This window comes from Carcharodon carcharias, chromosome 34, assembly GCF_017639515.1.
Source record: "Carcharodon carcharias isolate sCarCar2 chromosome 34, sCarCar2.pri, whole genome shotgun sequence".
Lineage (NCBI taxonomy): Eukaryota > Metazoa > Chordata > Chondrichthyes > Lamniformes > Lamnidae > Carcharodon > Carcharodon carcharias.
The window spans coordinates 4,871,936-5,016,114 of record NC_054500.1 but is presented as its reverse complement, the minus strand read 5'-3'; the positions used below and the strand labels follow the sequence as shown (position 1 = coordinate 5,016,114).

At 45.1% G+C, this 144,179-nt stretch overlaps 1 protein-coding gene across 1 annotated transcript; it reads left to right on the top strand.

Moving 5' to 3' along the window:
* The first annotated feature begins 70,842 nt into the window (after positions 1-70,842).
* On the top strand, positions 70,843-120,428 carry LOC121272543 (ras-related protein ORAB-1-like). Its single transcript, XM_041179178.1, has 6 exons — positions 70,843-71,093; positions 97,006-97,078; positions 104,023-104,118; positions 107,366-107,461; positions 113,207-113,338; positions 115,891-120,428. Exons 1-6 carry the CDS (start codon positions 71,071-71,073, stop codon positions 116,089-116,091), a joined length of 621 nt encoding a protein of 206 aa, XP_041035112.1. The 5' UTR covers positions 70,843-71,070; the 3' UTR covers positions 116,092-120,428.
* Positions 120,429-144,179: the final 23,751 nt, after the last annotated feature.

Below are 144,179 nucleotides of genomic sequence, written 5' to 3'. Positions count from 1 at the left end.
GAATCACACTGGCACACCAGACACACAGTTAACAGGGAATCACACACTGGCACACCAGAAACACATTTAGCAGGGAATCACACTGGCACACCAGACACACAGTTACAGGGAATCACACTGGCACACCAGACACAAAGTTAACAGGGAATCACACTGGCACACCAGACACACAGTTAGCAGGGAATCACACTGGCACACCAGACACATAGTTAGCAGGGAATCACACTGGCACACCAGACACACAGTTAGCAGGGAAGCACACACTGGCACACCAGACACACAGCTAGCAGGGAATCACACACTGTCACACCAGACACACAGTTAGCAGGGAATCACACTGGCACACCAGACACACAGTTAGTAGGGAATCACACCGGCACACCAGACACAAAGTTAACAGGGAATCACACTGGTACACCGGACACAAAGTTAACATGGAATCACACTGGCACACCAGACACACAGTTAGCAGGGAATCACACTGGCACACCAGACACACAGTTAGCAGGGAATCACACTGGCACACCAGACACACAGTTAGCAGGGAATCACACTGGCACACCAGACACAAAGTTAACAGGGAATCACACACTGGCACACCAGACACACAGTTAGCAAGGAATAACACTGGCACAACAGACACACAGTTAGCAGGGAATAACACACTGGCACACCTGACACACAGTTAGCAGGGAATCACACTGGCACACCAGACACACAGTTAGCAGGGAATCACACTGGCACACCAGACACACAGTTAACAGGGAATCACACACTGGCACACCAGACACACAGTTAGCAGGGAATCACACACTGGCACACCAGGCACAAAGTTAACAGGGAATCACACACTGGCACACCAGACACACAGTTAGCAGGGAATCACACTGGCACACCAGACACACAGTTAGCAGGGAATCACATTCTGGCACACCAGACACAAAGTTAACAGGAAATCACACACTGGCACACCAGACACACAGTTAGCAGGAATCACACTGGCACACCAGACACACAGTTAGCAGGGAATCACACTGGCACACCAGACACACAGTTAACAGGGAATCATACACTGGCACACCAGACACACAGTTAGCAGGGAATCACACTGGCACACCAGACACACAGTTAGTAGGGAATCACACTGGCACACCAGACACAAAGTTAACAGGGAATCACACTGGCACACCAGACACACAGTTAGCAGGGAATCACACTGGCACACCAGACACACAATTAGCAGGGAATCACACACTGGCACACCAGACACACAGTTAGCAGGGAATCACACACTGGCACACCAGACACACGGTTAGCAGGGAATCACACTGGCACACCAGACACAAAGTTAACAGGGAATCACACTGGCACACCAGACACACAGTTAGTAGGGAATCACACTGGCACACCGGACACACAGTTAGTAGGGAATCACACTGGCACACCAGACACACAGTTAACAGGGAATCACACACTGGCACACCAGACACACAGTTAGCAGGGAATCACACTGGCACACCAGACACACAGTTAGCAGGGAATCACACTGGCACACCAGACACACAGTTAGCAGGGAATCACACTGGCACACCAGACACACAGTTAGCAGGGAATCACACACTGGCACACCGGATACACAGTTAGCAGGGAATCACACACTGGCACACCAGACACACAGTTAGCAGGGAATCACACTGGCACACCAGACACACAGTTAATAGGGAATAACACTGGCACACCAGACACACAGTTAGTAGGGAATCACACTGGCACACCAGACACACAGTTAACAGGGAATCACACACTGGCACACCAGACACACAGTTAGCAGGCAATCACACTGGCACACCAGACACACAGTTAGCAGGGAAGCACACACTGGCACACCAGACACACAGTTAGCAGGGAATCACACACTGGCATACCAGACACACAGTTAGCAGGAAATCAAACACTGGCACACCTGACACACAGTTAGCAGGGAATCACACTGGCACACCAGACACACAGTTAGCAGGGAATCACACTGGCACACCAGACACACAGTTAGCAGGGAATCACACACTGGCACACCAGACACACAGTTAGCAGGGAATCACACTGGCACACCAGACACACAGTTAGCAGGGAATCACACACTGGCACACCAGACACAAAGTTAGCAGGGAATCACACTGGTACACCGGACACAAAGTTAACTGTGAATCACACTGGCACACCAGACACACAGTTAGCAGGGAATCACACTGGCACACCAGACACACAGTTAGCAGGGAATCACACTGGCACACCAGACACACAGTTAACAGGGAATCACACACTGGCACACCAGACACACAGTTAGCAGGGAATCACACACTGGCACACCAGGCACAAAGTTAACAGGAAATCACACACTGGCACACAGTTAGCAGGGAATCACACACTGGCACACCAGACACACAGTTAGCAGGGAATCACACACTGGTACACCAGACACAAAGTTAACAGGAAATCACACACTCGCACATCAGACACACAGTTAGCAGGAATCACACTGGCACACCAGACACACAGTTAGCAGGGAATCACACTGGCACACCAGACACACAGTTAACAGGGAATCACACTGGCACACCAGACACACAGTTAGCAGGGAATCACACTGGCACACCAGACACACAGTTAGCAGGGAATCACACACTGGCACACCAGACACACTGTTAGCAGGGAATCACACACTGGCACACCAGAAACACGGTTAGCAGGGAATCACACTGGCACACCAGACACAAAGTTAACAGGGAATCACACTGGCACACCAGACACACAGTTAGTAGGGAATCACACTGGCACACCAGACACACAGTTAGTAGGGAATCACACTGGCACACCAGACACACAGTTAACAGGGAATCACACACTGGCACACCAGACACACAGTTAGCAGGGAATCACACTGGCACACCAGACACACAGTTAGCAGCGAATCACACACTGGCACACCAGACTCACTGTTAGCAGGGAATCACACTGGCACACCAGACACACAGTTAACAGGGAATCACACTGGCACACCAGACACAAAGTTAACAGGGAATCACACTGGCACACCGGACACAAAGTTAACAGGGAATCACACTGGCACACCAGACACACAGTTAGCAGAGAATCACACTGGCACATCAGACACACAGTTAGCAGTGAATCACACTGGCACACCAGACACACAGTTAGCAGGGAATCACACTGGAACACCAGACACACGGTTAGCAGGGAATCACACTGGCACACCAGACACAAAGTTAACAGGGAATCACACACTGGCACACCAGACACACAATTAGCAAGGAATCACACTGGCACAACAGACACACAGTTAGCAGGGAATCACACACTGGCACACCTGACACACAGTTTGCAGGGAATCACACTGGCACAGCAGACACACAGTTAGCAGGGAATCACACTGGCACACCAGACACACAGTTAACAGGGAATCACACACTGGCACACCAGACACACAGTTAGCAGGGAATCACACACTGGCACGCCAGGCACAATGTTAACAGGGAATCACACACTGGCACACCAGACACACAGTTAGCAGGGAATCACACTGGCACACCAGACACACAGTTAGCAGGGAATCACACACTGGCACACCAGACACAAAGTTAACAGGAAATCACACACTGGCACACCAGACACACAGTTAGCAGGGAATCACACTGGCACACCAGACACACAGTTAGCAGGGAATCACACTGGCACACCAGACACACAGTTAGCAGGGAATCACACTGGCACACCAGACACACAGTTAGCAGGGAATCACACTGGCACACCAGACACACAGTTAGCAGGGAATCACACTGGCACACCAGACACACAGTTAGCAGGGAATCACACACTGGCACACCAGACACACAGTTAGCAGGGAATCACACTGGCACACCAGACACACAGTTAGCAGGGAATCACACTGGCACACCAGACACAAAGTTAACAGGGAATCACACTGGCACACCAGACACACAGTTAGCAGGGAATCACACTGGCACACCAGACACACAGTTAGCAGGGAATCACACTGGCACACCAGACACACAGTTAACAGGGAATCACACACTGGCACACCAGACACACAGTTAGCAGGGAATCACACTGGCACACCAGACACACAGTTAGCAGGGAATCACACACTGGCACACCAGACACACTGTTAGCAGGGAATCACACTGGCACACCAGACATACAGTTAACAGGGAATCACACTGGCACACCAGACACAAAGTTAACAGGGAATCACACTGGCACACCGGACACAAAGTTAACAGGGAATCACACTGGCACACCAGACACACAGTTAGCAGAGAATCACACTGGCACATCAGACACACAGTTAGCAGTGAATCACACTGGCACACCAGACACACAGTTAGCAGGGAATCACACTGGAACACCAGACACATGGTTAGCAGGGAATCACACTGGCACACCAGACACAAAGTTAACAGGGAATCACACACTGGCACACCAGACACATTATTAGCAAGGAATCACACTGGCACAACAGACACACAGTTAGCAGGGAATCACACACTGGCACACCTGACACACAGTTTGCAGGGAATCACACTGGCACAGCAGACACACAGTTAGCAGGGAATCACACTGGCACACCAGACACAAAGTTAACAGGGAATCACACACTGGCACACCAGACACACAGTTAGCAGGGAATCACACACTGGCACACCAGACACAATGTTAACAGGGAATCACACACTGGCACACCAGACACACAGTTAGCAGGGAATCACACACTGGCACACCAGACACACAGTTAGCAGGGAATCACACTGGCACACCAGACACACAGTTAACAGGAAATCACACACTGGCACACCAGACACACAGTTAGCAGGAATCACACTGGCACACCAGACACACAGTTAGCAGGGAATCACACTGGCACACCAGACACACAGTTAGCAGGGAATCACACACTGGCACACCAGACACACAGTTAGCAGGGAATACACACTGGCACACCAGACACACAGTTAACAGGGAATCACACACTGGCACACCAGACACACAGTTAGCAGGGAATCACACTGGCACACCAGACACACAGTTAGCAGGGAATCACACTGGCACACCAGACACACAGTTAACAGGGAATCACACACTGGCACACCAGACACACAGTTAGCAGGGAATCACACACTGGCACACCAGACACACTGTTAGCAGGGAATCACACACTGGCACACCAGACACACGGTTAGCAGGGAATCACACTGGCACACCAGACACACAGCTAGCAGGGAATCACACGGGCACACCAGACACACAGTTAGCAGGGAATCACACTGGCACACCAGACACAAAGTTAACAGGGAATCACACACTGGCACACCAGAAACACATTTAGCAGGGAATCACACTGGCACACCAGACACACAGTTACAGGGAATCACACTGGCACACCAGACACAAAGTTAACAGGGAATCACACTGGCACACCAGACACACAGTTAGCAGGGAATCACACTGGCACACCAGACACATAGTTAGCAGGGAATCACACTGGCACACCAGACACACAGTTAGCAGGGAAGCACACACTGGCACACCAGACACACAGCTAGCAGGGAATCACACACTGTCACACCAGACACACAGTTAGCAGGGAATCACACTGGCACACCAGACACACAGTTAGTAGGGAATCACACCGGCACACCAGACACAAAGTTAACAGGGAATCACACTGGTACACCGGACACAAAGTTAACATGGAATCACACTGGCACACCAGACACACAGTTAGCAGGGAATCACACTGGCACACCAGACACACAGTTAGCAGGGAATCACACTGGCACACCAGACACACAGTTAGCAGGGAATCACACTGGCACACCAGACACAAAGTTAACAGGGAATCACACACTGGCACACCAGACACACAGTTAGCAAGGAATCACACTGGCACAACAGACACACAGTTAGCAGGGAATAACACACTGGCACACCTGACACACAGTTAGCAGGGAATCACACTGGCACACCAGACACACAGTTAGCAGGGAATCACACTGGCACACCAGACACACAGTTAACAGGGAATCACACACTGGCACACCAGACACACAGTTAGCAGGGAATCACACACTGGCACACCAGGCACAAAGTTAACAGGGAATCACACACTGGCACACCAGACACACAGTTAGCAGGGAATCACACTGGCACACCAGACACACAGTTAGCAGGGAATCACATCTGGCACACCAGACACAAAGTTAACAGGAAATCACACACTGGCACACCAGACACACAGTTAGCAGGAATCACACTGGCACACCAGACACACAGTTAGCAGGGAATCACACTGGCACACCAGACACACAGTTAGCAGGGAATCACACTGGCACACCAGACACACAGTTAACAGGGAATCATACACTGGCACACCAGACACACAGTTAGCAGGGAATCACACTGGCACACCAGACACACAGTTAGTAGGGAATCACACTGGCACACCAGACACAAAGTTAACAGGGAATCACACTGGCACACCAGACACACAGTTAGCAGGGAATCACACTGGCACACCAGACACACAGTTAGCAGGGAATCACAAACTGGCACACCAGACACACAGTTAGCAGGGAATCACACACTGGCACACCAGACACACGGTTAGCAGGGAATCACACTGGCACACCAGACACAAAGTTAACAGGGAATCACACTGGCACACCAGACACACAGTTAGTAGGGAATCACACTGGCACACCAGACACACAGTTAGTAGGGAATCACACTGGCACACCAGACACACAGTTAACAGGGAATCACACACTGGCACACCAGACACACAGTTAGCAGGGAATCACACTGGCACACCAGACACACAGTTAGCAGGGAATCACACTGGCACACCAGACACACAGTTAGCAGGGTATCACACTGGCACACCAGACACACAGTTAGCAGGGAATCACACACTGGCACACCGGATACACAGTTAGCAGGGAATCACACACTGGCACACCAGACACACAGTTAGCAGGGAATCACACTGGCACACCAGACACACAGTTAATAGGGAATAACACTGGCACACCAGACACACAGTTAGTAGGGAATCACACTGGCACACCAGACACACAGTTAACAGGGAATCACACACTGGCACACCAGACACACAGTTAGCAGGCAATCACACTGGCACACCAGACACACAGTTAGCAGGGAAGCACACACTGGCACACCAGACACACAGTTAGCAGTGAATCACACACTGGCATACCAGACACACAATTAGCAGGAAATCAAACACTGGCACACCTGACACACAGTTAGCAGGGAATCACACTGGCACACCAGACACACAGTTAGCAGGGAATCACACACTGGCACACCAGACACACAGTTAGCAGGGAATCACACACTGGCACACCAGACACACAGTTAGCAGGGAATCATACTGGCACACCAGACACACAGTTAGTAGGGAATCACACCGGCACACCAGACACAAAGTTAACAGGGAATCACACTGGTACACCGGACACAAAGTTAACTGCGAATCACACTGGCACACCAGACACACAGTTAGCAGGGAATCACACTGGCACACCAGACACACAGTTAGCAGGGAATCACACTGGCACACCAGACACACAGTTAACAGGGAATCACACACTGGCACACCAGACACACAGTTAGCAGGGAATCACACACTGGCACACCAGGCACAAAGTTAACAGGAAATCACACACTGGCACACAGTTAGCAGGGAATCACACACTGGCACACCAGACACACAGTTAGCAGGGAATCACACACTGGTACACCAGAAACAAAATTAACAGGAAATCACACACTCGCACATCAGACACACAGTTAGCAGGAATCACACTGGCACACCAGACACACAGTTAGCAGGGAATCACACTGGCACACCAGACACACAGTTAACAGGGAATCACACACTGGCACACCAGACACACAGTTAGCAGGGAATCACACTGGCACACCAGACACACAGTTAGCAGGGAATCACACACTGGCACACCAGACACACTGTTAGCAGGGAATCACACACTGGCACACCAGACACACGGTTAGCAGGGAATCACACTGGCACACCAGACACAAAGTTAACAGGGAATCACACTGGCACACCAGACACACAGTTAGTAGGGAATCACACTGGCACACCAGACACACAGTTAGTAGGGAATCACACTGGCACACCAGACACACAGTTAACAGGGAATCACACACTGGCACACCAGACACACAGTTAGCAGGGAATCACACTGGCACACCAGACACACAGTTAGCAGCGAATCACACACTGGCACACCAGACACACTGTTAGCAGGGAATCACACTGGCACACCAGACACACAGTTAACAGGGAATCACACTGGCACACCGGACACAAAGTTAACAGGGAATCACACTGGCACACCAGACACACAGTTAGCAGAGAATCACACTGGCACATCAGACACACAGTTAGCAGTGAATCACACTGGCACACCAGACACAAAGTTAACAGGGAATCACACACTGGCACACCAGACACACAATTAGCAAGGAATCGAACTGGCACAACAGACACACAGTTAGCAGGGAATCACACACTGGCACACCTGACACACAGTTTGCAGGGAATCACACTGGCACAGCAGACACACAGTTAGCAGGGAATCACACTGGCACACCAGACACACAGTTAACAGGGAATCACACACTGGCACACCAGACACACAGTTAGCAGGGAATCACACACTGGCACGCCAGGCACAAAGTTAACAGGGAATCACACACTGGCACACCAGACACACAGTTAGCAGGGAATCACACACTGGCACACCAGACACACAGTTAGCAGGGAATCACACACTGGCACACCAGACACAAAGTTAACAGGAAATCACACACTGGCACACCAGACAAACAGTTAGCAGGAATCACACTGGCACACCAGACACACAGCTAGCAGGGAATCACACGGGCACACCAGACACACAGTTAGCAGGGAATCACACACTGGCACACCAGACACACAGTTAGCAGGGAATCACACACTGGCACACCAGAAACAAAGTTAACAGGAAATCACACACTCGCACACCAGACACACAGTTAGCAGGAATCACACTGGCACACCAGACACACAGTTAGCAGGGAATCACACTGGCACACCAGACACACAGTTAACAGGGAATCACACACTGGCACACCAGACACACAGTTAGCAGGGAATCACACTGGCACACCAGACACACAGTTAGCAGGGAATCACACACTGGCACACCAGACACACTGTTAGCAGGGAATCACACACTGGCACACCAGACACACGGTTAGCAGGGAATCACACTGGCACACCAGACACAAAGTTAACAGGGAATCACACTGGCACACCAGACACACAGTTAGTAGGGAATCACACTGGCACTCCAGACACACAGTTAGTAGGGAATCACACTGGCACACCAGACACACAGTTAACAGGGAATCACACACTGGCACACCAGACACACAGTTAGCAGGCAATCACACTGGCACACCAGACACACAGTTAGCAGGGAATCACACTGGCACACCAGACACACAGTTAGCAGCGAATCACACACTGGCACACCAGACACACAGTTAGCAGGGAATCACACTGGCACACCAGACACACAGTTAACAGGGAATCACACTGGCACACCAGACACAAAGTTAACAGGGAATCACACTGGTACACCGGACACAAAGTTAACAGGGAATCACACTGGCACACCAGACAGACAGTTAGCAGGGAATCACACTGGCACACCAGACACACAGTTAGCAGTGAATCACACTGGCACACCAGACACACAGTTAGCAGGGAATCACACTGGCACACCAGACACACGGTTAGCAGGGAATCACACTGGCACACCAGACACAAAGTTAACAGGGAATCACACACTGGCACACCAGAAACACAATTAGCAAGGAATCACACTGGCACAACAGACACACAGTTAGCAGGGAATCACACACTGACACACCTGACACACAGTTTGCAGGGAATCACACTGGCACAGCAGACACACAGTTAGCAGGGAATCACACTGGCACACCAGACACACAGTTAACAGGGAATCACACACTGGCACACCAGACACACAGTTAGCAGGGAATCACACACTGGCACACCAGGCACAAAGTTAACAGGGAATCACACACTGGCACACCAGACACACAGTTAGCAGGGAATCACACACTGGCACACCAGACACACAGTTAGCAGGGAATCACACACTGGCACACCAGACACAAAGTTAACAGGAAATCACACACTGGCACACCAGACAAACAGTTAGCAGGAATCACACTGGCACACCAGACACACAGCTAGCAGGGAATCACACGGGCACACCAGACACACAGTTAGCAGGGAATCACACTGGCACACAAGACACACAGTTAACAGGGAATCACACACTGGCACACCAGACACACATTTAGCAGGGAATCACACTGGCACACCAGACACAAAGTTACAGGGAATCACACTGGCACACCAGACACAAAGTTAACAGGGAATCACACTGGCACACCAGACACACAGTTAGCAGGGAATCACACTGGCACACCAGACACACAGTTAGCAGGGAATCACACACTGGCACACCAGACACACAGTTAGCAGGGAATCACACACTGGCACACCAGACACACAGTTAGAAGGGAATCACACTGGCACACCAGACACAAAGTTAACGGGGAATCACACTGGCACACCAGACACACAGTTAGTAGGGAATCACACTGGCACACCAGACACACAGTTAGTAGGGAATCACACTGGCACACCAGACACACAGTTAACAGGGAATCACACACTGGCACACCAGACACACAGTTAGCAGGGAATCACACTGGCACACCAGACACACAGTTAGCAGGGAATCACACTGGCACACCAGACACACAGTTAGCAGGGAATCACACTGGCACACCAGACACACAGTTAGCAGGGAAGCACACACTGGCACACCAGACACACAGTTAGCAGGGAATCACACACTGTCACACCAGACACACAGTTAGCAGGGAATCACACTGGCACACCAGACACACAGTTAGTAGGGAATCACACCGGCACACCAGACACAAAGTTAACAGGGAATCACACTGGTACACCGGACACAAAGTTAACATGGAATCACACTGGCACACCAGACACACAGTTAGCAGGGAATCACACTGGCACACCAGACACACAGTTAGCAGGAAATCACACTGGCACACCAGACACACAGTTAGCAGGGAATCACACTGGCACACCAGACACAAAGTTAACAGGGAATCACACACTGGCACACCAGACACACAGTTAGCAAGGAATCACACTGGCACAACAGACACACAGTTAGCAGGGAATCACACACTGGCACACCTGACACACAGTTAGCAGGGAATCACACTGGCACACCAGACACACAGTTAGCAGGGAATCACACTGGCACACCAGACACACAGTTAACAGGGAATCACACACTGGCACACCAGACACACAGTTAGCAGGGAATCACACACTGGCACACCAGGCACAAAGTTAACAGGGAATCACACACTGGCACACCAGACACACAGTTAGCAGGGAATCACACTGGCACACCAGACACACAGTTAGCAGGGAATCACACACTGGCACACCAGACACACTGTTAGCAGGGAATCACACACTGGCACACCAGACACACGGTTAGCAGGGAATCACACTGGCACACCAGACACAAAGTTAACAGGGAATCACACTGGCACACCAGACACACAGTTAGTAGGGAATCACACTGGCACTCCAGACACACAGTTAGTAGGGAATCACACTGGCACACCAGACACACAGTTAACAGGGAATCACACACTGGCACACCAGACACACAGTTAGCAGGCAATCACACTGGCACACCAGACACACAGTTAGCAGGGAATCACACTGGCACACCAGATACACAGTTAGCAGCGAATCACACACTGGCACACCAGACACACTGTTAGCAGGGAATCACACTGGCACACCAGACACACGGTTAACAGGGAATCACACTGGCACACCAGACACAAAGTTAACAGGGAATCACACTGGTACACCGGACACAAAGTTAACAGGGAATCACACTGGCACACCAGACACACAGTTAGCAGGGAATCACACTGGCACATCAGACACACAGTTAGCAGTGAATCACACTGGCACACCAGACACACAGTTAGCAGGGAATCACACTGGAACACCAGACACACGGTTAGCAGGGAATCACACTGGCACACCAGACACAAAGTTAACAGGGAATCACACACTGGCACACCAGAAACACAATTAGCAAGGAATCACACTGGCACAACAGACACACAGTTAGCAGGGAATCACACACTGACACACCTGACACACAGTTTGCAGGGAATCACACTGGCACAGCAGACACACAGTTAGCAGGGAATCACACTGGCACACCAGACACACAGTTAACAGGGAATCACACACTGGCACACCAGACACACAGTTAGCAGGGAATCACACACTGGCACGCCAGGCACAAAGTTAACAGGGAATCACACACTGGCACACCAGACACACAGTTAGCAGGGAATCACACACTGGCACACCAGACACACAGTTAGCAGGGAATCACACACTGGCACACCAGACACAAAGTTAACAGGAAATCACACACTGGCACACCAGACAAACAGTTAGCAGGAATCACACTGGCACACCAGACACACAGCTAGCAGGGAATCACACGGGCACACCAGACACACAGTTAGCAGGGAATCACACTGGCACACAAGACACACAGTTAACAGGGAATCACACACTGGCACACCAGACACACAGTTAGCAGGGAATCACACTGGCACACCAGACACACAGTTACAGGGAATCACACTGGCACACCAGACACAAAGTTAACAGGGAATCACACTGGCACACCAGACACACAGTTAGCAGGGAATCACACTGGCACACCAGACACACAGTTAGCAGGGAATCACACACTGGCACACCAGACACACAGTTAGCAGGGAATCACACACTGGCACACCAGACACACAGTTAGCAGGGAATCACACTGGCACACCAGACACAAAGTTAACGGGGAATCACACTGGCACACCAGACACACAGTTAGTAGGGAATCACACTGGCACACCAGACACACAGTTAGTAGGGAATCACACTGGCACACCAGACACACAGTTAACAGGGAATCACACACTGGCACACCAGACACACAGTTAGCAGGGAATCACACTGGCACACCAGACACACAGTTAGCAGGGAATCACACTGGCACACCAGACACATAGTTAGCAGGGAATCACACTGGCACACCAGACACACAGTTAGCAGGGAAGCACACACTGGCACACCAGACACACAGCTAGCAGGGAATCACACACTGTCACACCAGACACACAGTTAGCAGGGAATCACACTGGCACACCAGACACACAGTTAGTAGGGAATCACACCGGCACACCAGACACAAAGTTAACAGGGAATCACACTGGTACACCGGACACAAAGTTAACATGGAATCACACTGGCACACCAGACACACAGTTAGCAGGGAATCACACTGGCACACCAGACACACAGTTAGCAGGAAATCACACTGGCACACCAGACACACAGTTAGTAGGGAATCACACTGGCACACCAGACACAAAGTTAACAGGGAATCACACACTGGCACACCAGACACACAGTTAGCAAGGAATCACACTGGCACAACAGACACACAGTTAGCAGGGAATCACACACTGGCACACCTGACACACAGTTAGCAGGGAATCACACTGGCACACCAGACACACAGTTAGCAGGGAATCACACTGGCACACCAGACACACAGTTAACAGGGAATCACACACTGGCACACCAGACACACAGTTAGCAGGGAATCACACACTGGCACACCAGGCACAAAGTTAACAGGGAATCACACACTGGCACACCAGACACACAGTTAGCAGGGAATCACACTGGCACACCAGACACACAGTTAGCAGGGAATCACATTCTGGCACACCAGACACAAAGTTAACAGGAAATCACACACTGGCACACCAGACACACAGTTAACAGGGAATCACACTGGCACACCAGACACACAGTTAACAGAGAATCATACACTGGCACACCAGACACACAGTTAGCAGGGAATCACACTGGCACACCAGACACACAGTTAGTAGGGAATCACACTGGCACACCAGACACAAAGTTAACAGGGAATCACACTGGCACACCAGACACAAAGTTAGCAGGGAATCACACTGGCACACCAGACACACAGTTAGCAGGGAATCACACACTGGCACACCAGACACACAGTTAGCAGGGAATCACACTGGCACACCAGACACACAGTTAGCAGGGAAGCGGCATTTCCCTCTCGCATGGGGAAGTCTCTTCGGTGCCAGAGTTCTGACTTCCCTCTGTTGGGGGTCAGGCGTTCCAGCTTCCTGATGAAGTATCTGCAGTGAGGATCCGGGGGTTTTACAGGGTGGCTGGCACTCAGTAGGTGAGCGATGGTCAAGCTGCTCTGGACAATCCGCAGGGGGGAGGTGCTGGACATCTCACTCTGTGGGTGTCAGGCCCTGGCATCACAGGCCTGAGCCTAGTTCCTGCCTGTCCACTTTGGTAACCTGATCCAGAGCCTGGGGTTTGGATCCAGACCCTGGGGTTCAGCTCAGGGTCAGGAGAGAGTGGGGTGTTTTAAAGGGACCTTGATCTCTTCAGGCGATTCTGGTTCGGGCACGACTGGGGAGTTCCAGTTTCCGGTGTTAGGGGCTTTGGGTTGGCATGGCAACTGGCGGGCAGTTGGCCGCTAAACTTGGGCCATTCTTAAGGCAGGGGCCTGTCCCACATCCATGCTGGATATGGCTATAAAGCTATAGACTGGTGGGGGGTAGTGCGGTTAACTCTGTCCAATCACCTTGCAATTCTGTATTATGGTGGGTGAGCCAGGGGTCAGTCTGGCTGGGGTCCCTCTGCTAGTCATTTACATGATAGGTTCAGTGTCTTTTGGGCCACTACTGCCCTCTGGGGCATGGCCAGCCCTGCTGTACCTCTGGGTGGCTTATCAAGTACATGAGGCATCACCCTCACACGTTCTGGGCCAATTTGGGAACTTTCCTGCTCCACATTTAAATGCAGCACAACGTGGTCTGAGAAATCAGTCACTGGCTTCCTAGCCGGGACCTTTGGCTTTGGAGGGGCTGTTCTCCTAACATGTTCCATGTCCTCTGGAACCACTGCCCTCGAGTGGAGGTGCAGCTCCAGCTACCCTCCCTGGTGGCTTTTTGACTGGGCAAGGCATCTCCCTGCCTCTCTGCTTATTGGTTTGGGAATTCCCTTTGTCCTTATTTAATGCAAGAAAGGTTTCTTCCAGCCACACTTCAGGCGTCCTTAACCTTTTCCTTTCTGGGCTTAATAACCTGTCTTCTTTCAGGCTCTTCAGCTATGTGGGGCATCTTCCTCACTACTTCTTTCCCTGCTTTAGGACTTCTCTGGTCCCTATTTAATTTGGGGATGTTTGGAGAATCTATTTCAGAGTCTTGGGACCTTCTCTGGACCCCATTTAATTGTTCTGGCCAAGGCTTCGGCCTTGCTACCTTCAAGCAGCTCTTGCTCGAGGTATATGGGTGCTATCCCACCCTTCTGGGCCTCTGGACCTTCTGCAGATTTCTGCTGGTTGGTGTTGGTCTCTTTCCCTTCGCTGGCTAGCACCTGGCTGGTTCCCAAGGAGGAAACCGACTCCTGCTGCTGTTAACGTAGGGACAATTCCTACTGTCACAGGGCCTGAGACAAGGTCACACTCTAGATGGACCTTATGGAGGAATGAAAACACAGATCCTCCTCCCACTCCACTGATCAGGGCTTTGGTCTTCAGGGAAGACTAGGGGGTGGGTTTAAGTTTCCCTCTAACATGAAGGACTGGCTGGCCCCTGTGTCCTGGAGCAGTACCTTGGACTTGCTCACGTTTTGGGCCGGGCAGGGGGACGCTGTTCCTGATGGGACACAACTCCGGAAGCTCTCTGGGAGCTTGTCCAGCTCAGACACGCATCGTGCCAATTGGTAAGATTCTGTAACAAGAGGCTCTGTTGCACTACCCATCGGGGTGGTGGGGGGGGCTACTCATGTGAAGCCCTCCTAGGCCAACTAGCTTGCCTCACAGCCTCCGGCATTCGGGTCTGGAGTGGCCGATCTTGCTGCAGTGTAAACACACCGGCCTCCAGGAGTTCTCCTTTCAGGCTGGAGGGGGGGCCTCTCGCACCCTCTTTTGTGTTTTCTTTACCAGGTGTGGGCCTTTTCCTCGCTACATCACCCTGCTTCTCCTTCCAACGCTCATGGGAATGGTCTGGAAAGGGCCTGCCTGAGTTTCCAGACCTATGGATGAGATCATAGCTGTCTGTTGTGACTGCTGCATCCCTGGCTGTGAGGATTCTCTGCTCCTCTAAGTATATCCGTAGGTTGGAGGGTAAGCAATTTTTGAATTCCTCCAACAATACTAGCTCATGCAACTCCTCATAGGTGTGTGGGATGTTCCTGACATGCTCTGCACTTCATAACGATGACTTCAATGTCATTGTTCATACCTGGCCAATAGCCTGTCTCGCTTGTGAGTCTTGGCGCAAAGGGTCTGTGTATCAGCACAGTTCAGCACACGCAAAGTATCACACCACCAGCAAAGCTAATGTGAAGTTTAATTCAGACATCATAAAACAAGGTTTGCAGAGCTGTGCTTGTGTACTCTGCTAAAAGCAAAAGTGCAACTAAAACAGGATCACATGACACACATACTTCCAGTGATGTCATGCTGCAATCCATTAAAGGCATGTTACAACACGCTGGTCATGCGGGTGTACACCTATTGTACAGTATTGCGGCACTTGCAAATGTCGGTTCACTTGAATGTTTGGAAGTTTCCTGGTTTCTTATTTTGCAGCTAGTTGCTTAAATGTTCACAGTACTTGGTCCCCCATCAGATTCTGATTAGGTCTTACATTCGTGACACTTGTCTCATATAATTAGTATTGTGATCACTGAATACACTGACATGAGGATGCTAAAGCATTGGTCATAAACTGTGGATATGTGGCCGAGACACATATCATACCAGCCATCAGCTGCAGCTCACCGAGTTCTGAGCTCTATGAGAATGATGTCTGTGCCGTGTCTACAGCAAAGTCTTTGCATCTCCTGCTGCTCTTGTCCTGATGTGAGATGTAAGGACGATGCTCAGAGTCTTCAACAGGCTGGGTGCAAGGGAACCCTCTAGATGGAGTGTGAGGGTGAAAAGCATGAGATTCTCCACTGTGGTCTGAAGAATAGAAAACCAGGAGGTTTCCTAGATGTTGAGACAATGGAGAGGTGTGGATGGCCAAACAGTCCTGGCTGTCCTTTCCCGAACGTAATTTTCAGCCTACATGTGTAGCCAGAAAATAAGGAGCCAACTGGCAAGGTGGCCCTTGATTGCAAGAGGGATTGAGTGTGGAATTAAAGAGACTTGGGTACATTTGACTACAGCCTTGGTGGGACCTCACCTGGATTATTGTGTGTCCTGTTCGACGCCTAATCTGAGGATTAGATCTCGTGTAAAGGGATTGAAACCAAGGTGGACCAAACTTAATTCAGGGACGGGGGGGATTGTCCTATGAGGTGTGGGTGAGGAGAATGGGCCTGTGTGCTCAACTGTGCAGAGAGGACTGAGAGGCTATCTACATGAAGCATAAAGACCTCTTACAGGGGATGCAAGGAGGATGCAGGAAAGATGTTTAACCTGGCTGGAGTGTCCAGAATCAGGGCACACAGTCTCACAGTAATGGGCAGGCCAACTAGGACTGAAATGTGCAGGATTTTCTTCAATTGATGGTGGTGATTGGTTGGAGGAGCTGTTATTGAGCATGCTCATCAATTAGATCGATAGATTTCTAGTTGATTAAGGTGTCATGGGGATTTGGGGTGTTGAGGGAAATCAGTGGCCATTAGAAGAAATCTGGAGGGGACACATGATCTACTCATGCTGTTCTTTTCCATGCACCTATGTCCATGGGTCCACCTGAAAGCGTTCTCTGCAAGGCATCCCCCTCATTTGGAGCAAGTATCAGGCTGACATGAGTGCATCCCGACAGAGATAAGACTCCATGTAGCTTTCGCTGTGTCATGCATATGGGCTTTGTGGAGCCAAGAGAGAAAACTCATTTTTCATCACGCACACCCGACGTTGCGGAAGCACCCAGTGTTGTGCAGGTTCTGATGCCTGCATTTGGCACACGGGCTGTGTATATCAGCACAGTTTGGCACATGCAAAGGATCACGCCACCAGCAGGGCTGATGTGAAATTTATTTCAGCCATCAGGAAAGCCAGGCCAATGAAAGTGAACCCATAACGTGTGACCCAAACCCAGAGCCGTAGCCTGCCAGCCAGTGGAGGGAACAGAACAGCAGTGTAAAGGTAAAGTATCAGCAGCTCACTCTGCCTGGAATCTGTTAGCTATTAGATTGCCGTGGGTCTGTTGATGCCTCACACCCTTGCCACGGGCTCATCCTGTGCTTCTGTTACATCCTGGTCCTCATCATCACCAGTGTCTTCCCTGGCCTCATTGGTGGACATACGAACATATGATTTATGAGCAGGAATAGGCCACTCAGCCCCTCGAACCCGCTCAGCCATTCAATAAGACCATGGCTGATCTGATTTTAACTCAACTCCACATTCCCACCTACTCCCAATAACCTTTTACCCCCTTGCTTATCTGCCTAACTCTGCCTTAAAAATATTCAAAGAATCTGCTTCCACTGCCTTTTGAGGAACAGAGTTCCAAAGACTCACTACCCACTGGGAGAAAAAATTTCTCCTCATCTCTAGCCTAAATGGGCAAGCCCTTATTTTTAAGCAGTAACCCCTAGTTCTAGATTCTCCCACAAGAGGAAACATCCTCTCCACATCCACCCTGTCAAGACCTCTCAGGATCTTATATGTTTCGAACAAGTCACCTCTTACTCTTTTAAACTCCAGTGGATACAAACCTAACCTGTCCAGCCTTTCCTCATAAGACAACCCACCCATTCCAGGTATTACTCTGGTAAACCTTCCCTGAACTGCTTCCAATGCATTTACATCTTTCCTTAAATAAATTGACCAATACAGTACACAGTATTCTAGATGTGGTCTCAGCAATGCCCTGTATAACTGAAGCATAGCCTTTCTACTTTCATAATCAATTCCACTCACAATAAACAATAACATTCTATTAGTTTTCCTAATCACTTGCTGCACCTGCAAACTAACCTTTTGTGATTCATGCACTCAGACACCCAGATCCCTCTGCATCTCAGAGCTCTGCAATCTCTCACAATTTAGATAATATGCTTATTTTTATTCTTCCTGCCAAAATGGACAATTTCACACTTTCCCACATTATACTCCAATTGCTAGGTCTTTACTCACTCACTTAACCTATCTACATCCCTCTGTAGCCTCCGTATGTCCTCTTCACAGTTTACTTTCCTACCAAAACTTCTGTCCCTTCATCCAAATCATTTATATAAATTGTGAAAAGTTGAGGCCCCAGCACTGATCCCTGTGGCACACCACTCGTCACACCCTGCCAACCAGAAACTGACCCATTTATGCCTACTCTCTGTTACCTCTTAAGTAGCTAATCTTCTATCCATGCTAATATGTTACCCCCTTCACCATGGGCTTTTATTTTGTGCAATAATCTTTGATGTGGCACCTTACCAGATGCCTTCTGGAAATTTAAGTACAGTACTTCTACCAGTATCCACAGCACGTGTCACTTCCTCGAGGTATTCCAATAAATTAATTAAACATGATTTCCCTTTCACAAAATGGAAGTTGATGACTGCCTGATTCCTTGAATTTTTCTAAGTGCCCTATTATAACATCTTTCATAATAGCTTCTAACATTTTCCCTACGACAGATGTTAAGCTAACTGGCCTGAAGTTTCCTGTTTTCTGAGTCTCCCCTTTTTTGAATAAAGAAGTTACATTAGCTATTTTCCAACCTAATGGAACCTTCCCCAAATCTGGGGAATTTTGGAAAATTAAAACCAACTCATCAACTATCTCACTGGCCACATCTTTTAAGACCCTAGGATGAAATCCATCAGGACTTGGGGACTTGTCAGCCTGCAGCCCCAACAATTTGCTCAATACCACTTCCCCGGTGATTGTAATTTTCTTGAGTTACTCCCTCCCTTCCAATTCCTGATTTAAAGCTATTTTTGGAATTTTACTTGTATCCTCTATAATGAAAACCAATGCAAAATACTTGTTCAATTCATCTGCCATCTCCTTATTTTCTGTTATTAATTCCCCAGACTCACTTTCTATTGGGCCAACACTCACTTTGTCAACTCCTCTTTTTTAAATATCTATAGAAACTCTTCCTATCCATCTTTGTATTTCTAGCTAGCTTTCTCTCGGACTCTTGATTTTTCCTTCCTTATTAACCTTTTGGTCATTCTTTGGTTTTTTTTATACTCTGTCCAATCTTCTGACCTGCCACCCGTCTTTGCATAATTATATGCTTTTTCTTTAAGCTTGATACTGTCTTTTTTAGATAACCACGGATGGTGGGCCCTCCCCTTGGAATTTTCCTTTCTCATTGGAATGTACCTATTCTGTGTATTCTGAAATATCCCCTTAAATGTCTGCCACTGCACCTTTATTGACCTATCCCTTAACCTAAATTGCCAGTTCACTTTAGCCGGCTCTGCTTTCAGGCCCTCATAATAGCCCTGATTTAAGTTTAAAATACTAATCTTAGACTCACTCTTCTTTCCCTCAAACCGAATGTAAAATTCAATCATATTATGATCACTGCTTCCTAGAGATGCCTTCACCATGAGGTCATTAATTAATCCTAACTCATTACACAATACCATGTCTAGAATAGCCTGCTCTCTGGCTGGTGCCAGAACATGCTGTTCTAACAAACTATCCCAAAAGCATTCTATGAATTCCACATCTAGGCTACTTTTGCCCATCTGATTTTTCCAGTCTACATGTTAGATTAAAATCCCTCATGATGATTGCGGTACCTTTCTGACAAGCTCCCATTATTTCTTCTTTAATACCCACCCTACTGTATGGTTTCTGATAGGGGACCTGTATACCATTCCCACAAGCGAAGTCTTGCCTTTATCATTCCTAATTTCTACCCAAACTACTTCTATATCCTGGTTTCCTGAACTTAGGTCATCCCTCTCTACTGTACTAATATCACCTGTAATTAATAGAGCTACCCCTCCGCCTTTTCCTAGCTTCCTGTCCATATCACATACCCTTCAATGTTCAGGCCCCAATCTATGTCATCCTGCAGCCATGTCTCTGTACTGGTTTTCAGATCGTACTTATTTATCTCTGTTTGTGCTATCTGGTGGAGGAGACATCCCAGTCCTCCATGTCTCCCTCTGTAAAGACACCCCCCCTTTATTATGTGATGTTGTGCAGGGTGCAGCAGACAATGATGATCTGGGACACTCTCTGTAGGGAATATTGGAGAGCCCTGCCTGAGCAATCCAAACATCCAAACCTCATCTTTAGTGGGTCTATCGTCTGCTCAATGGTGGCCCTTGTGGAGGCATTTGTGACATTGTACCTCTCCTCAGCAGCAGTCTGTAGATGATGAACTGGCATCTCCAGCCAGGTCTTCTGGGGGTATTCCTTGTCCCCAAGGAGCCAGCCTTGCAACCACTGAGACTACTCAAAAACTTGTGGCACCTGGGAGCGCTTCAGAATGTAGGCATCGTGAGAGCTCACTGGGAACCAAGCAGAAAGATATAGGATTTGTGTGGTGCGATCACATATCAACTGAACATTCAAAGAGTGTTTTTGTTCCTATTCCTATTTAACATTTCCCATTGATGAATGTGAGTGGCCAATGCCAGGGGGCTCTCAAGGCCACATGTGTAGAGTCAATAGCCCCTTGCACTTACAAGAAACCTCCGATTGCTGCAAAACCCAACGCTCTGGCTGCTTGGCTCTTGGGATCCAGGCAGAATTTGGCAAATTGGTGCACTCTCCTGAACAGGGTATCCATCACCTCATGGATACACTTGTCCATCACACACTGGGAAATAACACACAGGACCCCATTAGAGCCCGGAAAGGAACCACTGCCAAAAAAGTTTAGGGCTGCAGCAACCTTTAATCCCACTGGCATGGGATTGCCTCCAAGTCCTTGAGGACGCAGGTAGGTGTGGGGCAGGTGGCATTTGATCACCCACAATCCAGGACATCCTAAGGCACCTTCAGCATCGTCTCTCATTCGTCTGCAGGTAGCTGATATCTGATTTTGGAGCAATACTCGCCATTGCACTGACCCCTAGTCACTAGCATTCTGCCTTCTTAAGGCTCCAGTGCCTCTTGCTGCTCTGGCTATTGTATTTCTGGCCCTGGCTGACCTGTGCCGGGTTCCTCCCTATCCAGACTAGAGCCAGTTGAAGGGCAGGGTTGCCTGGAGCCTGCATGATGTGTGACTTAGATGATCTGTGAACATAAGGCAGTGATCCAACTAGTCAGCACATCCTTTGAACTCTTTCCTCCATCCCTGATCCTTTCAGGCAATGCTAATCCCTATACCTGGCATCAGTCTATCCTGCTCTCCCCCCACTCCATCATAGTGAAGGACCCCCGGGAGGGCCATGGATGAGAGATCCTCTCGTTCATACCTGAATGTGTATGGAGACATTGAGCATTGACCGGGGCATTGACAGGCGTGTGCAAGAACCTGCCCTCAGACACTATTGAACTTCCCTCCAACACCCTCGAAGCACAATCAAGAGACCCTTGCCTTGCCATCGTAAATGTGCCACCCACCCCCTTACCAGCCATGAGCGTGTACCCAAGAGACTGATTCAGGACGTTGCTGCTACCTCCTCCCCGTGCCCTTTGAAGGCACCAGATCTCTCCCTCCCTTTGCCCCTGCCTCAGTCAACACGAGATGCCAGTCAGCACGTAATGTACTGCAGCTCCCGACCTTGATGGGATTTCTTTGGAATGCGAGCCCTGAGTCATGGAGCAATGCTGCTTTCTTGGCCATTGGACCATTGAGAGGAGAACTCAGCTGTTCTGGGCTCTCCATCCAGTGACTCCACTTTACTCAGCCTTTATTCGGCCCAACTAGCAAAGCATTAACTCCCCCCAGCCAGAAGGACACTCCTCCCATATCGACTGCCTGCAACATTTCTTGAACTGCACAACAAGCTTTCTAGTTCCAAAATGATGCACGTGAGATTCCTTAGCACCTCAGTCACCTTCCACCTTTCCCCTAATACCCACCAAGATCCCCCCATCACCCTACATGATCACTACCTTGTCATTCATCCCCTTTCTGTAACCCTTCAATCTCTCCAGTTACCCTGGACACTATTGCTATCTATGTGGACATTCCTGCTCTCCCCACTGAGCCCATGACCATCGACATTCCCATACCTCCCCTGAGACTTACCCCTCCCATTCTCAAAGCCAGCTGTAATGACTTCCTGCATACCCCCCTCCTATTCTACCTGCCCATGACCCAAGAACTCCCACCCCACCTGGTCCAACTCTCCCCTCTGCCTCGCTGTGCCCTCATTTTTTTTCATTTATTCATGGGATGTGAGCTTCGCTGGCTGGGCCAACATTTATTGCCCATCCCTAGTTGCCCTTGAGAAGGTGGTGGGTGAGTTGCCTTCTTGAACCAGCTGCAGTCCACGTGGTGTAGGTACACCCACAGTGCTGTTAGGGAGGGAGTTCCAGCCACAGTGAAGGAACGGTGATATATTTCCAAGTCAGGATGGTGAGTGGCTTGGAGGGGATTTTCCAGGTGGTGGTGTTCCTATTTATCTGCTGACCATGTCCTTCTAGATGGTAGTGGTCGTGGGTTTGGAAGGTGCTACCTAAGGAGCCTTGGTGAGTTCCTGCAGTGCGTCTTATAGATGGTACTGCTACTGTGCGTCGGTGGTGGAGGGAGTGAATGTTTGTGGAAGGGGTGTCAATCAAGCGGGCTGCTTTGTCCTGGATGGTGTCAAGCTTCGTGAGTGTTGTGGGAGCTGCACTCATCCAGGCAAGTGGACAGTATTCCATCACACTCCTGACTTGTGCCTTGTAGATGGTGGACAGGCTTTGGAGAGTCAGTAGGTGAGTTACTCGCTGCAGGATTCCTAGCCCCTGACCTGCTCTTGTAGCCACATTATTTATATGGCTAGTCCGGCTCAGTTTCTAGTCAATGGTAGCCCCCAAGATGTTGATAGTGATGACTTTGCTGATGATCGAGAGTATACATTTAACCGAGCGTAGCATCAAGGAGCCCTAGCGTGATATTTGGCACTGTTAGATTTGCCCTGCTGTTTGTGGACATGACATACCTGGGCAATTTTCCTCATTGTCAACTAAATGCCAGCGTTGCCAAATTCCAGCTGTACTGGAACAACTTGTTTCGGGGAATGGCAAGTTCTGAAGCACAAGTCTTCAGTGCTACTGCCAGGATGTTGTCAGGGCCAATAGCCATTGTAGCCTCCAGTGCCTTCAGCCGTTTCTTGGTATCAAGTGGGGTGAATTGAATTGGCTGAAGATCAGCATCTGTGATGCTGGGGATCTCTGGAGAAGCCTGAGATTGATCAACCACTCAGCACTTCTAGCTGAAGGTGTTTGCAAATGCTTCAGCCTTGTCTCTTGCACTGATGTGCTGGGCTCTGTCATCATTGAGGGTGGGGATATTTGTGGAGGTTCCTCCTCCCGTTTGTTGTTTAATTGTCCACCACCATTCATGACTGAATATCGCAGGTCTGCAGAGGTTTGATCTGATCTGTTGGTTGTGGGATCGCTTAGCTCTATCGCATGCTGCTTCCGCTGTTTAGCATGCATGTAGTCTCGCATTGTAGCTTCACCAGTTTGACACCTCATTCTTAGGTATGCCTGGTGCTGCTCTTGACGTGCCCTCCTGCACTCTTCATGGCCCTTTTCACCTTGAAGAACAAACAAGAGGTCTGTCACTATCTCACTGAAAGATTAGTTTTGAAGTGACCCTCTTCTAGTGCAGGCTGTGTCCTCTGGGTCTACTCATCAGTGAAACTGTTCGTCATGGTTGAATATAGTTCCTTTAGAATACTAAAGACAGCAATCGCAACCTTCTCTTTTCTAGAGAGAATATATCCAGTTTACATAACCACTCCCCATAATACAATCAATCCCTTCAGCCCCACAATCATTCGAACTGTACTCTATTACAACTTGCATTTATAAATGCTCTTCAGCACAATGAAACATCTCGAGGTACTCCACAGGATCATTGTCAAGCGCAATTTGACACCGGGTCACATTAGAAGGTTTTAGACAAGCGAACAAATAGCCAAAGAAGTTCATGAGATTCTTAAAGAAAGAATGTGAGGCAGAGAGACAGAGATTTACTGCCCCCTGCTGCTTCCTGTCAATAGCTGCAATATCTGTTCTGTGTTGTGGTGATAGAGAATGTACATAATATTTAACTGCAATCGCTCCAATAGTTTAGAAAGTGGTAAGTGTACCTCAGTGTGGCATCAAGGAGACCTAACAATATTGAGGCCAATGGGAATCAGGGAAAACTCTCCACTGGCTGGAGTCATCCCTAGCACAGAGGAAGAGAAATATAAACTGAATAGGTTAAAGTTGCTGAGAATAAAAAGGAAAACTTGCGCTTTTATAGCACCTTTCACAACCTTCGACTGTTCCAAAGTGCTTTACAGCGAGTGAAGTGCTTTTTTGAGTGCAGTAACTGCTGTAATGTAGGGAACATGGCAGCCAATTTGACAACAGCAAGATCCCGCAAACAGCAGCGTGATAATGAAGCTTGTAAGAAGCACCAAATACCACAGCCGCTAGAAATCTGAAATAAAAACATAAAGGGTTCTTGCTTATTGTGTAAGAATCGCCATTCCGATTGAGCTTCATGGGACGCGAACACAGGCTGCAGCTCAAATCTGGGTTACCCTGGGTCTGTCTAGTTAAAGCGGCACAGAGCAGCTCAGAGAATAGTGATCTCACCTGGGGATCAGAAAGTTATCAATTAAAGTTCTGCTCCAGAATCATGAGCATGGAGTCCAAGGCAGCACCGGGGAGTGATGGTGGTACTGGGGAGTACTGGGGAGTGATGGTGGTACTGGGGAGTACTGGGGAGTGATGGCAGTACTGGGGAGTACTGGGGAGTGATGGCGGTACTGGGGAGTACTGGGGAGTGATGGCAGTACTGGGGAGTACTGGGGAGTGATGGCAGTACTGGGGAGTACTGGGGAGTGATGGTGGTACTGGGGAATACTGGGGAGTGATGGTGGTACTGGGGAGTACTGGGAGGTGATGGCGGTACTGGGGAGTACTGGAATGGCAGTACTGGGGAGTGATGGCAGTACTGGGGAGTACTGGGGAGTGATGGCAGTACTGGGGAGTGATGGCAGTACTGGGGAGTACTGGGGAGTGATGGCAGTACTGGAGAGTGATGGCAGTACTGGAGAGTACTGGGGAGTGATGGCAGTACTGGGGAATACTGGGGAGTGATGGCAGTACTGGGGAGTACTGGGGAGTGATGGCAGTACTGGGGAGTGGTGGCAGTACTGGGGAGTACTGGGGAGTGAAGGCAGTACTGGGGAGTGATGGCAGTACTGGGGAGTACTGGGGAGTGATGGTGGTACTGGGGAGTACTGGAGAGTGATGGCGGTACTGGGGAGTACTGGGGAGTGAAGGCAGTACTGGGGAGTGATGGCAGTACTGGGGAGTACTGGGGAGTGATGGTGGTACTGGGGAGTACTGGGGAGTGATGGTGGTACTGGGGAGTACTGGGGAGTGATGGCAGTACTGGGGAGTACTGGGGAGTGATGGCAGTACTGGGGAGTGAAGGCAGTACTGGGGAGTGAAGGCAGTACTGGGGAGTGATGGCAGTACTGGGGAGTACTGGGGAGTGATGGCAGTACTGGGGGATACTGGGGAGTGATGGCAGTACTGGGGAGTGATGACGGTACTGGGGAGTACTGGGGAGTGATGGCGGTACTGGGGAGTACTGGGGAGTGAAGGCAGTACTGGGGAGTACTGGGGAGTGATGACGGTACTCGGGAGTACTGGGGAGTGAAGGCAGTACTGGGGAGTGATGGCGGTACTGGGGAGTGATGGCAGTACTGGGGAGTACTGGGGAGTGATGGCAATACTGGGGAGTACTGGGCAATGGCAGTACTGGTGAGTGATGGCAGTGCTGGGGAGTGATGGCAGAACTGGGGAGTACTGGGGAGTGATGACAGTACTGGGGAGTACTGGGAAGTGATGGCAGTACTGGGGAGTGATGGCGGTACTGGGGAGTACTGGGGAGTACTGGGTGGTGATGACAGTACTGGGGAGTACTGGGAAGTGATGGCAGTACTGGGGAGTGATAGCAGTACTGGGGAGTGATGGCAGTACTGGGGAGTGATGACAGTACTGGGGAGTACTGGGAAGTGATGGCAGTACTGGGGAGTGATGGCAGTACTGGGGAGTGATGGCAGTACTGGGGAGTACTGGGGAGTGATGGCAGTACTGGGGAGTACTGGGGAGTGATGGCAGTACAGGGGAGTACTGGGGAGTGATGGCAGTACTGGGGAGTACTGGGGAGTGATGGCAATACTGGGGAGTACTGGGGAGTGATGGCAGTACTGGGGAGTACTGGGGAGTGATGGCAGTACTGGGGAGTACTGGGGAGTGATGGCGGTACTGGGGAGTACTGGGGAGTGATGGAAGTACTGGGGAGTGATGGCAGTGCTGGGGAGTTCTGGGCGATGGCAGTACTGGGGAGTGATGGCAGTGCTGGGGAGTGATGGCAGAACTGGGGAGTACTGGGAGATGGCAGTACTGGGGAGTGATGGCAGTGCTGGGGAGTGATGGCAGAACTGGGGAGTACTGGGGAGTGATGGCAGTACTGGGGAGTACTGGGGAGTGATGGCAGTACTGGGAAGTACTGGGGAGTGATGGCAGTACAGGGGAGTACTGGGGAGTGATGGCAGTACTGGGGAGTACTGGGGAGTGATGGCAGTACTGGGGAGTACTGGGGAGTGATGGCAGTACTGGGGAGTACTGGGGAGTGATGGCAGTACTGGGGAGTACTGGGGAGTGATGGCGGTACTGGGGAGTACTGGGGAGTGATGGCGGTACTGGGGAGTGATGGCAGTGCTGGGGAGTACTGGGCGATGGCAGTACTGGGGAGTGATGGCAGTGCTGGGGAGTGATGGCAGAACTGGGGAGTACTGGGCGATGGCAGTACTGGGGAGTGATGGCAGTGCTGGGGAGTGATGGCAGAACTGGGGAGTACTGGGGAGTGATGGCAGTACTGGGGAGTACTGGGGAGTGATGGCAGTACTGGGGAGTACTGGGGAGTGATGGCAGAACTGGAGAGTACTGGGGAGTGATGGCAGTACTGGGGAGTGATGGCAGTACTGGGGAGTACTGGGGAGTGATGGCAGAACTGGGGAGTACTGGGGAGTGATGGCAGTACTGGGGAGTACTGGGGAGTGATGTCAGTGCTGGGGAGTACTGGGGAGTGATGGCAGTACTGGGGAGTACTGGGGAGTGATGGCAGTGCTGGGGAGTACTGGGGAGTGATGGCGGTACTGGGGAGTGATGGCAGTACTGGGGAGTACTGGGGAATGATGGCAGTGCTGGGGAGTACTGGGGAGTGATGGCAGTACTGGGGAGTACTGGGGAATGATGGCAGTGCTGGGGAGTACTGGGGAGTGATGGCAGTACTGGGGAGTACTGGGGAGTGATGGCAGAACTGGAGAGTACTGGGGAGTGATGGCAGTACTGGGGAGTGATGGCAGTACTGGGGAGTACTGGGGAGTGATGGCAGAACTGGGGAGTACTGGGGAGTGATGGCAGTACTGGGGAGTACTGGGGAGTGATGTCAGTGCTGGGGAGTACTGGGGAGTGATGGCAGTACTGGGGAGTACTGGGGAGTGATGGCAGTGCTGGGGAGTACTGGGGAGTGATGGCAGTACTGGGGAGTACTGGGCGATGGCAGTACTGGTGAGTGATGGCAGTGCTGGGGAGCGATGGCAGAACTGGGGAGTACTGGGGAGTGATGGTGGTACTGGGGACCACTGGGCGATGGCAGTACTGGGGAGTGATGGCGGTACTGGGGAGTGATGGCAGTACTGGGGAGTACTGGGGAGTGATGGCAGTGCTGGGGACTACTGGGAAGTGATGGCGGTACTGGAGAGTGATGGCAGTACTGGGGAGTACTGGGGAATGATGGCAGTGCTGGGGAGTACTGGGGAGTGATGGCAGTACTGGGGAGTACTGGGGAATGATGGCAGTGCTGGGGAGTACTGGGGAGTGATGGCAGTACTGGGGAGTACTGGGGAGTGATGGCAGTGCTGATGAGTACTGGGGAGTGATGGCGGTACTGGGGAGTGATGGCAGTACTGGGGAGTGATGGCAGAACTGGGGAGTGATGGCAGTACTGGGGAGTACTGGGGAGTGATGGCAGAACTGGTGAGTACTGGAGAGTGATGGCAGTGCTGGGGAGTGATGGCAGAACTGGGGAGTACTGGGGAGTGATGGCAGAACTGGGGAGTACTGGGGAGTGATGGCGGTACTGGGGAGTGATGGCAGTACTGGCGAGTACTGGGGAGTGATGGCAGTGCTGGGGAGTACTGGGGAGTGATGGCGGTACTGGGGAGTGATGGCAGTACTGGGGAGTACTGGGGAGTGATGGCAGTGCTGGGGAGTACTGGGGAGTGATGGCAGTACTGGGGAGTACTGGGGAGTGATGGCAGTGCTGATGAGTACTGGGGAGTGATGGCGGTACTGGGGAGTGATAGCAGTACTGGGGAGTACTGGGGAGTGATGGCAGTGCTGGGGAGTACTGGGGAGTGATGGCAGTACTGGGGAGTGATGGCAGTGCTGGGGAGTACTGGGGAGTGATGGCAGAACTGGGGAGTACTGGGGAGTGATGGCGGTACTGGGGAGTGATGGCAGTACTGGGGAGTACTGGGGAGTGATGGCAGTGCTGGGGAGTACTGGGGAGTGATGGCGGTACTGGGGAGTGATGGCAGTACTGGGGAGTACTGGGGAGTGATGGCAGTGCTGGGGAGTACTGGGGAGTGATGGCAGTACTGGGGAGTACTGGGGAGTGATGGCAGTGCTGATGAGTACTGGGGAGTGATGGCGGTACTGGGGAGTGATAGCAGTACTGGGGAGTACTGGGGAGTGATGGCAGTGCTGGGGAGTACTGGGGAGTGATGGCAGTACTGGGGAGTGATGGCAGTGCTGGGGAGTACTGGGGAGTGATGGCGGTACTGGGGAGTGATGGCAGTACTGGGGAGTACTGGGCGATGGCAGTACTGGTGAGTGATGGCAGTGCTGGGGAGTGATAGCAGAACGGAGTACTGGGGAGTGATGGCAGTACTGGGGAGTACTGGGGACTACTGGGGAGTACTGAGGAGTACTGGGCAGTCCCGTACGCTTGTGAAGTGCAGCCAGTTGTGCAAGTGGAGGAAACATGGAGTCAATTGTTGCACAGCAAGACCCCATGTACAGCGATAATGCGATAACGGCTGTGTGATTCAAAATAAGCCCAAGAAACAGACGAGGGCCAAGGTCGGTGATTAACACATGCCCATCAATTCCAATGCAGACAGGATGGTAAATTCATCGTAGTGTGAAACCTAACTGTGGTGTGGCTGCGCACAGGGTTAACACAAGCAGAGGAACATTTTGACAGGAGGATTGGAAATCATTCTCACCATGAGTTTCCCCTGAGATGGAGACGAGAATGACATTGAATGGTATCAAATGGCACCGTGTGGCTCTCTAGTACAGCACCAGAGGTCTTACTGAAGGAGGTGGGTAGGAGGAGAGAGGTCCTCTATCCACACGGAGCAAGAGGACCTCCAGACAGATAGTATGAACACACAAATTAGGAGCAGGAGTAGGCCACTCAGCCCCTCGAGCCTGCTCCACCATTGGATAAGATCACGGCTGGTCTGATTGTAACCTCAACTCCACATTCTCACCTACGCCTCTCCCTGATAACCTCTCGCCCCCTTGTTTATCAAGAATGTATCTGCCTTAAAAATATTTAAAGACTCTGCTTCCACCACCTTTTGAGGAAGAGAGTTCCAAAGACTCGCAATCATCTGAGAGAAAACATTTCTCCTCTGTCTTAAATGGGTGACCCCTTACTTCTAAATAGTGACCCCTAGTTCTAGATTCTCCCACTTGAGGAAACATCCTCTCCACATCCACCCTGTGAAGACCTCTCAGAATCTTATATGTTTCAATCAAGTCGCATCTTACTCTTCTAAACTCCAGCGGATACAAGCCTGGCCTGTCCAACAAGGAAGGCAGTGGGAACTGATAGTGGTGCTCAAAACCAACCATCTAGCCCCAAGGACCTGGATATGGTGGCGCAAGAAGTTCAGACAGAAAGAACAAAAAAATAAATATTACTTGACAGAGAGAGAGAGCAACGACAGGTCACCAGACTGATCCCTGGGAATGGTGGGATTGTCTTTTGGGCAGAGATTGAATAGACTGGGCCTGTATTCACTAGAGTTTAGAAGAATGAGATGTGGTATCATTGAAGCATTCGGAATTCTTACAGGGCCCAACAGGGTAGGTGCAGGAGCCAGGGGGTACAATCTCTGAATAAGGGGTTGGCCATTTAGGACTGAGATGAGGAGGAATTTCTTCGTTCAGAGGGTGGTGAATCTTTGGAATTCTCTAGACTGGAGGGCTGGGGGGTGCTCAGTCATTGGATATGTTCAAGACAGAGACCAATAGATTTCTGGATAGTAAAGATGCCAAGGGATACAGGGATAGTGCAGGAAAATGGTGTTCAAGTGGATGATCAGCCACGATCTCACTGAATGGCAGAGCAGGCTCAAGGGGCTGAATGGCCTACTCCTGCTCCTATTTCCTTTGCTCCCACAACCTCACAGGGCTGGTCAGGGACAGTGACTGTATCTTCCAAAGTCATATCTGTACAAGTGAATCACTGGCCTCAAACACAACTCAATGTAACACCCCCAACCCCGCTTTCAGTCACCTACCAACCATCTCAATCAAACACAATTCATATTCACTTCATAGCTTCATCTCACCCTCACACATTTAGCATTGCTGCAACCTCACACCCCCATCACACAGTTTGCACACACTGCTGGCTATTCAACCTTGACAGGTGCATCATCTAAACATGCTCACTGATACACTTCCCTGATTCCTGCAGGACAAGGTTTCATACAATTGTGGTAGCAGCACATAACTGGCAAAAGGCAGGCAGGACAGCTTATTCTCACCCTGATTAAAAAGACAGAGAGTCAAGATCTGTGCCAATATGCATGAACTGTTTATTGTTAACCTTTAACTATTTACAGATCCCAGGTTAATGTCGTGCATTGTGCTGTTACCTCCATGCAGGCTGCTTCTAGAATGTTCTTTCTAGACTGTTCTCTCAGTCCAAACCACGTGACTCTATACATTATACAGTAAGCGGTGCTATTCTCCAGTGCCACATTAACCCTTGATCTGCCAAGCATAGGAACATAGAAACATAGAAAATAGGAGCAGCAGTAGGACATTCTCGCCCTTCGAGCCTGCTCTACCATTCAATATGATCATGGCTGATCCTCTATCTCAATGTCATACTCCCACTCTCTCCCCATACCCCTTGACACCTTTAGAGTCCAGAAATCTATCTATTTCTTTCTTAAATATATTCAGTGACTTGGCCTCCACAGCCTCTGTGGTAGAGAATTCCACAGGTTCACCATCCTCTGAGTGAAGAGGTTTCTCCTCATTTCAGTCCTAAATGGTTTGTCCCATATCCTGAGACTGTGACCCCTTGTTCTAGACCCCCCCCACCCCAGCCAGAGGAAACATCCTCCCTAGACCTGTCAGAATTTTATATGTTTCAATGAGATCCCCTCTCATTCTTCTAAACTCCAGTGAATACAGGCCTAGTTGACCCAATCTCTCCTCTTACGACAATCCTGCCATCCCAGGAATCAGTCTGGTGAATCTTCGCTGCACTCCCTCTATGGCAAGTATATCCTTCCTTAGGTAAGGAGACCAAAACTGCACACAATACTCCAGGTGTGGTCTCACCAAGGCTCTGGACAGCTGCAGTGAGACATCCTTGCTCTTGTACTCATGTCCTCTCGCAATGAAGGCCAACATACCATTTACCCTCTTAACTGCTTGCTGTACCTGCATGCTTGCTTTCAGTGACTGGTATATCACCCAGAGCTGCTGGAAGCCCTGAACAGAGTGGCACGCGAGTCAGGGGAGTGGGTCTGCCTGCTCTCTGATAAAGTGGTGCCCACATATGCACATATGGAGGTCTCCATGGGAAAGATGGCGGACGCCATGGAGACCCTGGTCCAGCAGAACGTGGAGGTGTGTGCAGACCTGCCCCTCCATCGCAGGAGCCATGGGTGAGTTCCTGCAGTGGCAACGCGAGAGGGAATTGGGGCACCTTGACATCCCTCCAGGTGCTCCTTCCCCTCAAGGAGTAAGGCTGGAGCCCCAGGGCACCCGAAGGGAGGAGGAGCAGCAGCTGGACACCCCTGGGTCATCCACTCAGGAATCTCAGAGGTTGTCCTCTCCCTCCGAGTCCCCTTTACCTGTGAGCCCCTCAACCTCGTCCTCTGTCACCGCAGAGGGAGCAGCCGGCCCACAGGAGGACAGACAAAGTGAGTCTGGGCCCTCAAGACCTCAGCTCTCCAGAGGACCCATACCAAAGTCAATAGAGGCAACGGGGCCAATCATTGCACAGGCTGTCTCCACCCTTGCTGTGGATGTCAGGGCAGCACCTACAAGGAGAGATAGGCTGAGAAAAGTTAAGAAATTCTGATCACAAGTGGTTGTCACTTTATAATCTGAGGATATATTCACTTTCACTGAATAAAGTGTAATGGTGTCTTTCAGCTTCATTTACAGGTTTCGTGAGTCCTCCCCCTGCATCCCCCCCACTAGCAGGTCAGCTGCACACAGCCGGCCCATGAGTGATTCTGGAGGGAGAGTGTGTGTGTGGCAGGGCCTTTCAGAGCCTCGTGTAAGCCTCTCCCACACACACGGATCCTTCCTCCATCATTCATCTCAAAGTCCTGAATATTTTCAATGCTGCCTGCTGAGATTCTCTTTCAGTTGTCCATCTGAGCCGACCTCCATCTCCACCCACCCACTGATCTCACTCCCATGCAGCACCTGTTCCTGCCCAACACGAGGCTCTGCTCAGTTTTAATTTCTATGAAATGGTAGTTGTTAAGTTTATCATTAGCTCCCCCTCTCCTTTCCTCTCCCCCAGTCACCCATGTCCTTTCCCCCATCACTGTTGACCCCCCTAGCATCACCTTCCACCTCCCCACCATCACCTATCAGCCAGAACCCTTTTCTTTCCAGGATGTCCAGGTGAACATGTACATTCCCTACTTTCCTGAGAATCCCACCCCCATCCACATTGACCTGACTGACCTCCTCCTTCCCACTCCCAGGGTCCATGTCTACCTTTGAGTCCCCACCAACCACCCTCGCATCCCTTCACCTGCTACCAACGCAATCTCATCCTCCCACCCTACTTGCTCCCTCTGCCCCCTCTCACGCTCACCATTCCCTCCTACCACACCCACCCTGTTCACTCCCCAGGAGGCAGTCATTGACTCCACAGACTCCTCTCTTGCACATTCACCTGGACATTTCCCCCCAATGCTTACTCCCTCCTCCACCAGACACCTTCTCCCCTCCAAACACCCTCCTCCCCCCAGACACCATCCCCCGAATTCCCTCCCTTACACCTTCCTCCCCACTTGCTGCATTTTCACCAATTAAATCCTCCACCTGCCATACTCCCTCCACCCCCTCCCACCCTTACCCCCTAACACCTTCATCTGCCTCCTCCCAACATCATCTCCCAACCCCGACACCTTCATCCGTCCCCTCCCAACCTCACCCCCCAACACTGACACCTCTGATCCCCGCCCTCCAACCTCACAAGCTGCCCCCCCCTACCCCTCACCATCCTGGTACACCTTCCTCTCCCACTCACAGCTGGATCTTCCTCTGCCCACCTTGCCAATCATCCAAAGCAGCCCATGGCCAAGAGCATGATCTCCAGAAGCAGGCCCAAAGCATCACCGGAGAACTCCCACGTTCCGAGAACTGCTTCGGTAAGGTCAGGCAGTTGTAGGGCTCCGGCATCTTCTGCTCCTCGGACGTCCACGATCTGAGTGAGGCCCTAACGGTGAGACCCGGCTTCTACACGTCCCACTTGTCCAGACGTGTTCTGGGCCGGTGTGTTTCCCCGCTGGTAAATCGGGCATGGGGGGGCAGGGGGTAACGATCCGATTGGGCCTTATTTTGCATCCATTAGTGGGATGCAAATCGTGTTCACTCCAGCCTCCAGCAGGATTGGCGTTCTGCCATGGCGGACACCATCGGATGATCCCGCAGTGCTTTCCTGCCGGCGTGCAATGATTTTTGCCGCTCACGCTGAATTGCGCCCCCCCCCCCCACCACCCACCGCCCACCAGGACGCCTGACCCCAATGGGACCGGACAATTCCGCCCTGTATTCCGTTACCCCTTTAAGACGGTCAGTGACGGAACCGTTTTCGCCCTCGGGCTGTCTGCAGCTGTCTGCTTTCCTCGCCTCTTTGGGTTTTGGTCGGCCCTGAACTCGTCTGGGCAAGTGGCACGTTCGGAAGTCAGGACTCACTGTTAGGGCCTTGCTCAGGTTGCAGGCACTCGAGGAGCAGAAGATGCTGGAGCCCTACAGCTCCTGGACCCTGGAGGAACACGTGCATCGCATGCTGGGTGGATCCTCATGGATTTTGGTGATCGTGGCTGTTTTTGTGTTTGAAGCTCTAAACTTTCAAGGTAGGAGTATTGCTTTTTTCTGCAATTCTTTGCTGTTTTTTCCTGCAGGTCCTCTTTTTTGCAGTTTTGGCGGGCTCGAGGCCTGATAGGCACCTGCCCTTTGCTATTTCTTTCAGGTAACTTTCTATTTTTTTCCTCTCAGCAGCTTTTTCTCTACTCCACAGATTTTATTCTTAAACATTCAACTCTGCCAGCCGATTTTTATCAAACTTCTTTTGTTTTTAACTTCAGTGCAGCATGGCCACCACTGCTGTGATCTGTTGAGCCCCAGGACAGCCTCCTATTCTATAATGTAAATACAGCTTATTTTTTTATAACTTTGTTCACCATCTTGTGAACTGTCCAGGTTCTTTGACTCTGTGTTACTCAGGGTCTTGCAGTTTTTGTAGTTTTGCATACCATCTTGTGATCTAACTAAGCGTCCTAACTCAGCGTCACTCAGGATCTTGCAAATTTTTGTATTTTTGCTCACCCATCTTGTGATCTGACCAGGTTTATTTTTCTTTTTCCTCTGCATCACTTCATGCAATAAACTTCCACTCGCTTTACTGGATTCCTCAACTTCTAAGGCTGCCGTGAATATTCTGCAATTGCTTCAAGTTTTTTTCTTTAGTTCAGCTTCAGCTATTTTTAGTTTTTAATACTGTCAAGAAACTATCATATTTTACATTAATTCATATATTCATATAATATTATTGTGGTTGATTATAAAGTAGGTTTATGAGTGTGAGTGTGTATGGTTCTGTTTGTGTGATTCAATTGGATTGGAGTCAGATAGACTGCAAGCTTGAAATTATCAAAAGAAGTTAGGGGTAAAAGGCATTTGAAACACTAATCAGTAAACTTGGATGAGGGCAGCATGTCGGGAGTGAAGGAAATTTGCATTTTTAGATAAGTTAAGGGGTTGTTTGGGTTTCAAAGGGATGATAGGATGTTTACAACTAACAAGATAAGCAAGGCCAAGCAGTATGTTTATTTTCTCCCCAAAGGTACTGACCATACTGGTAACATGAAAGATTCTTATATGGTGGGAAAAGTAAATTTTCAAAAATATATAGAACAAAGGAATTTACAGATTAAAGAGAGAGAAACATATATAAAGAAGGGTAGAAGTCTATGTTGGGGAGCCATGTAAGATCTAAAAGGACCATGAAAAACAGCATTGGGGGAAAAGCCTTCAGCCACTTTTGCAGAGGTCTGCTGTGTCCAGTAAACAAAATTGGAGAAATGCCTTTGGAATTCCACTGTCAAGTGGGTGCGGGGTAAACTTGCTGAACTGTCTATTAAAACTTAAAATCTCTTTTGGACTGTTGCCTTAAAGAGGGTGTGTGGTTGGGAGTCTGGTTAATTAGGAATTTTGGGATTTGTTATAGTATTAAGTAACTGTAATCTTATGTGTGTGCTTGAAATCTTTTCCTTTGTTAATACATGTTTTAATTTGATTTTTAAAATCTCTAAAGGTGTTAGTGGACTCATTACTTCAGAATTCAGGGTACAAATCTTCTCGTAATAAATACAAATTGCAAAACTGTTGTGATATCGTGGCCAAGTTTCCCTTGTGGATTTGGTCCACCTGGCACATATCATAACAATATCTTGGGATATTGTTTTAGGTTGATCGTTTAAAATACTGCCACCTTTCAGATCACCGTGGATCACCATATCGGATTATGGTACTCTCACTGATGCAACATCTTTTAGGAGCTCCCACCGCTGCCAACCATGTTGTAATATGTGTTCTTTAGATGCCTCAATGATGAGATCTTGAGACTTGTACATTTAAACATGAACCGTCTATGGCTAACCTTTAATTATTTACAGATCCCAGGTTACTGTCGTACATGGTGCTGTTACCTCCATGCAGGCTGCTTCTAGAATGTTCTTTCTAGACTGTTCTTTCAGTCTATTACCATGTGATTCTATACATCATACAATGGGCAGTGCTAATCTCCAGGCCCACATTAACGCTTGCTCGGCCAAGCACCTTTACATTACAATGGCATGCAGGCACATCAAACAAAAATTAACATCTCATTCAAATACACCCACCCATTTTAGGGTAAGTACTTCCAGTGCCTTTGGGAATTAAGGCCAGAAATTACAGCCATAAACGACAACAGGGCTAATGAATAGGCATAGATGCAGTACAATGGATTGTGGTCTCTTTTCCCTGTTCAACAGGAGTACTAAGGCAGGATCAAAAGGAAGACCCGTTCTTTTATGCCTATTTATCTCTGACTCTCTCGCCCTCTGTAAGAAAGGAGATTCTAGCCAAACAGGTGTCAGATTTCTGTTTAAACAAAGGTTTATTATGGAGGGTCAGTGGAGATAGCTGACAGTGAGACCGATTCAGAGTTTTGCCAATTTCCCCTCTGGTGTCCTGGAGCTGGTTTGCTTTCCAACAGGACAGAGATCAAAGGATTTCAGGATCCTCACAACTAAAACCAGACACTGGTGAACAAAAACATGGAGCTCTTCCTGATTTTGATGATAGTGTAACATGGCGACACTGCAATGTCTACACGGCCTCCCACTCTATCATACACGGTGGAATAAAACCAAGAGCCAGCAAAGTGCAGGCCACGTGTTACAACAACACCAGAGTGGGAGTTGGGTGGTGTAGTGGGAATATCATTGGGACTAGTAATCCAGAGACCCAGGCTAAAGCTGGGAGTAGGCACGGAGCTGCGGGAGACAGTCAGGAGCTGAGGAACAGCTTCACCATTTCACTCTTTCACCATTTCAGCTACAAAGGGGCAGCAGTGGGGAATAAAATCAACTGTGATGTCACCAGAAGCTAGTAAGTTGATTGGCCGGTAAGTGCTCAGTCTTTGGGGACAGTGTGTGAGAAATCAACTTAGGATGTGTGAGTTAAGGTAGATCCATAAATAAAAGGTAGATCTATAAATAAAAAGAACTAAAACTTTAAAATAAAAAAAACAAAACTTTACAACTTTAAAATTAAAACAGAACAATAAAAATAAAAAAGCAATAAAAATAAAACAATTAAAGCATGCATCTAAACACATACCTGTGCAGTTAGTAACCTTTAGTTGTCAGTGGTAATAGCATTCATTAAGCACAGTAAATTGTGACATACATAGGATGAAAGTAATTAAAGTAAATTAACTAAATAACATCAGTTAGAATTGCGGGACAGGTGTTATGTTGCAGTTGTGAAATGTGGGAGCTTTTGGACGCCAAGGCGATCCATGACAAACACGTCTGCAGGAAGTGTAAGCAGCTTGAGGAACTCCGGATCAGGATTATTGATCTGGAAGCTGAAATGCAGACACTGCGCAACATAAGGGAGGAGGAGAAATACCTGGATACTTTTGTTCCAGAAGACAGTCACACCTCTTAGAAGAGGGTCGTCTGTTTTGGTCAGCAGTAATGGACAGGAGGCTGTGACTGTCAATGAGGCAGGTAATGGGACCGAGCAGACAGTAGTGGAGCAGCCTCAAGCTTTGCAATTGTCAAACAGGTATGAGGTGCTCACAACCTGTGTGGATGGAAAAAAAAGTCTGCAAGGTGGATGAGCTGGCTGGTCATGGCACTGTGGTACAGGAAGCCATTCAAGCTGGGGGAGCAAAAAGGAATGTAGTGGTAGTAGGGGATGGTGTAGTGAGGGGGATTGACACTGTTCTCTGCAGCAAAGATCAAGAGTCCAGGTAGCTATGTTGCCTGCTCGGTGCCAGGGTTCAGGACATCTGCTCAGGGGCTGGAGAGGAACTGGGAGGGGGAGGATCCAGTTGTTGTGGTCCATGCAGGTACCAATGACATAGGTAGAACTAGGAAAGAGGTTCTGCAAAGTCAGTATGAGGAGCTAGGGTCCAAATTAAGAAGCAGAACCTCAAAGGTAATAATCTCTGGATTGTTACCTGAGCCACGTGCAAATTGGCATAGGGCAAATAAGATTAGAGAAACGAATGCATGGTGTGGGAGAAGTGGGTTCCGGCCTGTGGGGCACTGGCATCAGTACTGCGGAAAGTGGGGGCTGCACCATTGGACGGTTTACATCTGAACAATGCTGGTACAAGTATCCTCACAAAACGCATAACTAGGGAAGTAGAAAGGACTTTAAACTAAACCAAGAGGGGTGAGGGATCAAGCTTGGGTACAGGTAGCAATTCAAGGGATAGAGTCAAGACAGGAGAGCAAAATCGTAATATGAGAAATGAGGGTCAGAGAATGGCAGGAAGGGACAGAGAGAAAAAAACCTAAGGATACATAAACAGCAAGACTAGATATTATAAAGGTAACAAAAAGACAAACCTGAAGGCTCTCTATCTGAATGTACGTAGCCTTTATAACAAAATAAATGGATTGATGGCTCACATTGAAGTAAATAAATATGATCTGATAGCAATTACGGAAACATGGCTGCAGGATCATAAGGATTTGGTCCTGAATATTGAGGGGTACATGACATTCAAGAAGAATAGGAATCTAGGTAAAGGTGGAGGGGTAGCTCTGTTAATCAAAGAGGGCACTGGTGCAATAGTTAGAGAGGACCTAGGAGATCAGGATATAGAATCGGTTTGTGTGGAGATGAGGAACAGTAGGGGAAAGAGGTCATTAGTGGGAGTGGTCTACAGGCTTCCTAACAGCAGCCACAGTGTAGGACAAAGCATTCAAGAGAAAATATTGTGTGCTTGTGATAAAGGGATGGCAATAATCATGGGTGATTTTAATCTACACACAAACTGGAAAAATCAGATTGGCATTAGTAGTCTGGATGAGGATGCATTTGTGATAGTTTCTTAGATCAGCAGGTTCTGGAACCAACCAGAGAGCAGGTTATATTAGACTTGGTATTGTGTAATGACAGGATTAATTAATGACCTCACAATGAAGGCACTCCTAGGTAGCAGCAACCACAATATGGGTGAATTTTACAACTAGTTTGAAAGGGAGACAAGTGGGTCTAGGACTAGTATATTAAACATAAATAAGGGTAACTATGTGGGCATAAAAGCTGAGCTAGCTGAAGTGAACTGGGAATATAAGCTAGAGGATTGATCAATAGGGAAGCAGTGGCAGACATTTATGAAAAGGTAAGTGGCAGGACAGATGATTGGTCAGAATATAAAGAACGGCAGAAAATGACTAAATGGTAAATCAGGAGATAGAGTATGAGAGGAAGCTAGCTAGAAATGTAAAAATGAATAGCAGGAGTTTCTACAGGTATTTAAAAAGGAAATGAGTAAGTAAAGTGAGTGTTGGTTCTCTAGAGAGTGACAGTGGAGAGTTAATAGTAGATAATAAGGAAATGATAGAAGAAATGAACGAATATTTTGCTTCTGTGTTCTCTACAGAGGATACAAAAAACATTCCAGTATTAGCTGTAAATCCGGAGGTGGAAGGGGGAGGGGAACTTGGTGAAATTACAATCGCTAGGGAAGTGGTACTGAGCAAACTGATGGAGCTGCGGGCTGACAAGTCTCCGATCCTGATGGACTTCATCCTAGGATCTTAAAAGAGGCGGCTAATGAGGTAGGAGATGTATTGGTGTTAATTTCTCAAAATTCCCTAGATTCTGGAAAGGTTCCATCAGACTGGAAAGTAGCAAATATAACCCCTCTACTCAAAAAGGGAGGGAGGCAGAAAACAGGAAACTATAGGCCAGTTAGCTTGACATCTGTCATGGGAAAGTTATTAGAATTGATCATTAAGGAAGTTATAGCTGGGCACTTCGAAAAACTCAAGGTATTTGGGAAGAGTCAGCATGGTTTTGTGAAAGGCAATCCAGGTTTAACCAATTTATTGGAGTTTCTTGAAGGAGTAACATGTGCTATGGATAAAGGGGAGCCTGTAGACGTGCTGTACTTGGATTTCTAGAAGGCATTTGATAAGGTGCCACATCAAAGGCTATTGAAGAAAATAAAAGCTCATGGTGTAGGGAGTAACTTATTAGCACGGATAGAAGATTGGCTGGTAGAAAACAGAGAGTATGCATAAATGGGTCTTTTTTGGATTGGCAGGATGTGATGAATGGAGTCCTGCAGGGGTCTGTGCTGGGACCTCAGCTTTTTACAACTTACATAAATGACTTAGATGAGGGGAGCGAAGGCATGGTAGCTAAATTTGCGGATAACACAAAGGTAGGTAGGAAAGTATGTTGTGAAGAGGACGTAAGGAGGTTGCAGACGGATATAGATCCGTTGAGTAAATGGGCAAAGATCTGGCGAATGGAGTTTAATGTGAGAAAATGCAAAGTTGTTCATTTTGACAGTAAGAATAAAAAACAGAGTATTACTTAAATGGAGAACGGCTGCAGAATTCTGAGCTGCAGAGGGATCTAGGTGTTCTAGTGCATGAGTCACAAAAAGTTAGTATGCAGGTACAGCACGTAATTAAGAAGGCAAATAGAATGCTATCCTTTATTACGAGAGGGACTGAACATTAAGGTAAGGATGTTATGCTTCAGTTATTCAGGGCATTGGTGAGACTGCATCTCGAATACTGTGTGCAGTTTTGGTCTCCTTATTTAAGGAAGGATGTAAATGCATTGGAGGTGGTTCAGGGGAGGTTTACTAGGTTAATATCTGGAATGAGTGGGTTGTCTTATGAGGAAAGGTTGGACAGACTGGGTTTGTTTCCACTGGAGCTTAGAAGAGTGAGGGGTGACTTGACTGAAGTATACAAGATCCTGAATAGTCTGGACAAGTGGATATGGAAAGGATGTTTCCTCTTGTGGGTGAGTCCAGAGCTAGGGGGCACTGTTTTAAAATTAGGGGTCACCCTTTTAGGACAGAGATGAGGAGAATTTTTTTTCTTTCAGAGGGCTGTGCGACTTTGGAATTCTCTGCCTCAGAAGGTGGTGGAGGTGGGATCATTGAATATTTTTAAGGCAGAGGTAGATAGATTCTTGTTAAGCAAGGGAATCAAAGGCTATTGAGGTTAGATGGGAACGTGGAATTCGTAACACAAGCAGATCAGCCTTGATCTTATTGAATAGTAGAGCAGGCTCGAGGGGCCAAATAGCCTACTCCTGTTCCTATTTGTTATGCTTCTAACTTATGTAATGCTTTGGGGACATGGGTTCAAATCCCACCATGGCCGCATGGTGAAATTTGAATTCAATTACTAAATCTGGAATTGAAAGCTAGTCTCAGTAATGGTTGTTGTAAAAACCCACCTGGTTCACTAACGTCCTTTAAGGAAGGAAATTTGCCATCCTTATCTGGTCTGGCCTGCATGTGGCTCCAGACCCACAGCAATGTGGTTGACTCAAGCAAGCCACTCAGGTCAAGGGCAATTAAGGATGGGCTACTGAATGCTGGCCTTGCCAGTGACACCCTTATTCCTTAAAAGAATAAAGAAAAGTTGAAGCATTGGAGGCTCATCATCTGTTGCTCCACAGGACTAGGCCATTCAGCCCCTCAAGTCTGTTCTACCCACCATTCAATTCAATCATATGTCTGAAGTTACCCCTACCTTAGCTCCATATCCGTTGACACCTTTATCCAACAAAAATAAATACCCTGTCCATGATGACCGTGTTTTGTTTTTAAATAAAATTTGATAGGAATAAGATCCTGCTCTCTCCTCAACCCAGGGCTCGGTTGCCAGCTCTGATCAGACATATTCATGGAGGTGCCATCATGTGACCTCCTGACTGTATTGCTCCGCCCCCACACCCCTGCCAATGGTCACCTAGATGCCCAACGTCTTGTGCCCCCAACCACCCCTCCTATAGCCAATCAGAAAGCAAATAGGCTCTTTGATACCTGATTGGACGGTCCCTCACTGTCAGTCAAACAATTTTTCTTCCCGTGGTTGATATTTCTATAATTAGGAGACAAGAGTGTCCAAAGAAAATTTTAAAGAAGCAGAATGTTTTTTTTTAATGTCCCTATGATATTTCTCCTGAGTTGCACACAGTCCTGGAGATCAACCTTCAATCCCTGGAGACTCCAGGGCAATCCTGGAGAGTTGGCAACACCTACACCAGAGAATGAGCTATGGGGAGAGGCTGGTGGATCATAGTATTCACAGTCCAGAGCAGTGCTTGCCAAATGTTCTCCTGGGTGTGGCCCCATTTTAATGCCTCAGATTTCTTGTGGCCCCAGAGTGAAAATTTGGGGGTTATGAGTTCTGTTATAGTGGTGAGAGGTGGGGGAACAGGCATTGAAGATTGATCCTTTTCACACTTTTATTTTTGCAGCAGCAATCAGGCCTCAGGAAGCTGTCTGCCAGGCCATATAGAATAAATCCCGAGGATTTAAAGGGACATCACAGCTGTCAGAAATCAGTCCATTGCTGCCTTGGAACTCACGGCCCCAAAATCTCATCGGTGACCCCACTTGGGGTCATGACCCACACAGTTTGGGGAAGTCCTGGTCTAGGGATAGCAAGTTTGGAGACGGAGGGGGCTTGTGCCTCTCAGGTACAGGCTTCGCTGTTTATAGGAGGTGTACTGGCGTCAATCTGCATGCTGCAAGCAGTGGATGGTATAACAGGCAGCCATACACCTAACTACACCTGTCCTCTGACTGTGATAGCTGGGGATACAGATGACCAATCTGGCTATCGAACACAACAGTGCAACACTGTTTCGTCAGTGGTGGCTCAAGGGGTTGCACTCTCACCTCTGAGTCAAAATGTTGGGGCTTCTCTGTGAGTTCCAGAGATTTGAGCCCCCATAATGTAGGCTGACACCCCAATGCAATACTGAGAGAATGTTGCACTGTCAGAGGTACCATCTTTTGAATGAGAATTTGAACTGATACCCCCAGCTTCCCTTTCAGGTGGATATAAAAGATTTTTATTGCCAATATTTTGAAGAAGGGCCAGAAACAGATGATTGGATCATTAACACATTGGCTTGGGACTTTGCTGTGTGCAAACTGGCTACATTACAACAATGACTACACTTGTAAAAATATTGCTGAATTTCAGTGACAGTGTGATGCTGGGTATGTAGGATGCATGTCCCAAAGACTGGTGGATCATATCAAACAGCAAGTCCCAACTGCTGTTCACAACAGGCAGGATACAGACCGCACCCAACCAGCCCGTGCTCGCAAAACTCAAAACACAGTGTCCAACATTAGATGTGATTCCACAGTTGGACAACATTTGCTAAATAATCCTCAGTGTGCTAAGAATTACACTAACAACCAATTTAATATTGACAGTTGGGTTCACAGTGTGGCACATTTGCATGTACTGGAAGCTACATATATTAATGCACAGGACCCTGTTCTTTGCAGACAGAAAGAACGTGTACACATATTGTGTCAGTTTCAGCTAAACAAAACAAGTGACATTCACTGACTCATTCCCTAGGGAAATGCTATAACCAATCAGGATCAGGCTGCCTGGTTTAAATTTCAAACAACATTTAACAGTTAACTATCAGTCACTATCACTAGTGCATTCTCCATGGCAACGTCATTTGCCAAAGCCAACCAATCAGCACTCTCTTCCCATACAGTATAAATTGTTGTTTTCCCCTTATATTGATATTCTGGCAAAGCGTCCTGATGAGCACAAGATGAAAAGCTTAGACAGATCTCTTTTTTCAGCAATATTCCAGTTCTACTGCTTGTAAAAGTATTTAATTGGTGATAAAGCACTTTGGGAGATCCAAGATGCCATATAAATGCATCTTTGTTTTGTGTTAAAAACACTATATAAAAGTAAGCTGTGGTTGTTTTGAAGGTGATTTCTTAAAACCAACTTCTTTGACCAAATTTTGGCCTCTGCCCAAAAATCACTTCTTGTGGCTCATTGTCTCATCTTGCTTTATAACGTTTCTGGTGAAGCGTCTTGGGAACATAGGAACACAGCATCAGGAGGCTAAGACCTCACTCTATATTTTTATAATATATGCACATTATATATTTATATATATATACATTATGTTTATATCATAGCATCCTGGCTAATCCATAAAATTATTTTTTTTAAACTGGACAAAGGCTTTAAACTGGCTGAAGCCATGACTGGTTATGACTCACACAAAAGGAATTTCTGGCCTTCTGAACAGCAGCAACTTTGCAACTTTGTTATCTCTAAAGAGGCATTAATGCCCCTGTGACTGCAGAGATCAAATCCCAAGGAGTTGTACCAAGACCATTTACATTTCTAAGGCCAGGCTGTGGCCAATGGAAGGGATCTGTCTGTGAGGACAAAGGATCCTGAAACCTCCTTTTTGAGATTATTAATGGATGAAACGTTAACCATAACAAGGATCCTGACAAGGAATACACGTCCTTTGTCTAAGCAGAGGTGGAGAAGTGGGAGTCATGTCACATGACACCCTCTCTAAGCTGCTGGAACCTGTAATATTGCCTTGTGGAGCTGAAAAAAGACTGACTGCTATTTTACCACCGAGCAGGCAGCAGCAGAGAAAGGATCTGTCCAGGTTTTTGAATACCTAACCCCCTAACTATACTGTTTCTACTGGAACTTCTGAACTTCTGTACCAGCGCCTACAAGACTAATTCACCTCCGTGTGCCTCTCCCATCATGGGAGTCATTGCTACTGGGGAAGTGGATTATCCAGCATCACCTTCAGTCTGCTGACCCCTGTGAAGGAATACACCATTGGGCTTTTGGTTCTGGACTCTGGACTCACATGAAACAATAATTCTTATTTTGTCTGTGGTCTTTGCCCTGTACCTCTTTCTTTCTCTTATCCCTCTTTTATTGTGTGAATGTACCAGGGCTACATAGCAACACCCCACCCACCCCCATTGGAAGTGTGTTAAAATAAATTAACCCTTTTAGTTCACCCTAACTCAAGTTTGCTGTGGGGTCATCAGTAGACAATTGGATCACACCAGAACTGAGAAGTTGGGAAAAAAACGTCACCACTTATAAAAGAGGAAAATCAAAAATACTTTTCTGTTTTTGATGGGTGGTGAGATGAGAAATCAGGGCTGTTTAAATTAATCCTCCTCCGATCCGTAATGGAAATTGGGAGCTCAAGCCCGGAAAAATCCAATTTGAATTTGACCAGAGGCCAAGTTAAGGGAGGAACCAAATCTTATAAAAAAAACAGAGCCAATTGGAAGCTTAGAGGGAAACTGGGTGCTGAGACAAATTTTGAAACGTAAGTAACTTATCACAGCAAAATCCTTTTCCCCAACCCTAAGAAAATGGCAGTGTTTGATACCCTGATATTTGTTCAGTAAAAACAGTGAAACTCTGGCGGCCCTTAGCACAGAACAATCAAAAGCTGTAGCCAAGGAGGTACAGTTAAAATTACCCAGCAAAATCAAAGGAAGTGAATTGATCCAGCCGTTTGGATCATTTGGATCTCATGTCACCACGAAAGCAGTCAGCTGTAGGAGCTCAATCGTGGCTCTGAATCCCCTCCCCCAGCCAATTTCGAGCTGGAAAAGGCCAGGTTAAAGCTAGAATTTCAGGTGAGAGAAACGGAGGGAGAGGGAAGCCCAGGAGAGGGAAAAATAAAGGGAAAGAGAAGCTCAGGAGAGGGAAAGAGTGAGGGAGAAGGAAGCTCAGGAGGTAGAGAGAGAAAGAGATAGAGAGAACTAGGGGAAGAGAATTTCCAGCTCCAAAAATTAGAAATGGAGCTAACAGCTCAGCAGGAGAGAGAGAGACCAGACAATTGGAAGCTGTGAGGGAAAATCTCTCTCCAGCCAGTAGCACCCCTACCCCTCTAACCCAGAACCACTCTCTGACGGCCCTCAAATTTGCCAGATCCATTCCTCAAATTTGCAGGGAGCGATGCAGAGTCATTTTTTGCCACGTTTGAGAAAGTAACAGGATAGCACTAATGGCCCTCAGACAGCTGGATGTTTTTAATTCAAGGGCAGCTGTCAGGGAGAGCCCAAGAGATTTACTCCATGCTGCCTCCCGACGTGTCCATGAATTATGAGCAGACCAAGGCTGCCATCCTAACTGCCTATGAGTTAGTCCCACAGACATATCGCCAGCAATTCTGGAACACGGGTAAGAAGCCAACCCAAACCTACATCGAGTTTGAATGGCTGAAGCAAATCGCGTTCAATTGATGGGTAAGATCCTTAAGAGTCCCACACACCTATGAGGGGTTGCATGAGCTAGAATTGTTGGAGGAATTCAAAAATTGCTTACCCTCCAACCTGCGGATATACTTAGAGGAGCAGAGAATCCTCACAGCCAGGGATGCAGCAGTCACAACAGACAGCTATGATCTCATCCATAGGTCTGGAAACTCAGGCAGGCCCTTTCCAGACCATTCCCATGAGCGTTGGAAGGAGAAGCAGGGTGATGTAGCAAGGAAAGGGCCCCCACCCGGTAAAGAAAACACAAAAGAGGGTGCGAGAGGCCCCCCTCCAGCCTGAAAGGAAAACTCCTGGAGGCCGTTGTGTTTACACTGCAGCAAGATCGGCCACTCCAGACCTGAATGCTGGAGGCTGTGAGGCAAGCTAGTTGGCCTAGGAGGGCTTCACATGAGTAGTTCCCCCCCGCCCCCGATGGGTAGTGCAACAGAGCCTCTTGTTACAGAATCTTACCAATTGGCACGATGCGTGTCTGAGCTGGACAAGCTCCCAGAGAGCTTCCGGAGTTGTGTCCCGTCAGGAACAGCGTCTCCCTGCCTGGCCCAAAATGTGAGCAAGTCCAAGGTACTGCTCCAGGAGACACAGGGGCCAGCCAGTCCTTCATGTTAGAGGGAAACTTAAACCCCACCCCCGAGTCCACCCTGAAGACCAAAGCCCTGATCAGTGGAGTGGCAGGAGGATCTGTGTTTTCATTCCTCCATAAGGTCCATCTAGAGTGTGACCTTGTCTCAGGCCCTGTGACAGTAGGAACTGTCCCTACGTTAACAGCAGCAGGAGTCGGTTGCCTCGTTGGGAACCAGCCAGGTGCTAGCCAGCGAAGGGAAAGAGACCAACACCAACCAGCAGAAATCTGCAGAAGGTCCAGAGGCCCCAAAAGTTGAAATAGCACCCATAGACCTCAGGCGAGAGCTGCTCGAAGGTAGCAATGCCAAAGCCAGGCCAGTAAAATTAAAAGAGGTCCAGAAAAGGCCACTAGAACCTAAGATAGATCCCTTCAAGTGTCACAGAATTAAATAGGGACCAGAGAAATCCTGGAGCTGGGAAAGAAATAGTGAGGGTGATGCCCCATATAGTCAAAGAGCCTGAGGGAAGGTAGGTTATTCAGCCGGGAAAGGAAGAGGGTAAGGACTTGCCCAAAGTGTGACTAGCAGGAACAAAGGGACTCCCCAAATAGGTGAGCAGATAGGGAGTCGAAAAACCACAAAGGGAGTTTAGCTGAGGCTGTACCTCAACTGGAGGGCAGAGGTTTTCCAAGGGACATGGAACAAGTTAGGAGAGTGCTCACTCCCAAGCCAAAGGCCCCAGCTAGGAAGTCATTGGTTGGCCTGGCCAGTAGTTTTATGGCAATTTTAAATGTGGACCAGAAAAGTTCCCAAATTGGGCCAGAAAGAGGTGATGCCATACTTAGTTGAAAATGCACCAGGAGGTACAGCTTGAGCTGCTCATCCAGCAGGGGGCAGCCGTGTCACAAAAGGCACAGAACATGACACACAGCTGACCAGCAGAGGGACCGCAACCAGGCTGACCCCTGGTTCACCCACCATAATACAGAACCGTAAGGTAACCAGACAGAGTTAACTGCCCACTTTAGAATGATCCTAAACCACCCCCCCACCCCCATCCTCACCAGGCTACTGCACTGTAGCTATGTCCGGCATGGATGCAGGAGAGGCCCCTGCCTGAAGGCCATTTTCCTGTCACCCAAGAACAAAAAGACTGGTCCTTCCTTGGGGCTCAACCAGAGCAGCGTGACCATCACACACCCCCTGAATTCTAACCACCAGGAAAAACCCACAGGCTCTTTTGAGGAAAATTAATCAGGAGGCTGGAATGTCTGATCCCCAACAGAAAGAATTTAGACCTCTAGCCCCGAATCAACTCCCCCAAACAGATGAATTTCGAATCCTCCCAAGTCAGCTAACCAGAATCACAGAAGGAGGCCATTCGGCCCATCATGTCTGCACCAGCTCTTCAAATGAGTATTATGACCTAGTGCCATTACCCTGTCTTTTCCCCGTATCCCTGCACATTGTTTCTATTCAAATAATTATCTAATGTCGTCTTGAATGCCTCGATTGAACCTGTCTCCACCACACTTCCAGGCAGTGCATTCCAGACCTGAACCACTCGTTGTGTGAAAAAGTTTTTTCTCATGTCGCATTTGCTGCTTTTGCAAATCATTTTAAATCTGTGCCCTCTTGTTCTTGATCCTTCTAAGAGTGGGAACAGCTTCTCCCTATTAACTCTCTCCAGCCCCCTCATGATTTTGAGCATCTCTATCAAATCTCCTCTGAACCTTCTCCTCTCCAAGAAGAACAGTCCCAACCTCTCCAATCTATCCTCATAGCTGAAGTTCTTCATCCCTGGAACCATTCTTGTAAACCTCTCCTGCTCTCTCTCCAATGTGTTCACATCCTTCCTAGAATATGCTGCCCAGAACTGTACACAATACTCCATCTGAGGTCTAATGAGTGTCTTATATAAATTCAGCATAACCTCCCTGCTCTTGTACCCTATGCCCCTATTAATAAAGCCCAGGATAGTGTATGTTTTATTAACTGCTCTCATCACCTGTCCTGCCACCTTCAATGATCTATGCACATATACACCCAGGTCTTTCTGCTCCTGCACCACCTTCAAAATTTCACCCCTTATTTTGTATTGTCTGTCCATGTTCTTCCTACCAAAATGTATCACCTCACACTTCCCCAGCATTGAACTTCATCTGCCATCTATCTGCCTAGTCCACCAAAACAAAAACAGAATTACCTGGAAAAACTCAGCAGGTCTGGCAGCATCGGCGGAGAAGAAAAGAGTTGACGTTTCGAGTCCTCATGACCCTTCGACAGAACTTGAGTTCGAGTCCAGGAAAGAGCTGAAATATAAGCTGGTTTAAGGTGTGTGTGTGGGGGGCGGAGAGATAGAGAGACAGAGAGGTGGAGGGGGTTGGTGTGGTTGTAGGGACAAACAAGCAGTGATAGAAGCAGATCATCAAAAGATGTCAACGACAATAGTACAATAGAACACATAGGTGTTAAAGTTAAAGTTGGTGATATTATCTAAACGAATGTGCTAATTAAGAATGGATGGTAGGGCACTCAAGGTATAGCTCTAGTAGGTTTTTTTTTAATAATGGAAATAGGTGGGAAAAGGAAAATCTTTATAATTTATTGGAAAAAAAAGAAGGGGGAAACAGAAAGGGGGTGGGGATGGGGGAGGGAGCTCACGACCTAAAGTTGTTGAATTCAATATTCAGTCCGGAAGGCTGTAAAGTCCCTAGTCGGAAGATGAGGTGTTGTTCCTCCAGTTTGCGTTGGGCTTCACTGGAACAATGCAGCAAACCAAGGACAGACATGTGGGCAAGAGAGCAGGGTGGAGTGTTAAAATGGCAAGCGACAGGGAGGTTTGGGTCATTCTTGCGGACAGACCGCAGGTGTTCTGCAAAGCGGTCGCCCAGCTTACGTTTGGTCTCTCCAATGTAGAGGAGACCACATTGGGAGCAACGAATGCAGTAGACTAAGTTGGGGGAAATGCAAGTGAAATGCTGCTTCACTTGAAAGGAGTGTTTGGGTCCTTGGACGGTGAGGAGAGAGGAAGTGAAGGGGCAGGTGTTGCATCTTTTGCGTGGGCATGGGGTTGTGCCATAGGAGGGGGTTGAGGAGTAGGGGGTGATGGAGGAGTGGACCAGGGTGTCCCGGAGGGAGCAATCCCTACGGAATGCCGATAAGGGGGGTGAAGGGAAGATGTGTTTGGTGGTGGCATCATGCTGGAGTTGGCGGAAATGGCGGAGGATGATCCTTTGAATGCGGAGGCTGGTGGGGTGATAAGTGAAGACAAGGGGGACCTTATCATGTTTCTGGGAGGGAGGAGAAGGAGTGAGGGCGGATGCGCGGGAGATGGGCCGGACACGGTTGAGGGCCCTGTCAACGACCGTGGGTGGAAAACCTCGGTTAAGGAAGAAGGAGGACATGTCAGAGGAACTGTTTTTGAATGTAGCATCATCGGAACAGATGCGACGGAGGCGAAGGAACTGAGAGAATGGGATGGAGTCCTTACAGGAAGTGGGGTGTGAGGAGCTGTAGTCGAGATAGCTGTGGGAGTCGGTGGGTTTGTAATGGATATTGGTGGACAGTCTATCACCAGAGATTGAGACAGAAAGGTCAAGGAAGGGAAGGGAAGTGTCAGAGATGGACCACGTGAAAATGATGGAGGGGTGGAGATTGGAAGCAAAATTAATAAATTTTTCCAAGTCCTGACGAGAGCATGAAGCGGCACCGAAATAATCATCGATGTACCGGAGAAAGAGTTGTGGAAGGGGGCCGGAGTAGGACTGCAACAAGGAATGTTCCACATACCCCATAAAGAGACAGGCATAGCTGGGGCCCATGCAGGTACCCATAGCCACACCTTTTATTTGGAGGAAGTGAGAGGAGTTGAAGGAGAAATTGTTCAGCGTGAGAACAAGTTCAGCCAGACGGAGGAGAGTAGTGGTGGATGGGGATTGTTCGGGCCTCTGTTCGAGGAAGAAGCTAAGGGCCCTCAGACCATCCTGGTGAGGGATGGAGGTGTAGAGGGATTGGACGTCCATGGTGAAGAGGAAGCGGTAGGGGCCAGGGAACTGGACCAAGTTGTCTATGTCCTCACAGTTACAACATCCCAATCTTTGTATCATCCACAAACTTTGAAATTGTCCCCTGCACACCAGATCTAGATCACTAATATATATCAGGAAAAGCAAGGGTTCCAATACTGACTCCTGGGGAACTCCACTACAAACCTTCCTCCAGCCTGAAAATTATCCATTAACCAATACTCTCTACTTCCTATTACTCAGCCAATTTTGAATTCACGTTACTACTGTCCTTTTTATTCCACGAGCAGTAATTTTTCTCACAAGTCTGTTGTGTGGCACTGTGTTAAATGCCTTTTCAAAGTCCATGTACACCAGCATTATCCTCATCGACCTTTTCTGTTACCTCTTCAAAAAACTCCAGCAAGTTAATTAAACACGATTTCCCCTTTAGAAATCCACGCTGGCTCTTCCTTATCAACCCATATTTTTCCATGTGATCACTAATTCTATTTCGAATAATTGTTCCTAGATTCTTGTCCACCACTGAAGTTAAACTGACTGCTCTGTAATTGCTGGGCTTATCCTTACAACGTTTTTTGAACAAAGGCGTGACATTTGCAATTCTCAACCCTTCAAAACAATTGAAAAATGCAGCAGGGAACTGCCATTGCCCCTGTTAGCTGTGTGCCACTGGGAATGAGAGAACGCATGGAAACTTCTTCACTTCCTATTCTTCCTTCATAAAACCATATTTTAAAAAATGAAACAGACTCATTTTCTTCCCCCAAGGAGGTAAGGGGTACCAGGGGACTAATTGATAAAACTGGACAAAAGCTTTAAATGGACTGAAGCCATTGCTGGCTGTGACTCACACAAAAGGATTGTCTGGCCTTCCAAACAACAGCAACCTCGTTATCTCTAAGGAAGCACTAATGCCCCTGTGACTGCAGAGATCAAATCCAAAGAAGCTGTACAAAGACCATTTACGTTTCTAAGGCCAGGCTCTGGGCCAATGGAGGACAAAGGACCCTAAAGCTTCCTTATTTTTTTGAAACTCTTAATGGATGAAACATTAACCATAACAAGAATCTGGACAAGGAATATGCGTCCTTTATCCAACCAGAGGTGGAGAAGTGAGGGTCATGTCACATGACGCTGTCTCCAAGCTGCTAGAACCTGCCTTGTGGAACTGAAAAAAGGCAGATTGCCAGTGGCTATGTAGCAACACCCCCCTCCCCCCAACGTGTGTGTAAAAAATAAACTAACCCTTTTAGCTCAGCTTACCTCGAGTTTGCCGTGGGGCTGTTGATAGAGAATTGGATCACACCAAACTGAATGGCTGGGAAAATATGGCGACACATAAATAAGGGGAAATCAAAAATCAAACGCACCTTTCTGTTTACAGACTGGGCGGGGGGGGGGGGGGTGGGTGGTGAGAGGGAAAAATCAGGGCTGTTTAAATTAAACCGCCTCCTCCCTGTAACAATAGGAACAGAGGAACATAGGAACAGGAGTAGGCCATTCAGCCCATCGAGCCTGTTCCATCATTCAATTAGATCATGACTGATCATCCACCTCAATGCTATTTTCCCCACGCTATCCCCATATCCCTTGATGTCATTAGTCTCCAGAAATCTATCGATCTCTGTCTTGAACATGCTCAGTGGGGTAGAGAATTCCAAAGATTCACCACCCTCTGAGTGAAGAAATTCCCCCTCATCTCAATCTTGAATGGCCTAGCCCTTATTCTGAGGCTGTGTCCCCTGGTTTTAGACTCACCGGCCAGTAGAAACATCTTATCCACATACACCCTGTCACTGACCGGTAGGAATTTTCTAAGTTACAATGAGGTCACCCCCTCATTCTGATAAAAAGCAAAATACTGCGGATGCTGGAAATCAGAAACCAAAACAGAGAATGCTGGAAAAACTCAGCAGGTCTGGCAGCATCTGTGGAGAGAGAAACAGAGTTAACATTTCGAGTCTGTGTGACTGCTCTGAAGGAGGGTCTTACAGACTCGAAACGTTCACTCTGTTTCACTCTCCACAGATGCTGCCAGACCTGCTGAGTTTTTCCAGCATTTTCTGATTTTGTTCCACATTGTCCCTGGCCGGGATTTTCCGTGCTCGCTGGCGCTGGGCGTGTTCGGTGGCGTGAGTGGACAATATGGACGAGACTGCCTTTCCCCCCATCAGACATTGGGAGCCTCATTGTAATACGTAGGGTATCATTATCAGGCCAGCCCACCGGTTTCGTCTCCCTTGGCTGCACCATCCGTTCATGTCAGCGGGAAAGCACATCGACGTGTGCCACAACAGCGTATAAAAAGCTTGGTGCACTTGGCAGGCTGCACTTTGAGGGGAACACAGAGACGAGTGCACAGCAACCACGTGCAGCACTCGCCAGGGTCACCTGTTGGAATTCAAGCTTGAAGCATGATTTTGGGGGGTGGGGTGGTCAAGGGCTGCCCTGCACTTCAGGTGACTTGGCGGGGGTTGGGGGGGGAGACAGCTGCCTTTCGGTTGAGGTGACTTGGTGGGGGGTGGGTGGAAGGGCTGCCTTCCGGTTGAAGGTAGTGCCCAAGCATTTGGGGTGGGCGGTGGGGGCGGTGGGGGGGGGGGGGGGTGGGCCTGTTGGTGGTGGTGAGGGAAGCAGCCCATACATTAGGGAAACCTTGTATAAAGTGACCAATCCTCTGCAGCTGAGATAGTTCAGGCGCAGCCACATTGATATGACTGGAGCCTTTAGATTCCCTGCCCACTCAAGCAACCCAGAGGCATCAAAGTGGACCAAGTGTTCCAGAGCTTTTCACCCCTCGAGCATAGACTGAAAAGTAATGAGCATTTTAGTGGACTGCAGAACAGTTGGACAGCTGAGCACGCTGTACAATCTACTTGCTAAAGCTGGCCATGGACCAGTCACTGGTCGAAGGGCTCACAGCCCCTTGCAATGTCATCATCCTGGTTTGGACCATTATCACCATCCAAGTGGTGGCCAGCACTCTATGGAATGCATTAAGGGGACTTCATAATTAACCAAGGCAGGTTCTTAGTACACCCATGCTAACCCAAGCATCTCTCTCTTTCATCCTGCAGAAGGAGTGCATCAGGATCATGGAGTCTGGTGACCTAGCTGTGTGCCTCATGGCTTACAGAGAGTGAAGATGATGGGAAGAGGGCGACGGAGGTGCCTGACTAAGCAGAGGGAGGAGCAGCACCCTCTTGAAGAAGGGGCAGCTGGGGCTCCCGCACACACCGCCTAAGAGCCACAGACAGCCATTGCTGGTCAGTGCCTAGCTAGACCTAGGGTCTACAGACGCCGCCTTTCATTTCTGCAGGTGACCGAGAACCAGTGTCGCCGAAGACTAGGCATGTCTAGGGATCTGGTTTATCACATCTGCCAGTTATTGTAGGATTTGACGCCATGGGGACATGGAGGGCATCCACTGCCAGTGGCCATGGAAGTGACCGGGATGCTCAGTTTCTATGCCAGTGGCTCTTTTCAGGGCTCCACAGGTGACCTCTGTGGGATCTCACAAGCCTCCACCCACAAATGCATCCATGAGGTCACAGATACCATCTTCACGAGAGTGACACGACTTTGTGCGTTTTGCCTGGGACCAAACAGCCAGGATGCAGCAGCAAGTGGATTTGCCCAGATCTCAGGTACACGGTGCCATTGACTGCACTCACTCAGGTCTCCATCACAACACACGGTGACCACATCAGCTCCAAGTGATTCCATTGGCTGAATGTGCAGCTGGTGTGCAGCCACCAGAAACACATCCTGCAGGTCTGTGCACGGTTTCCAGGGAGTGTGCACAACACCTACATCCTCAGTCGCTCACAGATCCCTGAAATCTTCCAGGGTCCACAGAGGCTGTGGGGATGGCTCCTCGGGGACAAGGGCTCCCCACAGAGGCCGTGGCTGATGACACCCGTGCAGCAGCCTCAGACTGCAGCAGAGCGACGCTATAATGAGGCTCTCGCTGCAACTCGCAGTTTGGTGGAGCAGACCATCAGGATGCTGAAGATGAGGTTCCGGTGTCTGGACTGGAATGGTGGGGCCCTGCAATACAGTCCACAGAGAGTGTCACACATCAACATCGTCACCTGCTGTGCCCTATACAACCTGGCGCTGCGATGGGGAGAGGAACTGGCTGAGGAGGGGATGGAGGAGCTGGAAGTCTCCTCTGATGAGGAGGACGCTGATGGGGATGAGGGTGAGGAGGTCCTCGGAGGTGACAATGATAGGGATGAGGCCCTTGCACGGGCCAGATGAGGCCAGCGCGCTCAGGAGGGCCTCTTAGCTGCTAGATTTGTGGAGGATGATAACGACATGTAGTGAGGAGACACCATGGATCTTCACATTGCACTATGAATGTTTGACTCCAGTCTGGCTTATGGCAGTGCCAATACCCTCTGTGATAATGCTCCTGTCATGGAGATGCAGTGGAGGCCCTAATTGTCACTCGATCGCAGGAGGATGATGACAACATGCAGTGAGGACATGCCATAGATCTTCACATAGTCTCTGAGAATGTCTGACTCCTGTCTGGCTGAGGGCAGCTCACTTGCGCTCTGTGATCAGGGTCACATCATGGAGACGCAGTCATGAAACTTTAGAAGCTTCTGATCCTCTGTCCGCCTTCAGCACCTGAGCCCTTCAGGAGCACAGCATCACTGGTCACAGATGCTGAAGAGATGGGGGCCAGCCCCACCTTAAAGGTGCTGAGAGAACACAGAGAGTATGATGGAACTCTGTGACATGTGCCCACTACATTCTGGCAGCAATGACCAGCACCGTCAAGGTGAAGGCATCAGTAATGTGTCCAGGGAGTGTGAGGCTGGACTGTCACTTTGGTCTGAAGATTGCACAAAGCACAGGGGAGAGGCCCTGGACTGAGACACCTGCCTTTATCTTGTGCAGAATTGTTTCACATCTGAGTGACACGAACACTGCTCATCAGAGCAAGGAGCCATAGGCAGGGAGACATTCTTGGGAGTTTATTGACAATACTGAACATTGTGTACAAGTGATTAACCTGTCTGTGATGTCCTTAGCAGACGTCCTCTGGAGGGCCGAGACCTGGAGGGCCCCTGCCCGCTTTCGAGATCCTGCTGTGTGGCAGTGGCCCCTCCTCGGCTGTGGAGCTGGAGCTGCTGAGGTCACAGGAAGAGGGGCTTTGGATGGGCCGGACACTCCCAGAGTCACCTGGATGGATGGCCCTGGAGTGTGCACCTGCTGATCCTCCTCCCTATGGGTGCCCGAGGGCCCCAGGTTGACTCCTTGAGGAGAAGGTGTAGCTGCAGTGAGATCGAGCTGCCCTGCACCCCTCTTGCATACACACTGTTGGAGGCCAACTATGGCATCAGCGATGGAGTTCAGCCCGAACAGCAGTGCTGGAGTGCCGTCTGGATCAAGGTCTCCATGGCGGCCACCATCCTGCCAGTGTTGACCTCGGTGCATTGGCAATGCCGGCGCTATCACCTCAGCCTGAAGGTGGACGGACTCCTCCATCATGCCTTGCAATCTGAGGAGTGCAGCAGACATCCCTTCCTGATGTTCCCGAGCTTGCCTTTGAAGCTCCAGCAACTGTGACATGACCGAATCCACAGGCTCCTCATCTGACTCGGACTCAGCGACATTCTGGCCTCCAGCAGCCCTCCGAGTACCCTGGGAATTCCCTGCCTCCACCTGTTTTGGATCAGACAGTACGATGTGCTCACCAGATTGTGAACCCGAGGCTATTCTAAAACTAGGTCTCACCTAGTGTGTCTTTGTGCTGGTGGAGGGTGTGGGTGAGCGCTGTGATGGGACTTCAGGGAGGGTGCCTCCAGATTCCTTTCAGAGGTTTCTTCGCGGTTTGATTGGAGGCCCTGGGTCATGGACTCTGCCGGCTGTTTCCCAGATGTGCCTGTGAAAGCTGGGAGAGATAATTAGTGCATGGCCTGTGAAACAGGACATATCACTCACAGCATGGCTGTCTGATGGATGTTGCACTGCTTGATCGTCACTTGGTAGAGCAGCACTGACCCCACCGTCAGCACAGGAATGGTCCAGATCCTTCCCGGCCAGCTGGATGTCTCTGTTTTCAAAGTCTGTGAGGACATTGATTTCAGACATTCCTCCACTAGTCTGTGACCTCTCCCTTTTGTTGTGTGCCAGCTTGTCCTGCATGAATAAGATGGAGAGAGTGTAAGCAGGATGCCTGCCAGGCCAGATGATAAGTACGCCTGGCCTGTGTGGGTGGTGAGTGCTCCCGTGGACGGGATGAGGACAATGATAGTGAGTGTGAGAGAATGAATGGTGATGTCCCTCAAACTGGCAATGAGTGAGGGCCCTGTGGATGTGTGATGGGTTTGTGAGTGTGTGAGTTGAGAGCGATGAGAAAAATGACTTACCCTGGCAGAACAGAGGAGATCATTCATCCTCTTGTGGCACTGGGCTGTCCTCATTTGAAGGGCGTTGCGCTGACCACCACTGCCACCGCCTCTCAAGCCTGTTTGGTCACAACTCTGTCCATCCTGCAGCCAGAGCCGGGGTACAGGACATCGTGGCGAGCCTCCACGGCATCCAAACGGTGTTCCAGTGACACATCGCTAAACCTGGGGGCTGCAGTCTTTTTGCCTTTCATGGCCATCTTCCCTGCAGCAATTGTGGGCTGGAAGCACTGAGAGGCGTGCATGGGGCTGCCCTTTAAATATGGCGCCCAGCGTGATGAAGCAACGAGGTGAAGGTGGGAGGGCAAATGAGAGCCTGCCCGCCATGGAAATGTGTGTTTCCCGGGAATGCAGAGGTAATGTGACGCGTTTGAGAAGATACGATGTGAAAACCACCCATCAAGGCTGGAGGGTAAAATGTCATTTTACCCGCTGCTACCACACTTAGTGCAAATCTGGGACAATTCCGCCCCCAGTCTCTCCTCATAAGACAATCCCGCAATCCCAGGGATTAGTCTGGTGTACCTCCCTTGCACTCCCTCAATGGCAAGTACATCATTCTTTAGATGAGGAGATCAACACTGCATAATACTCCAGGTGAGGTCTCACCAAGGCTCTATACAACTGCAGCAAGACATCTTTACTCCTGTACTCAAATCCCCTTGTGATAAAGACCAATATACCATTTGCCTTCCTAATTGCTTACTGCTCCTGCATGTTAGCTTTCTGTGCCTCATGAACAAGGAGACCCAGGTCCCTTTGGACATCAACACTTCCCAATCTCTCCCCATTTAAGAAATATTCTGCCTTTCTGTTTTTTTCTACCAAAATGAATAACATCGCATTTATTCACGTTATACAAGGCACTAATTAGACAACACCTAGAATACGGTGAAGAGTTTTGGTCTCCTTATCTAATGAAAGATTATACAGGCATTGGAGGCAGTCCAGAGAAGCTTCACTAGGTTGGTCCCTGGTATGCAGAGATTTTCTTATGAGGAGAGGTTGAGTAGGTTGGGCCTGTACTCATTGGAATTTAAAAGAATGAGAGGCGACCTTATTGAAACATATAAGATTCTTAGGGGGCTTGACAGGGGAGATGCTGAGAGGTTGTTTCCCCTTGTGGGAGAGTCTAGGACTAGAGGGCATAATCTCAGCGTAAGGGGTCGCCCCTTTAAGACAGAGATGAGGAGGAATTTCTTCTCTCAAGGGTAGTCAATCTGTGGAATTCTTTACCGCAGAGGGCTGTAGAGACTAGGTCGTTAAATATATTCAAGGCTTAGATCGACAGATTTTTAATCGTAAGGGAATCAAGGGTTAAGGGGAAAAGGCAGGAAAGTATTGAGAATTATCAGATCAGCCATGATCTCATTGAATGGCGGAGAGGACTCAATGGGCCGAGTGGCCTACTTCTGCTCCTATGCCTTATGGTCTTATATTCTAGCCCATTCACTTAGCCTGCCCAAGTCCCCTTGAAGCCTCCTTGCATCCTCCTCACAATTTACATTTCCACCCAGTTTGGTGTCATCAACAAATCTGGAAATATTACAATTGTCCCCACATTCAAATCATTTATATAGATTGTGAACAGCTGTGGCCCCAGCACTGATCCTTGCAGTACCGCACTAGTAACAGCCTGCCACCCTGAGAATGGTCCATTTATTATTACTCTCTGCTTTCTGTCTTATCCAATTCTCAATCCATACTAGTATATTTTCCCCAATCCCATTTGCTCTAATTTTATTTACTAAGCTCCTGCGAAGGACCTTATCAAAATACTTCTGAAAACCCTAATACAACACATCCACTGGTTCACCTTTATCAATGCCCCAAGCAAAATCCTCAAAAAACTCCAACAAGTTTGTCAAACATGATCTCCCTTTTATAAATCCATGTTGACTCTGCCCAATTTTACCATTCTTTTCTAAATGTTCAGTTATCACATCCTTTATAATAGATTCTAACATTTTCCCTACAAGTGATGGCAAGCTAAGAGGCTTGTAGTTCTCTATTTTCTCTCTCCCTCCCACCTTAAATAGTGAGGTCACGTTTGCTACTTTCCAGTCCACAAGAACCTTTCTAGAATCTATCGAATTTTGAAAGATATCCACCAATGCATCCATTATCTCACTAGCCACCTCCTTCAACACTCTGAAATCTTGGGGTCTTGGGTCTTTTGCATCTTGGGATGTTTTATTATGTTAAAGGTGCTATATAAATAAATTTGCAACTCCTCATGTCCAAATGCAGTAAGACCTTGACAATATCCAGGCTTGGGCTGTCAAGTGGCAAGTAACATACGCGCTACACAAGTGCCAGGCAATGGCCATCTCCAACAAGAGAGAATCTAACAGTTGCCCCTTTACATTCAATGGTAGCACCACCACTGAATCCCCCACTATCACCATCCTGGGGGTTACCATTGACCAGAAACTGAACCGGACTAGCCACATAAATACCATAGCTACAAGAGCAGGTCAAAGGCTAGGAATCCTACGGCGAGTAACTCACCTCCTGACTCCGCAAAATCTGTCCACTATCTACAAGGCCCAAGTCAGGAGTGTGATGGAATATTCTCCACTTGCCTGAATGACTGCAGCTCCCACAACACTCAAGAGGCTTGACAACATCCAGGACAAAGCAGCCCCGCTTGATTGGCACCTCATCCACAAACATTCACTCCCTCCACTACTGACACACAGTAGCAGCAGTGTGTACCATCTACAAGATGCACTGCAGGAACTCACCAAGGCTCCTTAGACAGCACCTTCCAAACCCACGACCACTACCACCTAGAAGGACAAGGGCAGCAGATAGATGGGAACACCACCACCTGGAAGTTCCCCTCCAAGTCACTCACCATCCTGACTTGGAAATATATCGCCGTTCCTTCACTGTCACTGGGTCAAAGTCCTGGAACTCCCTCCCTAACAGCACTGTGGGTGTATCTACACCACAGGGGCTGCAGCGGTTCAAGAAGGCAGCTCACCACCACCTTCTTAAGGGTAATTAGGGATGGGCATTAAATGCTGGCCTAGTCAGCGGTACCCATATCCCATGAATGAATAGAAATATATTTCAGTATGTTGTATAATCACATTATTAGCTTTTGAGTAATTACTCTCACACTCTCTTCCAGGCAACCTTGTGTTGTTTTATGCTCCATTAGTATTTACAGTGCGTAAGGAGGATATTTGGTCCCTGTGTCTGCTGGCTTTACGTACATTGCCCTGATCTCTCCCCATCTTTCTTTACTTGAAGTATTTATCCATTTTTCCATTAAAACTGCAAAGGTCTCAGTTACGCCCTCTGATAAAACATTCCCATGCACTAACAACTCTTGTAAAGAACACACCCAAGCCTCTCTGTCCCTACACTCCTTTAGAATTGTACCATCTTCTCCTTGTTCTTCCTACCAAGATGTATTGCTTCACATTTCATGTGGGAGAATCTAGAACTAGGGTCGCTGTTTAAAAATAAGGGATCACCCATTTAGGACAGAGATGGGGAGAAATATTTTTAAGACGGAGCTGGATAGATTCTTGATAAGCAAGGTGGTGAAACTGATCGGGGGTAGGCAAGGTTGGGATTTCCTGGTCCCAATGCTCATGGGGGATGGGAAAATTTGGAGAGCTCATGTGGTACCTTATCAAAAGCCTTTTGAAAATCCAAATACACCACATCCATTGGTTCCCCTTTATCAATGCTACAAGTAATGTCCTCAAATAACTCCAACAATTTTGTCAAGCATGACCTCCCTTTCATGAATCCATGTTTACTCTGCCCAATTTTACCATTCCTTTCTAAATGTCCAGTTATCACATCCTTTATAATAGATTCTAACATTTTCCCTACTACTGATGTCCAACTAACAAGTCTTTTGTCCTGGGACTATCCCAGCCATGGAGTTGAGGCCACAATCTGATCAGCCATGATCTTATTGAATGGTGGAGCAGGCTTGATGGGCCGAGTGGCCTATTCCTGCTCCTAATTTGTATGTTCATAGGTTCTTTGCATTAATTGCATCTTCAACCAACCTGTCTATGCCCCCTTGAAGCATATCACTATCCTCACAGTTCACAATACTTCCAAGTTTTGTCTCATCTAGGAGAGAGGGTGGTGCAGTGGTAATGTCACTGAGCTAGTAATTGTGAGGATAATGTCCTGGGCATAAGGGTTCAAATCCCACCATAGCAGCTGCTAGAATTTGAATTCAATTGATAATCTGGAATTAAAAAACAAGTCTCAGTAATGATGACCATGAAATCATTGATAAATGTTGTAAAAACCCATCTGGATCATTAATGTCCTTTAGGGAAGGGAATCCGCCATCCTTACCTGGTCTGGTCTGCATGTGACTCCAGACCCACAGCAATGTGGTTGACTCTTAATTGCCCTCTGAAATGGTGTAGTAAGCCACTTAGTTCAACAGCAACTAGGGATGGGCAACAAAAGCTGGACTTGTCACATCTCATGAAAGAATATTTTTTTAAAATTTGAAATTGTGACCTTGACACCCAAGCCTAGATCATTAATATAGAAAAACAGTGGTCTTAGTACCGACTTCTGGGTAACCCCATTGTATACCTTCCTCCAGTTTGAAAACCAATCCTTCACCACTCCTTCCTTTTTCCTGTGCCTCAGTTAACTTCATATCCATGCTGCCACTGTTTCTTTATTCCATGAACTTTGGAGGCACTATTGTGTGGCACTTTGTCAAATGCCATTTGGAAGTCCACGTACACCACTTCAACCACATTACCCTCATCAACCCTCTCTCCCTGTTACCTCATCAAAAACTCAATCAGATTAGTTAAACATGATTTATCTTTAACAAATCTGTGCTGATTTTCCTTAATGAATCCACACTTGTACAAGTGACTGTTAACGTTCTCCTTACTTATCATTTCTAAAAATAATTTCCACTACCAAACTAAACTGACTGGCCTGTAGATTTATCCTTCTACCTATTTTTTGAAAATGTACTTCAACTTGAAACCAAAAAATCATGAAATTACAAACCTTGGAGGTTAGATTTTATTTTATAGAATTGTAGAATGGTTCCAGCACAGAAAGAGGTGTTTGGCCCATTGTGTTTGTGCTGGTCATCTGCAAGCGAAATTCACCATTGCTACTCCCCTGCCTTTTACCCATAGTGCTGCAAACTTTTCCTCTGCAGTTACTGATCCCATTCTCTTTTGAAAACACTCATATGCACATATGAACATGGAGCATGAGTAGGCTACTCACTCCCCTCAAGCCTGCTCCGTCATTGACTACAATCATGGCTGATTTCATTGTAACTGACCGCCCACCCCCAATAACCTTTCACCCCCTTGTTAATCAAGAATTTATCTAGCTCTGCCTTAAAAATATCCAAAGACCCTGCTACCACCACCTTTTCAGGAAGAGAGTTCCAAAGACTCAATACCTTCTGAGAGAAAAAATTTCTCCTCATCTCAGTTTTAAATAAGGGACCTCTTATTTTTAAACAATGACCCTTGGTTCTAGATTCTCCCACAAGGTGAAACATCGTCTCCACATCCACCCTGTCAAGGCCCCTCAGGATCTTAAAGGTTTCAATCAAGTCACCTCTTACTCTTTTAAACTCAAGTGGATTCAAGCCAAATCTGTCCAAGCTTTTCTCATAATACAACCTGGTATTAGTCTAGTAAACCTTCTCTGAACTGCTTCCAATGCATTTACATCTTTCTTTAAATAAGGAGACCAGTGCTGTACACAGTACTCCAGATGTGGTCTCACCAGTGCCCTGTACAACTGAAGCATAACCTCCCTGCTTTTGCAATCAATTCCCCTCACAATAAATGTTAACAATCTATGAGCTTTCCTAATTAATTGCTGTACCAAAATACTAACCTTTTGTGATTCATGCACTAGGACACCCTGATCCCTCTGAATCTCAGAGCTCTGTAATCTCTCACCATTTAGGTAATATGCTTCTTTTTTATTCTTCCTACCAAAACAAACAAATTCACATTTTCCCACATTACAATCCATTTGTCAGGTCTTTGCCCACTCACTTAACCTATTTATGTCACTTTGTAACCTCCTGTTATGACACAGCAGTTGTTAAAGCCTGTTACTTAAAATCCCAGAGGGAAACTTTAAACAACTGTCATAACCTATAGTTTCAATTGGTATGTTTGAGGTGCAGCTCTGAATTCAGGAATAAGACCACCAGTTCTCGAGAGGTTTTTATATCAAACTAATTGAGACATTTATTAATTTACAACAGATTAAACATATACACAAATTACTACTATCATAACTTTTCAGCAAATTCCCAAACTAATCTCCACTAAGGCATTAACAACCCATAGACTTTGAGCAGACACCAGGCAAAGCATTTTCACCTCACAAATTCAAAATGAGGTTCCTTTCACTTTGGTTCCTTTGCAGACAGTTGTAGGCTTACAGCTGCTTTGATGTTACATTGCCTCTGCCCTGCACACACAAAACTCCCTTCTGTTATACCCAGCACTTCTCTTTGAATGTAAATTCTCATTATATCATCAGGCCCTTTGAACTCCACATCTCCTAACAATAAAACCCCTTTCATAGTACCAAACTTATTAGTAATATAAACATTGATTGGTGTCTCCTAGCTAGATGCAAGGCTTTGAATGCGCTATTCAACAAAATGCAAATGTCCTCTACCTCTGTGTTTACATCCCAAAACTACAATAATCAAAGCACCCAGACTAGCTGGCTATAATCCAGTTAAAACACAGACACAGCCACAGACTAAACTGCTATTTAAAAAATATATAATTTCCAATAACCTTATATACATTAATAGCTTCATGACACCTCCTTATGTCCTCTTCACAACTTACTTTCCTACCTATCTTTGTGTAGTCAGCAAATTTAGCAACCATACCATCTGTCCCTTTATCCAAGTAATTTATATAAATTGTTAAAGGTTGAGGCCCCAGCACTGTTCCCTGTGGCACACCACTCGTCACATCCTGCCAGCCAGAAAAAGACCCATTTATGGTGCCCTCAGGTTCCTGTTAGCCAGCCAATCTTTTATCCATGCCGATATATTACTCACTATACCATGAGCTTTTATTTTCCACAATAACTTTTGATGAGACATTTTACCAAATGCATTCTGGAAATCTAAGCACAGTACATCCACTGGTTCCCCTTTATCCACAGCACATGTGACTCCTTCAAAGAACTCCAATAAATTGGTTAAACATGATTTTCCCTTTCACAAAACCATGCTGACTCTGGCTGTTTGCCTTAAACTTTTCTAAGTGCCCTGCTATAACATCTTTAATATTAGCTTCTAACATTTTCCCTATGATAGGTGTTAAGCTAACTGGCATTTAGTTTCCTGCTTTCAGTCTCCCTCCCTTTTTGAATAAAGGAGTTACATTTGCTATTTTCCAATCTAAGGGAACATTCCCCAAATGTAGGGAATTTTGGAAAATTAAGAGCAACACATCGATTATTTCACTAGCCACTTCTTTCAAGACCCTAGGATGAAGTCCATCAAGAGCTGGGGATTTGTTAGCCTGCGATTCCAACAATTCGCTCAATATCACTTCTCTGCTGATTATAATTTTCCCGCGTTCCCCTCTCCATCCCATTTCCTGATTAACAGCTACATCTGGGATATTACTTGTATCCTCTACAATGAAAACCGATGCAAAGTACTTGATCAATTCATCTGGCATCTCCTGTTTTCCTTTATTAATTCTCCAGACTCACTCTTTAAGGACCAATGCTCACTTTTTTAAAAACTCTTTTTTTATTTAAATATCTATAGAAACTCTTACTATCCGTCTTTATATTTCCAGCTAGCTTTCTCTCAGACCCAAATTTTCCCTCCTTACTAATCTTTCGGTCATTCTTTGCTGTTTTTGTATTCTGTCCAATCTTCAGACCTGCCACCTACCTTTGCGTAATTATATGCTTTTTCTTTAAGTTTGATACGGTCTTGAATTTTTTTTAGTTACACGGATGGTGGGTTCTCCCCTTGGGATTTTTCTTTCTCACTGGAATGTATCTATTCTGTGTATTCTGAAATATCCATTGAAATGTCTGCCATTGTATCTCTATTGACATATCCCTTAACCTCATTTGCCAGTTCACTCTGCCTTCGTGCCCTCATAATTGCCCTTATTCAAGTTTAAAATACTAGTCTTGGACCCACTCTTCTCTCCCTCAAACTGAATGTAAAATTCAATCATCTTATGCTCACTGTTACCTAGGGGTGTCTTCACTAGGAGGTTATCAATTAATCCCATCTCATTGCACAATACCAGGTATAGTAGACCCACTCTCTGGTTGGCTCCAGAACGTGCTGTTCCAAGAAACTATCCCAAAAACATTCTATGAACTCCTCACCCAGGCTAACTTTGCCTATCTGATTTTCCCAGTCCATCTTAGATTAAAATGCCCCATGTTTATCACTGTACCTTTCCGACAAGCTTCCTTCATTCTCTGTCCTATCATGTCATTACAATTAGGGGGCCTGTACAGCACTCCCACAAGTGACTTTATGCCTTTATCGTTTCTCATCTCAACCCAAACTGCTTCTACATTCTGGTTTCCTGAACCTAGGTCATCTCTCTCTAATGCGTCAATACCACCATTAATTAACAGAACCTCCCCTGCATCTTTTCCTCGCTCCCTGTCCTTCTGAAATGTCACATACCCTTCAACATTCAGGTCCCAATCTATGTCATCCTACAGCCATGTCTCTGCAATGGCTATCAGATTGTACTTATTAGTTTTTATTTGCACTATCAGTTCATCTGTCTTGTTTCAAATGGTATGTGCATTTAGATACAGAGCATTTAACTTTGTCATTTTATTATTTTGTAATATCTGGCTTATCTGCTGATTTACTCTTAGATTTGTACTCTCTGCTCTTCCCGGTCACAGTCACTTTTCTCTTTGGTTTACCATTTCCCATATTAATACCTTCTACTCTTTGGTTTACCACATCTTCCCAAATTTGATCCCACTCACCACCTAAAAAAGCTGCCATTGCTTCTTTAGCCAATCACATTAAATGAGTTTCCTCTGCTTCTTGACCTTTCTACCAGTGGGAACAATTTCTCCCTCTCTACTCTGTCCAGCATTACGTCACAGGACTTCTGTCGAATTTTTGCTGGCTCTCTTTATTTGCAACGTTGAATGTCAATCTAACTCAGTGTAAGTTCCAAACAACAGAAGGGGGCTGCTTTCATAGACATACCAGTTTAAGAGACATACCACTTTAAGAGACATACTACTTTAAGAGACATTCCACTTTAAGAGACATTCCACTTTAAGAGACATACCACTTTAAGAGACATACCACTTTAAGAGACATACTACTTTAAGAGATAAAAACAAAAAACTGCGGATGCTGGAAATCCAAAACAAAAACAGAATTACCTAGAAAAACTCAGCAGGTCTGGCAGCTTCCAACCTGATAGTCGCCCAAACTCGGATGGCCCGCTTCTACCTCCTACCCAAAATCCACAAACAGAACTGTCCCGGTAGACCGATCGTGTCAGCCTGCTCCTGCCCCACAGAACTCATTTCTCATTATCTTGACTTCCTTCTCTCTCCCCTTGTCCAGTCCCTTCCCACCTACATCCATGATTCCTCTGACACCTTACGTCACATCAACAATTTCCAGTTCCCTGGCCCCAACCACTTCCTCTTCACCATGGACGTCCAATCCCTCTACACCTCCATCCCCCACCAGGATGGTCTGAGGGCCCTTAGCTTCTTCCTCGAACAGAGGCCCGAACAATCCCCATCCACCACTACTCTCCTCCATCTGGCTGAACTTGTTCTCACACTGAACAATTTCTCCTTTAACTCCTCTCACTTACTTCAAATAGAAGGTGTGGCTATGGGTACCTGCATGGGCCCCAGCTATGCCTGTCTCTTTATGGGGTATGTGGAACATTCCTTGTTCCAGTCCTACTCCGGCCCCCTTCCACAATTCTTTCTCCGGTACATCGATGATTACTTCGGTGCTGCTTCATGCTCTCGTCAGGACTTGGAAAAATTTATTAATTTTGCTTCCAGTCTCCACCTCTCCATCATTTTCACATGGTCCATCTCTGACACTTCCCTTCCCTTCCTTGACCTCGCTGTCTCAATTTCTGGTGATAGACTGTCCACCAATATCCATTACAAACCTACCGACTCCCACAGCTACCTTGACTACAGCTCCTCACACCCCGCTTCCTGTAAGGACTCAATCCCATTCTCTCAGTTCCTTCACCTCCGTCACATCTGTTCCGATGATGCTACCTTCAAAAACAGTTCCTCTGACATGTCCTCCTTCTTCCTTAACCGAGGTTTTCCACCCACGGTGGTTGAGAGGGCCCTCAACCGTATCCGGCCCATCTCCCGCGCATCCGCCCTCACACCTTCTCCTCCCTCCCAGAAACATGATAGGGTCCCCCTTGTCCTCACTTATCACCCCACCAGCCTCTGCATTCAAAGGATCATCCTCCACCATTTCTGCCAACTCCAGCATGATGCCATCACCAAACACATCTTCCCTTCACCCCACCTGGCGGCATTCCATTGGGATCGTTCCTTCCGGGACACCCTGGCCCACTCCTCCATCACCCCCTACTCCTCAACCCCCACCTATGGCACCACCCCATGCCCACGCAAAAGATGTAACACCTGCCCCTTCACTTCCTCTCTCCTCACCGTCCAAGGGCCCAAACACTCCTTTCAAGTGAAGCAACATTTCACTTGCATTTCCCCCAACTTAGTCTGCTGTATTCGTTGCTTCCAATGAGGTTTCCTCTACATTGGAGAGACCAAACGTAAACTGGGCGACCGCTTTGCAGAACACCTGCGATCTGTCCGCAAGAATGACCCAGACCTCCCTGTCGCTTGCCATTTTAACACTCCACCCTGCTCTCTTGCCCACATGTCTGTCCTTGGCTTGCTGCATTGTTCCAGTGAAGCCCAACGTAAACTGGAGGAACAACACCTCATCTTCCGACTAGGCACTTTACAGTCTTCCGGAATGAATATTGATCAACAACTTTAGGTCTTGACCTCCCTCCTCCATCCCCACCCCCTTTCTGTTTCTTCCCCCTTCCTTTTGTTTTTATCCAATAAATGATATAGATTTTTCTTTTTCCCACCTATTTCCATTATTTTTAAATATTTTTAAATCTTTTATGCTCCCCCCAACCCCACTAGAGCTGTACCTTGAGTGCCCTACCATCCATTCTTAATGAGCACATTCGTTTAGATAATATCACCAACTTCGACACCTATGTGTTCTTTTGTTCTGTTGTCTGTGACATCTTTTGATGATCTGCTTCTATTACTGCTTGTTTGTCCCTACAACCACACCACCCCCTCCACTTCTCCCCCCCGCCCCCCCCCAACACATACACCTTGAACCAGCTTATATTTCACCCCTTTCCTATTTCTACTTAGTTCTGTGGGAGGGTCATGAGGACTCGAAACGTCAGCTCTTTTCTTCTCCGCCGATGCTGCCAGACCTGCTGAGTTTTTCCAGCTAATTCTGTTTTTGTTTCAGTTTAAGATATACCACTTTAAGGGACATTCTACTTTTAAGAAACATTCTAGTTTAAGACCCGTAGCACGTGACTCAGCTGCCCTCGTGATCCCTCTGCCACGTTCAAGAATGACGTCAGGCCAATTTGTGCCTCAAACAAACGTGCTGCAGTGGCCCCGCCTCCTGGCTGCTCCTATTGGCCCACCGGGACGTGGAGGCGGGTGAGATGGGAAGACGAGCGATTCTATTGGACGGGGTCGCTGTTTGTCAGGTCGAAGGGGCGGGGCGCAGAGCGGGGTTGGAGGAGGAGGGGGGGTGGTGGTGGTGAAGGACAAACTTGAGTTGAGCCGCTGAGTCTCCCAGTCGATCAGCTGGAGACTGGCTCCCTCTGAGCCGCCATCTTTAATCCATGGTAACATTGTAGCTGCAGTGGTAGCAGCTTCGGGTTACATTGTATCCGGGGAGATTGTTACCGCCAGGAACCAGGACAGTAAAGGCAGCCTACAGCCTATATACCCCCCTCAAAGAAGCTTTATCCCTCTGAAATGTCAGCCATGAATCCCGAATAGTAAGTACTGGGGCTGGGAACAGGTGGAAGTCACTGCCTTGGTGAAGCTCTGCTCTGTCAAAACTCCTCCTTGACTTAAAATAATACTTGTTAATGTTCCCTTTGTCCGGCCCCCTTTTTTTATTGATTCCTCTGTGTGTGTGTGTGGGAGGGTGAACGAAACTGTAAGTGGTGAAACGTTTTAATTAGTGTTTACATCTGGCTTTAATTTAAAATGGTACCTGGGTTGAGGTGTATCTAGTTTCTGCTGTTGAAGGAGATTGTTGGGGGATGGGTGTAACTGTGGGCTCACAGGTTGATGATGGCTTTGTTTTGGGGAAATTTTGGTGCCGATATAAAGTATTCAAAGATATTTAGGGTAAAACTGTCCTTGCAGTTTTAAGTGGTGGTTTGGGCCTTTCAGATCTTTTTAAAGGGGGGAAAACTTGGTGTCTTCATGTTATTTCTGGAGCTTTGGGATTCAGAGTGGGTGTACAGTGATCGTTGTAGCAATGACCTGGTGCATTGTAGTAATGACCTGGGGTAAGGTGCATTGCCAGCTTGTCTTGAGGATGTGATCTGGCAATTAACCACACCCATCTCATCAACCATTCATCGGGGCTCAGTGAGCTTTTAAAACTAGTCTGTTTTTCTGTAGACCAATTTACTTGGGAGCTGTAATAATGAACTATCCAGACAAAATATAGTCTTTCATTATGGCATTTTTTAAACTAGAAAATGCTTTCATGGGAGTCATCGTTTGGAGAAATTATCCAGTTTTTATTATGTTTTTCCAAACCACTGAGCCTCTGTTCTGGGTGATCTTGTAATTTGGGAATATTTTTGGTTCATTGTTTTGGGTGTGATTTTATTTTACTGTCACAAACCTTTGGCATGTGGCTTTTTTTTTGGCTTATCCTGGTCCAGTTCAACATGGCTTTTGTCCTCTGGATATGGGGGTGGGGGGGAGAATGGGAACTGTTTGCTGTAGCTTAATACATACAATCCCTTTAATTCCATTTCAGTAATGGGTATCAAGGAACAGTATAGCTGCATGAATGGAATTGCCTTGGAGGGTTGTTCCCTAAGAACAGTGCAAAATAATTTTGTATTCAATTTTATATTCCAATATGACAACAAGAAGTCACTGGGAATTTTGAGTACATCAGTCTGTTTACAATGTGAAGCACTGGTGCCTACCCCTCTAAGTGAGTTTGCTATTGGTGATAAACTTTCAGTTACTAGGGCAGTTTACTGTTTCTCATTGTGCTGCAGCAATACTAAATATATTAAAATTTGACATGAGTTTTTTTCCCCTTTTTTCCCTGTGAATATAACCAGCAGATTGGCTCACTGGTGCCAGTAGTTGAGAAGAGGAGCTTTCATTTGATCTTTGCACAATGATATTTGTTACTGTCCATTACCTGTAACAATTGCTACTTGAGCACCCCTGCAAGGTCTGGTGGAATGTTTCAGTCCATGTGAACTCCTCCCATTTCAATGCTCACCATTGTATTGCTAATGCTACTATCTGCTCCAACCTGGAATTGCTAATGTCTTTGTCAGGATAGAATGCTTTGCAAACAATTATCAAACTAATCTTGATAATTGAGGCTGGGTTACACTTTATAAATTAAATTGATTTGTCTTTACTTAAAACTTGATCAACATGATAGCAGTCAATAATGTGGGAGTTTTTCTTCCATATGGAGACTTGTACCCTGGGGGCTTGTATGTAGTTGTGTGTGCTTGTTACCCCTTGCTGGCTGTTTTGGTGATGAGTTTGGAGTGAGATTCTCCAATATCCATAAGAGGCTCTAATTGGGATGGTGTGGGTCCCTGCCCATGGGATCTCTGTAGGAGAGAAGACTTCTCAAATCTCCTCCAAATAAAGCCCATGTGTTTAAAACTATTTCAGTGATGACTGTTTTCCCCATTCGCACTAACAAAACTGCACCTTGTGCTCTCTTTTATTCTGGGTAGAAGCTGCCTTTATGCATCAGCTTCCCCTTCACCAAGGTGCTGAATCCCAAGAGTATCTTGTCTGAGACAAATTGGCTTCATTTTGAGAGGCTATTCTCCGGTTAATCTAGAGATCCTCGGATATTGCTTTGTCCATGGATGACCTCCCAGAACAAACAGCGTGGCTAAAACATCACCTGATAGCTGGCTTTAAACATGTGATGGGGGAGGAAGGGAAGACCCACTCAGCATTGATCAGTGTCGATTCCCTTCTGTTATCAGTTACAACTGACTTTTTCTAATGTTTAATTTGTGGGAACTGTTTTCTAAAGGCAAATTTTATGAAGTGCGTACAGTCAAACCCATTTAAATCAATAAAATGCTTAACCTCTGCACAAATTCCCTTTGCAATTTTTCCAATGACAGCTGTCCCTGTTATTATTACGAAATGTCTCATTATTCATGTTCTGTGTCTAGTCATTTTTATTACCAACTAATGAAGTAATTTTTTTTTTACCTGCACACTTCGTGCAAATCACCAAGTCAGTGAGGTTTGAAAAAAAAAAATAGAAAATGATAAACTGTGACCAGCTGAGCATCTCTCCGTGGAGGGAGTTAACATTCTAGGCTGTCTACCTCCATGAACTTTGAATTTCACTATTGGGTGCTAGGTCTCCAAAACTTTGGCAAATGAGGCCTTTTTAAATATGCTGAATGTCCTAGTGAAGTTGCTAAAGAATTTAATTAAGCAGATGTTGCCGTTTATCCATAACAACTTGAGCAGTTTTCTCTGTCTTGTAATCTTTTGCATTTCTTTGCTCTCATGCCAGACTTGTGCAACAGTCAAAATGATTAGGAAGTTACTCCAGAAAAAGCAGAATTTGTTTAACTAAATTCAACCTTGCATTGCAGCCTAGGAAACAGGAAGGATGGTTTAGGGAAGATTTAAGGATGAGGTGAGGTCTCATTCCAAAGTTGGCTTAAAAAGCTGAAGGTCCGCTCGTGAGGGGTAGTAATCAAGCCAAGGCCGAAAGTTGTACATAAGTAATTTAATGGCAGGTAACTTGCATCTATATAGTGCCTGTAACATAATCCAAGTGCTTCAGAGCTTTGTCAAACAAAATGGCTACCATCAGGAGGTAAGGCAGGTTAGTTTGTTTTTTTAAGGGTGGTGTTAACAAGGTAAAGAATTAAAAGTTAGGGAGGAAATTCTACAGCTTCAGGCCCCAGCGGCTGAATGGATCGCCACCAGTGTGATACAATTTAAGATTGTTTTAGGACTGTCGTTAATTTGAGATATGAAGGGTCATATGACCCTTTTCTGAAGCCTGCTTCACTTTGTTTGATAGACTTTAAATTTTTTTTTCTTACGTGAGATGTGGGTAAGGCTGGAAAGGCCAGCATTTGTTGCCCATCCCTAATTGCCCGTGAGCTGAGGTGGCTTGCTAGGCCATTTCAGAGGGGCAGTCAAGAGTCAACCACATTCTTGAGGGTCTGGAGTCACATGTAGGCCAGACCAGGTAAGGATGGCGGATTTCCTTCCCCTAAGGGACACTGTGAAAACCCATCTGGTTTGCAAACAATTAATCACTTCATTGTCACTAATATTCCAGATTTGAGTTTAAACTCCACCGCTGTCATGGTGGGATTTGAACCTGTGAACCTAGAGCAATAGCCTGGACCTCTAGGTTCCTAGTCCAGTGACATTATCACAACATTACTTTCCCTGCAAAGGGGACCCAGATTGTTTTACTGGGAAGAAGGTGCGAGGTGTTTTACAACTTGGCAACAACCTGTGTGCAGACAGTGGATAGGCTGAGCCTTTGAGTTCCAGGCAAGCGAGGATTGTTGGATTGTATATAATTGTGCTTTAAACTGTCCATGACTTCCAAGGTGAAAGCTGGGGGTCTCAGATAGCTAATTGAAATTTCTACATGGTAGAAGTAGGCCTAAGTGATTCACCTGGTATGGAGCTGGGCTTTTAAGTTATCCCTGAAATACTCGGACAAGAGTAGTCTGCCAGGGTCTGGGAGAGAGACAGCATGACACTGGTTTGCCACACAATGTGGGTGGGAGCTTGTGCTGAGATTAGGAGGGCCAAATTTGAGTTGAAACAAGATTGGAAGATTCACTTAGCTTGTGCTAGAAGAAAGAAGTCAAAGTGGGGAAATCCTTACTGTGAAAGACAATCGAGATTAAAAGTTCCCAAGCTGAGATAGGAAAAGAACATATGTAAACCCTTGGGATCTAAGAATTGCCTTGAATTGACTCTGGGGTAAAGGACAGTGTAAATCTGCGGTGCTTTCTATTGTGCTAAAAGAGAAGGAATATTGATGAAACAGTGCTTTTAGTCTCTTGTTACAGCTGAGTCTTAAAACATGAAATCTTGTCCTGTCATTCTTTCAGCTATTAACTTAAATAAATTTCAGTTATCAGTCTCTATGGAGATTGTAATTGTTGGAGTGATAAATTGGGATTGCAAAGGAACCAGAATTGAGTGCATGAGGATGTTGGGGTAAGGAGGAGAAAGGCCATGGGGGAATTTAAACTAAGATGAGAATTTTAAAATTCATTAATTTACTGAGCACTTGTGCAATGTAGCTCAAGATCCCCAGACTTAATGTCTGTCCAGCATTAGCATCACTAGAGTAGCTGGAGCAATGCAATTGGCTTTACCCTGGTTTGAAGAGTGACAGCTACCTGCTGATAAAATGTTGTACAGATGCTCGGTTAGCGCATGGGAGTGCTTATGGAATATTTTATTAGCAGCATTGATGGACTTTTGGGGGGTGGGGCAGTGGTTGGTGACAAGCGGGTGGAAGTTTTTTTTTATAAAAAGCAGATTTTCCCCTCCCTTTCCCCAGTATCAATTATTAAACTATAGTGCCCCATTTAAAAATGTCATTGGTTGCTCAATTATTTTGTTGCTAGAGCGAACTTTTCCCTGTAACAATGCAATTCTCAGCTCGGTGGTTTAAACGTGCATGTTTGGGGCAAAGTGCAATGTGCAGTATAGCTACCCATTAATGCCACTGTGCTGAGTTTTCACTGACTTAATATCACACTGTCCTAGTTAGTGCAATCTGCTGCAGACTCCAAATGAAATGTCCTTGCACTCCTGGTGTGGAGAGCTCCAAGTGCAGGTGTTCAAGAAAAAACCTTCTCTCTGCAGACTGAACATTACTAAGGAATGATTGGAAGGTAATAATTAATCAAGGTTCTGATTTGTGTTATCAAAACTTTTTAAAAGATGACATTCCCATAATCACTAGTGCCCAATAATTTCATTGGCCACTGAAGTCTACAATAGGTGGACGAACTTCAGGCTGTCCAAATACCAACAACCTGCACATATATACTAACCATTTTTTTAAAAACCACCTAAGACAGATTGGCTTTCCCAACACTCCCACGGTCTGAACTGAGTTTATACATCAAAAAGTGAAGAAAATCTAATGCTCTTTTCCTCACAGATTATTGTGTAATGGTTTTTAAGTGATATTGAACAAAGGTTGATATTAAACTATAGATTAGCAATTATGTAATTAAATGGTGGAAGAAGCTTGGCTCACTCTTGTCCATGTTTCAGAAGTAGGCTTTAAGAGCCTAGGATGCAGTGGTGGGCTTGGGACCATGCAATCTCTCAGACTCAAGTGGCTCCAATGATTTTAATAACTTTAATTTGCCCAAATGGACCCTCCACATAAGGTAGGAGTACCAAGCAGTCAATATTTGTTGCTGGGTTCAGGGTTTGGAGTTCCAAAGCATGGTAGAAGTTAAGGGTAACAATTGATGAGGTGGAGGGAAAGGATATAATCATAGGAGGAATAGAGGGTTTGGGGGTTGGGTTTGGAAGAGGTTAACAAAAGGGACTGAGTTTATGAAAGGACATTGTGGTCAGAAGGATATTCCTGTGGCAACTCTTTTATTCATTAGCCTGGTGTACAGGTTATTTTTCAGCAAGGTGGGCTAACTGTAGAGGAAAACCAATCCTGCTTGGAGTGTTGCCTTTTACTCCTACATCAGAACCTTTTGTGCTCTGGTAAGAGGGAATTTCTTCTGAGTTGAAGGACTAATTTGCATTAAAAGCAAAAAAACTGCAAATGCTGGAAATCCAAAATAAAAATACCTGGAAAAACTCAGGTCTAACAGCATCTGTGGAGAGGAACACAGTTAACGTTTTGAGTCCGTATGACTCTTCAACAGAACAAATTTGGATTAGCTTGCAGCAGCAAGTATTAGCAAGGCTCTTTACAGCAACAATGGTCATCTTTATTTACCATGGGCCTTTCTGGCACTCAGTTCATGCTTTCTAAGTATCAGTGCTTAATGACCATACTTCCATTTAACTCTGGTTCTGATACCTTAGCTGAGTCACCATACAGTTGTAATGATCACCCTGCGGCTTCTGTTGGGTACATCAATGCTGCAATGTCTCTCCCTCCCAGTTGGAGCTACTTTACTGCCCTACTCACTTTTTTAAAAAAAATCTTATGCCTGGAAAGCCACGATAGAAATACAATGAAATGAGGTCACTAATTTAGAAAATACAGCTAGGCCCCACTAACAGCAATATGATAATAATCAGGTTCTGTTTCACTAATAAAAACCATGCTAGAAATACTTGGGTCTGGCAGCATCTGTGGTGAGAAACTGTTAACACTTCAAGTCAAATGACCCCTTTAGAACTGAAGGAAGGTAGAAGTGTGGTGTTTTATTTTGTTGAAAGATTGTGGGGTGGGGGGGGGGGGGGGGGGGTGCGGGGGTGGTGGAGAAGGGAGGGACAGAACAAGGGAAGATCTGATAGAGTAGAAGGTGGGAGAAATTAAATGACCAGGTGTCATGGAACAAAAGGCAAAGGGAAGTTTTGTTTTAGTTACTTTAGCCCTCAAATCAATACTAAATATTTGCCAGGGCCTATCTAAAACTGGAAGAATTGGTTCTAATATTTCATTCCATCGTTTACCGACATACTGAGTGAATAGCCGTGGGCTGAGAGTCTGTCTTAAATGTGGCTAACCACAGGAAATATCTCTTAGTGACAGCTTAACTTCTGCCCTTCTAAGGGTGAGTTCAGTTCCCACTCCAGGGACCATGATGACACTTGTACCGTACTGGAGAGCTGCACTGTTTACACTTGTTAAATTGAGGCCCCCCACTCCGTCCATTTAGATGGATGTAAAAGATCTTGTTGAAGGGAGAACTCCCTGCTCTTTACGTCCTTGCTAATATTTTTATCTCCCAACAACTCCTTGAACTGTAACTGGTAAATTTATCTCATTGTTTTGGTGCCATTGTTGATAATGAGTTGCAGCATTTTCCTAATCTAAGTGGTTTGTGGGATTAAAGTAGAAACTGAAATGCCAAATGTAAATGTGGAATTTTTAACCTTCTTCAAGGATGCCACTTGTGGTGTTGTGAACTTGGCGTTTTTAAAAAAAAAATCTAGTTCACACCTCAAGTGTAACCTTTTTTTTGAGGGATCCTGCAGCAAGACTCAGTTTGTCATTCAGGAGTACAGAACTTGAGCATTGCTGAGAAAAGACATTGTTGTCGAAGCTTTTTGTCTTGTACTCATCAGGACATTTGAAGGAATACCATATGTAAAGGGAGCAACAATTTGTACTTGAGTGCTGATTGGTTGGCAAGTGGACTCTGGTAGATCATTTGGTACCTTGCCTGTTACAAATGGCCAAAGGGACATGCTGTTTGATACAATTTGCCAGTCTTTGAGATTACAGCCTACAGAGTTGGCATCACACTAGCACTGGAATCCAGTTGTTTCCTTTAGACTTGGTATTCTTGCATCTGTCCTAGTGAGTTCAAGGCAGTTTCAACAATTCTTTTTAAGCAAGATTTGGGACTCAGTTCAAACAGTGGAAGTTCACAGTTCAGTGACTGCAATCAAGTGTGAGGGACCTCCAAAAGCAAACATCTAGAGAAACACCATCACTGTTAGCAACTTTTGGATTTCCACGTTTAACTAAAACGTGCAGAAATTGCTGTTGTTTCTAGGAGTAATGATGCCACACTGACAATGGACTGGACTTAGGCCTGAATTTTTCTATGCTGAATCTGACAAATCAGCCCTTGATGTCTTATCTTTTTAGTGAGCTTCGATCAGCCAGGTTGGCACCAAAAGGGAACGAAATGTCTGGGATTTTTTTTTCATGTGTTCATTTTGGTTGACAGGAGCAGTCTATTTCTTAAACTTTCATTGTGCTGTTTAATCATGAAAGATCCAATATTTTGATCCTAATAATTGGACTTTGGTGCAAGATTCTGAGGGGTTTTGACAGGATAGACGTTGAGAAGGTGTTTCCACTAGCGAGGGAAAATCAAACTAGGGGGCTTTATTACAGAATAAGGGGACGCTCATTTAAAACTGAGATGCGAAGGAATTTCTTAGGGCACTAAATATCTAGAATTCTCTACCCCACAGAGTTCTGGAGGCTAGATCACAACGTATTTAGAGGTAGATAAATTTTTGAAACATCAGGGAGTTGAGAGCTATGAGGAGCTGGCATGAAAGAGGAATTGAGGCCTGGGGCAGAACAGCCATGATCTTATTGAATGTTGGGGCAGGCTTGAGGGGCCAAATGGCCTACTCCTGCTCCTATTTCTTACATTATATAAATGAGTAGCAAACTGACATTAAGGAGTCTGGTCATATAGGGTGTGCTTGTGTATCTTGAAGTTCAGTTGATGTGGAATCTGAAGGTTTCCAGAAACCTTTAATATGCATGGTTAAGACCTGTAGAACAGGATGTCACAAAGGCATTAACTGCACTAAGGCAACAGGATGGTTAGATAAAGTGTATGGGATACTTATTGGTTAAGGCATAGAATACAAGAGCAAGGAGGTTATACTAGAACTGGCTGTAGCTGGGTACTGGTCATCACTGAGGAAGGATGTGATCCCAGGTTAGATTAGATTTTGGGATGCTGCCAGGAATGGAAAATTTAAGGGGGAACAAATAGGCTGAGGTTGCTTTCCTTCAGAAAGGAAGCTGAAGGGAGATTTAACTGGGAGGAGCCTAGATAGATAGGAAGGGCCTATATTGCTTGAGGTCAATAACCAGGAACATAAATTTTGTCAACTAGTTTAAAATCTCTCAACTCCCCCATCCAATTGCTTCACCTGGAAGGTGGTGGTGTGGAACTTGATTGCCTGTAAGGATGGTAGATGCAGAAGCCCTGGATAGACACCTGAAGGATTCTACCAAGAGCTGGAACATGGAACTAGGGTGGATAGGTTTTGGCCTAGCATAGAGAAGATGGACTGAATGGCTGCATTCCATGCTGTAAATTTTAAATCCTCCAAAACTACTTTAAGACTTCCTTTTCTAAAACAAAAACTCTCTTTCTCTCTCTCTTCTAATACTAGCTTGAATATTCATTTTAATGTCTCCCTGAAGAACTTTGGGATGCCCTTTCTACTTAAAGGCACCTAATGCTCTGCAAAGTCAATGAAGCTGAGGCAGAAATTCCAGCTTCGTAAAAATGCTGAAGTCAACAAAGTGTGATTTTTGGCTGACGTCAGATGGAGGAAGGAAGTACATGTGACTTAATTATAGCTTGTAGGAAAGGCTGATAGGGCTTTCAAAAGAGGAAACTTCAGAAGTATTGACAATAGGGATAAAATATTTGTAGTGGGAGAGATGTTCCCCTACATTTGGTGAGTTCTTTCCTCTTCAGAGTAAGACCTGGATTCTGATTAGCAGAAAGTAATTTGAATTTTGCACCATTGACTCATTGAGCAGCCTGTGTAAATAGCCAACAAAACCTTCATTTAACCATAACAAAAACAGAATTACCTGGAAAAACTCAGCAGGTCTGGCAGTATCGGCGGAGAAGAAAAGAGTTGACGTTTTGAGTCCTCATGACCCTTCAACAGAACTCAGTTCTGTTGAAGGGTCGTGAGGACTCGAAACGTCAACTCTTTTCTTCTCCGCCGAGTTCTGTTGAAGGGTCATGAGGACTCGAAACGTCAACTCTTTTCTTCTCCGCCGATGCTGCCAGACCTGCTGAGTTTTTCCAGGTAATTCTGTTTTTGTTTTGGATTTCCAGCATCTGCAGTTTTGTTTTTATCTTCATTTAACCATAATATGGGAAACTATTTTACTTTGCACCATTGTTGTAGTATAAATGCAGCCTAATTTCAGATCTAAAGCTTAACCCTCAACCTCCAGAACCAAGAAGCATAAATCTCGGAGGTATTGTTCTGTTCAAGTCCAATTGGATCATGACTTCCAAGGTTAGCTTAAGTTTAATGTCTGTAAAACAAATTCCCTACTGCCTCATCTAATGAGTAAATAGTATAAATGCACTTGAGGTGAAGCTGGATAAACAAGGGGGAAAGCTGTGCTGTTCTGTTGAAGGGTCATGAGGACTGAAAACGTCAACTCTTTTCTTCTCCGCCGATACTGCCAGACCTGCTGAGTTTTTCCAGGTAATTCTGTTTTTGCTTTGGGAAAGCTGTGCTGACTGTTAGATGAAGTAAAATGGGAGGTGGTTCATGTAAAGCATAAACACCAGAGAGCAGTTTAGACAGTGCACAGCACAAATAGGCCATTGTTAGTTGACAATCCCATTTGGCCAGTATGTGATCCTTCTATGGAGATGGTGGGTGGTGAAGGGATGTAGGAATGTTAATCTTCTAGGGTATTAGTGAATTTTTGGTTCAACAGGAGGTAACTTTTTTTTTTATTAGAATGCTTTTTAATCAACACTCCTAACTTTGTCAGTATATTGTTTGTAATTAAAATGCTGAAATACAGCCAAAGCTGCTTACCTGGAGAGAAACATTCCTAACTTGATTAGTTTTCTGAGATTTGACCTTTGGTACTAGTGGAGATTCAAGATCCAGAACCAGAAATGCAAGTTTGAGGTGGAGCTTGCTGTAGCCTGAGCCTGGGAGAAACTTAGTGCTAAAAGGAAAAGGGAATGAACATCAGTATAATCTGAAAGTTGCCAAAGTCCAGGGTTGCCAACCATCCAGGATTGGCCAAGATGCCCCAGGACACTGCAGTCCTGGTGGGGGGAAGTTTTTTGGCATTGAGCATTTCTCTTTAGCAGATATAAAATCATTGAAAATAGTAAAAAGGCTGTTTGACTGTTTGTACATCACAAGGATAGATGTAAAAATAAAAACAAAAAACTGCGGATGCTGGAAATCCAAAACAAAAACAGAATTACCTGGAAAAACTCAGCAGGTCTGGCAGCATCGGTGGAGAAGAAAAGAGTTGATGTTTCGAGTCCTCATGACCCTTCCACAGAACTGAACAGTTCTGTTGAAGGGTCATGAGGACTCGAAACATCAACTCTTTTTTTCTTCTCTGCCAATGCTGTCAGACCTGAGTTTTTCCAGGTAATTATGTTTTTGACAAGGATGGACGTGTTGGCCGACTAATGGCTGGAGTGTGAGAGTAAGTCATGCATTCCTGGATGTTGTCACGTTTAATCACTTGACAAAAGTCAATGGTTCCAATAAGTGATTTGAGCTGAGTTATGATTGTTCTTTGCAGTTCCACTTAAATTCTGTAATTAAGTTGTTATAAACTGTTCTCTAATTGGGATGTTCCACGCACAAATGATCTGAACCTCATACATGTGTCTAAGATTTTGGTTGGAATCGCTTGTGCATGTATGGAGTTAATAGTTGCTTCCATAATAGTGCCTGAATGCTTTATAGTCCCCAGGTGCTTCACAGGAGTATTGAGTTACAAGGGGATAGTAACCAGAAGCTTGGTTGAATGAGGCAGAGGCATGGAGAAGGTTGGGGTGGTGGGAATTCTAGAGTTGGGTCTGCTTAAAAGAAATGCAGCCACCAAGAAAAATTAGAATTCTCGAATTGGAACACAGGCCTGAGGGTTGTAAGGCTGGAGGAGGCTACAGAATTGTGGATGCCATGAATCGATTTGGAAATGAGAACTTTCTACATATCATATTGCATAACCTGATCTTAATCACATTTCTGTTTGTGCAATCTTGCTGTGTGTAAATTGACAACTGCTTGCATTGCAACAGTGACTGACTAGTGCTTTGGGAGGCCCTGTGGCTGTAAAAGGTGCGATATAAATGTAAATCTTTTTTTCATATGTCTTAGTCCCCAGAGAGCCTGAAATTCTGGAGTGGCCTTGTTACTGTTGGTAATCTGGCAGTGGAGAGGTGGTGGGGAAGAATGTGCAACTAGTTATGTTGGAGAAATGGAGTGTCCTAGGTAAAGGGAAGGCAAGGCAAGGGTGGGGATTGTATAGCAGGAGATGCAAGACCAGAAAGGGATTTGAAATAAATCAATATTTGAAATATAGTATGTTCTAACCCTGTAATCCCTTAAGAAAATGGCTTTCAAAGCCAAATGAGTCCCACTGTGGACAAAGTGGAAATGGCTTTTTAAATCCAGTCTCTTGTGTGCTGTTTCAGTGAGTCTTTTTGCTTTCAACATGTGCTTTCCTCAAACAGATGTTCAATAAACTAGTTCCCAAATCAATAAAACTTCCATTTTTGATCTGTGGTGCATATTGAGGGTCAGAGTTCATACTGTTCATCCGTGGACCATTAGTCATTAATTCCATTGGTTGAATTTCTTGTGACCAGGTGGGGATGAGCAATCGTCATATGATGGGACATCACCACAACCCTTGCCTACAACTGCTCCTTCAACTTTCAGTTAGATGCAAATTTGGTTTTTTTGCCCCAGTGTTCAATTTCTAAAACAGTCAACCTAATGAACTAATTCTACTGACTCACTTTTGAATGCTGCTTTTATAGGTGGATGTTGCTGTGAGTTGAGTACTGCCTTGCTGCACCCTCTCCCAATGAGGGGAAAATGTTTTATCAACAGTTATGAAGGATGCACGATGAACTAGAGAGAATCTGCTATTGATGAATAGAAACACTGTTCCCACCCTGACATTTCATTGATATTTGGCTTAATGTTGTGTCCTTCATTAATTAAAAATTGAGTAAGCTACTAGGGTTGAAATTCACACACTGACTTCAACCACTCATACCTATCATTTGAGGCTGAGTCAATACCTGCTTGAGACAGCAATGACTTCAAATTTCATTCACTAGCACTTGTGAATTTTCTTTTGGTAAAATGTACAAGCTTGTGACTCAAGTGTTTGTGAAGTAACTTTTAGCCAGGGCACAGTAGCACTTTGTCTCCAGTGTCATTTTTCTCACTGAATTCCTTTGCAGTGACTAATGTGTAAGCAAATGCAACAGCCATTTTGCACACCAAGATTTCACAAGTAGCGGTGAGAGAATTTTGTAAAGTTGTAGTCTACCAGTTCAAATTGGATATTACTGCAAGTACAATACAGCATGTGGCACTGAGGTGTCTTGATACAGTTGCAGTTACATGTGATATTTATGATATACATTCTGTTAAGAAACCCATACTTAGTTTGAAGTTCAGAGGTCAGGAGCTCTATTCCCAGCCAACCTCGGGCCTCCTCCGCACGCGCTGGCCAGGAAATGGCCACATATACACAGTTCAGGGTACTTCAGGCCAGGGGCTATTCCTGCACAGAAGGGAAGAGAACTAACCTGCCTCTTTGGGCTGATGACCTGATGCGGACTGCCATTGTAGTGAGGGTGTCCCAGGGAACAGGACACAAAAGGGGTACAGGGAGGGGGGACAAAGAGTTCCCAGGTAAGGGATGAAAACAGGTACAGGAATAGGTCCTAGTTCCAAAGTAGAGAGCTGCAGGGAGCAGACTTTGAAGTGGGCATGAGAGAAGCCCTGAGGGTCCAAAAAGGCATCTGAAGGTTGGCAACTCACTTTTGGGGCAAAACTACCCCTTTTGGGGCCATGTTCTGCTCAGCATGGTCAAAGACCTGAGATTGTGCTTTGAAGGTGAAGCTTCTGTACTAACATCCAGGGGAAAAGAATCTCCAGACAGGATTGAAACCCTGTGAGGTGGGTCATTGCTGAAGACAAACTCTCAGAACCTTTATGATGCAGAAGGAGGAGGCTATTGAGCCTGCACTGGCACTCAAAGCATGCTACCTAATTCCACACTCTACCTTATCCCTGTAACCTTGCATGTTGTTGCTCAAATAGCGACCTGATTTCCTTTTGAATACCTCAATTAGACCTGCCTCCATGTTTTTTTCCAAATTCCAACTGCCCTCTGGCTGGGAAAAGGTTCCTTCCCATCATATTTACTCCCTTGGCAATTATTTTGAATCAATTATTTTGCCCTCTAGTTCTTGATGTTCTCTGGATTGGGAGCAGTTTCTCTTTTTCCTGCCCACACTCCAAGATCTTGAATACTTTCTATCAAGTCTCCTCTCAGCTGCCTTTTTCCCAAGAAAAATAGTCCCAACCTCTCATCAATCCTCATAGTTACAGTTCTTTATCCTGGGAATAATTCTTGTGAATCTCCTCTACTCTTTTCAAAGCCTTCACACCTTTCCTCAGTATGGTGTCCAGAACTGGATGCAGTACTCCAGATGAGGCCTAATTAGTATCTTGTACAAAGTCACCATGACCTCCTTATTCTTGTACTCAATGCCCCATTCATAAAGCCTAAGACATTCTATGCGCTTTTAACTGCTCAACATGCCCTGCTAACTTCAATTACTTATGTACGTATACATTGAGGCCTCTGCTCCTGCACCTCCTTTGGAGATTCTTCTTTTATATTGTCTCTCCATGCTCTTCCTGCCAAAATGAATCACCTCACACCTCTCTGCATTGAACTTCATCTGCCGCTGGTCTGCCTACCAATACGTCTGTCCTCTTGAAGTTTAAGACTATCCTCATCACAGAAGTTGACAATGTTTCCAATCTTTGCATCGCTTGCAAATTTAGAAATCATGCCCTGAACACAGTCTAGGCCATTAAACATCAGGAAGATCAATGGTCCCAATGTCCCAAATGGGAACAACTTGGAGGAGAATTCCAAAATGAGATCTCCAAATGTGGGGATTAGAAACCTTTGAGTTAGTGAGAATGGTTGGCTCAATGTGACAAACGTCTGGGGGGGGTTGTTGAGAAACACTTGGAATCTAGTTCGGTTGCATCTGCCACCTATTGGGTGGTGTCTGACCACAGTTTACCTGTTAATTCACATACACCTGTACTTGCCCTGAGTGTTAGAATATAAGATATTGTAAATTGTTTTTCTGAATGTGTAGTTTATTTTTGTTCAAAACCCATGGAATCTTATGGTTTTATTCACAAGGTAAATATCTACCTATCATGTGAATACCATAAAGTTCTACCTTTAAACAAGACATTATTGGTCCCTAACTGGATCTTCCACCCACCCCCCTCACAAACCCTGGATCCGGTCAAGGATCATAATTTTAATCATTCATGTGGGTGTCATTGGCAGGGCCAGCACTTGTTGCCCATCCCTAATTGCTCTTGAACCGAGTGGCTTGCTAGGGCCATTTCAGAGGGCAGATAAGAGTCAACCACATTGCTGTGTGTCTGGAGTTGCATGTAGGCCAGACCAGGTAAGGACAGCAGATTTCCTTAAGGGACATTAGTGAACCACATGGATTTTTACAATCGGCAATGGTTTCATGGTCATCAGACTTTTAATTCCAGATTTTTTTTATTGAATTTAAACTTCGCCACCTGCCATGGTGGGATTCAAACCCAGGTCCCCAGAGCATAACCCTGGGTCTCTGGAATACTGTTCCACTGTCAAGTCCTTAATTCATGACAGCACCCGAGGGGCTTCAGTTTACAGCCTCTATCTATACAATGACAGGTGATCCTCAGATGGTGGCCTTGCTCCTTCGAGCTGCTGCAAGCTTTAGTGTATTCTCAGCATACACTTCGACCTTGGAATGTGCCAATTGGCAACATTCAGTCATGGTCTTCCAGTGAAAAGAGTCGTTACAGTTTCTGGCAGACCAAGTGTCACTGAATTGATGCCCCTCCAACAGCAGTTGGTTTATTTTGGTGCCCCCCCACCCTCCCAGAACAGCCTGAAGAGCAGAGTCCTGTGTTTCATAGCTGCTCAAGATGAACCTTGGCAAAAACCACTGCATCTTTCTCTTTGCATGAGGGAATTTGTCCACTGGACCAGAATGCTAGCTAATGCATGAAATAAATCCTGTGCTTTAATGGTGTTGGGAGCCTTTTTTTTAGATTTCCCTATCAAGGAGTATCCAGGCTGAGAGCTTTGGTTAATATTTGAATGCAACACAAGTGACTGTAGACCAGCTAAAATTCCTGCCCTAGGTTGCAAACGCAGCCTAGATTAATATACAAATCCTGGGTAGTGTTTAAACTAATCTTGCTTGGTGATTGAGTGCTACCTACTGAGCCAAGATGATTTGCATTCTTAAAGTCGGCGGGGGGGGGGGGGGGTTCTTTTGACCCACTACACAAATATTGGAGGTCAATCTTTGAACCATTTATGGAACAGGATTACATCTTGGTTTTTTGTGTATATAGTAAGGGTCACTAGCTGCTTACAAGTAGACCTGAACATTGAAGAGAAGGATGGGTTAAGTGAGATTACTGAACTGGAAGCATGACTGAAAAGCTATGGTTTTAGGAAGCTTATGAAAACATGGAGAGATGCTGAGGACTTTGGGGATGAAGCTTGACTTGGATGTTTTTCCAGATTATAGGGAGATGTGCAGTATGATAGAAGGTACAAAGGAGGGCACCTAACCCCGAAATAAGTTGCCGAAGTATTGAAGCAAGATTGAATGGATATGTAGGTTAGTTTAAAATTCTTCTTCCTAAGCCAGACTTGGTGAGTGGAGTTCTGATTTTTGTGCAAGGTGACATTTAATAGGTTGCAGTTATTTTCAAGCAAAACTCCAATGGGTGATGGAAGTGGGAACAGTAAGGCAGTGACCTGCAATGTTGTGTTTTTGAAGCTGTGAATGAGTAAATGGCCCATTGGGGTTCCTGATTTACTGTTGCAGTTGAATAGAAGTGGCTTTTACTCAGTTTGGTTAGTGCACCTTCCTAAATGTTAAGGTCGTGGTTTGGACCCCACTCCAGGCACTGGCACATGAGTTAGATTGACACTTCACTGAAGCACTCCTTCAGTGCTGTACAATGGTAGGCGATGTCTTCTCCGCTAAACAGACTCTATCCAATGTCCTGTCTAAGCTGCATAGTAACTGGAAGTTTCCATGAGGCTGAGCACCAGTCTCGAGTTTGTGCAAAAAAAAGTCCCCACACCTGAATGAATCAGCTGTGCACAGTTAGTAAATTTTGCCCCATCCACCCTGAAGGCAATTTAAGAAATTTCCATCATAAAGAGGGGAATTCTCTTGGTATTTTAACCAATATCAATCACTAAAACAGATCAAAGCAAAAAACTGCGGATGATGGCAATCTAAAACAAAAACAAAAATACCTGGAAAAACTCAGCAGGTCTGACAGCATCTGCGGAGAGGAACACAGTTAACGTTTCGAGTCTGAATGACCCTTCATCAGAACAGATCATCTGGTTATTGTTGGTTGTGAGACTTTGCATTTTCTGCATTGCTTTTGTTTCTTTTGTCTATACAGGACTTTGATGTTCTGAGATTGAAAATCACTGTGCATGTTCAAGTTGTCCACTCGTGTCAGTGGTGGGAGTTGTATCAATGTCATTTTTGGAATTTTCATGTCTAAAATGTTAAATTGAGTCTACAGTCTGCATAAATGCAAGGCTCTGTTCTGAGCAACCATTTAGGGTTCTAAATCTTCAAGACCTGGGAACTTCCTAATCTCTGCACAGCCCATGCCAAACACCAATTAACCTCTTGTCTAAACCACTGTTCTGTTACAGGGATAAAGTATGTTAAAGACAGATCCACTTTAGGAGCAGAATAATTGCATTTTTGAATTTATTCTCATGGTGTGGACATCACTGGCTGGGCCAGCATTTGGTGCTTCTCCCTAATTGTCCTTTGAAAGTGATGAGCTGCTGCAGTCCATGTGGTTCAGGTAAACCCAATGCTGTTGGGGAGGGAGTTCAGGATTTTGACCCAGCAACAGTGAAGGAATGGCAATATAGTTCCAAGTTAGGATGATGAGTGGCTTGGAGGGGAACTTTCAGGTCTTCCCATGCATCTGCTAACCTTGTCTTTCTAGGTGGTCAAGGTTGTAGGTTTAGGAGGTGCTGTCAAAGGAGCCTTGATGAGTTGCTACAGTGCATCTTGTAGATGGTCCACAACTGATGCTGATGCCAGTGGTGGAGGGAGTGCCAATCAAGCAGGCTGCTTTGTCCTGGAAGGTATCACACTTGTGTTGTTGGAACTGCACTTACCCAGGCAAAGGAGAGCATTCAATCTCACCTTATTTGTGCCTTTTGTAGATGGTGGACAGGCTTAGGGGAATCAGGCTGTGAGTTACTCACTGCAGGATTCCTAGCCTCTGACCTGACCTGCTCTTGTAGCCACAGGATTTATGACTGGTCTGGTTTCTGGTCAATGGGACCCCAGGATGTTAGTGGGGGATTTGGTCATACCAAGGGGAGATGTTTAGAATCTTGGAGATGGTCATTGCCTGGCACTTTTGTAACATGAATGTTACTGGCCATTATCAGCCCAAGCTTGAATGTTGTCCAGGCCTTGCTGCATTTGGGCATGGACTGCTTCAGGAGCTGAGTCATCACAAATGGTGCTGAACATTGTGCAATCATCTGTGAACATCCCCACTTCTGACCACCTGATGGAGGGAAAGCTATTGATGGTTGGGCCTTGGATGCTACCATGAGCACTCCTACAGTGATGTCCTGGGACTGAGATGATTGACCTCCAACAGCTACATCTTTTCCTGTTGTGCTAGATATGACTCCAACCAGTGGAGAATTCCTCTGATTCCCATTGAACTTCAAGTTTGCTGGGGCTCCTTGATGCCAAAAGAAGTCACTCTCACATCCCCTTTGGTCCATGTTTGGGCCAAGGCTGTAATGAGGTCAGGAGTTGAGTGGCCCTGGCAGAACCCAAACTGAGCATCAGTGAGTAGGTTTTTGCTGAGTATGTGTTGCTTGACAGCACTGATGACCCCTTCCATCACTTGCTGGTGATTGAGCAGACTGGGGCAGTAATTGGCCAAGTTTGATTTGTCCTGCTTTTTGTGGACAGGACATACCTGGGCAATGTTCCATTGGCAGGTAGATGTCAGTGTTGTATCTGTACTGGAATAGCTTGGCTAGGAGTGTGACTAGTTCTGAAATACAAGTCCCCAGTACAACTGTCAGGGCCCATAACCTTTTGTGGTATCTGGTGCCTTCAGCCCATTTTAATACCCCATGGAGTGAATCAAATTGGCTGAAGTCTGGCATCTATGATGATGGGAACCTTGAGAGGAGGCCAAGATGGATCATCCACTTGTTGCAGATTCTTTATCTTTGTCTTGCGTTGTGCTAGGCTCCCCCATCATTGAGGATTGGGATACTTGTAGAGCTATTGCCTCCAGTGTGTTATTTAATTGCCTACCATTGGATGTGGCAGAGCTGCAGAGCTTAGATCTGAGCTATTGGGTGTGGGATTGTGTGGCTCTATCACATGTTGCTTCCACTCCCTGGCATGCAAGTAGTTGTGTTGTACATTCAGGGTTTATACATTTTTAGGTACGCCTGGTGCCTCTCCTGGCATGTTCTCCGCTCTTTGAACCAGGGTTGATCTCTGGCTTGGTGACATGCTAGGCCATGAGTTTAGATTGTGGGTTATTGAAATTCTGTGATGGCTCACTTGTACGCCACAGATGTCCAGTCTTGAGCTGCTTGACTTGTTCTAAATCTATCCCATTTTAGCATGGTGGTAGTGCCACACAGTTGAGGGTCCCATCAATGTGAAGATGGGACTTTGTCTCCTCAAGGACTGTGTGCAGTGGTCACTCCTACCAATAGTCATGGACAGATGCATCTGTAAAAAGTGGGTGAGGTCAAGTAGGGTTTTTTTCCCTCTTAGTCTGAGGCAGTTGGTGAGGGAACCCAGCAGCCATGTCCTTTAGGACTTGGCCAGCTCAGTTGGGAGTGGTGCTACTGAGCTGCTCTTATTGATGGACGTTGAAGTTCTCTTCCCCCCTCCTCCCCCCACCCCCACCCAGAGTTCATGTGCCCTTGCCACCCTCAATGCTGTTTCCAAGTGGTTTTCAGCAGCACTGATTCATCATTTACTGCTTCGTCATTAACTTCCCAAAAGGCGTTTGGTATAGTGCTGCACAACAAACTTGTGAGCAAAGTTATAGCACGTGGAATAAAATGGACAGCAACATGGATGCAAAATTGATTGACAGTAAGCAGTAATGATGGATGTTTTTCAGGCTGGAGGAAGGTTTGTAGTGGAATTCCACAGGGGTCAGTGTTGGGACCCTTCCTTTTCCAGATGTAGGGGGCACAGGAGCAGAAGGACCTGGGTGTATGTGTGCATGAGTCATTGAAGATGGCAGGACAAGTTTTGGAGAGTGGTTTGGATGCATACAGTGTCCTGGGCTTGGTTAACAGGGGCATAGAACACAAGAGCAAGGAGGTTATGTTGAACTTGTATAAAAGCACCTAGTTTGGCACCAGCTGAGTATAGAAAAGATGTGAAGGCATTAGAATGTAGAAAAGATTCACTGATTCAGGAATGAGAAACTTCAGTTATAAAGATCAGAAGTTAGGACTGTTTTCTATTGACTTTCTATTAATCTTGAGGGCACTAGACAGAGTAGATGGAGAGAAACTGTTCCCACTCAAGATTAAACGGGATAAGAGGGGTGAAATTGGCTAAGAAGCAATGGTGACAAAGCCACTCACTGAGGGTGTGGAGTGTATGGAGGTGGCAGGGGGCAATTTTGAGATCTAGAATGCACTGCCTGAATGTGGTGGAGGAAGGTTCATTCGAGGGAATTAAGACTTGCCTGACAAATGAAGAATGCAGGGTTACAGGGAGAAAGAGGAGTGGTGCTAGTTGCATTATTCATCTGCAGAGCTGGTGCAGACAAGGAGGCCATTTGGCCCATCCTCTGCACTGTAACAATAGCGTCAAGCCACCCCTTCAGCTATGTTACAAGTCAAATGTGGGCAAGGAAACCTGTTGATTACCACCTATAACTTGTAAGTTGCTGTAATGCTACAGGAGATCAAGTAAAGCTGCCTTTGAAGTTATTTTAAACCAGTATTTGAGCCATTGTTGTGCCTCCATTGTGAAATTGGATTTCAAAGATTAATGAGCCTGACTATAGAACATATCTAGCATAATTAAACTGCAGTTATCTGCAAGTTCAACAGGGCTTGATAAAATTTAACTAGTCTGAAATATTGGTTGAGTTGACTGCTTGCCAGTAAGGTAATGACTTTGGCCATCTCCAAAACCACTAACACTAACATTTTACAGAGTTACATTTGTTAGAAGTAAATTGGTTGGTCATACTTGCTGACTGGAGTTTGTTTCTCAAATTGGCCCCTTTTTCACATTGTTTTCATAACCAATGAAGCTAGTTTATGATCTTGTATTATAGCTGTTAACCTTTTTATTGTGTTGGTACTAATGTGAAATTTAAAAATATGCTGGAAGGATGATCATGCAGGAACTGCAAAGATAAATAGTTAACATGTCGGCCTGGTGACCTTTTTGTCAATACTGAAGTGTGCCAGGATTGGCACTTGGGGCAGTCACCTGCTGCATGTGGCAATCAGACTTAAAACTGGTCTTTAATTTCCAACTTGGATGTTGCAAAAAACGTATTTCAATTATGCAATTAGTGACCTCACTCTGCTGATTTTTTTTATTAGTTTTTTTTTTATTTCTAAACCCTCCACTAAAATTGGAACTGCAGCAAGTGTGCAGCCTTTGAGAAAAACAAACCACTTCAGTCAATATGGGACAGGAGGATAAAAGGGCAAATGATTTAGCCAGTTTCCCCAAAACACCCAAACAAATGTTTTAAAATGTTTGCAGTTCTCTTAAGCTCTCACAAACAAGGGACCTAATGACGACAAGTATGAAGGTGCACCATTTTTGCATCATGCTGTGAACACTCCACTCCATTATGAAGTGTTGGCCAGAACCGTGTGTACTAATCCAGCCTTGCTGCTTGTTCTGATCTCGGATGTGCCACTTGTTATCTTGGGTTATGCTGTTCACTTTACATTCAGGCAGGTGATGTATTCAGTGGTTATGTCAATAAATACTGTAGTTGGGAGTGTACAATACAATTGACCAGTAAGGTGTGTGTGTGTGGAACAAAAACAAAGTGCTGGAAAAACTTAGGTCTAACAGCATCTGGAGAGAAAAACAGTTAATGTGTCGAATCTGTATAACTACTTCAGAGCTAAAGAGAAGTAAAATGTGATTAAATTTATACTGTTACGGGAGGTGGTGCAGGTGAAGCTGGATAGAAGGCCAGTGATAGGTGGGGGCACAGGAGAGATTGACAAATGTCATGGAAAAAGGGGTGTTATTGGTAGAGGTACTGGCTAAAGGAGGTGCTGATGGTGCCATTAAGGTAAGAAACCATGTGATAATAGGACAAGGGAGAGCATTCAAAAGAACATGAGCAAGCGACATGGGTAGGGGGAGGGGATGGTGATGGGGAGAAGATCAAAAATAGGGTAAACAAATGAAAGGAGGATTAAAATGAATTTTGGATGGAGGTGAGTTCATGGTCTGAAGCTGTCCAGAAGGCTGTAAAAGTGCCTAATCAGAAGATGAGGCACTGTTCCTTCACTTTGCGTTGGCCTGCTGCAATATTCCAGCAAAGCCCAAGGATAGACATGTGGGCATGAGAGCAGGATGGTGTGTTGAAATGGCAAGTGACAGGAAGGTCTGGGTCATGCTTGCGGACAGACTGAAGATGTTCCGCAAAGCAGTCACCCAGTCGGCGTTTGGTGCCTCCAATGTAGAGGAGACCACATTGGGAGCAGCAAATGCAGACTGAATTGAAGGAGGTGCAAATGAAGCATTGCTTCACCTGAAAGGAGCGTTTAGGCCCTTGGACAGTGAAGAGGGAAGAGGTAGAGGGGCAGGTGTTACACCTTCTGTGATTGCATGGGAAGGTGTTGGGGGTGATGGAGTGGACCAGGGTGTCCTGGAGGGAACAGTCCCTATTGAATGACAACAGGGATTGAAGGGAAGATGTTTGGTGGCATCATGGTGGAGGATGATCCTTTTGAATGCAGAGGCTGGTGGGGTGGAAAGTGAGGACAATGGGAACCCTATCATGGTTCTGGGAGGGAGAGGAAGATGTGAGGGCAGAGGTGTGGGAGATGGATCAGATATGGCTGAGGGCTAGGGCCTGTCACTCACATTGGATGAGAAACCATGATTTAAGGAAGGTACGTTGGAAGTGCTATTTTGGAAAGTGGCATTGTCAGAATAGGTGCGATGGAGGTGAAGTGAAAGAACTGAGAATGGGATGGAGTCCTTACAGGAAGCAGGGTGTGAGGAGCTGTAGTCGAGGTAGCTGTGGGAGTCGGGGCTTGTAATGAATATTGGTGGACAGTCTATCCCCAGAAATTGAGACGGGTCAAGGAAGGGAGATGGGCCATGTGGAGGAGTGGAAATTGGAAGCCAAATTTTTTTCCGGGTCCATGGGGCTCTGCTGGTTCCTTGCTGTTTGGCATATCAATGATTTGGAATTTAAATGTGAAGACTTGAATGTCAGCAGGGCTGATTCTGAAATATCCAGATGGTTCACCAGATGGTTCAAAAGTTGGCCATGTGATTGACAGGAAAGCTGTTGACTTTCAGAAGACACCAATGGACTGGTCAGGTGGCCAGAAAAGTGGCAAATGGAATTCAACCTGATGTAAGAATACATTAGGGTGGGCAAAGGAATACACAAATGGTGGGGTATAGTGTAGAGGGACTTGTGTGCTTGACCCATCCTGCAAGGATCTGTGGACCAGGTGAGACTGAGTATGAGCAAGGGAATTAAACTTGTGCTGCCAAAAACACTAGTTACATAAGAGATAGGATATTTAGCCTAACCAGTTCATGCTGATGTTTATGCTCTGCTTGGTGGCTGCTGCTCCTCCCATCTTTCCTCATCTAAATAGATCAGCGTTATCCTCTTCCTATCTAGCTTTCCCTTAAGTGGATCTATACATGCGCAACCACTCCCAGTACTAGTGAGTGGAATGAAGAGTTTCTGTTTTGAGGGAAAAGTTGAGCAGGTTGGGACTATAATCATTGGAGCTTAAGAGGTGATTTTACTGAAACATCCATTTTGGGAGGCTTGGTGTGGTAAATGCTGATAACGTTTGATTTCCCCATGTTGGGGAATCATGGACTAGGGGGCACAGTTTTAAAAATGGGGAACTCCCATTTTAAGGTGATACATTTCTTTCTACATTCTTTGAGTAATATTTTTTCTCAATTCCTGATTGGAAAATCCATCTTTATATTAATGGCCTCTTATGCTCTCCCCCCGAAGAGGAAACATTCTCTCTGGTATCCACTCATCATTTTAAAAGACTCTTGGGTCCCCCTCAGTGCCTTTTTTGTTTTTGAGGAGGCCCAGCCTGTCAATCTTGTCTTGATGTGTATACCCATGCATTTCTGGTATTATCCTTGTGAAATCCTTACATCTTCTCTGAACCCTCTCTCCAATGCCCCTCTAAGTGAGACTTTCCTCCAAGTTTCTCCCCTTCACTTGAGTTGGGAGGTGGCTTTAATTTCAGAGTTTCTAACTGCCATGGTGGGATTTGAACTCTGATTATATCACATGCTCAGGCCTCTGCATCTCCAGCCCAAAGACATAACCGCTATGCTATTCTCCCTGTGCCCTCTGTTTAAACTACAGCAAGAGTATGGTATGCAATTCTGGTCGTGGCATTACAGGAAGGATGTGATTGCACTATAAAGAGCACACAAAGGAGATTTAACATTGTTTTGTCACAAATGGAGAATCTTAGCTAAGAGGAAGAGTTGGATCAACTGTGGTTTTCTACACTGGACCAGAGGAGAATTTGATGGGGGTCAGTAGCCAGTAAGCAAGGCAGAATGATTAGAGGGGAGTTGGTGTTTTTAACCCTGAAAGAATGGTAAAAGCATAAACCCATGTCTCACTTTTTAAAAAATAATAATAATGCTTGTGCCATAACTTTGCTGTAGATTGAGCGGGACAGTGGCATTTGGCTGGATATCTTTCAACTGGCAGAGATGCAATGGGCGAAGTGACGTGTGCTGTAAACTGTTTCTGTACAAATCTGTCATGACCCTTCCCAGTTGTGTTCCCTCTACCTGGCATTTTGTTTTTGTATCCTTATGTAATGCAGGTTAGGACTTGGCAACATGACTGCAGGATTAACCTGATCTTTACCACTCTCTTGCAGTGATTTTTAAATTAATCTGACTACATCAATAGTTGTATTCCCTAGAGAATTCAGGTTTGTGATGTCTGTACATCCTCAGTAACTGAAATCTTTGTTTTGCAAGGCTGTTGTGGGTTAGACTCCCCAAGAAGAGAAAAAGCTTCCTACACTAAGTGCTGGCTGGTTGTTATTGGACAGGCTCCCATTCAGCCTCCCATAGACCACCTATCTGGAGTAATCAGACTGCCAGCTTACATAAGCATAAAAGAACCTGTGTTCTCTGCTTCCCCCCCCCCAACATCTCCACTGGGGCATCAACTGTCCTGCCTACGCTGTGCTGAACTGAGGGAGGTGGTTCAACCTGCAAATCTAACTTGAACTGTTGTGCAGAATGTTCCCCATTCTGGCCTTCACTACATGAAGGATGATTGATTGGTCTCATTACCAGACAGCCTAGTGGTTATGGGGCAGATACCCAGTTTAAATCTGCTTGACATGGAGGAAAGTGTGTGCAGATCAGAGACTGCTCATCCACCCAATGAAACACTTATTGTGCTGATCATTTGCATCCATTGTAAATGTTTTATTTTGTTAGTGTACTAAAGCGGTATTTTCAGTCTTCAGGTGAAAAGTCACCACTTGGGTAGTGGGAAGGGGCACAAGTACATTCATGGATTACCTTTTGCAGCTGAATTTTTGCTGTAATTGTATATTTATCAATAACCATTTCTCTTTCTAATCCAAAGTGACTACTTGTTCAAACTGCTCCTCATTGGTGACTCTGGTGTTGGCAAGTCTTGTCTGCTGCTCCGGTTTGCTGTAAGTCCCCCTGTGTATATAATCTTGTTTGCACTTATGAATAACGAGGTGGCCTCTTATTTTCCAATGCTGGAAAGTTTAATTATAAAGCTGTGACCTTCCTAATTTTTTAAAAATGGTTTAAAAAGTTAGTGACAAAACGAGGTAGCCACACCCGACAAAGACTATTTCTTTCTAAGTGTATCAACAACCTTTCTTCCCAAGACATCTTACAATGGAACAGGCTGCTAAATAAAACTCAGCCCCCTGCCCATCACTCAATCTGCAAGTCACATCTTTAAATTGTTTTCCGTTATAATTTCTCACTGTCAAGACTACATCTCAGCTGGTCATGCCTGGTTTAGCTAGCACTACCCATCTAAATGTTACAGGAATATGGGTATTAGTCTGTAATGTGACACAACTAAATCTGAAGTTTGAACAGCCTTTGTGTAATTCTTTATTCACTGTTTCCCTCTGCTTGCCATTTGACTCTAGCATATTTGCTGGTGTCATTGGATTGACTTCTGTGCTTTTAAGTGCAAATCAGCTGAATTAAACAATTGCCGAATTGATCTTTGGCTTGTCTGCTACAACAGTGACTTGGCCTGCATGTCACCCTTAACATTAGAAAGACATCAAAAACAATAAAGCCAGAGATGGACTAGTTAAGGTGTTCCATGATTGGTCAAAGGTGGATTTTTCAAGGTGGACAGGCCCAAGGAAGGATTTGCGGAACTTGGGACCGCACCTAGAAAGTAATTGCATTGCTCTAAAGTGTCTGTCACACATTCCATCTGCAGTAGGGTTAAACTCAGTTCAAAAACTGCAGTCTATTACGAAGGAGTGTTGTTGATTTTCAAAGAGCTTCACTGCCCCAATTTGGTCAGAGCTCTGTAAATTTCCATAAAATGGCCAACGTGGCATGGTGACTTCCCTTCCTTCTACAGATTTTGCAGCTGCCTTGCTTTAATACTTGCACCTTCTGCAGTTTCAGTATGATTCTGGACAATACTTGGCAACGATGTCTAGAACTCTCTCAAGAACAGAAAAAGGAGCAACAGCAGGCCATTCAGCCCCTCGAGCTTTCCCTGCCATTCAATAAGATCAAGGCTGATCTGCCCCAGTCCTCAGCTCCTCATAGCCCTCAACTCCCTGGTATTTCAAAAATCTATCTACCTCTTTAGATACTCTGATTTAGCCTCCACAATTCCCTGGGGGTAGAGAATTCCAGACATTCATTCTTCCCTGAGAAGAAATTCCTTCACATCTCAGTTTTTAAAATTCCGTGACTGTCTCCTAGTTTGAGATTTCCCCCACCAGTGGAAACATCTTAACATCTACCCTGTTAAGCCCCCTCAATCTTGTACATTTCAATAAGTTCACCCCTCATTCTTAACTCTAATGAATAAAGGCCTAACCTGTTTAGCTGTTAGAGTCAACCCCTTTATCCCAGGAATCAGCCTGGTGTATCTCTTTTGAACTGCCTCCAATGCCAGTATACCTTAAATACAGAGACCAAAACTGTACACAGTGCTCCAGGTGCAGCCTCACCAACACCCTGTATAGTTGTAACAAGAGTTATCTATTTTTAAACTCCAACCCCCTAGCAACACAGGCCAAAATTCCATTTGTTGCTTTGCTGCACCTGCATGCTAACTTTTGTTTCATGCACAAGAACACAGATCCCTCAGTGCTGCACTATTTTGGAGTCTCTCTCCATTTAAATCTGCCTTTTGATTCTTCCTACCATAGTGTGTGACCTCACACTTTCCTATATTAAACTCCATCCAAGTGTTTGCCTACTCACTCAACCTATCTATAATCCCCTTGCAGATTCCTTATGTCCTCATCAAAACATGCACTCTCCTATTTTTGTATCATCAGCAAATTTGGGTACATTACACTCTGCCCCCTCCTCTAAGTCAATAATATAATAAATGATTGAGGCTCTAGTATTGATCCTTGTGGCACTCCACTCATTATGCCTCTCCAACCTGAGACCCATTAATCCTGACTGTCTGTTAACCAATCCTCAATCCATGCTAATACATTACCCCTAATACTGTGAGCTCCTATCTTGTGCATTAACCTTTTTATGTGGCACCTTATCAAATGCCTTCTGGAAATCCAAATACACTACATCTACCAGTTCCCTTTTATTAACTCTGTTTGTTAAATCCTCAAAGAACTCTAGAAAATTTGTCAACATGATTTCCCTTTCTCAAAACCATGTTGACTGAGTTAAGCTTTTATGTCCTGCTATTTCTTCCTTTTTAATGATGGACTCTAGCATTTTCCCAACGACAGACTGGCTGGCCTATAGTTTCCTGTCTTTTTGCTCCTTCCCTTCATGAACAGGGATGTCACATTAGTGGTTTGCCAATCTGCTGGGACTCACCCAGAGTCCAGTGAATTCTGGAATATCTCTCTCAATGCCTCCACTATCTCTGCAGCCACTTCCTTTTAAAACTCTTAGATGCAGGTCATCAGGTCCTGGCATTTGTCTCCCTTTATTCCCATTAGTTTGTTAAATACTTTGTCCCTCGTGATAGAGACTGTTGCAAGATCTTTCCTCCCATTAGCTCCTTGCTTATCTGATCTTTGGGATGTTTATAGTGTTCTCCACTGTGAAGACCGATGCAAAACATTGGGTTAAATTATCTGCTGGCTCCCTGTTATCAATTCTCCAGTCGCAACCTCCAAGGGTCCCATGCTCACTTTAGCTGTATTTTCATATTTCCTGCCAACTTACTTTCATCAATTTTATCTTTTTTTAATTAGCTTTTTAGTCATCTGCTGGTCCAAAAAAAAACAATCCTCTGGCCTACCACTAGTTTTTACCGCTTTGTATGCCTTAGTTTTTGATTGGATACTCCCCTTGACAGCCTTTGTTAACCAAGGGTGGATCATTCTTCTCATTGGGTCCTCTTTGACCAGAATAAATTTTTGCTGAGTGTTATGAAATATCTGCCACTGCTCATCCACTGACCTTCCCCTTAGCCTATTTACCTAGCCTGCTTTAGACAACTTTCTTCATACCTCTAATTGCCCTTAAGTTGAGGATACTGGTCTGAGACCTGAGTTGCTTGCCCTTGAACTGATTTTGAAATTCTACCATGTTGTGATTGCTACCCCACCCCCTCAACAGAGGATCCTTAACTACAGTATCTCTTATCCCACCAAATTACACATTACTAGATCTAAAATAGCCTGTTCCCAGGTTCTGCAATGTATTGCTCTAAGCAACAATTCCTGATGCACTCTACAAATTTGTCTTCCGTGTTACCCCTGACAATCTGATTTCTGTCAATATACAAATTAAAATCACATGACAATTGTAGCGCCCTTCTTACATGCCTCCATTATTTCCCGATTTATACTTTGTCCTCATTTCCATCCAAACTGATTCCACATCACGATCTATTGCACCTATATCACTACTCACCACCACACTGATGCCTACCTTTATTGATAAAGCTACCCCACCTTTTTCCTTTTTTGTCTATTTTTCCAGAATGTCGAATACCCTTGAATATTGAGTTCCCAGTCTTGGTCACCCTGCAACCACATCTCTGTAACAGCTATCAAGTCCAGATTCATTTATTTCTATTTGTGCTGTCAACTCCTGTATCTTGTTACAAATGCTGCATGCATTCAGATAGAGCTTTTAAGCTTTGACTTTTTACCGTTGTTACTCATTCTGGTTCTAATTTCTCCTGCACTCTTCTGCTTATTTTGTGCCCCTTCCTGTCTCTCTTTGATTATTGTTCACTATCTTGGCTCTCATTTCTCTTTTTTCCAACTGTTCCCTCTTTTCTCCACACCGCACCCCCCACCCCAGCCCCAACTAATTAGTTTAAAGCCTTGTTTACAGCCCTAGTTATACAATTCATCAGGACACTGGTCCCAACATGGTTCAAATGAAGCCCATCCCAACAGAACAGCTCTCTCCTTGCCCAGTATTGGTGCCAGTGCCCCATAAATCAGAACCCATTTCTCCCAAACCAATCTTTGAGCCACACGTTTACCTCATCTTATTTACCCTATGCCAACTTGCACATAGCTCAGGTAGTAAGGATTCCTCTTTTACTCCTACCTGTCACAATTTGGGTACAGATTCAGCACTTAATTATAAAATAAACTGGAAATGCTGGAAAAACTCCACTGGCCTGGCAGTATATGTTGAGTCCAAATGACTCTTCACCTCTCAAGAGAGGTATGGTCTAAATGTTATAAAAACAAAAAACTGTGGATGCTGGAAATCCAAAATAAAAACAGAATTACCTGGAAAAACTCAGCAGGTCTGGCAGCATCGGCAGAGAAGAAAAGAGTTGATGTCAACTCTTTTCTTCTCCGCCAGACCTGAGTTTTTCCAGGTAATTCTGTTTTTGTTATGGTCTAAATGTTAACTTTCTTGCTCCACAGACACTGCTACACCTGAGATCTTCCAGCATTTGTTTTACTGTTGATGCTGGAAATCTGAAATATTTTGATTTTATTTTAGCATTTAATTACCTAATGTATATTGGATATAATGCAAACTTTATTCCCCTCATAGACTCCTTGGAAGGGATAGGATCTCATGCAGCAGTTTTTAATATGCTGCCTGCAATTATTTATGAAAGAGAATCTATCCCTGGTTGTGTTGGTAAACTCTTGACTGTGTGGGCAGGTGGGAAATGCCATCCCATTCTAACATTTTGCAGCAACAAAACCGACCATTTGGTTCAGCAGGTCTCTGCCAGTGGCTATACTCCATACCAGCTGCCTCCTCCATCCCATTTCACCTCTCCCTTCATTCCCATTCCTTTCTCCCTTTTTGTATTTAAGGGGAAGCCAGCTAAGTCCATCTATTCTGCTCACCTTTTGTAAAGGACTTCTTCCAGATAATGAGGTGTCTCTTGAATTCCTGTATTGGGTTTAGTGTCTCTTGCATTTATGATACTTGGTTTGGGGCTCCCCCACAAGTAGAAGCACTTTTTTTTCCCTCAGAGTCCCAAGTCTGTTTGTTTTTCTTTTGCTTTGGTAGTTGTATTATCTCTGTTCTGGTATCATCCTTAACTTTTCAGTGCTTTCCTATCATTTAGTCTGAGCCTGCAAACTATTAAAGACATTCCCTGATCCAGCAGCTGCCATGTTTTTCATTGTGGTATGTGGGGTTTGCTGCCAAAACCAACATTTATTACCCTCAGGTGGTGGTGAGCTTACCACTGATAAAGTGAGGTACTCTGTCCCTTTTTTTAAGAAGATGCAAGTGTACTGATCATGTGACAGCACTGACAAATCACTGCACAGCATGGACCGAAGTCTAGTTCTGGAGGCTTGAGTGAGCATGTATGATCTGGTGCTCTGCCCTATGTCTCAGTAACCCATCACTGTTTATTCTTATGTCAGTCTCTCCCCCTGTTATTAATTGCACGCAGCAATTGATGAGAACATAGGAAGGCGTGCAGTTAGTTTGACTGGCCAGTGAATTCATTTACCCAAGACACTAAATAGCCTTGATTCAACTAAGCTTGCTAGGCAGTTTTAGTGGGTGGCTCTGGAGTCAAAGGGTTCAAAAATACAAATACATGCAGCAAGAAAGTTCAAACTCTCAAAGCAGAGACTGGGAGGGGAAAAAATTAAAGAAAGGTTTCCCCCATACAATATTGTGTTAAGGCTCCTCTGTAGTCCAAACAGTACTGAACAATTGCAGATGTCTTGTTGGGAGTGTGGCAAAGAACGCAGTGTTTGATTTGAAGGAGCAGAGAGTGTGGGAGAGACAGGAGAACGGAAGAAAAAATGCCCCCCTGCTGAGTTGGAGAGTGTTTATCTCTGGAGCACAATCTCAAACTTGGTATCAGTCAATAGTTGCTACTTCCTGCCTTTGGAATTTTTTTTTTAATCCTTTTTTTGTTTTTGGGGGGGATTGTTTCTGGAAGCTGCAGGTGCACTGAGGTGGGTCTTTCCTTTGTTTTCTAAAACAGTCCTGTCCTCACCCCTCCCAGTTACAATGTTCCCTCCCCCATTTCAATATAAGAGAATTGAGACCTTGGCACTGCCATCAGTGGATCTGGATGGCTTTTTTGGGGAGAAGGCCTTTCAGGGCAAGGGAGTCACGGGTAACAAGGCATTGCTTACTTTATACTTACAATGTATTTGATTTCCCAACTTCTTTCCAAAAAATCTTTTCCCCTTTTTAAAGTAGCCCCCACCTCCTGCAGGCCTGGCTTGCAAACTATTGTTGGAACAACACTCAATCCTTTCCAAATGGTTTTCTTCCTCCCTTCACATTTTTCCAATTCTGAGATTTTTTTTTTCCCTTTAGGGCTTTTCATAATCTTGCTATACAAGTACCTGTCTGTATGCAAACTTTTTATTTGCAGTCGTTACCTGTCCTTAAAATAATTGGCAGTCCAGAAGAGCCTAACCTTCCAGGCCTTGAGTTTGCTTTAATATCAGCCACGAGAGGGTGGGGAGTAATGAAGGGAAACTGGTTAATTGTTGGTTTCTTGGCCACCTGCCCAATGTCAAACCTTTCTCCACCTTGAGGAGGTGGAGCAAGTTGCACATTCCTGCTTCAAGAACAGTTCAGTTTCTAATCTAAATTTTTCAAGGAGCCCTATAAAAACCAAAAAGTAGCCCTCAAATCCCGGCCCTAAAAAATCCACCAGAATGGACCAGGTGGTTTATAGTGACATCCAGTAGTTTCATGGCCACTATTACTGATGCTGGTTCATATTTCATAAATATAATTACCCTAAATTAAATTTCAGAGGGTTCTGAACTCTTGCAGCTCATCCACCCAGGCTCCACTTAATTTAAGTGGTTGCACTTAATAAGTTATTAAAGATTGTCATCAATCAAGTTTGATTCTGCTTGATCTCTCAGGCAGTGAAATGATTATTGATAGGTAGGAAGCAGTTGGATGTTGGCACTGCCCCTCCCTCTTTCCATCACTACTTTGGTTTCTTTTCCAGGATGATACATACACAGAAAGCTACATCAGTACCATTGGTGTCGACTTCAAAATCAGAACCATAGAACTAGAGGGCAAAACCATTAAACTACAGATTGTAAGTGTGTCTAGAATCTAGATTCTACTTTATTGTCTGCTTCCAAATTCTGCAATTGCATAATTTTAATGTCTGTTAAAGGAAAAGTTACCAATTTCATTTGCTTTGTACTAAGTTTTGATGTGGTGAATCTTAGTTTGTACCTGATGGGTCATGGCAGTATCATAGGTCAAAGGTTTAGTTCTCTAAGCTTAATCGCTCCATGGAGCTTGAAGAAATTGAGTCATAGATTTGAGTTCTGAAATTTACAATCAGTCTTGAGATCTAGTGTGGGTGAGGTTACTTTGGCTGGCGGTATAAGAATATGTGTGTGTGTGTCTCTGCTCATAGGGTAGATTGCTAACTGTTTGCATTTGAGTTGGGTAACAGTGTGCAGTGGAACTATTACATGGTTGTTCAAATACTGAGGGTACATTGGGTGAAGAATGAGACCTCTTTATTCTGATTGCAATGTTTCTGTGGATCGAGACAAATGAGTCTGTACAATGCAAGTGCCTGATTGAGATTTCTCCAGTCCAGAGACTAATTGGGAGGGAGAGATTTTAAAATGGAGCACAATTGCAGAGATTTTTAAAATGTTTATATTCTACTATAGCCCATGATGGAGCAGTTTCCAGGGGGACCCTTCTAAACATCAACACTTAGAACTTGAAGCAAGGAGGTGCTCAGACTCAAAAGGTCACTGCAGCAAACATTTTTTCCTAGGCAACAGGAGTTATGTCAGTAAATACAAAGATTCCCTTTTTGTGGCGAGCATGTTTATATTCTTGGAGACTGGAGCAATTCTCCAGTTCTTTTCTGCTATTACAGTTCTACCTTCCTGGGAAGGGTCCCCCTCCGCCAATGTATCAGGATTATGTTTGCTACCTCGGGCTGCCTGACCACTGGTATAGCTTATAAAAAGTTACAAGGAAGAAACGAAACACTAGCTGAAACTGCTTTTGACATCTCCTTTTACACTTGTGTTTCTTAGGCTGGTTGGGACTATCTCTAGAACAGGACAAGCCAAGGAGATGTTTTTAAATCTAAGGAACAGGTTATGCAGGACTGTGCCGGTGTCAGAAACGTATGTGGGGGGAGGTGAAAAGACTAACCTGAAATATCAGTCCTGAAGTAACAGTTTAGAAAAACTCCCTCCTGGACATTTGGACTAATTGTTCAGCTGCATAAATGTATTAACTGTTAAATTCTTCAATTGACTCGGTGTCTTTCAATTTGGAAGACCAGGGCCTGTGACAATTGGAAAAGGAACATATTTGTTTGAATTGCATTTTGTCTTGAGGACAAGGTGAACACTTGGTCAGACAGTTTGGAGTAAGGGGTAGAATGGGAATATAGCCGAGACAACCCAATAGATGGTCTCCAACTTGGTGACAAATCCATGGGCCCTTGGGGAGGTGGGGGGTGGGGGGGTTGGATAATTTATATAATTGCAAAAAATAGTGAACCTAACACCCCTTGGGCAATATCACTGTCTACAACCCTCCAGTCTGAAAAACACCAGCTACCATACTTGCTGCTTTGTCATTTAAACTAATGTTTATACAAATGGGGAGTGTGGCAGGATTATCTGGTTTAGTAGAAGCAATTAAATAGGGTGACAATTAAAAGGGAGGAGATGCTGGAAAGGCTGGCTTTGCTTAAGGCTAGATGAATTGCCTGACCTGGATGGCTTGCAGTCTAGGGTGCCAAAGGAATTGGGGGTGGAGTTAATGGGCTGGCCATAATCTTCCCTAATGCTGGGAAGTGCCGGGGATTGGAGTATGGCAAATGTGGACAGCCTTAGCAACTATAGGCCTTCTGTGTCTAACATCTGTGGTGGGTAAGGTTTTGGAATCCTTAACTGGGAGAAAATAATATAAACAGACACTTGGTTTGAGTGAGTTAAGGATAGCCGGCACAGGTTTCTTTGGGAATGCAGATGTTGCCCAAATGGATTTGGTTTGACAAGATACCACAAGGTTGGGTTAACAAAATTCGAGGCTTATGGAGTAGGAGGGTCAGTGGCCAATTGTATAAAAATTAGCTGAAATGACAAAGCAAGTCATGGTAGTTGTTTTTCAGACTGGAGGATTGTAGACAATGATATTCCCCAAGGGGTGTTGGGTTCACTTTGCAATTATTATATAAATGACTGGGATCTTGGAATACAGATTCAAACCTATTCTGATTTGAAAAAATTGCCAAACTTGGAGCGGCAAACAGCAAGGATGATTCAAATCACCTGCAATGTTATATAAACAAGTAGAATGCACAGGCAAATGGAATGTAATATAGGGAATGGAGGTGTGATGCATATTGGCTGAAGAGATGGAGGAGACACTGTAGACTTAATAGCACAGTTCTAAAGTGTGTAGGAACAGAGGGACCTGCAGGTGAATGTACATTATCACTGATGGTGAGATTTTACTTAAAGGTTAGGTTGGAGAAGCTGGGGCTATTCTCTTGGAGCAAAGGAGGTTGAGGGGTGTTTTAATAGGTTATGACCAGTTTGGATAAGGTAGGCAAAAGCTGTTCCCAGTAGCTGATGGTACAAGGACCAGGGGACACAGATTTATGGTTTTGGACAAGAAATGGAGGGGCTGGGGTAAATTTTTACAGCGAGTGGCACTTGTTGCCTCTAAGGGTGATGGAAGCAGAGAACCAATGATTTCAAAAGGAAATTGGGTGGGCACTTGAAGGAAATGTAAAAAAAAAAAACTGCAGGGCTATGGTGGTAGTGAAGGAATGGGACTGACTGTATTGTTCTGCAGGGAGCTGGCACGGACTCTGGCTGCCTTCTTGGCTGTAATGACTCTCTCACTCTAGGGTAACCCTGGAGTAGTGAGGTTTTGAACAGACTTTGCAGGCCAATGTGCTCTAGATAGATCGAGACTTGCTGTACCAAGCACTCACCAGTTTTACCTATTGTACTTCAGGGAATGAAGATGGAGGTCATAATGAGGGAACGATCACGATGAGAGTATATATAAGGGCCAAGGAGTGGTTTAGTTAAGGCTATTGCAGTATAGGGAGGGGCAGGTGGGAATGTCTGATGTACATTTTGGACTTGAATTTGGTATTCCTAGGATGATATCATGACAATTGGCTTCATTTTTCCCTTGGTCATCTATTCAATGTGTTATTTGTACAACTATTTCTGAAACACTAATGCTGTTGCTGCACTAATAAACCATCTGATTTCAGTTCGAGTTTATTAACTTGAGCTGTCATTTACTGTGATTTAACATGTTGTGTTTCTCTTCAGTGGGATACAGCAGGACAAGAACGGTTCAGGACCATCACTTCCAGTTACTACAGAGGAGCACATGGGATTATTATTGTGTATGATGTTACAGATCAGGTATGAGTGGCATAAATCTACATTTTTGTGTGGCACTGTGGAGAATGGAAAGGGCATTTGTATCGCTTCCATTCAGCATTCTTCTAAGGGAATGGGAAGTAATGTTACCCTACAGTAATATCCAATCTATCCTCTAGTTTATGATGGATGTACATTTTTTTTTACATTGAATAGGAGAAAAGCCAGTTGCCTTTGGCAGGCATTGTAACAGTCACTGTAATTGTCCCAAGTGCAGAGTCTCAAAAGCAGATGGTTACTGCTTTTTCAGGAAGCAACTTGAGGACAGTCTCATTTTGTTTATTAACCACCTAAGTCTGAAGACTGCCTTTTGGGAGCTAATGCTTACTAACTAATGTAAATCAGAAGCTAATGAACCTTCAAAACACTGCCATGTGAAATAACCTAATGAGGTACTATATTGCCAAGAATGAACAAAATATAGTTGCTACCATCTTTTAGTCCATCTACATTTTGACTGTCTGCATGCATACGTTATCCATTCAGCTATTGAATAGTGCTTAACGCAGAAGTAAAATCTCAATGCAAATCCTGCTCAGAGGCTCCAGTCATTATTGTAAGTGTTGCCTTGTTTTTAGTCCTGATCCTGAGTCCCAGATTTGATTCCTGCTCTTTGCTCAGGATGACAGTCAAGACAGTAATTAACCTTAAATAAAAACAATGCTGGAAAAACTCAGGTCTGACAGCATCTGGAGGGAGAAACTGCTAATGTTTCGAGTCTGTATGACCTTAAGAGGTAAATAGAAGTAGAAATGTAGTGGAAATTTCCACTGCTTAAGTCGGGGGCTGGAGGAGAAGGAATGGAGCAGATGAAGTTGAATTGAAGGCCAGTGATCAGTGAGGGCTAAGATTGACAAAAATGTCATGGAAAAAGTGTTAATGGTAGTGGTAAGGTCTAAAGGTAAGAAAGTAGAATGTGAATAACAGAACAAGGGTAAGCACTCTGTTCCATGTTCTTTGACGAGTAACAGATGGCCCTATTGGGGGTGAAGGATGTTAAAAGGGATAAACGATGAGTAAATAAAAATAAGTGGACTAAAGGGGTGAAGATGGAGAGTTCATGGTCTGAAGCTGTTGAACTCAATGTCAAGGCTGGAAAGTGCCTAATGGAGGATGAGGTGCTATTCTCCAGTTTGCGTTGAGCTTCAGTGGAACATTGCAGTAGGCCAAGGACGGACATGTGGGCATGAGAGCAGGGTGGAGTGTTGAAATGGCAAGCGACAGGAAGGTCTGGTCATGCTTGCGGACAGACCGAAGGTGTTCTGCAAATTGGTCACCCAGTCTGCATATGGCCTCTCTGAAATAGAGGAGACCACATTGGGAGCAGTGAATGCATTAGGCCAAAGTGAAGGAGGTGAAAGTGAAATGCTGCTTTACCTGAAAGGAGTGAGGAGGTAAAGGGGCAGGTGTTGCACCTTCTGTGATTGCATGGGAAGGGGATGAGGTGTTGAAGGTGATGGAGTGGACCAGGGTGTACTGGAGGGAGCAGCCCTTGGTTCTGGGAGGGAGGGGAAAGTGAGGGAAGAGGTACAGGAGATGGGTCAGGCAAAGTTGAGGGCCCTGCCAACCACAGTGGGTGGGAAACTTGAAGGAAGACATGCCAAGTGCAGTTTTGGAAGGTGGCATCTGAACAGATGCTACAGAGGCAAAGGAACTGAGAATGGGATGGGGTCCTTGCAGGAAGCAGTGACAAGCTGCAGTCAAGGGAGCTGTGAAGGCCAGTGATCAGTGAGGGCTAAGATTAACAAAAATGTCATGGAAAAAGTGTTAATGGTAGTGGTAAGGTCTAAAGGTAAGAAAGTAGAATGTGAATAACAGAACAAGGGTAAGCACTCTGTTCCATGTTCTTTGACGAGTAACAGATGGCCCTATTGGGGGTGAAGGATGTTAAAAGGGATAAACGATGAGTAAATAAAAATAAGTGGACTAAAGGGGTGAAGATGGAGAGTTCATGGTCTGAAGCTGTTGAACTCAATGTCAAGGCTGGAAAGTGCCTAATGGAGGATGAGGTGCTATTCTCCAGTTTGCGTTGAGCTTCAGTGGAACATTGCAGTAGGCCAAGGACGGACATGTGGGCATGAGAGCAGGGTGGAGTGTTGAAATGGCAAGCGACAGGAAGGTCTGGTCATGCTTGCGGACAGACCGAAGGTGTTCTGCAAATTGGTCACCCAGTCTGCATATGGCCTCTCTGAAATAGAGGAGACCACATTGGGAGCAGTGAATGCATTAGGCCAAAGTGAAGGAGGTGAAAGTGAAATGCTGCTTTACCTGAAAGGAGTGAGGAGGTAAAGGGGCAGGTGTTGCACCTTCTGTGATTGCATGGGAAGGGGATGAGGTGTTGAAGGTGATGGAGTGGACCAGGGTGTACTGGAGGGAGCAGCCCTTGGTTCTGGGAGGGAGGGGAAAGTGAGGGAAGAGGTACAGGAGATGGGTCAGGCAAAGTTGAGGGCCCTGCCAACCACAGTGGGTGGGAAACTTGAAGGAAGACATGCCAAGTGCAGTTTTGGAAGGTGGCATCTGAACAGATGCTACAGAGGCAAAGGAACTGAGAATGGGATGGGGTCCTTGCAGGAAGCAGTGACAAGCTGCAGTCAAGGGAGCTGTGAAGGCCAGTGATCAGTGAGGGCTAAGATTAACAAAAATGTCATGGAAAAAGTGTTAATGGTAGTGGTAAGGTCTAAAGGTAAGAAAGTAGAATGTGATAACAGAACAAGAGTAAGCACTCTGTTCCATGTTCTTTGACAAGTAACAGATGGCCCTATTGGGGGTGAAGGATTCCCACCCACTGTGGTTGACAGGCCCTCAACTGTGCCTGACCCATCTCCTGCACCTCTTCCCTCAATTTCCCCTCCCTCCCAGAACCATGGTGACCCCTTGTCCTCACTTTTCACCCTGCCAGTCTCTGCATTCAAAGGATCATCCTCCATCATTTCCACCAACCCCAGCATGATGCCACTACCAAACATCTTCCCCTCACCCCACATCAGCATTCTGTAAGGACTGTTCCCTCCAGGACACCCTGGTCCACTCCATCATCCTCAACACCTCATCCCTCCCAGACCCATGGATAGAAGATTGGCTGTCTGGCAGGAGGCAGAATGTGGGGATAAGGGGGTCCTTCTCAGGTGGAGTTCTGCACGGGTCAGTGTTGGGACCACAACTTTTCACTTTATACATTAATGATCTAGATGAAGGAACTGAGGGCATTCTGGCTAAGTTTGCAAATGATACAAAGATAGGTAAAGGGTCAGGTAGTATTGAGGCGGGGAGGCTGCAGAAGGATTTAGACAGGTTAGGAGAATGGGCAAAGGAGTGGCAGATGGAATACTACGTGGGGAAGTGTGAGGTCATGCACTTTGGTAGGAAGAATAGAGGCATAGACTATTTTCTGAATGGGGAGAGAATTCAGAAATCTGGAGTGCAAAGGGATTTGGGAGTATTAGTCCAGGATTCTCTTAAGGTTAACTTGCAGGTTGAGTTGGTAGTTAGGAAGGCAAATGCAATGTTGGCATTTATTTCGAGAGGACTAGAATATAGAAGCAGGGATGTGCTGCTGAGGCTTTATAAGGTTCTGGTCAGACCACATTTACAATATTGTGAGCAATTTTGGGCCCCATATTTCAGGAAGGATGTTCTGGCCCTGGAGAGGGCCCAGAGGAGGTTCACGAGAACGATCCCAGGAATGAAAGGCTTAACATATGAGGAATGTTTGAGGACTCTGGGTCTATACTCAATGGAGTTTAGAAGGATGAGGGGGATCTGATTGAAACTTACAGAATACTGAAAGGCCTGGATTGGGTGGACATGGGGAAGATGTTTCCATTAGTAGGAGAGACTAGGACCTGAGGGCACAGCCTCAGAGTAAGGGAAAGACCTTTTAGAAGAGGGATGAGGAGAAACTTCTTTAGCCAGAGAGTGGTGAATCTATGGAATTCATTGCCACAGAAGGCTGTGGAGGCCAGGTCATTGAGTGTATTTAAGACCGAGATAAATAGGTTCTTGATTGGTAAGGGGATCAAAGGTTACGGGGAGAAGGTGGGAGAATGGGGTTGAGAAACTTATCAGCCATGATTGAATGGTGGAACGGACTCGATGGGCTGAATGGCCTTATTTCTGCTCCTATGTCTTATGGTCTTATGGGAGTTGGTGGGCTTGTAATGAATATTGGTGGACAGTGTCTCCAGAAATGGAGATGCAGGGATGTCAGATGGACCATGTGAAGGTGATGGAGGGGTGGAAATTGGAAACAAAATTTTTCCCCAGGTCCAGATGAAAGCATGAGGTGGCACTGAAAGTCATCTTGTGGGAGGGGTGTCTGAGTATTTTCCACATACTCCATAGAGATGTGCATAGCTGGAGCTCATGCAGGTACCCATAGTCACAACTTTTATTTGGAGGAAGTGAAGGAGAAACTGTTCAGTGAGAGGACAAGTTCAGCCAAATGGAGGCAAGTGGTGGATGGTGATTTGTTCAGGCCTCTCCAAAGAAGTGAAGAGCCCTCAGACCATCCTGGTGGGGGATGGAGGCATAGAGGGATTGAATGTCCATGGTGAAGATGTAGTGTTTAGGGCCAGGGAACTAGAAATTATGATGTAGGGCATCAAGAATTGTGGTTATAGGTGGGGAGAGAATGGAGTCAAGATGAGAAATGAGTTCTGTGGGGTAGGAACGGGCTGACATGATTGGTTTACCAGGACAGTCCTCTTTGTGGATTTTGGGAAGGTTAGTTGGCCTTTCCTTGTGGACAAAAAATGTACCAAACGTTGCTGTTTGCTGTGCAGTATGTGGACAAAAATTATAATGGCCTCTGCTAAAGTAATCCATGTTCATATTTATTTATTCTCTACGATCAATATGATTATCCAAATTCTGTGTCCCTCTTTCCTTTAGTCGCCCATTAAACCAATTAAATGTAAGACCATGCCAGTAATTGACTTTAGTGTATTGCAAAGGTTCCCGACCAAAGTTTCTCCTGTTCGTCTTAAGTCATCTTTTTTTTTCTAAATTCCTTCCTTACTGTAACCCTTCAATCCCAATCCCAGGTCCCTCTAGTCCAGTAGGGACAATATATGACTGTTAATGACTTGAGCATCTCAAGTTGCTGACAAGTTACCAAAACCTTTTCACCTGATGCATTTGTTTATTCGTCAATGGTTCTGTAAAATTGTGGCGTTGATTTTTTTTATGGAATATCCAGTAAGGCCAGGCCAGTGTTTAGGCTCCACTTGAGCCTCCTTTTTATTCTCCTTCCTAATCCAGCAATTGGTATTGCCTTTTTGTATGATTATTTTGCCTTCCCTTTAAATACATCAGTGCTGTTTGCTGTTACCACTCTGACTGTTTTCGTTCCTTTGAGTTCTATTTGGATCCTCAGGAACTATCTTGTATTGATGACCTCTCTTTGCAAAACCTTCATTTTTTTTTATATAAAAAGGTCTCTATTAGGCCAGCCCTTGTCTTCCCTTTTTCAAGAGAAATGAAGTTTTGTAACATGTATTTACTAGCCCACAGGTGTTTCCCTAGTAGGGATTGCTTAGTGATGTGCTGAAATTTAGTCTAATGCCAACATTGCCTACCGCTAAAGCCATCAAGATAAAACATGCTAGCATCCTGAAAGTTATGAGCTGCTTGCACTATAGCTGACATGTACTTGTTGCTGCTATTGTGATAATGTCATACCTGGCTAAACTTTCAACTTTTTTTTGCCCTCTTCCCACTTTTTTGCAGGATTCTTTCAATAATGTTAAGCAGTGGTTGGAGGAAATAGCTCGCTATGCCAGTGAGAATGTGAACAAATTACTAGTAGGAAACAAATGTGACTTGACTACTAAAAAGGTAGTGGATTATACTACAGCTAAGGTATGTAAATTTTCTCAATTGAGTGGTTTGATACTTTGTAATCACTTGGTGCAAATGCAAGATTTCATTGGTTTTATAGAATATTTATCAACTGTTTAGTTCTTGATCACTTACAATTAAAGAATGCTTCAAAATTATGATTTTACATACAATCCAAAAGTCTGGTGCTAACTCACTTCTAATTCCCGAGACCAGAAATTGATTTTGCTGAACATTCAGTGATTTACCTGTTTGAGCATATATGCTATCACTCCCCACCGCCCCCCCGCCCTACCACCTCCACATGAGAACCCAAGCCTGCCTTCTAGCAGAGAAAGCTTTTACAATGGAAATGCATGTTGGCTGAAGATGAGGTGGGAAACAAGTATTAGGTGGAGAAAGTTGGTGTCTGCACAATCTTGTGCAGCAGAACCAGCCCTGTCTGCTTATGTGACTATGGTCAGTGTGTCTGGTTCTTTGTGCATGTCCTTTCAAATCGGAATCCAAAAAATAAACTTTTGATCTGACTAGGGTGCAGCACTGGTAATGTGCAATCTGGAATTAGGAGTCACTCTTGAAAGAATAAGGGGCCACCCATTTAAAACCAGTGAGGCAAATTTTTTTCACTCAGGATTGTGTGTTTGGAACACTCTCTTCCTGAAAAGGTGGTGGAAGCAGAGCCTTTGAATATTTTTAAGGTGGATAGATTATTGGGAAGTAAGGGGGTGATAGGTTATTGGCAGTGGGTGGGATATAGATTTTAGGTTGCTATCGGATCAGCCATCATTTTGTTAAAGGGGCCGAATGGCCTTCTCCTGCTCCTTGCCCATACCCATTCTGGCACAAGCAGCAAGTTTGACTTGTAACATAGGAAGTCCTAGTCCCTTCAAGCTATCCAGAGTTAGCTTTACCTTTTAATATAAAGGCAAAATACTGTGGATGCTGGAAGTCTGAAACGAACAAAATGCTGGAAAACATTCTGCGGAGAGAGAAACAGTTAACATTTCTAGTCTGAATGACCCTTCAGAGCTCTGAAGAAGGGCCACACGGACTCGAATATTAACAGATTCTGCTAGACCTGTTGAGTTTTTCCAGCATTTTCTGTTTTTGTTTTAGCTTTACCTTAGATTTGCACTGAATGAGGGGAAAAAAGTGTCCAATTCTTAATGGTGAATAGTTGACTGTATGGGGAATTCAAAAATTCTTGGTTTATTTCCAGGTAGCAGGTAACATAGAGAATTGTGGTAGTCACTAATGTAACAAACATTCACTCGGCAAAGATTGCTACTAAGGGATGGTAATTTAAAAAAGGATGCATGAATTTTCTTGTGACCACTTCTGAACAAACTGTTTGTTTGGGGGGAGGTGAGTGGGGTGTCTCAGTCTGCCTTAGATTTGTTGTAAAATAAATTAAGTTTTAATTTCTGTTCTAAGTCATTAAAAATTACAGATGGGATATTGAAGGTATTTTTTTCAATGCAATGAGTTGATGTCTTGCTCCTAAGATGACTAAGGGTTTTTAAACTGAGCAGCAAAGAACTAAATTAGAATCACCTAATACCCCACTGTTACTGGAAGCCATAACTGGTGCAGGATATGCCACAGGCCAGATTTTGCAATAATAGATGTAATTGTCTACCTTTTTTGACCAGTATTACAAAAATGCAAGCCAAGTATTCTGTTTCAAACTTGCTGTTGAATTCTACCCCAAACCTGAAGCCAGTAATCATTTTCTGCATTTAAGTTTAACTCCACAAACAACAAATCAAATCTCCCACTTCCCTTGTCTGTGGAGTTGAGCTTTGCTGCTCCCCTGACTAGACTCGAATCTCTTTTTATGGAGCTCTGCTAAACTTAATGGGCAAATTTTCTCCTAACAAAAGATCCACGTTCTTGGGAGCAGAGTGTGCTCGACATCTATTGACTTTTTTTTATTTTTGTCATTGATGTCAAAATGGTGTTAACAGTTTGTTTTGTGGAAATGAGCAGAAGCTTGCTCTCATCTGGTGTGTATGGTCCAATGCAGTGCCCTTTGGTTAAAGAACCCATTTCTTCCCCTGCTGAGATACCAGCCCCTAAAACCAGGACGTGTAAATTAATGTACAAAAAGCCAAATAAACCTGGCAACAAATGTGAAGAAATCAGTGAAAACTGTAAATCTCTTATCTTCTGAAAATTCGACTCCTCTCACTTGTAAATTTAAAATGTTGGCGCCAAAAGTTTTGTGGCAGTAATTATGCTGCTAACTCTCAAGCTCTTGAATGCAATAACCCTAACTGATCATGAAGGGTAAAGAGCGTAATAAGTACAGCACTGAAATTGTAATTAATCACAACTAAAAATGCAGAATTCAGATTTCTGCTTGCAGTACATAACTTTAGGCTAGACAATGGTACTGATTAAATCAAAAGCACTAGATCCGTTTGATTACCTAGGACCTGACTGCTTAAGGTCTCCATTGCAAGAGTCAACAGGTGTTGTAGATTTTGGACCATACTTGTGATTTGAATAAGCTCTGGGGTGACCATCTAAAGGTGGCACTCAACTAATGCTCTTGTACCATCCTCTCATAGGAGTATGCTGACTCTCTCCAAATTCCATTCTTGGAAACCAGTGCAAAAAATGCCACCAACGTTGAACAGGCATTTGTGACGATGGCTGCAGAGATCAAGAACCGTATGGGCACAGGTCCTACACACAATGATGAAAAATCGAATGTCCGAATCCAGAGCACTCCATTAAAGCAAGGCAGTGGTGGAGGTGGCTGCTGCTAAGGGCATGAGTCCAGCAGAGACAGACCTGTTCCTGTTGCACAGTACATTTAAACTTCTACAGCATTCGTCTCCTGACCAATAATGGTTTTAACATAATGGCCTGTTGATTTGTGACAATTTTTTTGGCAGACCCTTTTCTGCCCAAATAGACTTGAGACCAATTGGAAACTCCAGGAAAAATTGTCTTCATGCAGTTAACTTTTGTCTTGAAAGGTCTTGTGTACTGCTGCTTGAAACACTTGGATTGTAAGATATTTTGTAATGGTCCATTTCTTACCACTCTTTTTCTGTCTCCAACACCACTCCTCCACCCCCCCCCACCCCCCACCTCCACAAAGGTTTTTTGTGTTGCATTGGGGTCAAAACTAACTAGAGCATCTGAAAGCTGGGTTTATGGTTCAGCTACACTATAAATATTGCATTAGCAATAATATTTACTCCATCTCTTTATTGGGAATGGTGGAGTCGGGTGAAGGAAGTCACAACTTGTAAAACCTTTCTTAAATTGATCAAACCTTGGAAGTTCTAGTAAAGTATCTCCTTAACCTTTTCTAACTACCCTTATTTAATATAGAACGGAATCTGATTTAAAACTTTAACTGAAGTCTGAAATTTTACCCTTACCCACTTAAATTTCTAGTCTTGCTCTAATTGTTGAACCTCAATTTTCAATACTTTTGTTTTGACTGCATACTATCAATTGTTGAAACCCTACACTATCAGGTTGACACTCATTGTTAATGGGAGTAGCCAGGCAGTACATGCTGCACCAAGCTGACCTTGACATTGGAGTGGTTACCAATCGTATGAATAAGCACTGTCCCCCTCTGACTCTATTTACTCCAATTTGGATGTCCAATGCATTTAGTCTGCCCATTCCCTGATATCACTAATCTTGTTGATTTTTGACCCCTTTCTGTAAGGTTAGCGTGAGAGGGTAAACCTAAAAATATTCACTGTTCATTGGTTGTCCAAGATGCATTTTGAAGCTCATCTGGGCTATATGATCTTGTAGACTAAATACAATTGACCACAATTTGAGTACATTCAGTGCAGACAAAAGCAACAGACTGAATTGGCAAATAGACCAAGTGCTGTGTAAGCTTGAATAAGCACTAAAATGAGTTGCACTTGGATACCATGGGCTGAATGTGATTTAACAGCATGTGATTAAGTTTGTGAAATGACCAGTATTAAGGGGATGAATGGATATCTTTGAGTGTTTGTTCTGCTTGATAGCTGTATGCTGGAAAACTGGTTGAAAATAACTAATTGATGCAATTTTTTGAAGGCCATCAGTGGATAACAGCCCAGTTGATTTGGGTGGCTTTCATAGTTTAATTTGCTTCAGCCACTGGACCTCAAAAGTAAACTAATTGACCAAGCTTGTCCTGATCTTTACTGTTTAATTTGAATTTCAATTAACAGCCCAAAGTGGAATTGGTTTTACCTCTGAATGTAAAATTGTTTAGGTATTTCTGCCCAGATGGGTTAGTCAATGATTAGAACACCGTCCTGTGTGCCCTATAATGGTCAGAATTGTTGCTGGAATGAGCATTTCCTTATATTTGTGAAGGGATTATTGGACTTTAGTCCTCTGAAGGACAAGCTTTTGTGCAGAAGCGAAATGGTGCAAGAATCTAATTTGCAAGTTCTGAACACTGGGGATACTTGCCCAGTGCACATTCTAATGCAAATCACAGGCTTAAACATCCTAACTCATGCAAAAAGCAACTGTTCATCTGCATAGATATGGCCTTGCACAACAGATGTCTGCACACCTAGTATTCATTTACTATGAGCATTACTGGTTATATAAAGTAGCTTTCAGTACTCAGAATTTATCATCTGGGCCATAAATAAAGCTACAATAATGTATACCCAACACTTTTTTAAAACCACAAGGTAACTAATTAAATGTATTGATTTTTGGGCAGCTGACATGTTAAGTGATTTTTTTTTTTTGCTTGAGGCTCTGCATTCTCCACCCCTCCCAATACCCCTTTTCTGTCCTGAGCATCTCTAGTTTTGCACTCATTCAGATGAATTAATTCCTTGTGTGGCAATATGCTGCTTTGCTTGGTAAGTTTTTAAATCTTGTAAACACTGGAAGCACAAGTAGTCTGGCTGGTCAATCCTTGTTCTATGGGATTGGTTAAGTGTTGTTTTCCCCCAAGCCCTCATGTGCTGCCTTTATTTCAATCAAAACAGCAAATTTGCTTTAAAAGCAACTGAAAATTTGATGCTCAGAATTAGTATTTCCAATTGCTGCAACCTGTGCTGTTTGTGATTGTTATACGTCAGCACAGGACACTTCTGCAGAAAGAAAAAAAGATTGCACAAGAGGTCTCCATTTTTGCTCTTGGCATTTTACACACACATGTATTTCACATTCACTTGTCCAATGCCATCACTTTTTTTTAATTGTCACTTCCAAACTTTATCATAATGATAACCTTTTTTGTTTCTTTAGCAAGCAGACTATTTGAAGCCTTCAATTGCATTGTTTTTGTATGAGGTTTATACAAGGGCTAAGCCTCCACTCCAAATTAACATCCTGGTTTGATTTTAGTTTGGGAACTTGAATTCTGAAGGTCCTTAACAGGGCACTGAAGTGTATGAGTCCTTCCAGATTATGCATGTGAGTTTTTTTTTCTGATGTATTTTAGTTTCTGATATAAGCCAACCATTCTGGGGCTTGACCACAGCCTTGGGTCAGTGAACTGACCACTTCACGTTTAATCACATTATTACTTAATCACATGTTCTGTAGTCATCTTTTAAACCACTTTCAGAAACTACACTTTATGCACGTGTTCCTAGAGTATTGATCGCTTTAGTTGGCTATTATGATTGAGTTTATTAGTAAATATCTGATTTTGCTTTTAAAGTGTTTTTAAAATTGCAGCTCCGGGTTGATTTTCCTGTGATGGCAGACCCTTGAATTTCAAGCCTAAGGCCAAATCTTTTACTCCATTTGTAAAAGGGCAAGAGAATTCAATTTTTTGGGGGATTTGCATGTAGTTCTGATCACTTATTGCACAGATTTAACCAGATTAGCAACAAATGGCCTGTGTTTTGGGAACCTTTTTTTCCCTTTCTAGCCCTTGTTGGTTTTGACCCTTGCTTTCACTACATTTGTCTTGTTATGAATACTATTTAATCACGAATGCATTCTAGTTAAAATGTTTAAATATTAAACTTGCTGTACTCTAATAGGTAGCACCTTTTTTTAATCAGACAGATGTTAGGTCAGTTCCTGCACTACCACTTAACATTCTATACTGTAATCTGAACAGTCATTTCTGGAGTCCAGTATTAGGAATGATACCAAGGTGGAATATCTCAAACTATTCTTCCCAGTCCTGAGTTGACTGATACTGGCTGTCCTTGCATTACATTTTCTTTCCACCAGTATTTTCCAGAGCGCATAGCATTCTAACCCAAACCATGGGCATAATCAGCACTGCAAGAACTGTAAGTCCAAGTCATTTGAGAAAGCGACAGTAATCTTGGCTGTAAACTCTGCTTCAGCTGGAACAGGCATTAAACAATGATGCTAGCATGTTCAAGTTCCCTATCTTAGCTTCTATAGCTAAGAGTTAAATGATAAACATCAAACAACTGGGGAAAGGACTGTCATTTTGTAGACACCTTTTTTGAATTGATATTTAGGGGACCAAATATCCAGTGGTTAACACATCCCAAATGCTGCACTGAAATAAAAAATCTCTACGTGCTCTGGAAAATTTTCATACAATCAACTCCAATCTTTTAAGGCTTCAGTTCTTGTACTGATTTTTGCTGTGATGTTCGTGGCTGAATGACATATATTTTATGTTCTGACCCCACATTTAACCTGGGTGCGAATGCATAACCAAAATCAGTTACCAAAGCATAAATATACAGAGTAAAATTTCAGTAGTTGACTAGTGATGGGCTTTTCTTGTTGGTTTAGGATAGCCCAAACTACTTGCTGGTAGTGAACTTAACCAAGGGGGGAAATCATGGAAGTTCAGTAAATGTTTCCCTCCCAGCAGTTGTAGATTTTTAGCAGTGGTAGAATTTTTCAGTGACTGGCATGTTCAACTGATTTTCAGAGCTACAGCGGGCACACATTTGACACACTCCTGTGGATATTCCGCCCCCCACCCTTGCAATCTCCTCCTTTCCCACTACCAAAAGTAGTTGGGACATGGTCAATCTGAAGTGGTATTCTGTTGTACTTCCCGTGATCTGTAAATGACTTGTTCTGAAATTGCGTAAGATGGAGACCAGCTTTCTTGGATTTCTTGTTGATGTGGCTGTCTGGAGAAAAATAAAGTCAACTTCCCTCCTCTTATTGTCTTTTTGTGCAACAAAACTTCCTTAGCTGCTTTGATCTTAATGAGGACTAATATTCACCAGCCTTGTAACTATGGTAGCTGTGGATAGAAAATCAATGGCAGTATCAACCTAGGACTGTTTACAAATGTCAATTCGCTTATTTTTCACTGCTGGGTTTTCTAACATGTCCTGAGCTTGCGCATTGTTTTAAAGTTCAGATTGCAATCTTGGCGCTCTCAAAGATTATTGAAATCCATTTTGGGGACAGATCAAAATGGCTTAGATTTAATGTGGACTAGGGCTATAGGAAATAAACGCCAAAGTAGACCATTCAGTCCCTCCAGCTTGCTCTGCCATTGTACTAGATCATTGCTGAATCTTTTACTCTCTATATACCATTTCCACACACTATCCATATTGTTGTTGATCTTTACCTTGAACACACACAATGACACAGACTTCAGAGTTAGAAAATTCCAAAGATTTACCACCCTCTGAAGAAATTCCTCATTTTGGTCTGGAATGGCCTAACTCTTTCATTCTGATACTGTTCCCTGGTTCTAGACCCCCTCCAGCCAGGGGCAACATTCCTCCTGCATCTACCCCGTTCAGCCCTGTAAGAATTTTGTGTGTCAATTTAGACTGCCTTTTGGTCCTTGCCCCACTAACAATTGACTAGAATGTTGGTATCAGTCAAATCCCATGGCTCATTAGCATTAGCCAATTAGGGGAGGCAATGGCCCAGTGCTATTGTTGGACTAGTAATCAGGGTAATGCTCTGGGGACCCAGGTTTGAATTGCACTGTGGCAGATGGTGGAATTTGAATTCAATAAAAGTCTTGAATTGAAAGTCTAATGACCATGAAACCATTGTCGATTGTTTTAAAAACCCATTTGGTTCACTAATTTTCTTTAGGGAAGGAAATCTGTCATCCTTACCTGACCTACATATGACTCCAGAACCACAGCACTGTGGTTGACTTTTTAAATGTCCTCTGAACAAGGGCAATTAGGGATGGGTAACAAATGCCAGCCTATCCAGTGATGCCCACATCCCATGAAGGAACAAAACAAATTTGCACACCCCTAATGCAAACATTGCCTGCACCTCTCTTTCTCTTCCCCCCCCACCACCCCTCCTTTCCTATTTAAATTTGTTTATTCTCTTTCTGAAGAGTTGGTTTAAACTAAATCAGGAAATCAAACTCTAAGTGAATTAATAATGCAGAGAAGCTTCAGGCTAAGTACAGGTTGCAGGAGTGCAAGAGAATTTTAGAATTTGCAGGGGGGGTAAGAGGTGCTTTATATTTTTTAATGTGTATATAAATAAAAGTAATAGGGATAAATTAGGACTTAAGTTGAATAAATTAAACAAGGCTATTACCCAGATTAAAACCTCATAGAAAATGAGAAACTTTAATTAAAATACAATGGCAGGGCAGGTGCTGTTGAAGTTGTAGCATGTGGGAGTTGGTGGAGACCAGTGTGACCCAGGACACCCATCTTTCAGCTTCACTTCAAAATTGATTAGCTGAAGTCCAAGCTTCTGCCACTGCAGATCATCAGGAGCGAGTTACCTGGACGTTGTGTACTTCAAATTTGGCCTGTGCTCAGAGATAGGAGGGTGTAGCTTAGTGAGACAAGTATGTGATGTCAAGGGTAGTAATGGAGGAGCCTCTGCCTTTGCACTTGTTTAACATGTTCAAGGTTCCTGCAGCTTGTGGATGCAAGCAGGGACTTCTAGGTGGATGAACAAACTAATAACCACCTCTGTGGTAGAGGGGGGCTCGTTCAAGTTAAAGTAAATGAATAATAATGGTAGGGAAAGTATAGTTAGGAGGATAAGTTACTGTTCTCTGCTGTCATTAGCATCCAGTTAAAAGCTCTGGTGCCAGGATTAAGGACATTTCAAGGCTTAGAGGAACTTTGGGAGGGGAAGGATCCAGTTAATGTTATCTTTGGGTACTGATGATCTCCAGAATTGGTTGAGTGGCAAGAATCAGCGGGTGATGGTTGGAGTGTTTTTGTGACAAATACCTGTGTCCAGTGGGGGTCCACAGGGATCGGTGTTGGGTCCCTTACTGTTTGTGGTATAGTGAGGAGGATAGCCTTAGATTACAGGAGGATATAGATGGGCTGATCAGTGGCAAATGGAATTTTAATCTGGATAAGTGTGAGGTGATGCACTTGGACAGGACAAACAAGGCAAGAGAATACATGATGAATGGTAGGACCCTGGGAAGTACCGAGGATCAGCGGGACCTTGGTGTGCATGTCCGCTGGTGCCTTTAAGGTAGGGGGACAGATAAGGTGGTTAAGAAGGTATATGGAATACTTGCCTTTATTAGCTGAGGCATAGAATATAAGAGCAGGGAGGTTATGCTGGAACTGTATGAAACGCTGGTTAGGTCACAGCTAGAGTATTGCATGCAGTTCTGGAATCTGCTTTATAGGAAGGATGTGATTGCACTAGAAAGAGTGCAGAGGAGATTTACCAGGATGTTGCCTGGGCTGGAGTGTTTTATGAGAGATTGAATAGACTGGGGTTATTTTCCTTGGAGCAGAAGAGATTGAGAGGCGACATGATTGAGGTGTATAAAATTAAGGGGCATAGATAGGGTAGACATGAAGGAACTTTTCCCCTTGGTGGAGGGATCAATAACCAGGGGGCATAGATTTAAGGTAAGGAGCAGGAGGTTTGGAGGGGATGTGAGGAAGAATTCTTTTCACCCAGAGGGTGGTAGGAATCTGGAACTCTGCCTGAAAGTTCCTGAAATGGGAGAGGCAGGAATCTTCATAGCATTTGGATGTGCACTTGCGATGCCATGGCATACAAGCCAAGGGCCTAGTGCTGGAAAATGGAATTAGAATAGTTAGGTATTTGTTTGACCAGCACAGTCGCAATGGGTCAAAGGGTGTTCTTCTGTGCTTTAGACCTTTGACTCTCTGACCCTAACAGGCTCTGGAGTATGAGGAGCTGGGGGATGAATTTTAAAAAGCAGAGCCACAAAGGAGGTAATTTTTAGTATCTGAGTTAGGAGCAAATTGGCATAGAGTAAATAAGATCAGATTGGAGAAATGACAAAGGGCACTTTGTGGCATCGTTCCCCATCAGCCCCCTGACACTGCTTATATTGTAGAGTCAAGTACAAATCAAAATTAGAGGGACTTGTAAGAGTGATATTGGGGTAATTTTAAAAATGTATTCTTTCGTGCAATGTGGGTGTTGCTGACCAGGCCACTTGTTGCCCTTGAACGGAGAGGTTTGCTGGGCCATTTCAGAGGACAGTATGTGTGAACCATATTGCTGTTTGCTGTTGGCCTGGAGTCAGGCCAAGTAAGGATGGCAGATTTCCTTCTCTAAAGGGAATTAGTGAACCAGATGGGGATTTTTTTTTTTTAAACACCAATCACTGATAGCATCATGGTCACCATTACTGATGGCTAGCTTTTAAATTCCAGATTATCAATTGAAAGTAAATCCCACGACTGCTACGGTGGGATTTGACCCCTTGTGCCTAGGACATTAGGCTGGGCCTCTGGACTGCTAGTCCTGTGACCTTACACTACACCACCAGCTCCCTTATAATTACAGGTGAAAGACTGGACAAATGAAATTGAATTTGCCCTCAAATCTACCTTTGCCAGGGTAGTTGGGACAGTTTCTTTGAGCAATTTGTGAAACTGACCAGGGAACAGGCGATTCGATCTGGTGAAGTGTAATGAGACTGGATTAATTGATCTGATAGCAAAGGATTCGTGATCACAAAATGATAGAATTTCACATTCAGTTTGAGGGTAAGAAACTTGGGTCTGAAACAAATAACTAAGTAGGAGCAGGTCACTTAGTTCCCATTAAGCCTGCTGTGACGTTCAAGGTCGTGACTGATCTAATCTTGGCCTCAACCCACTTTTCTACCTGTCGTCCATAACCATCGACTCCCCTGTAGTTCAGGGGTGTGGAATAAGCTTGAATATGGATTGGCAACCCTGAGAAGAGATTCTTCCTCCTCATCTGTTTTTAAATCTGTTTTTATGACCGAGTTAATTCCTACTTCCCAGCAAGCATCTTCAGTGGGAATGAAAGTCCTGCGACTTTTGGTGTTCCTCATACCTTTCAGTTCCAGTTCCCCATATTCAAAGCCCGAGGATTGCTGCAGAAATCGCTTCCTGATCAATATTGGATTAACCAAATAACTCTGAACTCAATTTTTTTCTCTCTCTAAAACAGGGCTTGCTCCTCCACTTCAGTTTTTATTGTAAGACTAGTGGAGACCCCTAACACATTTAAATTTGCTATCTTTTACTGCAACAGGATTTCTTGTGCTTTCACCAAAAACTTTAACAGAATCAAAATTTCTCGTTCTGCAAAAATGCTATTTAAAGCTGTCGACATGTTAAAAGGGGCCTGGGAATATAAGTACAATGTTTTGCCAAGAGTCTGGCCTTGCAATTTGTTTATAATTATAGAACATGAAAGTCAAATTAGGAATTGTTTTCTCCCGAGCTGAAAAAAGCAGATTTAGATCTGGCGGGCTCAAAGGGTTTCCTTGAAATTTGCCTGTTATAGTTTTTAAACATCTGTCAGCAAGGAAACAATCTTGCTCCATAACCAAGTTCTTGCTTAGAATTCAAGTTTCGTAGCAACATTATAACTGCTCCTTTTGTGTCTAAGTTTGTACAGTGGAATGCCCTCTGTGGGAGAGCGGGCGCGAGGGGGAGCCAGGCTGCATAGAAACTCTGGAGAGTATAGACTGTTATCATCTGTCTATAGAATCAACATTGTATTCTTGTGTACCTGACTGCTTTTCTAAAACATTTTCATTCAAACCTAGTGAATCTTCATTTTTAGCACAAAGAATAGCCTTTGAATAATAAGTTGTATTAAATAATAGCCCTGCCAATTTGTCACACTTAATTCTGTCTTTTCAGCCACCCTTCCTCTGCCATCCCTCTTCCACCATCCCCTTCCCATTCCTTCCACTCCTCCTACTGATCACATCCCATCTTTTACACTGAGTTTCTAAATCCAGCTTTTCATTTATAGTTACAGAAGTGGTCTGAGCCCTGAGCCAACCTGATATCCACAATTTTTTTTTAAAGTACAGATTTCTTACTGTTTAGCCAATTTTCCAAACTTCAGTAAACACTAAATAGCGCCAGTAGTAATGCTTCCTAGAATTTAAGATTCTGAAGGTTAAAGCTAAGATGGATGTTATAGAATTGTGCAGCACCAAACCAAGCCTTTCAGCCCCATTCCTGCTGCTGTTTGTGCTCTCCTCAAAACTCCTTCCACCTTTCCTTATCTATCTCTGTCAGCGTGAATCTCTATTCCTTTCTCTCTCATGCTTACCAAGTTACACGGGTGTGGTGCCAAATTTTGAGGTGCCGGAGCTCTAAGAAAACGTGTTTGCCGTATCGTTTCTAATTCTCTTGCATTGTTTTCCTATGTATTAAGCATTTGAGCCCCTAAAACATCAGTAAAACTATGCTTTTAAGTGAAAAATACTAGTGCGGTAGGATTTTATTTCGAACCATGAAGTATTTTGAATCATTAGTCTTTAGCATAGCTAGAATTTCATTGTGTAATAGGCTTGATTAAATAATTAAACTATTAAAAACATAAATTTCGGAAAACTCTATCTACAATCCCCCAGTCAGAAGTAAGTAGAGGGGCTGCTATTTCCTTGATTTATATTAATAATCTAGATCTGCATGTACAGGGCACAATTTCAAAATTTGAAGGTGATGTAAGACTTGGAAGTATTGCGAACTGTGAGGAGGATAGTGATCGACTTCAAGAGGATATAAACAGGCTGGTGGAATGGGCAGACACGTGACGGATGAAATTTAATGTAGGGAAGTGCGAAATGATACATTTTGGTCAGAAGAGTAAGGAGAGCTGATGTAAAATAGAGACTACAATTCTAAAAGAAATGCAGGATGCAGAGGAAGCTGGATGTATATGTGCTTAAATCATTGAAGGTGGCAGGGCAGATTGAGAAAGCACTTAATACATTATGCTGAATCCTGAATTTTATAAATAGGGGCAAAGAGTACAAAAGCAACTAAGTTACAAGTTTCATAAACCACTGGTTCAGCCTCAACAGGAAGGATGTGAAAGTTTTAGAAAGGGTGCAGGAAAGATTTACAAGAATGATCCCGAGGGTGAGACTTCAGTTATGTGGACAGATTGGCGAAGCTGCGGTTGTTCTCCTTGGAGAAGAGAAAGTTGAGAGATTTGTTGGACATGCTCAAAATCACGAGGGGTCTGGGTAGAGTAAATGGGGAGAAACTGTTCCCATCGGCAAAAGATCAAGAACCCCAAGGTGATTAACAAAAGAATCAGAGGCGAAATGAGGAAAAGCTGCTTTATGTAACTGGTGATTTGGATCTGGAATGTACTCCCTGGGCATATGGAGGAGACAGATTCAATTGGAGTTTCCAAAAAGGAAATGGATAATTATCTGAAGAGAAAAGCTTTTACAGGAAAGAAGTGGAGGAGTGGGACCAGCTGAGTTGCTGTTGCAGAAAATGTGCTGAATGGCCACCTCCTGTGCTGTAACCATTCTATGATTCTAGTACAGATACATTCAAGGAACTTGATAAACACTTGACGAAGAAAGAAGCTGAAGGTTACCCTGATAGTGTGATCGAGAAGGGTGGGAAGAGGTTTGTGTGGAACATAAACACCAACATAGATGAGGTGGGCCAAATGACCTGTTTCTGTGCTGTAAATTCCATGTAAAGCTGCTAACAGGGAATATGAATATAAACATTATACCGCGTTTCATATCCTCAGGCCATCACAACCAAGGAATTAATGGTCAGTTGGCAAATGCAGCAGGGTGTTTGGGTATATTGGTGCTGCTTTAGATTCCGAGAACCTTGAGCTTCAAAGACCCTGAAATGCCTGTTTATGAGGGAGCTGTGTGTGCAGGGAGTTGTAAGGTCTGTGTTATTTTACAGTCGTGGTGGGGGGGGTGTGCTGTACAGGAGGGTTACTGCTGCTGCTGCACATTGACTCAGACATTCAGCAGCAGCAGCAGCGTGAGGCCTGGGACCCTGGGCGTGGCCTTCCCTCCACCACCTCTTAACCTCCCCAGGCTCAGGATTCACAGCCACACCGTGAGCTCTGGGCATTCTGGCCAACTCTTACTGTCTGGCCTGAACTCAAACTCCAGGAACTCGTGGCCAAAATTGCCCTTATGCCCCACATGAAAACAGAGGAAGAAATCACTTGCCGTGCTCCACGTGTCATCCGCCTCTGTGTCACAAGTCACGCAGCCCCTCGTGGTTGCGAGAAGATTTCCCCCCACCCCCGCCCAGTTCTGATTGTTGCCATCAGTGAGGCAAATCCCTCTGCTTGTGTTACTCCTGGAAACAAGTAGCTTCAACATTGGAGGCAGTGGCTATTTTAAAATCGGCACCAAGCTTACAGACTGAAAACCCAGTCAGACAATTAATGGAGTGGATACCACTGAGATAATCAAGTGGGGTGTATAATGGATGGCTAATCCCAGCAGCACTACACCCCTGTCCTCCCCACCCCAACCTCCACAGCAGCAGCGCAGCAATGAGGTGAAATTGACCTGACAGGCTGCCTTCAAAAAAATCAGAACTCCTAGCCCGAAAGTCCTATCAGCGTGGAGGACAAGAACTCAGTTTAAAACACTGAGCCCAGGCCCTTGTGTCTGGAACAGGCTGCAGCCCCCACCTCTCCTGGGCCCTGGCTGAAGGTGCCAGAGTTCTCACTACACCCCTGCTTATGTGCATCGACACTGTGTGCCTGAGCCACTCCACGGCAGCAAGTTGCACGTTCTCTGGGCAGAGAAGCTTCTCCTTAGCAAGATTAAAGCCGAGAATGAATTGCTTAATTGCTTTTACAGGCAGCCTGCAAGCTGTTTCAAAGCATTAGCTCCTGAACTGATTCATTTTATGCTTCTTATACCCAAATGGCTAATGCAAACCAATTAATATGTAAAGTAAGAGAAACCAGTGATTTATTCAAACAGATAGCTATGACTGCTAAGACTCTTTGCAGGCATGGAAGTGGCAATTCCTTTGCAGCTGGGAGGAGTGGGGTGATGGCAATAGTGCTGTAAACATTTAGTCAACTATAAAATAGAAAGGATATGAAATTCATACCATTGATGGATTGCAATTTGAAACTGTCATGCTCAATACCAGTGTGTCATACTCTGAACTTCAACCTAATTTTTATTTTAAAAAGTGGAGAAAAAGGCTGAAAAAGATGGCCTCCCACAGTCACCTGACTTCAATTGTGGATTAGAACCACTCCCCTGTCTCAAGAAGGAACCAAAAAACATTCCAGACTGATGAGTTGATGCCCTTTCCTGAAACCAATCAAAGGGGTATTTTATGATTTGAATGGGTCATTCTAAAATGAAGACACTGTTGTTACGATCCCAGCTGATGTTAATACTGGACAAGTCTGATCCCAGAGTGAAACCTGGCTTGCTAGATCCTAACTTTTAATTTTTTTTTTTAAGAAACCGTGGAGGTAGGTACAAATTCACAGGAGCTTGCTAATGAACTTTTGACACAAAGAATAAAACATTTATTAAACAAGAAAAATGAACTTTATTATAGCTGGCAAAAAGGTTGGAAAGATCTCAATTCAAACACAGGAAAAATTATTCAAATATTCACACTTCCTTCAGCCCAGCTATCTCTTTACAAACACATACAAACTCTGGAAGATAACACAATTTACAATATCTATCGTTTTTTTATTATTCGTTCATGGAATGTGGGCATCGCTGGCTGGGTCAGCATTTATTGCCCATCTCTAATTTGCTCTTGAGGACAGTGGCTTGCTAGACCATTTCAGAGGGCATTTAAGAGTCAACCACATTGCTGTGGGTCTGAAGTCACATGTAGGCCAGACCAGGTAAGGACAGCAGATTCCCTTCCCTAAACCATCATATACTCTAATATTCAGAGTATGTGAATTAACATATGAACAATGGTCGGACACCCCAACCCCAAAACAAGTGACACCAAAACCAATTCCATGGATTTCTCATCAGCCCTCCCAGCAGCTTGTCACACTGTGAGCCCAACAGGTTTCACTGAAGCTCTGTCTTTCTCATGAGGATTTACAATCTCCATTTTTGAAACTTGTCTGGGAATTCTCTCCCACATGTTGCTCTCACTCAGAAAACTTCAGCGAGGATTTAGCCCCAGGGTTTCAATCTTGTCTTCTGAGATTCCTCTCCTCTGGATCTCTGAGTACACTCAAGCCTCACCTTCCAAGCACACTTTCAGATCTTCAGCCGTGCCCAGCAGAATGCCATTGCTCCAAAAGGGTACTTTTGCTGCTCTCTCAGATTTTAAGGCTTCTCTTAAGCCTTCTTTGCTTCAAGTCTGCTCCTCACAGATCCCTCTCTTTAATTCGGAGACTATTGCTCTGCTCCTTTCTCTCAACTTTGTTTAACAGGATCTGTTTCTGGTCCTGGTCTTTGTCCCTTACCTGGGACCTGTTGGTACCTGTTTCTACCCCACTCTCTGGCTTGGGATCTTCTTCCTTTGTTTGGGACCTCTCTCTGTCCCCCTCCCTATGTTCTGCTCTCTGGGACATCTTCTCGTGAATGGTGTCCTTCAGGTCACCTGACCTCCAGTTTCGCAACATTTCCTTTTTTTTCTTACTTCTGTGCATCTGGTTCTAGGCCTGAAGATGGTGAAATCAACAAACTGCACAAAGGCAGCCATTATTCGGCCGGCACATGCGCATGAAGCCTGAGGCGTGCTGGGAACTGTAGTGCCCAACCTCCAAATTCCCAATTTAGGTCAGTATTTTTGGGTTTCCTAACACTGTCGAAACCTCAGAGGTGTTAACCCACAACACAGGATGCTGAATCAACATGAACATCACACTTGATTTGGAAAAGGCCCAGAACTTGTGAAAAGCCACATGGAGACAGCCATGGCCTCTTTGCCTGTTTAAAAGATCAGCTAACAGCTGTGTGCAGGCAGTTCCAGAAGCATCAGTTCAGTCAGTCTGTGAACCAGACTTAGAAACAAGCTGCAAGACATCAGGTAGCCAGAATACGTAAACTGTTCTAATTTAAAGTACTCCGGAGAACCAACCTCCTAGCTATTCTATGACAGGAAGCCTCACAACCTGGTGTTATCCTTTCACTTTACAAGGCTCTCACTTCAAAGCCATTCAAAGGATCACAGAGCTGTCACATGAGAGACTGAAGATCATAAATCAGAGACTGAGATAACTGTAATCTGTAAAAGTGCATGACTTTTATCTGTGTGTGAGTGGATGCACGAGAGAGACCAAGTGTGTGTGACATTGCATTTAATTTGGGCTAAGGGTGTGGTCATAAATAACCTTATTTATTTTAAACTCACAAAAGGCTGCTGCTAAATTAGTTAATTCGAATACACACTCCAAATGTAAGAAAGGACACACCTTTCTCCACACAAAATCATGGGCAGTAAGGAAACAAATACATCTGTCCTTGACAATGCAGCTCTTCCTTTCAGGCCAATGGGGAGGTAGAGATAACCAGGTTAAAGTTCAGACCCCTAAAGGAAAGACTAAAGCAAAATACCATGGATTCTGGAAATCTGAAATAATGACAGGAAATGCTTGAAATGCTGTTGGGAGAAAAGCAGAGTTAATGTTTCCAGCATATTTTGTTTTTATCTCTGACGGTAAGAGTTATAATGACAAAAGTTCTCAGGTAGGAGCAGGGTCATTAAGATACCAACTCCCTTTGCTAAAACGTCAGTGCAATGGCATTGCCTGTGCAGGAAGAGAAGGGAAAACAAATAATAGCTGAATCTACTGTGACTGACAAAGGAGTGCCTTCCTGTATCAGAATGTTTACTTTAGGTATTGGAATGAGATTATGCAGAGTGTCCAACAATGGGATTCGAAACATTATGTACAAGTTAAGTAAAATACCACACTCGCTGGTCTGACTCGCTCACTTTTTCAATACCTGCAGGCTATTGTTTGAGAAACCAGGTCAGGACCTATGGTTAAGCATTTATCATTTGTAGATATGCAGTACACAACGTGCTCGTGGGGCTGGGGGAGGGGAAGAGTTAGAAATGAGTATAACACAGTAGGGGGGCAGGGCAGAGAGTGTGTTTTGTGACCTTTTTAGCCGTTTAGAAGTATTAAAATCCAAAGGGGTTCTGCCGATTGATACAACAGCTGAAAAGTTGCAATGGAAAAGGCTATAATTGAGTGCTTATCAGATGGGCTTTTCAACTGCACCAGCATCTACCACTACAGCTTTCTTTCAGTAACAATCTGTTGGTAAAATGTATTCAATGTAGAACACCCTACTAATTAGCATATCCTATTTGCGCAATGGGATCAGTTCAGATATAGGTATATCAACTTTCAGCTTGTATCCAAATACAATTTGCATGATTTTCACACAAAGTTTTTTTTTAAATCAGGAAAGGTAAAATCAAAATATTTCCAGGTGAATTTTAATCCTCCCCTGTAATTCAACCAATTGAATGCCCTTCCTGTGTGCCAATACATTACAAGATGAGGTTACAAACAGGAAGCTAATTCAGTGGTACTTCCAATTCCCCATTCAGGAGTTAGTCTCTAAACTAAAAAGCAGGACTTTGGGGAGAATCGGTGGATTATTGCCTGAGCCCTGTGTAAATTGGCAAAGGAACAGGCACATCAAGGACTGGTTTCAAGGGACACTGGCTCCAGCCCTGGGACAGGAAGGAGCTGTGCCAATGGGATGGTCTCCACCTGAACGGGGATGGGGACCGGAAAAGGTAAATAGGGAGATGGCAAAGGCTTTAAACTAGTTGGGGTGGGTTGGGGGGGGGTGGTCTGCAAAAATATGTAAGCAACCCAAATAAATAAAACAGGGCAGGAGAACATAGAGTAAAGTGAGGGAGCATATTGATGGCAAAGGAATAAATAGACTTAGAGAACAGGAGTCTAAAAAAATGGTTAAAAGATACGTGAGAGGAAATCCTATTAAAAATGAGTAAAATGTCTGTACTGTCTGCACACAGTGTCTGCAGTAAAGCAGGAGAGCTGTAGGCAATCATGCATTGGGAGGAACCAGACATAAGGATTACTGAGACATGGCTACAGAAAAATCAGCACAGAAATTAAACATTGAAGGATGTAACATATTTAGAAAAGGTAGAGGGGGAAAGGGAGGAGGTGGAGTAGCTGTACTTATTTGGGAATAGGTAATGGCAAGGCAAACAAGGGCCGCTGCTATCAGCAAGACAAAAATAAAATCTACGTGGATAGAGACGAAAATGAAGGATCCATCACATTGCTAGGTGTAGTCTACAGACAACAGAATAGTGGAAGGAAGGTGGAGGAAGAAATATGTAGACAAATTAGGGAGTTGGGTAAAAAACATAGAATAGTAATCATGGGGAAATTCAACCACCCTGACATTAATCGGACAGAAAAGGTAAGTAAAGGTAGTTCCTACAATGTGTATGGGCCCCTTTTCTAATCCAGTGGGTGGAGCTTAATTCAGGCAACGGGGGTCTTGCTTATCAACTGGAGAGCCAGCAAAAACCCCTGTGTTCCCTCTTTTCAGGAAGGCCCCCCCACATTGAGTGCCAATTAGGTACTTAATTGGGCAATGGTGTGCCTTCCCTGGGATCATGGGCCTTGGGAGGAGAAGTCATGCCTGCCAAGAACTGCTGGCCTCTATACATTTGTCAGCAGCACTAGCAGGGGGCACTAACTGCTGGCAGTAATCCAACCAAGGCCCAGGGTTTTTTTCTCCAGTTTAAAATAGATTAAGCTAAGGAAAGGTAAGGGTTCTAGTTTTTATTTAAAGTACATAAATAGAGTAAAATAAATTATTATTAAACTTAATGTAAAGGTTTTTTTCCAACAAGAAGCATGGCAGGGCAGCTCAGTCCCATGTTATGTATTGCCTGCGACACGTGGGAAGACCTAGATGCTCCTTGCGCTCTGACCGAGCACATGTGCAGGAAGGGCCACCAGCTGCAGCTACTTGAGCTCCATGTTACGGAGCTTGAGTGGCAGTTGGAGGCGCTAAGGTGCATCCGCGAGGCTCAGTTTCGTGGATAGCACGTTTTTAGACGTGGTCACCCCACAGCTATTGAAAGTGCAGACAGAGGGAATGGGTGACCACCAGTCAGGAGAAAGGTTTCAGGCAGGTAGTCAGGAAATCCCCAGGGCGCATCTCGCTCGAGAACCGTTTTTCTGTGCTGGAAAACAGTGAGAGTGATGGTTCCTCTGGGGAATGCAGCCATGTTCATGGCACTGTGAGTAGCTCAGCTGCACAGCAGGGGCGGAAAAAGAGGGGAACAGCAATAGTGGTAGGACACTCGATAGTAGGGGGAACAGACAGGCATTTCTGCGGTCGTAGACGTGACTCCAGGATGGTATGTTGCCTCCCTGGTGCCAGGGTCAAGGATGTCACTGAACGGCTGCAGGGCATTCTAAAGGGGGAGGGCAAACAGACAGAGATCGTGGTGCATATTGGTACCAAAGACATAGGTAGAAAGAGAGATGAGGTTCTGCAAGCAGAATTTAGGGAGCTAGGAAGCAGATTAAAAAACAGGACCTCAAAGGTAGTAATATCTGGATTACATCCGGTGCCACGCACTAGTGAGTATAGAAATAGGAGGTTAGTCCAGATGAATACGTGACTGGAGAGATAGTGCAGGAGGGAGGGCTTTAGATTTCTGGGACATTGGGACCATTTCTGGGGGCGGTGGGACCTGTACAAGAGGTACGGGTTGCACCTGAACCGGAATGGGACCAATATCCTTGCGGGGAGGTTTGCTAGTGCTGTTGGGGAGGTTTAAACTAACTTGGCAGGCGGATGGGATCCTGAGAGAAGGTTCAGCAGGGAGAGATGCAGGGGGAAAATTAGAAGAGAGAGCAAGTGAGTCTGGAAGGCATAGAAATTATAGGCCAGTTAAGGCACAAGGGAGTTTGGCAAGGTTGGATGATATTTATTTAAAAGCAAGGTGTCTGACAAATAAGGTAGATGAGTTGAGGGCACAAATTAACACATGGAAGTATGATGTCATTGCTGTCACAGAGACATGGTTGAGAGAGGGGCAGGATTCGCAGCTCAATATTCCCGGATATAGGGTCTTCAGGTGAGACAGGGAAGGAGGTAAAAGAGGAGGGGTATCGCAATATTGATCAAGGAATCAATTACAGCAGTAAGGAGGGACGACATCTAAGAAGGCTCTTCAAATGAAGCCATATAGGCAGAACAGAAAAACAAAAAAGGAGCAATCACATTGCTGAGAGTGTAATATAGGCCCCCAAACAGTCAGAGAGAAATAGAAGAGCAGATATGTAGGCAAGTTTCAGAGAAGCGTAAAAATAATAGGGGAGTAATAGTGGGGGATTTCAACTTCTCCAACATTAACTGGGATAGTCATAGAGGGAGCAGAATTCTTAAAATGCACCCAGGAAAGCTTTTTAAGCCAGTATGTGGAAGGTCCTACAAGAAAGGGGGCAGTCCTGGATTTAATGGGCCAAAGGGCCTTTTTCTGTTCTGTAGAGCTCTATGACTATCGATGGGCCCAGGTCACAGGTGAGTGATGCAGGAGGGAGTTCATGGATGGGGGTCATAAACGTGGGGGGGCAAGTGGGTCGGAAGCTTGGGCAGGGAGACAGTGGGCCCCCCTCCCTTCCCAATATCAGGTACCTTGGAGTGCCTTTCAACGAGAGACCCCTCTGGAAGTGCAAAAGAAACCACAATGAGGTTTGCTTTTCGAGCTCCCTAAGTGGCGAATCCCCTGCCTGTCGCTGGGTGAATACCAGTGGTGGCAGGATGAGGCCCAGAGTGGGCATTAATTGCCCGCTTAAGGGCCTCAGTTAGCGGCAAAGTGCGTAGGCCTCCACGAGCCTTCTCACCACTGACCTGATCAGGGCAGAGACGGGGTCGCCAACCACCAACCCCCTCGCCCAATCAAATGTACCCTTTCTGCAAACTCACTGTGGGGAATGGGCATTAAATCCCGCCCAATATGCAAAAAGCCCAAAAAGGGAAGATTCACTTCTTGGTCTTCTAATGGGGAATGAACATACGAATTAGGAGCAGGAGTAGGCCACTCGGCCCCTCGAGCCTGCTCTACCATTCAATAAGATCACGGCTGATCTGATTTTAACTTCCACTCCACATTCCTGCCTACCCCTGATGACTTTTCACCTCCTTGTTTATCAAGAATCTATCTAGCTCTGCCTTAAAAAAATTCAAAGACTCTACTTCCACCATCTTCTGAGGAAGAGACTTCCAAAAACTCACGACCTTCTGAGGGAAAAAAAATTCTCCTTATCTCTCCTCAAATGAGCGATGCCTTATTTTTAAACGGTGACCCCTAGTTTCAGATTCTCCCACAAGAGGAACCATCCTCTCCACATCCACCCTGTCAAGACCCCTCAGGATCTTATATTTTTCAATCAAGTTGCCTCTTACTCTTCTAAACTCCAGTGGATACAAACTTAGCCTGTCCAACCTTTCCTCATAAGACAACCCACCCATTCCAGGTATTAGTCCAGTAAACTTCTCTGAACTGCTTCCAACGAATAAAATCCTTCCTTAAAATTTGGCATCCATCCCATCCATCCCTTCGTCCAAGATGTTTATATAAATTATAAAAGGTTGAGGTCCCAGCACTGATCCCTCTGGCACACCATTCATTACATCTTGCCATCCTGAAAAAGACCCATTTATGCCTACTCTCTGCTTCCTGTTAGCTAGCCATCTTCTATTCATGCCAACCGGTTCCTCTTTATCCACAACACGTGTGACTTCCTCAAAGGAGTCCAATAAGTTAGTTAAACATGATTTCCCTTTCACAAAACGATGTTGACTCTGCTCGATTGCCTTGAACTTATCCAAGTGCCCTGCTAACAATAGCTTCCAACATTTTCCCTAGGACAGATGTTCAGCTAACTGGCCTGTAGTTTCCCGCATTCTGACTCCCTTTTTGAATAATGGAGTTACATTTTCAATCTTCCAATCTAATGGGATCTTCGCTGAATCTAGACAGTTTCAGAAAATTAAAACCAATGCGTCAAATATCTCACTGGACACTTTTTTTAAGACCCTAGGATGAAGTCCATCAGGACCCAGACACTTGTCAGCCCGCAGCTCCAACAATTTACTCAGTACCACTTCTCTGGTGATTGTACTTTTCCTGAGTTCCTCCTTCCCTTCCTTTTCCTGGTTTATAGCTGCTTCTGGGATGTTCCTTGTATCCTGTATAGTAAAAACTGATGCAAAATACCCATTCCATTCATATGCCATTTCCTTGTTTTCCATTAACAATTCTCCAAACTCACCTTCTATAGGACTAACACTCAATTTGTTAACTTGTTTTTTAAAAAAAATATTATTTAAAGAAACTCTTACTGTTTTTATATTTCTGGCTAGCTTTCACTTGCTCTCCAATTTTTCCCTCCTTATTAATCTTTTAGTAATCCTTTGTTCTTCCTTATATTCTGTCCAATCTTCTGGCCTCCCACCTATCTTTGCACAATTATATACATTTTAAGTTTGATACTATCTTTAACCTTCCTAGTTAACCACAAATGGTGAGTCATCCCTTGGACTTTTTCTTACTTGTTGGAATATATCTATTCTGTGCATTCTGAAATATCCCTTTAAATGTTTGCAACTGCATCGCTATTGACCTATCCCTTAACCTAATTTGCCAATTCACTTCAGCCAGCTCTGCTTTCATGTCCTCATAATTGCCCTTATTAAAGTTTAAAAACATGGTCTTGAACCCACTCTCTCCCTCAAACTGAATGCAAAATTCAATCATGTTATGATCGCTGCTACCTAAGAGTGCCTTCACTATGAGGTCATTAATTAATTCCATCTTGTTGCACAACACCAGGTCTAGTATACTCTGCTCTCTGGTTGGCTTCAGAACGTGCTGTTCTAAGAAACTATCCTGAAAATATTCTATGAACTCCTCATCTAGGCTACCTTTGCCCACCTGACTTTTCCAGTCTATATGTAGATTAAAATCTCCCATGATTATCACCATGCCTTTCTGACAAGCACCCATTATTTCTTCCTTTATGCTCCACTCTACTATGTGGTTACTGTTAGGGAGCCTGTACACAACTCCCAGAAGTGACTTCTTGCCTTTACCATTTCTCATCTCAACCCAAACCATTTCCACATCCTGGTTTCATAACCTCCCTACTTTGGTAATCAATTCCCCTCACAATAAATGATAACATTCTATGAGCTTTCCTAATTACCTACTGTACCTGCATACTAGCCTTTTGTGATTCATGCACTAGGACACCCAGATCCTTCTGAATCTCAGAGCTCACCAGAGCTGATATGAGAAGCATGAGTATGAGAACATCTAGGCAATAGCGACCATAATAAGCTTTAAGATGATGAGAGAGAAGAACATAAGTATGATGAAAACCAAGTTAACAGACTGGAGAAAAGCTGATTTTGCGGGGCTGAGAATAGACTAGGAAAATAAAATGGGCAACAATACTGGCAAACAGCGATGTTGAACAATGCTAGAAATATTTAAAAGAGTGTTCAACAGAGTGCAGGGTAAATATATTCCACTAAAAAAAACAAACAAATTAAACATTTGTTGGATGAATTAAGACATAAGGAAAGAGCTAATGGTAGGAAAGAGTAGGAAAGAAATGGTAGAAAATATACTTCTCTGTTCTCTATACAATTAATGTATGATAAGAGAAAATAAGAGATTAGGAGAGAATTAACATAAAACAATTAGGCAGTCATGAGGAACTATGAAAGTAATTTATCAGGAACATAAAACAAAATAGTAAAATACTTTACAGGCACATCAATAAAAAGGATGTGATAGAATTAGGACCATTAAGGGATCAACAGGATAATACCACAGGTAATGAGTGAGAGAAATATTAAATAATTATATTGCTTCAGGGACATAGAATAGGCAGACATGACATTGAATGACGAAATCAGCAATGAGATAAGTGCGTTTAAAATAAAGGAAGGGGATATACTGAACAAAATAACAAACTCAAAGAGGATAAAGCCCTGGTCTGGATGAATTTCATCCACGTATTTTTTTAAGATTCTAGGGAAGAGATAGCATTACTACTCATATTTAATAATTCATGAGAAAAAGGTGTAGTGCCAGAGGACTGGTGGATAGCTATTGTAATTCCTATATTTCATGTCCAGGGAATTATAGACCAGTCAGCTTAACATTGCCAGTGGGAAAATAATGGATAGAAGAACAACTAGAAATGAGAAATGTAAGAAATAGCACAGATTTCAAATGGAAAAACCTTGCTTGAACAACCTTATTGATTTTTTTGAGGTAAGAGAGTAGACAGTGGTAATGTGGTAGATGTAATTTGTCTGAATTTCCAAAAAGTCCTTGATAAGGTGTCCCATAAAAGACTAACGAATAAGGTTAGAGAATGTGCAGTTAGGGGAAAAGTGGCAGAATGGATTCCTAGTTGGCTTCTAAAAAGAAAGAAGAGAGTGGGAGTAAAGGGTAGTTATTGAGATTGACTGAGGGTGGGAAGTGGTGTTCCACAAGGATCAGCACTGAGATCGCTGATGTTCACAATTTACATTAATAGTTTGGGCTTTGGAATTTAAAAATACAATTTCTATATTTGAGGATGATGCCAAATTGGAAGGAATAATCAATAATGAGGAGAATTGTAACAGATTACAGGAGGAATAAATTTGCAAAATGGGCAAATAATTAGCAAATGGAGTTCAACACAGATAAACGTGCAGTAGTATATTTTGGTAGAAGAATAGGGAGGTCACTTAATGCTTGGAAGATGTGAGTCGTGAAGGGGGGAGGAACAAAGGGACCTCGGAGTACAAATACACCAATCACTACAGGTTGCACCACAGATCAGTAGGACCATAAAAAAGCACATCCAGCACGAGGCTTTATCGTTACTGAGGGACAGAATTAAAAAAATAGGGTAGTTATGCTAATCTTGTATCAAAAATTTACTAGACCACACCTAAGAGTACTGTGTGCAGTTCTAGTTACCATATTATAAAGAGCATAAAGAGGCACTGGGGAGGGCTCAGAGAAGATATACAAGGATGATACAAGAAATGTGTGGGTATACATATCAGGACAGGTTGGGTCACTTCTCTTGAAAAAAGAACGCTGAGGGCTGACCTAATAACGATCTTTAAAATTATGAAAGGTTTCGATAGTGAATACAGAGAGAATGTTTCCTCTTTCTTTTCATTTGTTCACTGGATGTGGGCATCACTGGCTGGGCCAGCATTTATTGCCCATCTCTAATTGCCCCTTGAGAAGTGGTGGTGAGCTGCCTTCTTGAACCGCTGCAGTCCATGTGGTATAGGTACACCCACAGTGCTAATAGGGAGGGAGTTCCAGGATTTTGATCCAGCAACAGTGAAGAAACGGCCAATATATTTCCAAAATAGTTCCTTGTGGGGAGGGGCAGAGCTTAGACACCATCAATATAAGATAGTCACCAAGAAATCCAATAGGTAATTCAGGAGAAACTTTGTTACCCAAAGAGTGGTGAGGATGCGGAACTGGTTACTACAGGGCATAGTTGAAGCAAATAGTAAGAATGTATTTAAGGGGAAGCTGGACAAGTGTTTGAGGGAGAAGGGAATAGATGGTATGATGGTAGGTTTAGATGAGAATAGATGGGAGGAGGCTCAAGTGGAGCATAAACACCAGCATGGATTGGTTGGGCGGTATGTTTCTGTGCTATATACTGGTATGAACATGAGGTTTAATAAGATGGTTATGTTTTGGACTGTCTCTTTCAATTTAAGGTAAAACAGGATGTCCTGGCAAAGAGGGTTGGTGTGAAGTTGTATTGGACTCTGCCCGGCAATGGACCAGGTGATAATTACAATGGGACAGGGGGCCCAGGTGAAAACTTACTGGAACACAAATGTCATATTTCACACCTGAAAACAACGAGAGAGGTAGCTTTATTTTTTGCTTTGGGCAGAGTTCAAGACTCTCAGGCAGGCTGATCAAAGAAGTCTTGGACACAGAGAGTGAGGTCCTCCTCCCCCCACCAAGAAAGAGACAAGAAAGCAGCAGCCATTGTGAGCAGCAGGGAAAAGGATGGTCTCTGTTACCTATCAGGCAGAATCACAGAATTTTAACGGCACAGAAGGCCATTCGGCCCATCATGTCTGCGCCGGCTCTCCAAATGAGCATTATGGCCTAGTGCCATTGCCCTACCTTTTCCCCGTACCCCTGCACATTGTTTCTATTCAAATAATCATCTAATGCCCTCTTGAATGCCTCGATTGAACCTGTCTCCACCACACTTCCAGGTTGTGCATTCCAGACCTGAACCATTCGCTGTGTGAAAAGGTTTTTTCTCACGTCACATTTGCTTCTTTTACAAATCACTTTTAATCTGTGCCCTCTCATTCTTGATCCTTTTACAAGCGGGAGTAGCTTCTCCCTATCTACAACAAAAACAGAATTACCTGGAAAAACTCAGCAGGTCTGGCAGCATCGGCGAAGAAGAAAAGAGTTGACGTTTCGAGTCCTCATGACACTTCAACAGAACTAGGTGAATCCAAGGAGAGGGGTGAAATATAAGCTGGTTTAAGGTGGTGGTGGTGGGGGGGTTGGGTGGGGGGAGAGAAGTGAAGGGGGGGTGTGGTTGTAGGGACAAGCAAGCAGTGATAGGAGCAGATCATCAAAAGATGTCACAGACAAAAGAACACAGGTGCTGAAGTTGGTGATATTATCTAAACGAATGTGCTAATTAAGAATGGATGGTACGGCACGCAAGGTACAGCTCTAGTGGGGGTGGGGGAGCATAAAAGATTTAAAGATAATGGAAATAGGTGGGAAAAGAAAAATCTATATAAATTATTGGAAAAAAACAAAAGGAAGGGGGAAGAAACAGAAAGGGGTGGGTATGGAGGAGGGAGCTCAAGACCTAAAGTTGTCGAATTCAATATTCAGTCCGGAAGGCTGTAAAGTGCCTAGTCGGAACGTGAGGTGCTGTTCCTCCAGTTTGTGTTGGGCTTCACTGGAACAATGCAGCAAGCCAAGGACAGACATGTGGGCAAGAGAGCAGGGTGGAGTGTTAAAATGGCAAGCAACAGGGAGGTTTGGGTCATTCTTGCGGAAGGACCGCAGGTGTTCTGCAAAGCGGTTGCCCAGTTTACGTTTGGTCTCTCCAATGTAGAGGAGACCACATTGGGAGCAACGAATACAGTGGACTAAGTTGGGGAAATGCAAGTGAAATGCTGCTTCATTTGAAAGGAGTGTTTGGGCCCTTGGACGGTGAGGAGAGAGGAAGTGAAGGGGCAGGTGTTACATATTTTGCGTGGGCATGGGGAGGTGCCATAGGTGGGGTTTGAGGAGTAGGGGGTGATGGAGGAGTGGACCAGGGTGTCCCGGAAGGAACGATCCCTATGGAATGTCGACAGGGGAGGGTGAAGGGAAGATGTGTTTGGTGGTGGCATCATGCTGGAGTTGGCGGAAATGGCGGAGGATGATCCTTTGAATGCGGAGGCTGGTGGGGTGATAAGTGAGGACAAGGGGGACCCTATCATGTTTCTGGGAGGGAGGAGAAGGCGTGAGGGCGGATGCGTGGGAGATGGGCCGGACACGGTTGAGGGCCCTGTCAACCACCATGGGTAGAAAACCTCGGTTAAGGAAGAAGGAGGACATGTCAGAGGAACTGTTTTTCAAGGTAGCATCATTGGAACAGGTGCAACGGAGACGAAGGAACTGAGAGAATGGGATTGGGTCCTTACAGGAAGCGGGGTGTGAGGAGCTGTAGTCGAGGTAGCTGTGGGAGTCAGTAGGCTTGTAATGGATATTGGTAGACAGTATATCACCAGAGATTGAGACAGAGAGGTCAAGGAAGGGAAGGGAAGTGTCAGAGATGCACCATGTCAAAATGATGGAGGGGTGGAGATTGGAAGCAAAATTAATAAATTTTTCCAAGTCCCTACCATCCATTCTTAATTAGCACATTCGTTTAGATAATATCACCAACTTCAACACCTGTGTTCTTTTGTCTGTGACATCTTTCGATGATCTGCTCCTATCACTGTTTGCTTGTCCCTACAACCACACCACCTTCTCTCCTCCCACCCAACCCGCTCCCCCCCTGCCCCCCACCTTAAACCAGCTTATATTTCACCTCTCTCCTTGGATTCACCTAGTTCTGTTGAAGGGTCATGAGGACTCGAAACATCAACTCTTTTCTTCTCCACCGATGCTGCCAGACCTACTTGAGTTTTTCCAGATAATTCTGTTTTTGTTTTGGATTTCCAGCATCTGCAGTTTTTTGTTTTTATTCTCCCTATCTACTCTGTCCAGTCCCCTCATGATTTTGAACATCTCTATCAAATCTCCTTTTAGCCTTCTCTCCACTGAGAACAGTCCCAACCTCTCCAATCTATCCTCAACGCTTAAGTTTCTTATTCCTGGAACCATTCTTGTAAATGCTGGTGGAAGCATGTTCTCTGGTCAAAAAGAAGGAACCTCCAGAGATTTAAGGACATTGGAAGATTCACCCTGGTGAGGCCAGGAGAAGGAGTCACCACAGTGGGCCCTACTTCTGGAAGTCAGTTTGGGAATTCTCAGGAGACTGAGGGAAAGGACCTTTGATGGTCACTTGATATTATAAGTCAATGAATGGGGAGAAGTGAACTCACTGGAAGCCGGGAGAGACTTTGGACTGCTTTCTGTAAAGACTGCAATTCTGTGGAGTGTATTGTAACGTATATATGTGGCTTGGTCCTGTTAAGCCACTAACAAGGATGATCTTTTATGCAGAGTATTACCTGCCTATTAAGTAACATTTAATCAATGTAGATTAAGTTTGTTTGTTACAGTCAAAGTCTTAAAACATGAAACCTTGTGTGATTCCTTTAACTTGGTCACTGGTAATTCAAATCTTTTTCTTAAAAGTTATCAATCTCTTTCGGGATTGTAACAATATCTTATGCAAATTCAATACTGTGATGAGGCTTAAAAGGAAGGGGGCTGGTTATACATCTAATCTTTTTAGGACTGGAGATGTCTCTCACTTAACAATTTTTTCTTTCTGAAAGTCTTGGCGCATGCCTCTGAAGATGACAGCAGCCATTTGGTACATCAAGTCGCCACTCTTAATTTGAGAGGCTTATTTGTGCAGAGTAATGCAACCAGGATTGATCACATACTTGCTGGAGTGATTACTGATCAGTGGGCAGGTACCTTGCTGCTCCCCTTTCTTTTCCCTTAGCTCAGGTGCACTCAGCCTAATTGTGGAGTTCCTTCCTACTGAGAACGGACATATCTACTTATGACTCTGTACATGGGATAATGCATTCACCTACTGGAGGGGTTACATATTCAACTTACCACAATGATAAATAGCATTTATAGCTCTCTTGTGAGTTGTATGTAACCTTACAGATAGTGGTAGGAAAACCTTAGCCTTTTAATGCAGGTCAGACATTGGAATAAACTCAGCATCTGTTCTGCCCCCTTCAATGAATAATAAATAGTTCATCCTTAGTTACTGAATAAATAATGAATTGTTCTATTGGGTCTGTGGTTTCATGTACCTTACACTATAAATATGGCTCAGTCTTGAAGAACCAGTGCTGGGGTGAGTTTTTAACCAATTTATCACTGACTATAGTGGTTTCAAAAATAACTTTTGCTATTAAAACACTCTGTGGCATTCAATAGAAAACATAAATATTAGGAGGGTACAGTTAAATCATTCTAATTACAAACGTGCA

Excerpts from the sequence above, each read along its gene's own strand:
- LOC121272543 (XM_041179178.1), top strand. The coding sequence starts at position 71,071 with ATGTCAGCCATGAATCCCGAATA. Across the intron at positions 71,094-97,005 it reads TCAGCCATGAATCCCGAATA|TGACTACTTGTTCAAACTGC; the intron begins GTAAGTACTGGG and ends TCTAATCCAAAG. Across the intron at positions 113,339-115,890 it reads TGGATTATACTACAGCTAAG|GAGTATGCTGACTCTCTCCA; the intron begins GTATGTAAATTT and ends ATCCTCTCATAG.